The sequence below is a fragment of the Girardinichthys multiradiatus genome, chromosome 2 (assembly GCF_021462225.1).
Source record: "Girardinichthys multiradiatus isolate DD_20200921_A chromosome 2, DD_fGirMul_XY1, whole genome shotgun sequence".
NCBI classification, from domain to species: Eukaryota; Metazoa; Chordata; class Actinopteri; order Cyprinodontiformes; family Goodeidae; genus Girardinichthys; species Girardinichthys multiradiatus.
Window position 1 is genome coordinate 35,791,508 of NC_061795.1, and position 144,179 is coordinate 35,935,686.

The 144,179-nt window shown below is 39.1% G+C and overlaps 3 protein-coding genes and 1 long non-coding RNA gene across 4 annotated transcripts; 2 read left to right on the forward strand and 2 right to left on the reverse strand.

The window, feature by feature from the left end:
- The first annotated feature begins 5,044 nt into the window (after window positions 1-5,044).
- Window positions 5,045-9,399, forward strand: LOC124859927. The gene is made up of 2 exons (XR_007036225.1): window positions 5,045-5,214; window positions 8,975-9,399. It is a non-coding gene; the product is annotated as an uncharacterized LOC124859927 (long non-coding RNA).
- Window positions 9,400-12,499: 3,100 nt separating this feature from the next.
- Window positions 12,500-42,445, forward strand: cd44b (CD44 molecule (Indian blood group) b). Its single transcript, XM_047353767.1, has 8 exons — window positions 12,500-12,851; window positions 30,173-30,338; window positions 32,095-32,231; window positions 32,332-32,391; window positions 32,967-33,305; window positions 33,877-33,960; window positions 34,113-34,191; window positions 40,976-42,445. Exons 1-8 carry the CDS (start codon window positions 12,785-12,787, stop codon window positions 41,187-41,189), a joined length of 1,146 nt encoding a protein of 381 aa, XP_047209723.1. The 5' UTR covers window positions 12,500-12,784; the 3' UTR covers window positions 41,190-42,445.
- Window positions 42,446-46,625: 4,180 nt separating this feature from the next.
- slc1a2b (solute carrier family 1 member 2b) lies at window positions 46,626-66,014 on the reverse strand. Its single transcript, XM_047383650.1, has 11 exons — window positions 65,757-66,014; window positions 62,860-62,999; window positions 58,622-58,774; window positions 58,121-58,371; window positions 57,119-57,266; window positions 56,608-56,734; window positions 55,475-55,708; window positions 55,160-55,354; window positions 54,294-54,428; window positions 53,911-54,175; window positions 46,626-51,241 (listed from the first exon to the last, which is right to left on the reverse strand). The coding sequence occupies exons 1-11, from the start codon at window positions 65,792-65,794 to the stop codon at window positions 51,170-51,172; spliced, it is 1,758 nt and encodes a 585-aa protein (XP_047239606.1). The 5' UTR covers window positions 65,795-66,014; the 3' UTR covers window positions 46,626-51,169.
- Window positions 66,015-96,032: 30,018 nt separating this feature from the next.
- On the reverse strand, window positions 96,033-138,247 carry pamr1b (peptidase domain containing associated with muscle regeneration 1b). The gene is made up of 14 exons (XM_047353543.1): window positions 138,044-138,247; window positions 125,072-125,248; window positions 115,191-115,316; window positions 114,623-114,737; window positions 108,980-109,197; window positions 108,243-108,350; window positions 104,169-104,339; window positions 103,824-104,009; window positions 101,412-102,278; window positions 101,150-101,326; window positions 100,608-100,674; window positions 100,234-100,463; window positions 97,055-97,413; window positions 96,033-96,977 (listed from the first exon to the last, which is right to left on the reverse strand). The coding sequence occupies exons 1-14, from the start codon at window positions 138,192-138,194 to the stop codon at window positions 96,408-96,410; spliced, it is 3,522 nt and encodes a 1,173-aa protein (XP_047209499.1). The 5' UTR covers window positions 138,195-138,247; the 3' UTR covers window positions 96,033-96,407.
- Between the last annotated feature and the right edge of the window lie 5,932 nt (window positions 138,248-144,179).

Here is a 144,179-nt window from a genome sequence, read left to right on the forward strand (position 1 = left end):
GTGGCCTAGACTTTCAACCTCTCATATGGCTATGTGTGTCCTATACGAACTACTATGAGTTCTCTGCGTTTTCCTCCTTTTCCTAAGGACTGTCTCTCTCCTTACAGGGTCTGCATTCAGTCTTTCCCTGTACTTGCATGTCCTCCACTTGCTGGACATTCCTTCCGCTTTCTGTAAAGAAATGATCAGAGATCAAGAAAAGAAATCTTAAAATGCACAGTATGACAAACCATGTCTTATATTCTATGTTCTTCAAAGTAGACACCTTTTGCTTTGATTACTGCTCTGCACACTCTTGGCATTCTGTTGATGAGCTTCAAGAGGTAGTCGCCTGAAATGGTTTTCACTTCACAGGTGTGCCCTGTCAGGTTTAATAAGTGGGATTTCAAGCCTTATAAATGGGGTTGGGACCATCAGTTGTGTTGTGCAGGAGGTGGATACAGTACACAGCTGATAGTCCTACTGAATAGACTGTTAGAATTTGTATTATGGCAAGAAAAAAGCAGCTAAGTAAAGAAAAACGAGTGGCCATCATTACTTTAAGAAATGAAGGTCAGTCAGTCCGAACAATTGGGAAAACTTTGAAAGTGTCCCCAAGTGCAGTCGCAAAAACCATCAAGCACTACAAAGAGACTGGCTCACATGAGGACAGCCCCGGGAAAGAAAGACCAAGAGTCATCTCTGCTGTGGATGATAAGTTCATCTGAATCACCAGCCTCAGAAATCACAGGTTAACAGCAGCTCAGATTAGAGAACAGGTCAATTCCACACAGAGTTCTAGCAGCAGACACATCTCTAGAACAACTGTTAAGAGGAGACTGTATGAATCAGACCTTCATGGTAAAATAGCTGCCAGGAAACCACTGCTGAGGACAGGCATCATGCAGAAGAAAATTGTTTGGGCTAAAGAACACAAGGAATGGACATTAGACCAGTGGAAATCTGTGCTTTAGTCTTATGAGTCCAAGTTTGAGATCTTTGGTTCCAACCACCGTGTCTTTGTGCGGCGCAGAAGAGGTGAATGGATGGACTCTACATGCCTGGTTCCCACCATGAAGCATGGAGGAGGAGGTGTGATGGTCTGGGGGTGCTTTGCTGGTGACACTGTTGGGGATTTATTCAAAATTGAAGGCATACTGAACCAGCATGGCTACCACAACATCTTGCAGCGGCATGCTATTCCATCCGGTTTGCGTTTAGTTTATCATCATTTATTTTTCAACAGGACAATGACCCCAAACACACCCCCAGGCTGTCTAAGGGCTATTTGACCAAGAAGGAGAGTGATGGGGTGCTGCGCCAGATGACCTGGCCTCCACAGTCACCGGACCTGAACCCAATCGAGATGGTTTGGGGTGAGCTGGACCGCAGAGTGAAGGTAAAAGGACCAACAAGTGCTAAGCATCTCTGGGAACTCCTTCAAGACTGTTGGAAAACCATTTCAGGTGACTACCTCTTGAAGCTCATCAACAGAATGCCAAGAGTGTGAGGAGCAGTAATCAAAGCAAAAGGTGGCTATTTTGAAGAACCTAGAATATAAGACATATTCAGTTGTTTCACACTTTTTTGTTCAGTATATAATTCCACGTGTTAATTCATAGTTTTGATGCCTTTGTGTGAAGCTGCAGTATTCATAGTCATGAAAATAAAGAAAAATCTTCGAATAAAAAGGTGTGTTCAACTTTTGGTCGGTACTGTATATAGCATATGGTGTGAAAGATGTCACATTGTGTGACTTGCAAACCTAGTCACACATATGGCAGTGTCACCCCATATGGCATTCTGATCGATTAAGCTAATTTATTAGCAAACTAAAAGAAGCTAGCCTGTAGTTGGCTCATAACTAGCCTCAGGGCAGCATTGATTATTTAAGAATAAGCAAGTTCTGTAAGAAATATGTAATTTGTATGTAAATAATGTCACACGTTAAGACACAAAACATTGACCACTATTGGTGATGTTAGATTCATAGCTTTTTGACTAAAAATCATAAAAGCCGATCTCACCTGAAGATTTAAATTACTCCTCAGATGCTACTGTAACTTTCCAGTTGTGATTGGTCCTTTTTATTCTCAGGATGTCCAAATTCTTGACAGTTCAAAATGTACATTATGATGTCTCGCCACATGACATCCATTTTACAGACATAATGTATTTGGTCAAAACTTGTTTTGACATTATGCATAGACATCAACACTTTATGTGTCTATTAATAACACCGAATAATTTTATATGCATTGGAAAACTATTGTATTTATAGGTTATTTGGAAAATAATCTCTTATTTGTGAGGGCACACATACTGTATGCCAGACAATCACTCCATATGATTTTTTTAAAGTTTAGATCAAAATTCTAGATAGGAATCCTAATGCACTTACAATATTCTTGTTCTATATATTGTCAGAGCAACAACACTTAAATATATTCTCTTATAAAATATACATTTTTATCAGTATATGACACTAGGACAGTCAGAATTGTGTCTGAATTTCTATCCATACATTCACTGTCTATACCCCCTCGTCTCTGCAGGGTTACATGGGAGCTGGTGCCTATCTCCAGCAGTCATCGTAAGGGAAGTGCTGTACATCATGGAAAGGTTGCCAGGCATCACAAGACAACACAGACACACACATTCATACCTAAGGGCAAATTTAGAAAAAACAAAACCAATTAACCTAACAGTTAGGTTTTTTAAACTGTGAGAGGAGTGGGTACCCCAGTGGAGTACCTGGAGAGAGCCAATGCATGCACCGGGAGAACATGCAAACTCCATGCAGACAGGGCGCAGGCCGGGATTTGAACCCAGGACCTTATTGCTACAAGGCAACAATACTACAGACTGCTTCACTGCAGCCCATAATCTGAATATAAATAAAAAACTAAACCCAATAAAGTATTTAATGTGCACAAACAAAATAAGATAATTGAGCCATAAGAGGATAAAAGCAAGGTTTTTGGTTTATCAAACTTTTTTAACTGATCCTTTATTCTAATAATGGAAGCAGGGCTTATGGCAGTAGGCATCATGTTAAACAGAATCCTTTTCACACAGACTAACTTCAAGGAATTTGGGTCATTTGTCACTCAAAGTGCCTTGAGATGAAATTTGTCATGTCCTAATTTGTCAGAGAGGATATCATTTGTCTGGTGCATCTTGTGTTTTGCACATCTATGTATTCTAGGAAACTGATGCATGAGTGGATGACAAATAAGCTGGAAACTTTTTTTTTTTAATGTAATATATTGTGCCTGATTGTTTGATGTGTTGCCATGACTGTTAACTTTCCAAATACATATATTCTTTTGGATTTTACATTGAAAATAATATCTTTTTTTAAAATTGCTGCATCCATGCCAGAAATTGTCCTATGGTGTGACGCAAAAGCTACTTTGTATTCATTTAAAATGGGGCTAAAATGGAGGCTTATATTTTTTTAACTCACTTCCTCAAGCATTTTAATCACAACTTTCACGACTTTACTACATACTGTAACATTTCTTTTTGAAAATGTGGAACAATTTGGTTCATTTTTCTAAATCATTAAACAAAGGACAATATCTCCCCTTAATTTCACAAGATATTTAGATTAATTCTGTTAAACCTTCGTAAAACTCAAAGAAATTCCTTGAGACTCTTGCTGATAGTAACTTCCTTGTATTGTATTATTTACCTGCTTTAGCACTAGCAAAGCTGTTTATATGTCAAAATTGTGACATGACATGTCATGCCCTATGATAAACTGCACCACTCCACAATATATTAATGCAAGAAATGTTTTTATTTATTTATTATTATTTCACACTTTTTACAACAAAAGAGGAAAGAGGTTACATGTGCATTTCAAATGCTGAACTAAACCCTTTTTTCCTCTCACTAAGCACTATTTTGGCGACCACAGCTAAAAACTTCACTATCAGTGCAAACAGGATTCTGTGTTTTCTGTTTATATTTTGTTCAGTATTTTTCTGCATTTAGTTGTTCCTCTTTCAATTTATTTAGAAGCCTCACATTCTGCCTTTTGATTTTCCTCAGTTTGTTTCCATAAGTTTTCATTCTTAACTATCCACTTGCATGGATAGACAGCTCTACAGATTATAAATTACTAGAGACTAGTTATGCAGGTAACAGTGAAGAAATTGCATTATTATTTTAAGTGTTCAAAGCCAGTTGAATGGGCAACGACTCAAATAATTGCTCCAATATCATCCCATGTTTCCGCAGCCCTTGACACACTTCACCACTTTGCTGAGACTAAGAAGCAAGAACATTTTGTTCTGTGGTTACTGTGGAATCAGTTTGAAATTCATGACTAAGGGAGACAGACATGGGCACAGGGCACTTCATGGGGAGTTTTGGAGGGCCGCTATTAACACTTGCCAGAGACCAATTATTTTATACAGTATGTAGACAGTGTTATGTTGACCTTGCTAAGAGTTAGTGAGGAAAATGCTAATTCATGCATATAAAAATAAGAGAGAAAACAAATCTTTTTCCAACCCCAAAGTTTATTATTGTGAACTGTAAGTAAACTGATGTATGGTTTTTAGAAATCTTTAAAACAAAGCTCTTAAGCGTGGCATGCATAGTAATACAGGCCTCTTTACTCTTATACTCCTAAATGAAATCCAGTACAATAGATTGCCTTCAGAAGTAATCTAATTAGCAATCTGTCTACCTGTGTGTAATTCCATCTCTATAAATACAGCTATTCTCTAAGGGCCTCAGAGGTTTGTTACAGAACGTTATTGGACAAACAGCTTCCCGATTTGAATCTAATAGAGAATCTGTGAAGGTTGCTAAAGATTAATAATTCATTAAAAATATATTATAGGGAGTGAGTGTGTAATATAGGTTTTGAGGATTTAGGAAGATCTGCAAGGGCAAGGATTTTGAAGTAATAACAATACACTGTTGGTCATAAATCACATCTGATCACCTCCTCTCAGCCCCAGTCAAGCTAATCTCCTCCTCCATCTTCTCATTGAATATAAATGTGTTTTCCTCTGTGAGCAGCCTTATAATCCTGCTGCTCTAACATTTGAGTATTCATCCTGGTGAACCATCTGCCAGAAAGAGATACGATGGTTACATAGATTAACTTGCAAGCAGTTCAGATGCTTAATTTGCCCAAGTCCTTAAAATGGTTGAAGCAATGTGTGGAAGCTCCCATCAAAGCATATCAAAAGGCATGACGTAAAAACAAAACAGGTATGTATGGTGTGTTTGGAGATTTTTGGTTCTATTTTTTTTTTATCACATTACATGTCTCCTTCATTCAAGCAATAATCCTCAGCAGTATATGGGAAATGAAGGACTAGTGAACACCAAATGTTAACATATTTGTAGACTCATTTTTCACATTCCTTCTTGCCTAATCTGGTGTTTGTTGAACAGGGTTCTTTGTAATATTAACATGTAGTCTCCTTTAAGACAAACAATTGCAGAGCTTATTTTCAGTCCATATATTCACTGTGTTTGGGCAAGGCAAATAACTGGCATAATTTTGTTGTCTATGTTGTTTTACACTCACCTGCCGGAGTGGTTAGGTAGAGTAACTAAACAATGCCCTTCTAAATATCAGCTCTGCATCAGCAGCAATATACTGTAGGTTCTGACATTTCCTTTGGCTTCTCTGTCACAGTATGACATTTACTTCACGGATGGCCACCTGCCAATCTTTGGCCAGCAGTCTTGTTATATGCAACAGCTGGATAAGAGAGCTGCCTGGTGGAAATAATCCCATTTGTTCTCACAAACATTCTTTTATGGACAATGCATTGGGTCTGGAAGATCATGCCAAGGCTCAGGCTGGACTGTAGGTCTGGCTCATAAAAGCACAGCGTGGTACAGAGAGATGGGTGCTGTTGCTATGGAAACGAAATGGGATGAATTTGTACCTCAGGTGCTCAGGTGTGCATGTCCTTCAGTTTCATAGCATGGTTAAGATGTTGGTCAGACAGCTGATGAGGCATAAATTCTTTAACCATGGGTTTCTGGATGGATACATTTCGGGAGGGGGTCGTGCCAAAGAAGGATATGTGTGGTAAAAGGTCACTTTGTATGACCACCAGGGTCTGTGAGTGGCTTGCTCTCATCCATTTTCTCTCAAGCTTAGGTTTGTTCAACCATTGTTGAGAGGATTTCCTCTGCTCTGCCTCATTTTTGTTAACTAGCAGTTTTCTTACATACAAAGCATCTTTGGATTCTGAATAAAAATCCTCACCATCCTTCCAATTTCTGAGTTTTGTTAGTTTTAGGCGATGTAATTTCTTTGAAGTGGGTACTAATCATTTTACAGGCATCCTGTTGAAATCACTTTAAAGGAAGTACTGCCCAGAAACCAAGCAACCGCTGTAAATTACACCTGTGAATTAACTGAGGCGTATCTCCATGCAAACCAAACATGGATGACATAAAACATTCCTTTTCATCCTTGTAACATTTTGCTTAGCGTGCTTTCTCTGCCATCCCAGCAGCCAGCTAAAGCAAGGCCCTTGCTTTGTTGTTGTTGCAAAGCCCTGCCTTTTGAAGAAGACCAGTCATGCCCCGATGACGGAGAAATGGCTCATTCAGCTCGAGACACTGAGGCAGAGTTTGGTCAAATGTACACAATGAGAACACAGTTCAAACAAGCCTCTCTCACTACATCACAGACTAGCCCAGGCAGAAACATGGATAAAAAAGTCTTCTCTTACCTTGCGTTTTTTTTTTTTTAACAGGAAACACTAACAGGAAGCTTGAGAGTGAGAGCAAATACAACATCTGTCTGTTAAATGCAAAAAATGGTTTATGGGTTCAGAAGATACCTCACATTTAATTATTTTTAATTTTTCCTTTTCAGTTGTGAAAAGAGTTTTAGCGCACAATAGTTGTTTTTATTTTCATGGGTAAATGGAAACATATCGTTAAAAGAAAGGAAGAAAAAAAAGCAACAATAAGGTAACTGATGACAAAGCCAAAAACTAAAGGAGGGTGATGACAGATATGGACGCCAACCCTGGGCATAAATGCAAGACACAAATGGCTACCCAAGACAAATGTAATGAGCAAAGTGTCTTCTTCAAATGGATGTTTATAAAGTAATGATTAATGTGCCAGCTTTTCCAATTAGAAGAAGGAAGTCAGCAGAGAGGCAGGTATAATTGACCGGCAGCCTACCCATGGATTTAAAAGTGCTTAATGTGACTTAAGCGCTTTCACTCACTTATCCAGTAAGTGAATGGCAGCTGTGTGGATGCAAATCCTTTGTTGATGTCAGAGGTCATAGGAGAATAGGCAGACTGGTTCAAGATTAAAAAGAAGCAACTGTAGATCAAATAATTGTTTGTTAAAACAAAGGTATGCAGCATACCCTGTCTGAATGCAAACCTTGAAGCTGATGGGCTACAGCACCAAATGACCACATTGAGTGCTACTACTTTTAACTAAAAACAGGAAACTGAGGTTACAATTCGAACAGGCAAAGTTGGACAACAGATTAAGAAATGTTTCCTTGTCAAAAGAGTCCCACATTCTGCTGTGACATTAAGATGGTAGAGTCAGAGCTTGGTTTTAATGACTTCATTGCATGCATCTATCCTCCCTTGTGTAAACAGGCTGCTGATTAATTGTAATTTTTATGGCAGAAATTGGGTCTCCTAGTACCAATTAAGCATTGTTCAAACACCTCGGCCAGCCTGAGTATTGTTTCTGACCATGCCAATCTTTTTATGACCACAGCGTACCCATCCAGCAGGATAATGTGCTATGTCATCTCTAGCTGGTTTCTTAAACATGCCCCTTTTCTCAAATTCCAGTGACTTCCGTGGTCAAAGGGGAAAAAAGCACGTTGCCTCAGAGGAATGCTGAGGATGTGCTATTAGTTTGGCCATTACCGCAAGGACTCCCAAACCACAAGGACGTCTGATGAGGATGCATGTGTGTTCCCACCACATAACCATCATGGAAAAGTTTCCTCTTTTCTTTTTTTCTATAACCAGAAGCTGTGCGTCTAATATTGGGTTCAGGCATGGCCTGTGTTTTCAGGGGTTTTTATTGCATCCCTTGTTCTAGGAGAGATATGAAGACATAAGCCATAAAGCACTTGTATTTTCTTTAATGTAACAACCAGGCTGGTGTGACTACTAAAAGAAAAAAAGACTGATTAATCTTGTTTTTTTTTCCATAATTTCTTACAAAACTGCTTCCCACTTAAATAGTGATAGTAATCAAGACTTTTTTGCTGACTGACCTTTTCTTTTTCTTGGTTGTTTTTGTTTTTTTATTTTCCCCTCCACTTTTCTTCAATTTTTCCTTGTATAACACTCTTGTTAACTGTCTTGTTTTTAATTTATTCAAGTATTTTCTTTTTTAATCCTGGTTATTTCTGACTGCTTAAATATATACACATATCATGTACAAAGACTGGTAGACCTGCAAGATTTTATGTCAGGTGTTATTATTGTTCTGTTGTTTATACAAATAGGGAACTGCAACGGAAGTTCATTTACAAAAATGTGAACCAAACGTAAAATGGTATTAGTAATTTGCTGCAAATGTGCTTGTTTGTTGTAGCGTTTCTATGGTGTTACCGTGGGAGCGTCAAAACAGGAAATGAACAACATCTACAGAGAGGAGATATGAAATGTGTTCCTGTTTTACTTTATAAAGTGTGTAGCTCTTGATGGGTTTGAATTAAGTGATTACAAAGACCAAATTATTTAGATAATTGATAATATGCTACGAGTCTGAACTACAATTACTCAAGGCTAAATGTAAACAATCAAATTTAAAATAGACATTAATGGAAGATCACAAATTTTATTTAACTTTTTCTTACTCACTGGTTATGGGACATGATCTAATGTTCCACTTTATCTTAACTTCCAATAGCCTTAAGTTATCATTGCTTTTATTGTAATTTCTTTCAAAACAGGAAGACATTTGTTACATTGTTTTTTATTAAAGAACTTTGTCTGAACCCTTACAGTGAGACATGGAGTTTTGACGAAAATTCAACTTGGAAGACTCACCTCCACTTCTGGCTCCGTCTAATTACTCCACCACATTCTCCACTCCAACCAATCAGCTCCTGATCTACATTCTTCTTCAGTCAATCATCCCTCCAGGCTTCGCTTTAAAAGACCTTCATACGCAGAATCTCCTGCTCTTCAGCTGAGCTTCGACCCTCCTCCACCCTATCTCCACCATCAGGCGTCAAGCTCCTTTCGACTCCCTTATTTCCTCAAGCCTCCACTCCACCACCAGTATCAGGATTCCGGGGGGAAGAGTTCTCTAATACTAACCCTAAGATGTTTATTCAAGTTCATGTCATTATCAGCATCCATGTTTTCCACTGGGGTCCGAGCGCCAAAAAGAAAACAAACATCAGCTAATAAACTCCTCTAATTGCCATCTCTGTGTTTCTCTCATTTGTGAGTCTTTCCAGGTTGAAATCCTGGTTTCTTTAGTTGACTATATGAAAAATACTAAAAGTTTATCTTGCCACTAGCAAAGAGGATGGTAAAACAAATAAAAAAATCTCTAAGTTTACCCCTCAATTAACTGCAGCAAAGAGGGGCATTTTGGGGTTAGCATGTCTGCATAACAACCATTTGAGGCTGTCTAAATGTTGTTTAGGGGCTTGACAAGAAATATAATACCATCAGAGCATCACAAAAGTAAATGTTTGGAGGTTGCTAAACTCTACTGGGACTCTAACTGGAACAATGTGATTTGGTCAGATTGAGTTCGCCGTCACAAACATGCCAAAAGCATGTTGCCTTGCAGAAAAAAGGTCCTAGGTTCAAATCCCGACCTGGTGTCTTTCTGCATAGTCATGCATGTTCTCCCTTTGCATGTGTGGATTCTCTCTGAGTTCTTTGGCTTCCTCCAACAGTCCAAAAACTTGACTGTTAGATTAATTGGTCACTTTAATTGCACTCAGGTATGAGTGTGATTGTACATGGCTATCTGTTCTGTGTTTGTCTCTGTTGCTCTGTGATGGATTGGCGACCTGTCCAGAGTGTACAATGTAGACAATGGATGGATGGATGTAAAACTGCCAGGTTGATGTGGCATAAAACAAAGGATAAATACTTTGAAAAGCTTCTAATGACCATTGTTAAGTATAATGAAGGATCTGTGATGCTTTCAGCTTATTTCTCTTCCAAAATCACTGGCATTTTGGTATAGTTGGTGACATCCTAACCGCTCTGAATGAACATTTTAAGTAAAAAACTGGTGAATTGTGCCAAAAAACCCTGCTGCTTTAAATAGCCGCTGTTACCAGAACTTAATCCATTATCAGTAAAACAGATAAGCTGGTGCTGTGTTGCTCCACCAGTATTAGCTCAGTATAAAAAATGGAGATCAACATTCTCCTTTCTAAAAGTGTACAGTCAAACATTTGTATTTTTCTAAGCTAACAATACTTGGAATATTGGTACTCCAATCTAAACATTCAGAAAAGAAGTTCAGGAGAAACTCCTCAAGATTCACCAACCTGTCCCTGTGAAACAGTTTCCAACATAAATTAAATGCTGTGTTGTGAAGGTAATAGTAAATATTTTCAACTGAAGGGCTAGGTCATTCACTTGTTGAATGCCGTTCCCATGACTGCAAAGTTAGTGGCCATGGTGAGCCATTAGACAGGTTTTCACGGCCTGTTGGGAGGGAAGTAAAAGAATTACAGATAGCAGTCATGGTTTTATATTACATCTGGTTATTTTACATATTACGTAATAACATGCAAACAGCACAGGGGGAGATTCCAGAAACCCTAGGTGACTCCATCAAGTGCCTGATGTTTAACAAGTGGAATGTTAGACCTGGAATAAGAATAGATGAAACTCTATCATGATGGAAGGGGTTGTTGAGATATTTGAAACCGTATAGACCAAAGTGCTTTGGGTCATTTTTATGTAATTTTAACGCAGGATTGTTTTTGTTTTTTTGTTGTTGTTTTTTTACAGATGGGTGGTTTTTGTTTTGAACCTTTTTTTTGTTTTTAGGCCAATAAATAATGATGACACAAAACACTCATCAGCAACTTTATTAGGTACACCTAGATTTTTTGATTGTATGGTAATATAAATATTGGCAATTATATGATAGCAACTAAGTGCATTTAGACAAAAAGTGGTAAAAACAAATTGCTGAACCTCAAATTCATCTCAATGTGGAAGAAATGGCTTTACATGACCTGGAATGTGGCATAGTTGTTGTTTCAAGAATTTCCAAAAATGCTCATCTACTAGGATTTTCATGAACAGCCCTCTCTGAAGTCTACAGAAAATGGTCAGAAAGAAAACAAAAAACTCCATTGAACAGTGGTTTTGTGGACAATAAAGCCTTGGTGATCTAAGAGGATCAGAGGAAAATTGGCCGACTTGTTGAGATGATAGAAGAACAGCAAAAACTCAAATAACCATTGGTTAATCCAAGGTATTCAGTATCCCAGCTCTGTAAACCCAATAAGCAGATTGGCTACAATAACAGAATACCCCACTAGGTCCAACTCCTGTCAGCTGAGAGCAATACACTCCTTCAGTTCACACAGGCTCAACAAAAGTGGTCAATAACACATTGGAAAAATGTTGCCCGGTCTGATGAATCTTCATTTCAGGGGGGATATTCAGATGAATCTGGTGTAAACTAAATTCAAACATGGATCAGCCCTGTCTTCTGTAAAAAGTTAAATCTGATAGTGGTGGTATAATGCTATGGGGTGACATTTACACAATTTAGGCCCCTTTGTACCCAATTTAGGCCCCTTTGTACCCAATAAAACATTTGTATATGCCTCAGCCTGCCTGAGTAATGTTGCTGTCCATTTTCATCTCTTTTTGACCACTACATATCCATCTTCCGATGGTTACATGTCCAACAACTCAAATCACCTCAAACTGCTTTCTTGAACATAACAATTAGGACATTGTTTCAGTGGCCTTCAGACTTACCAGATCTTAATCCAATAAAATAATAATCCCACAACATCTTTGGGATTTTGTGAAATCATGTTAATTTGGACCCAAATATCTGTGGAATGTTTTGACCCCTTGTTGAATATATACCATAAGTAGCCTAATTAAAGCAGTTCTGAAGCAAACTGGATTCTGACCCATTGTTAGCGAGGTTTGAAAGCTTTCAATACATACGCAATACTAGGTGAGGCTGACTTTGTAAACAATCTTTTCCAAATGGTAGGTCAGAAATACTGACAGAAAACCCATGGGGACCTAGGCTGAGAAAATTAGATGAGTTGACAAAAAGACAAAAGATCAACACACCAGATGGGCTCTATGAAACTGTCTCTGGAACATAAATAAAGAAAATGGGGTGTCAGGAGGTAGGTTGAAAATGAGTTCGTGAGACAAGGTCAAGCAGTCACTGAAGGAGAAATTACTTTCTTTCTGACTGTGTAGAGTGTGTAGAGACAGAAAAAAGGAGAGAGGAAGAGGAGGTGGGGCAATTGTGGGAGAGGCAGAAGGGTGTGTGTTCATTTAAACTGCTCTTCCCCTTCTATGTGCATGCCACCAGCCACTGTGTTCTCTCCAGCAGGGCGGAGAAAGTTGATGCAAAATCCGAGTGTTCTCCAGCAAGTTTCAGACACCCAGAGAAAGTGCAGGTTTATTCTTCTGTTTTTTTTTTGCATCTCTTCTACTCATTTACTCTGCTTTACACGCATACACCCACCAGTCATTACTTCTGGTACTGTAGAGGGAAGACAGGACACGAAGAGGACTGTTAGACACCTTTATACCCAGCTGCTCACCCAACCATCACCAGTTTGGCAAAGATGTGGACTTTTCTTTCAGGGGTCATCTTTGGAATGCTGGCCTATGGCAGGTCGGATCAACTTCAAGGTGAGCAGACTTTTACCTAAATGCTTTTACCTAAATGATAGCTCTTTGTTTTGTTTTGTTTTTATTGTGCTACTATGACTGCCAATTCTCCTTTATATCAGATTTTACAACCAGACTATTATTTTTTTCCTCTCTTGAGGCTTGTAGGGGACATGAGAGTGCTCATAAAAAGAGAACCCGTGAGTAACAAGACGCTATAGGCTGCTGCTTGTAGAATGGATGGGTTGATGCCGGCAAGAGAGCATGTGCTACTCCAGACAGGCTTATGTCTGGCATAGTCTGAGACGGACGCATCATAGACACAAAGAAGACAGCCTTTCTTCCTCCTCACTCTGTTTTAGACATGTATTTGCATTTAAAACGGCTTTTTCTAGGTTTTTTATGAACACAGTAGCTATTAGAAGTGGATTTACTAATTCAGGAATAACTATAGCTATTTTACCTTGTTTACTGTTGTCTTCTTTGACACAAAGGATGTTCTTCAGTCAGTCTAGTTTTCTCCTCTTTTATTCTCTCCCTCTAACTCTTTGTGTCTCACATATAATTTCATTGGATTTGTTGCTGAGAGCGATAGTCTCTGGAGGTTTAGTTGGCTTTGAATCAAACAGGTCTACGGTCTGTCTGGCTTTTTCCCTGAGGAGCCGGTGGTCTAGTTGTTCACAAAGAAAAAATCAGCATCAAGTTATAAATATGACCAGGATGTAAAGGCAAAATGATTGAATATTTTGCTCAGGTGCAGAGTGTGTTGAAGGAAGGGAGGGGGAATCCTTTTACCCCAAAGCACATCCCATGTTTGCTCCGCAAGGATTCCTGTATATTCAGTGTGTGCTTTGTTTGAGCATGTATTGATTGTTTATAGTGATTGTTCCTCCAGTTCCAAAGTGTAGTGTTTGAGCTGATTGTCAAAGACTACATGTATTTTCATGATGAGATTTATCGTACACTGTCTGCATGGATAATGACTTTATCTTTTTGGGTGAAAAAGTTAAATGAAAACTGATATACACTTTACATACACAACACCAAAATGACTGCTTTCACAACATTTGTATAAATCTTTCCCTTTTATTCAAGAAACAAACTTTTCAGACTTGATTGAAAAGTTATGGCATAAATTCCTCAAGGATCTCTGACTTTCGAAAATTAAATGAAAATTAAATTAAATTGTTACCTGAAATAATTTTGAAACAAAGCAGCGAAACTTAACAACTTAATCATTTACAAATGTGTCATTTAATTAATATGCAAAAGGTTTAACAACTTAGGCTTAACATCCTGCAAGTATCTAGATAAGGAACTCAGCTTTATCACTTGCACAGTAAAGAACTTGTTTCTTGTTTCTACTCAAACATTCATTGACCAGCCTGTAAGTTGCATGTGATCATCTTTGTTTCCTTGGTTCGGCAACCTTCTCCTCAATGCTCCTGTGTCATGTTTCAAGGCAAGGGGTGGTCAAAGTCCCCATAGACCAGACCCTGACAAAGAGTGCTTTTGTTAGCATGGTCTCTGAGTACTTAAAGGCACGTGTTTGCCTCCTCTACCAATGTGCCCTCTACTACAAACCAATACTTGTTCAGCCTGTATCGGGGAACCCTGTTTCTATAGACTCTGGTGCTTAGCATCTGTTTGCCATGCTGTTTATCAGTCTGCTGTTTCAGAATAGTAACAGAATTTCTTGATGTCAGTTAGTTTTCTGCTTAAACTAATCATTATTCATAGCTCTCCTACAAGGTGACATGCCAAGAATAAACATTAGTTACCCGTTATTTTTTACAAGGGTTCCTCAAGGCTAGGTCCTTGGCACCTTCACTGTGAAATATACAAGCCCTTCTTTTGCCAGGTCACTTGTTAACATTCCTTCTCGTGAGACATCAATGTAGACACACCTAGCTGTACATAGATATTGTCTTGGCCACTCTGACAATTTGCCCTCTGTTACAAACCAAAAACTGTCCAGCCTGTATTGTGGAACCCTGCTCATATAGTTTCTATTGCCTTGTATCTGTCTACCATGCGATCCACCGTTCTTGCTTTTGTGAATGTTACAGAAAGATTTTTAAAGTCAGCCAGTTTTCTTCTTAAACGAATTATTCCTGGCTGCGTGTCATATCAAGAGCAACTATTAGCATCCTATGGCGTTTTTACAGGTGGACCCCAAGGTTAGGTTTGTAAAGTACACATCAACCTCTGACCCAGTTATCTGTTCACATGGCTTTTCTTGTGACTTCTATGTGGATGACTCCTAGCTATTTTCACCAAATGTAGCACAGACTGCTACAGGAGCTCCTTACTGTTCACAGCCATCATTATCTATAATAACTATTTGAAATAAATTAGATTGTAAGAGTTACTACAATATTTATTTTCCCTATGGGATTAATACATTATTTTTAATTGGGTTGAATTGACGCACATTATCATCATATCTCAGAATCAGAATCAGAATCAGAAAAGCTTTATTGCCAAGTACGTTTTTGGACATACAAGGAATTTGTATTGGCATAGTCGGTGCAATACAGTACAAATTAAACAGTATAAACATATCTACAATATAATATAAATATATGTGCACAGTTTTAAGTGAGTGAGAGTAAATATAGAGCAGTATAAGATGCAAGAGCAATACAACAGTGCAGGTGATCATTGTGCAAGTATGGCAGTGCAAGTAAAGCAGGAGTCCATGCTGAGCGTTAATGTAACGCATAGAGTTACAGGTTACAGGTGTCCTGTCAGCAAAAAAGGGGGGTTGTGGGGGAAAGGGAGAGTGTCAGGGTGGTTTCCGGGCTTTGTTAACCAGGCTGGTGGAAGATGGGAAAAAACTGTTCTTGTGGCGTGAGGTTTTGGTCCGGATGGACCGCAGCCTCCTGCCAGAGGGGAGAGTCTCAAAGAGTCTGTGACCGGGGTGGGAGGGATCAGCCAGAATCTTCCCTGCCCGCCTCAGGGTCCTGGAGGTGTACAGTTCCTGGAGCGACAGTAGACTGCAGCCAATCACCTTCTCAGCAGACCGAATGACACGCTGCAGCCTGACCTTATCCTTGGCGGTAGCAGCGGCGTACCAGATGGTGATGGAGGAGGTGAGGATGGACTCAATGATGACTGTGTAGAAGTGCACCATCATAGTCTTTGGCAGGTTGAATTTCTTCAGCTGCCGTAGGAAGAACATCCTATGCTGGGCTTTCTTGATGAGGGAGCTGATGTTTGGCTCCCACTTGAGATCCTGGGAGATGATGGTTCCCAGGAAGCGGTAAGATTCCTCAGTGTCAATTGTGGAGTCACAGAGGGTGATGGGGGCAGGTGGGGCTGGGTTCTGCCTGAAGTCCACAACCATCTCTACTGTCTTTAGAGCGTTGAGCTCAAGGTTGTTCTGGCTGCACCAGTCCAACAGATGGTCCACCTCCCATCTGTACGCAGACTCGTCACCATCAGAGATGAGTCCGATCAGGGTGGTGTCGTCCGCAAACTTCAGAAGCTTGACAGACTGGTGACTGGAGGTGCAGCTGTTGGTGTACAGGGAGAAGAGCAGAGGAGAGAGAACACAGCCTTGGGGGGAACCGGTGCTGATGGTCAGGGAGTCAGAGACGTGCTTCCCCAGCCTCACGCGCTGCTTCCTGTCAGATAGGAAGTCAGTGATCCACCTGCAGGTGGAGTCGGGCACACTCAGCTGGGAGAGCTTCTCCTGTAGCAGAACTGGGATGATGGTGTTGAAGGCAGAGCTGAAATCCAAAAACAGGATCCTGGCATAGGTTCCTGTGGAATCCAGGTGCCGGAGGATGAAGTGAAGGGCTAGGTTGACTGCATCATCTACAGACCTGTTGGCTCTGTAGGCAAACTGCAGGGGGTCCAGGAGGGGGTCGGTGATGTCTTTTAGGTGTGAGAGCACAAGGCGCTCAAAGGACTTCATCACCACAGAGGTCAGGGCGACGGGTCTGAAGTCATTAAGCCCTGTGGTCCTTGGCTTCTTGGGAACAGGGACGATGGTGGAGGACTTGAAGCAGGCTGGCACATGACATGTCTACAGTGAGGTGTTAAAAATGTCTGTGAAGACTGGAGGCAGCTGATCAGCGCAGTGCTTCAGGCTGGCTGGTGAGACAGAATCCGGACCAGCAGCTTTCCGGGGGTTCTGTCTCCTGAAGAGTTTGTTGACGTCCCTCTCCTGGATGGAAAGAGCCGTCCTCGGCGTGGGTAGGGGGCTGGTGGGGGGGAACTTCAGGGTGGGGGTTGGAGGTGCCAAGGCCCCTCTTGAGGTTGGGGAGGTGGGGGTGGTGGATTGTGGCTGCAGCTGTTGGGGGGCGTCGTGGGGGATGGTTGCAGGACTGTCCCTTTGTCTTTCAAAGCGGCAGTAGAACTCGTTCAGGTCGTTGGCGAGGCGTCGGTCGTTGATGGAGTGGGGGGCTTTCGGCTTGTAGTTGGTGATTTGCCTGAGCCATTTCCAGACAGACGCAGAGTCGTTGGTTGAGAACTGGATTTGGAGCTTCTCAGAGTACAGTCGTTTGGCCTCTTTCACTGCCTTGCCAAACTTGTACTTTGCCTCTCTGTATATGTCTTTGTCCCCACTCCTGAAGGCCTCTTCCTTATCCAGTCTTAACCTTCTGAGTTTAGCTGTGAACCAGGGTTTGTCGTTGTTGTAACTCACCCTGGTGCATGATGGTACACAGCTGTCCTCACAGAAGCTGATGTAGGAAGTCACAGCCTCTGTGTACTCGTTCAAACTGTTGGTAGTAGTCCTGAACACATCCCAGTCTGTACAGCCTAAACACGCCTGGAGATTCTCCACAGCCTCACTGCTCCACTTCCTTGTCGTCCTCACAACAGGTTTGCAGAGCTTTAGTTTCTGCCTGTATGCAGGAATCAAGTGGACCATGATGTGGTCGGATTGGCCCAGTGCAGCACGTGGGACGGCGTGATAAGCGTCTCTGATGGTGGTGTAACAGTGATCCAGAATGTTGTCCTCTCTGGTCGGACATTTTATAAACTGTCTATATTTGGGGAGTTCGTGGGTCAGATTACCTTTGTTAAAGTCGCCAAGGACGATTACTAAGGAGTCCGGGTTGGTCCGCTCCACACTCAGTATCTAGTCGGCGAGCATGCGCTGTGCGACCTGCATGTTAGCTTGCGGCGGGATGTAAACACCGACCAGGATGAATGAAGCGAACTCACGGGGGGAATAGAAAGGCTTACAGTTTATGATGAAGGATTCCAGGTCTGGAGAACAGTGCTGCTGATTCACTGTCACGTCGTTGCACCAACCACTGTTGAGGTAAAAACAGATTCCTCCACCTTTCGCTTTGCCGGAGAGTTCCGTGTCTCTGTCCGCTCTGTAGAGCTGGAATCCTGCCAGCTGCAGCGCAGAGTCCGGTATTAATCCACACAGCCACGTCTCCGTGAAGCACAAAACTGCCGATGAATAAAAGTCCCTGTTTTTCCCCAACAGCAGTTGTAGTTCCTCAATTTTGTTGGGAAGTGAGCGCACGTTAGAGAGAAATATTCCAGGTAACGGTGTTCGTAGTCCACGCTGGCGAAGTCGTACCAGCACCCCAGCCCGTTTCCCTCTCTTCCGGCGTTTCACCGCGTGAACAAAGGTGAGCGCACCTTTGACCAGAATGTCCAAAAATTCCAGAGCAGTAGGCAGAAAAGTTGGAAATAACTCCTCTGGTGTAGTAGCCCTGATGTTCATGAGTTCTTCTCTGGTGAGAGAGCTCCGGGTACCATCACAGAAGACCGTATCTGTCTGAGTATGTCCTCAACAAAGAATGTAACCTGGGTGTCATGATTAATGACCAACTGTTCTTTTCCTAACTGGTTGTGGCTCTCTCTTGGTCGAAATGCAGAATAAACAATAAATAAATACAGTTATGTCTAATGCGATATTACACTCAATTCTTTGTATAAATCATCAATATCTCACACCTTGCATAAGTCTGCTTGTACCTTTCCCTTCATCTACACCAAATTGGCAAAGTATTTGCCACCAAATCAATGAATTCATGTATTACAATCACTTCCATATCTGCAGGTGTATAAAGTTTGGTGTGGAGAAACTTAACTGGCCTGCACAGAGTCCTGATCTAAACCTTACTGAACAAATTTGGGATCAATTAGAGCACAATTAGCAATTCTGGTTTTCTCATCTAAATATAAACACACTACTAAACGTTGTGGAAGATTTACACAATAGTTAACGTTGCTATTGCTGGTAACAGTGGGTCCATCAACAAATTGGACCTTATAAATTAGGATATAATGCCATTAAAGTTCATGTACATGTAAAAGTAGACAGAGAAATCATGTTGGTAACATAGTGTATACTGAAAGCACCACTAAAGCTTCAGATCATTTTAATTAACCAAAGAGGATGCTTGTCTCTTCACTACTTATTGATCTTGTCAGGCAGTCAGAGTTCAAGTTGAAGTCATCAAGTCTGGCTTCTAGAACAGCATCTTGCTATCTAAACTCAGTGAATGCTCCTTCGCGACTGCTGAATTGCTCTCAAGAATATTTTCTGGCCCTACTGTCTCCATGAAAAAGGATAGTCAGTCATAGTTATTTAAATTTTTTAAAAATTGAGAAATTAGCTAACAATACCTTTGACATTGTTTTCCCAAACAAATAGCCATTTCTGAAGCCTGATATGTTTATAGGCTTTCTAATTTACCCCTTTCTTTTAATGTTTACCTGCTAGTACATACAAAAATATCTTTAACTTTGTCTGACCATGATATATGGTTAAGCTGTTAGGCCTATGATATACAGGTCCTTCTCAAAATATTAGCATATTGTGATAAAGTTCATTATTTTCCATAATGTCATGATGAAAATTTAACATTCATATATTTTAGATTCATTGCACACTAACTGAAATATTTCAGGTCTTTTATTGTCTTAATACGGATGATTTTGGCATACAGCTCATGAAAACCCAAAATTCCTATCTCACAAAATTAGCATATCATTAAAAGGGTCTCTAAACGAGCTATGAACCTAATCATCTGAATCAACGAGTTAACTCTAAACACCTGCAAAAGATTCCTGAGGCCTTTAAAACTCCCAGCCTGGTTCATCACTCAAAACCCCAATCATGGGTAAGACTGCCGACCTGACTGCTGTCCAGAAGGCCACTATTGACACCCTCAAGCAAGAGGGTAATACACAGAAAGAAATTTCTGAACGAATAAGCTGTTCCCAGAGTGCTGTATCAAGGCACCTCAGTGGGAAGTCTGTGGGAAGGAAAAAGTGTGGCAGAAAACGCTGCACAACGAGAAGAGGTGACCGGACCCTGAGGAAGATTGTGGAGAAGTGCCGATTCCAGACCTTGGGGGACCTGCGGAAGCAGTGGACTGAGTCTGGAGTAGAAACATCCAGAGCCACCGTGCACAGGCGTGTGCAGGAAATGGGCTACAGGTTCCGCATTCCCCAGGTCAAGCCACTTTTGAACCAGAAACAGCGGCAGAAGCGTCTGACCTGGGCTACAGAGAAGCAGCACTGGACTGTTGCTCAGTGGTCCAAAGTACTTTTTTTGGATGAAAGCAAATTCTGCATGTCATTCGGAAATCAAGGTGCCAGAGTCTGGAGGAAGACTGGGGAGAAGGAAATGCCAAAATGCCAGACGTCCAGTGTCAAGTACCCACAGTCAGTGATGGTCTGGGGTGCCGTGTCAGCTGCTGGTGTTGGTCCACTGTGTTTTATCAAGGGCAGAGTCAATGCAGCTAGCTATCAGGAGATTTTGGAGCACTTCATGCTTCCATCTGCTGAAAAGCTTTATGGAAATGAAGATTTCATTTTTCAGCACGACCTGGCACCTGCTCACAGTGCCAAAACCACTGGTAAATGGTTTACTGACCATGGTATCACTGTGTTCAATTGGCCTGCCAACTCTCCTGACCTGAACCCCATAGAGAATCTGTGGGATATTGTGAAGAGAACGTTGAGAGACTCATGACCCAACACTGGTTGAGCTAAAGGCCACTATTGAAGCATCCTGGGCCTCCATAAGACCTCAGCAGTGCCACAGGCTGATTGCCTCCATGCCACTTACTTACATACTTTGGGATATCGTATCAGAGGCCAACAAGGGTCTGATCTTTCTCGATTGCTAAAACATCATGTCTTTGATAATTAGCATGTGCTAACATTAGTAACGTGTCCTGCAGGCTCTTGTGACTTTATATTTACATATATTAAAATAGATTAGTTTGTCAGTGCTTTTATCACAAATACCCTTTTTATAGTCCAACAATGATATTCTTGAGGGAAAAAAGTAAAAAGCATCAGTTTTTTCTGGTTTAGCTACAGAGTATCTAGAGAACAAATCTGTTCAAAATAATCTTATAATAATCTCAAATCATGCAACAAAACCATAGAGAACTGTTCTGTAGTTGATGTTTTTTTAAAGACTCATAAAGAATAAAGGTAGATGGGGGACGTTTGTTTGATTTACTTATTTGTTTTTGCAACGATTAAACAAAATGAATAGTTATTGATAATTTCTAGTCATCTGATTAGATTATTTCTTCAGTTTAAGAAATTAGTATAGATTTATTTCAGCTCTCATTTTGCTATCTACCTAACCATTGACAAATTTGGACTTTTAAGTCCTTCAAAAACAATATTTCAAAGCAAATAATAAAACTATCTGGTAAAGAGTTATAACAAACAGCCCAGGGGCTCGTAGTTATGAAACATATCTATAGCATGGTGTATAGGGGATAATATTGACACCTCCACTGAAAGTACATTTGCAAAAGAGTAAATGTTTTGGGGAAGAGTTTGTTCTGCTCTCCATTATCCAGTCTTTAAATTGTGTTTGCAAAGATTATTACAGATTGAACAGATTTCTCATCACATCTATTGTAAAGGTAGTGAAGGCTATGGGGCTTTAAAAGGGAGAAGACAACATTGCCACCTAGATATGTTTGCAAAAAACTTGACTACCATCAAAGTTGAAGTGGGTGGAGGTGTGAACATTAGAAGTGATACGGGAAGTCACGTTTGCAGAGAGCATTAGTTTTGTCAGAGTCTTTTTTGTGACCCTCGGGTATTTAGTGTTTATATACTTGAGTGTTTGCGAACATATTTTTTTACCACATCTGATGTTTCAGTTGTCCCACCACCCCAGAGACCTTTTCCAGTAGAGGAAAAGATGTGTCTGCTGAGGTTCACCCAGATATGATGATGCTGGTCAGTGAAGTTTTGTGGGAATTATGGCAACAAGGTCTCACTGAACCACCAGTTTATAGACTATGGCTAAACAGATGTTACAGTATGAACGGGACAGACACAGTAAGTTCTTTCTCCAACCATGACATTCTAACCTCATGATATTTTCAGAGCACTTAAGTAGGAGCACTTACTACACTATGTTTGTGAGCAGGAAGTAACAATATAGCTAAGAGGATAAAACTAAGACAAGGCTTTGTATGTTATTAATGTTGATAAAAGAATACTGCTATCTGGTCTCCTCCTGTGCCATGGCTCAACAAGGTCAAGAAGGAATAATTAGCCCAGTGCATCTGCGAGCTGCCCGTTTCTTTGAAGGCCTGTGCGTGGGGGGTATATTGTGTTTTATTGCTGGCATAGAAAAGACAGCCAGAGAGTGGTAAGAGAAATCAAGACAAAATGAAAAGGCATAAGGGGAAAAACAAGAAAGTGAGGTAGGATTGGAGACAAGTACTCCCATTGCAGCGGGGGGTTTTGGCACAGAGCATTAGAGTTCTGTTTCTATTGAACTCTGTAGCCAGACTTTGCAGTTTCCTTGGTTTCAACTCCAGTAAGTGACAAAGGAGCTTTTGGGAGAGTCATTGCCTTGGAATAACAGGCCTATGCACTGTATAAAGACACCCACAACTGTCCCTCTGAATATTAATGAACACCCACTTAGATCACTGTCAACAGTCTTTTCAGCTCACTGATGGTGTGCTGTTCTCCCTTTGATCTGTCTGGGGCAGGTTTTTAAGGCCAAAGCTGCTGTCTATTGTACCCGTCTGGGTTGTGAAGGATCCAGTCTGCTCTGTTAGCAGGCACGGAGTTTGTTTCAGGTTTTTGTGTGAGACCGAGAAGAGGTGAATTTGTTTTGTAGCATGTTCACAGGAACATACTGCACTTGCACAACTGCCACTAACCAAACGCAAAATGGCCTCCCTGCTTCTGTTGGTGCCATGTTTGCTTTTAACAGTATGTTGGAAAAAGAGCTGGATCTTATCTCATGTACATAAACCCTGATATCAAGAAAATAAAAAAAAGGGAGAACGTCTCTATATATAACCCTCTGACTGTTAGGAACTGTTAGGTTCCATATACAGGCAAATAAATATGTATAGTTGGTTATATGTTTTTTTTATTGAGACAAACAAACACAATCTGTAACTTACTGTACATGAATTCAAATTAAATCAGTTCTAAAATAATAGTATTGTGTTAATCTTTAAGACAAATTGTTGTAAGGGGCCGTTAGGGACATTATTCTGAATTTGCTCTCACATGCACTACTGAAACGCTATCAAAATCACTACTGAAATGTTCTCACACAAACATCTAAAAATGTTCTTGTTCTTTTTATTTTATTCTATTTAATTAAAATGTTTAAAATAATTTTTATGTTCATAGATATAACAAGATATAACACTGTAAAAAAAGTATATTGATGATGACAAATACAATTTAATTTAATTTAATTTAATTTATTGGTTCAACTTTTAAACATAAACTTTATACTTTAAATCAAATTATTTGTAGAGCATAATAATAATAATAATATATAAACCAAACATTAACCATGAAATATCATCTGTCTGATTTATATCTGTGGTTAACTTCCTTAGAAGGATGCAGGCTCTGAATTGCAACTGAAACAACTTCCGTTTCAACGTGTGTGTGAGAGCATTTCAGTAGTGTGCGTGAAAGTATTTCATTTGTTTGTGTGAGAGCATGTAGCATTTCAGTAGTGCATGTGAGAGCAAATTCAGAGTAATGTCCCTAATGGCCCCTCATAAATTGTTGTTATGCGACAATAGTGTCATTTTTTAACAATACATAGTATAATGTTGTACTTTATTGCAAATTTATACTTCAAGGCCACTTTATTAGGTACATCATGCTATTACTAGGCTAGATCCCTTTTTTCTTAAGAACTTAATTCTTCTAAGAAGATTTTCAACAAGGTGTGGTAAAGATTTTGGTCGATGTGAAGGCATCATACAGTTGCTGCAGATTTATCTCCTGTACATTCCTGATGGGAATCTCCTGTTCCAGCACATCCCAAAGGTGCTCTTTTGGACAGGTGTCTGTTGAGCCTGGAGACCACTGGAGCAGTGAATTAATTATTATGTTCACAAACATTTTTTGAGATGATATGGGCTTTGTAAAATGATGAATTATCCTGCTGAGAATAGTCATCAGAAGATGGATACACTGTGGTCATAAAATTATGACTATGATTAGCAACATTACTCAGGAAGGTGGATGTGGTCTAATTTTGGCTATACCAACCAAATGTTGCTGCTGAAATTGAGACTTCTTACTCCATAAAACATTTTTCCAATCTTTAATTGTCTAATTTTGATCAACCTGCGAAATTGTAGTCTTATGTATTTATCTGTTCTTGGTGTACAGGCCTGAGACCTGGTATGGTCTTCTGCTGCTTTAGCTCAACTGCTTTAAGGTTTAACAGGTATATTTTGGGAAGATAAGAAGAGTCTGCATATGTTGGTTGTAAGTGATTTGAGCTACGGTTATACAGAATTTTTGAAATGCCATTTTTTATTGAAATGTAAATAAACCTTTTTTTTTTTGTTAAATTAATACCCAGTAAATGTTTTTTGTATCTTTTGAGAGATTGCCCATCAGAAAATTGGAATGAAAATAGTTTTAAATTTAAATCTGCCAGGGTATGGAAAATTCTAGGCTTAGCTGTAAGATAGAAAAATGGGAGGCAATGATAAACAAACAGCACAAAGACAACTGGCTGATTCCCTGTTTGAGATGTCCATAGTGGCTGTTGTAGACATTTTACAAAAGATATTGTTTAACCTCAGTAGAAAGACAGACTGTTTGTCATTATGGTTTTGTGCATGCTTTTACATATTAGTCTCCAAAGAAGTCTTTTAATGTCTTAAATTTTAAAGTTTATTTTGTCAGAATATGTGTCATGGTCATGTCAAGATCAGTGTCACAAGCACAGATATCAGATTTTAATATAAATGCTCTTATTTCCTGTCATATGTTGCAATGTGACTAAGCCATCATCCACAGCTTATAAATGTGTCCCCCTGGTAACAAACATGAACCACAGACAAACAAACAAGCTAATATGTTAGTTTTTTTCCCTGTTCTTGTGAAGAACCTTAAATGTTTCAGCCCAACTTCATGTGATCAAAGGCATTTATTTACATTTCTGGGAAACTGTGAAAAACATTTGGAGTGTTAACTTAATGCTCCTACTAATCTGAATTACAGAACATATTATTCAACATTAAATTGCCAAATAAACTGCAACAGAACACCAAAATGTTTGGTTTGTTTTTATGTAGAAGGGCTAAAAATGCCCCGCACCAATCATCTCCTCAAAAAGGGAATCAAGCCTAGAGAAAATATTTAGCATGAGCACTGTGTGTTTATTGCTCCTGAGCTCCTAGCACCTGCTGTCTGTCCCTCAGTCACTGTGCCCGGGTTCACCTGCCTGTTTCACTTCTAAAACATGCATGTTTGGCTTTTGAGGTAAAGATAACCCTATGCACACCAACTGTTGTCATCTTATCTGATGAGCCATATTTGAATTTTAGTATTTATTTCCATACTCAAACAAACTTAAGCAAATGGACTTATAACAGTTGTTTTGAATCAGGCGGTGCAATAATGGGCTGATTTTCTTGTTCATGGATCCAGACTGAGGACTTTAGGATTACTGAAACTTAAACAGCATGTTGTGGGCAATTTGTGTTTTACCCACAAAATGCACTTTAAACGTGTATCAAAGAATTTAAGAATGGCGTAAGGAGCCATTTAAAAAGAGATCACCTATAAAAACAAATGTTTCAAACAAATTTAGTTTTGTTGACTTTTTTCAGAATTTACATTAATTTAGATTATCCTGTAAGTTATCTGAAGTACCCTTTCGGAAGGTTACAGAATTTCATAGCTTTATCGCAGGACACATTCCTGAACATATTAACCTCAACATTAATTAACTTATTAGGGGTGCACCAATCGATCGGCTGGCTGTACCTCCACAAAAGTCAGAAAATCAGCCACTATCCCCTTTTGCTGTGCCGTGACTGACAGACCCTACCGCCAGGTCACGGCTTCTTGTGCATGGTTAACAATAGTAACCCCACCCCACAAAATAAGATTGGAGCATTGGAGCATTGAAGGTGTATTGTGACCTTATAACACCTACAAAATCAATATCGTCCAAAATCCTAAGCAGCTGGTCAGGCTTTTTAAAGATCAGTGATTGGCCAGAAAACTGCAATTGGTGCACCCCTAGAACTCATACTTTTTTTTTTACAAACAACAGTATTTTGTTAATTTTGTGATCTGTATTATGTATTGAACAAAAACAATATACTTCTGCCTATTTTGTGGTTAGTTGGGTTTCATTTAGACTGGGCAGATGGTTTAAACAAGGCAAGGTACTTTTGCAGTTACATGGGTTGGACAATGAAACTGAAACACCTGGTTTTAGACCACAATAATTTATTAGTATGGTGTAGGGCCTCCTTTTGCGGCCAATACAGCGTCAATTCATCTTGGGAGTGACATATACAAGTCCTGCACAATGGTCAGAGGGATTTTAAGCCATTCTTCTTGCAGGATAGTGGCCAGGTCACTACGTGATACTGGTGGAGGAAAACGTTTCTTGACTCGCTCCTCCAAAACACCCCAAAGTGGCTCAATAATATTTAGATCTGGTGACTGTGCAGACCATGGGAGATGTTCAACTTCACTTTCATGTTCATCAAACCAATCTTTCACCAGTCTTCCTGTGTGTATTGGTGCATTGTCATCCTGATACATGGCACCGCCTTCAGGATACAATGTTTGAACCATTGGATGCACATGGTCCTCAAGAATGGTTCGGTAGTCCTTGGCAGTGATGCTCCCATCTAGCACAAGTATTGGGCCAAGGGAATGCCATGATATGGCAGCCCAAACCATCACTGATCCACCACCATGCTTCACTCTGGGCATGCAACAGTCTGGGTGGTACGCTTCTTTGGGGCTTCTCCACAACGTAACTCTCCCAGATGTGGGGAAAACAGTAAAGATGGACTCATCAGAGAACAATACATGTTTCACATTGTCCACAGCCCAAGATTTGCGCTCCTTGCACCATTGAAACCGACGTTTGGCATTGGCATGAGTGACCAAAGGTTTGGCTATAGCAGCCCAGCCACATATATTGACCCTGTGGAGCTCCCGATGGACAGTTCTGGTGGAAACAGTAGAGTTGAGGTGCACATTTAATTCTTCCGTGATTTGGGCAACTGTGGTTTTATGTTTATGCTAGTTGAACCTTCACACTCTGCTCTTACTGATGCAATGTACAATCAATGAACACTGGCTACCAGGCTGGTCCAATTTAGCCATGAAACCTCCCACACTAAAATGACAGGTGTTTCAGTTTCATTGTCCAACCCCTGTATATAATGCCAGGCAGTGTAGTGTGCTGCCATTCAATATGAAACATACTCTTTTGGCAGGAAAGTGTGACAGAAGCAGGATGCACCTGTCCACATATGATCTTTGCAATGGGCCTGTTGCCACTCTGAAATGCTTTATAATATGTGTTTGGAACATAATAGAAATCATTTGCAGTTTTTGTAAAATTTATATTAACAATAAGAGTTTTTCTGAATATTGAGTGATTTATCTTTACCATGATTAGATAAATTAATAATAAATTTGCTTCAGATGTGGTACCTTGAGGAGGAACTACGAACAGTTCTACAATGTCTTGATTTGGGAATGAATACCTCCAGATAAATGTATGAAGTAGTGATTTGGTACATTATGTAAAACTGAAATTCTAATTAATGTGGAGATATTCTCACTTTCACCACCATCATAATCATATTGGATGTTTGGTATTTTCACAGTGTCATAGTTAAAATCTTTTATGAACAGTACTGTATAGCCATGCTGTCAAAAGTCCATATGATTGGCTCCATTTGTGTCTATTTGTTTTTAGGCCTGCTAGCCATGTGAACCTTTCATACTAATTCATACTAATATTTTCTACTTTTTATTGTTGTTTTCTACGTTATCTACATCTAATCCTGGAGATAGTAGATACAAAAAGTTATTATAAGGACATTGTAACATTTTGGCAAGCTGTATTCAAGATTATACCTTAAATCTTAACCAGAGGTTAGTCATATAGCAGTTGGAAATTCATATCTTTAATATGCAGAACCTGTATTTCAGTGCCTGAAATATAAATGGAGAATTTTAAATGCTTTATGAACATCTGTTGGCAATTTATTTTTTATTTCATGTGCAAACAATGATGGGGTTAATTCTGTTTGATTTTTCTTTTTTTGTGGATTCTACAAAAGTGTTTATAAACCTTGAATGTTCATTTTTTCATGTTACAATCACAAATGTCACTGTATTTCATTATGATTTTGTGTAATAGACCACAACAAAATAGTAATAACTGTAAATCAGAATAAAAATGATTCTTGGTTTTCAAAACATGTTACAAACAGAAAACTGAAAAGTGTGGCATTTGATTTCTGGCCTCCTTTAGGCCTTTTTGGGGGATAAATACAAATACACGACACTTCTTTCACTGTGGGGATTCTGTTTTCAGAAGCTGTGCAACGCTAGTATGGTGGTGGCAGCATCATGCTGCTGGTATGCAGTAACAATTTCTCGTTGGCAGAGAAATTGAAGGTAGTCAGGCTGATGGGCAGATGTCTGAATCCTGGAAGACATCCAGGCTGCAAACACTTGAGACTGGAATGGACGTTCAACTTCCAGCATTATGTCATGATTTGGGGTTGTTTGGTTTTGGGTTTTTTCTTTATGTTTTTCACTGTTCAAGTTTTGAATCATGTTTCTGTTTATTTTCCTGGTCATGCTTTTGTTTTGTCGTCTTGTTCATGTTTTGTCAAGTTTGGTTTTCGGATCTGGTTATGCTTTTGCTTCATGTTTTTCTAGTTTGTGTTCAAGAGTCTCTGTTTTGCTCCAGTCACGTTTAGTTCTGTTAATTACGTTTATGCGGTTCACCTGCTTCAAGTTAATCTGTCTCCTTGCTCCACCTGGTTTTCACGCCATATATTCACACCTCTTCTGTTAGTCGTCGTGGAGACATCTCTCATGCTCATGTCTAGCTCTCATGTCTATTTCTCAAACCAAGTCTTGTTTTTTTTTTTTGATCATGCCATGCCTGTCTTGCCTGCCCGTTTGTTTTGTTCCTGCCTCCTGCTGAGTGTGAGATTTTGTAATTAAACCTGTTTTTTCACTTACCATCACGCTGCCTGCTCGTCTGCATTCTGGGGTCCAGTATCAAGTAAACCGTGACACATTACAACAAACCCAAACATACAGCCAGAGCTACAGTAGACATGTTTAGATCAAAACATATTCATGACCCAGTCAATACCCGGACCTAAATTAAGAATTTGTGGCAAGATGTAAAAATCAACATCGGGCCCTGTTTTCCACATGGTCTAATTGAGCTTAAGCCATTTTGCAAAAATTTCAGTGCAAATTTGTTCTATATAACTCAATGGGGCTGAATACAAATGCATGCCACAAAAGTTATGTTTCAGTTTTCTTCTTACAATTATGCAATTTTGTTGATCTATCAGATACAGTTCTATTTTAATACATGAAAGTTTGTGGTTGTAACATGAAAAAATAAATTAAAAAAACTATACACAAGATTGAGACTACAGACTCCTTGACAGATAGCAACCTAATACACTTAAACTTTAGTTTAAACTTTCAAATGCATTAAGATGGAACACTGAATGCAACAAAGATGAACAGAGATATGTTCAGGTTCATTTAATTTCATTCAGCTTCCAGGGGCCACCTCTGAAACCTAAATAATACCTTGGCCACCCCTGCAGCTCTGCCCCTGCGTGCCTGATCTGACATAAAGTTTAAGTAGAGACATTGAAAATATTGATTTAATTTCAAATCACTGTGTTGTTGACTCCAACAATAATACATAAAATGCATTTTTTCTATGTGTCTATAGAAATATTTAGTTCATATAGTTAACTTATTCCTTAATTTAAGAAATATAAAACAACATTTTAGAGTTCACGGTAAAAAAACTCCACTTCTCCTTATGTTGTTTATTTGTTTTTTTCTAGTTAATTCCCGAAGCTGCAGCTATGCAGGTGTATTTCTGGTTGAGGGAGCGAACCGTCACTCTCTGACTTTTGACATGGCCATAAAGGTCTGTGAGCAGCTAGAGAGCACCATGGCAAGTTTGGAACAAGTCCAGGAGGCCTATGAGAAACACATGGAAACCTGCAGGTAAAATTAAAGGCTAATCTTGAATAGTTACTTGAACAAATATTGTCAAAGAGTATGTTTTCATAAAAAATAACTAGATGCTAAAGGTATTTAATACAGTATAATTACAATCAACAAAAATATAAACACAACACTTTTGTTTCTGCTCCCAGTTTTCATGAGCTGAACTCAAACATTGTCTATATTCACAAAGTAATCATTTCTCTCAAATATTGTTCGCAAATCTGTCTAAATCTGTGATAGTGAGCACTTCTCCTTTGCATAGATAATCCTTTCCACCTCACAGATGTGGCATTATGAGGATGCTTTTTAGACAACATGATTATTGCACAGGTGCCTCTTTGGGGTGGGTCTGAAAGGTACAACATTTCACATTTAAGTATCTGGTGTGACCACCATTTCCCCCACGCAGTGCAAGACATCTTCGCATAGTTGACCAGGTTGTTGATTGTGGCATGTGGAATGTTGGTCCACCCCTCTTCAATGGCTGTGCGAAGTTGACGGATATTGGCAGGAACTGGAACACGCTGTCGTATACATCAATCCAGAGCATCCCGAACATGCTTAATGGATGACATCTCTGGTAAGTATGCTGGTCATGGAAGAACTGGGATGTTTTCAGCTTCCAGGAATTGTGTACAGGTCCTTGCAACATGGGGCAGTGTATTATCATGCTGCAACAAGACGTGATGGTTGTGGATGAATGCCACAACAATGGGCCTCAGGATCTCGTTACGGTATCTCTGTGCATTCAAAATGCCATCAATAAAATGCACCTGTGTTCGACGTCCATGAAATACTCCTGCCCATACAATAACCCCGCCGTCACCATGGGCCACTCGATCCACAACATTGACATCAGCAAAACGTTCACCCAGACGATGCCACACACACCATCTGCCATCTGCCCTGAACAGTAAAAGCTGGGATTCATCCATGAAATGCACATCTCTCCACTGTGCCAGACGCCATTGAATATGACCATTTGGCCTCTCAAGCTGGTTACGACGACAAACTACAGTCAGGTTGAGACCCCGATGAGGATGACGAGCATGCAGATGAGCTTCCCTGAGACGGTTTCTGACAGTTTGTGCAGAAATTCTTTGGTTGTACAAATTGATTGTTTCAGCAGCTGTCTGGGTGGCTGGTCTCAGACGATCTTGGAGGTGAACATGTTGGATGTGGATGTCCTGGGCGGGTGTGGTTACACGTGGTCTGCAATTGTGAGGCCAGTTGGATGTACTGCCAAATTCTCTGAAACAGCTCTGGTCAACATCCCTGCAGTCAGTATGCCAATTGCATGTTCTCTCAAAACTTGCGACATCGGTGGCATTGTGCCGTGTAATAAAACAGTACATTTCAGAGTGGTCTTTTATTGTTGCCAATCTAAGGCACACCTGTGCAATAATCATGCTCTCCAATCAGCATCTTGATATGCCATACCTGTGAGGTAGGATGGATTATCTATGCAAAGGAGATGTGCTCACTATCACAGATTTAGACAAATTTGTGAACAATATTTTAGATAAATAATTATTTTGTGTATTTAGACAATGTTTTAGATCTTTGAGTTCAGCTCATGAAAACTGGGAGCAAAAACAAAAGTGTTGTGTTTATATTTTTGTTCAGTGTAATTTTAAATTAGACTCAATGTAAACAGAAAATAGCTTGATACCAAGTTTATTTTATATGTTTATAAAGCTTTGAGGATCTTTGAGGTCTGAATCAACAAGCATTTATTTTTTTGTCAATTTAGGTATGGTTGGGTCAGCAACAGTAGCACTGTCATTCTCAGACACTCCGAGCATGAAAACTGTGCAAAGAACAAGACTGGGTTTATTGTTCTCTCACCTGATGGAGATAATTTTGATGCCTACTGCTATGATGAAAATGGTAAATTTGTAAATGAGGAACTATTATGGTAGTTTGGTTTATTTAGATGTTTTTATTTGGTTTTTCAATTAAAACTTATGTTATGGTTCTTTATTGCCAGTTGACCTTGAGAAAAACTGCAGTAAAGCTTTCCAGGTTGCCATTTTCTCAGATCCACCAGGTCAGTACAATACACCCTCACATTTATATGAATTTAATGGAGTAGAAATAACACAGGAGTTCAAAACACATAATGTTTGTTTCTGAAAGGTTTCATGGTTAGGATTAGTTGTAGGACTGAGGCATATAAGAGTAACGTGGCTCCATTGAAACATCTACCAAATTATCTAACCTCTGTTGTCTGCTCTCTAAGAGGGATTAACCCAAATGTTTATACTACTAACATGCATGACTACTGAAAGTAGTATTTTCAGAAGATACCAGGCTGTACAATGTGTTCCAAAAAAATAAAACTCTCATCTGTGACAACTTGTGTGTTTATGTCCATATTGAATGCAAAGCAGCCAAAACAGAATAATAGTCATTTTATGTTTCAGAGAGAATTCCTATGCAAGCTGAACCATAACATTTTTCTCTGATCATGCTTTAGCAAATAATTTACCCCTGATATTCATACAACTGTGTAATAATAATTTTAATAACTGAATTGACACACTGTCATTAGCTTAGATACTGCCCAAAATGAAATTTCTGAGAAAACGTGTTTTAAACAAAAACTGCTTATACTCAAAACAGCTCTGACATCACAGCCTCTGACCCCAAGCAGAACAGAACCAGAAGCAACCCCCACATCCCAGTCTGAGGAAGAATCACTGCAGGAGTTTGTTGCTACACCTACAACTACTCTCATAGATCTGAGTAAAGACAAAATCACCACGGTTGCTGGTGAAGGAAACCCCTTTGGAGGAAGCAACAACAGTGTATCTTTCACTGTTACTTCAATATTCTTCTACCCAAATGATGGATCTGGTATGGACCAGGCTGTCCCAGAGGAGAAAAAAGAACCTCCAGTGACCCATGTTGGAACAACAACATCGAGTGAAAAGGAACCAATCGAGAAAGCAGAGCCTACTGGTAAAACATAAAATCAAAGTTTAGGATAAACTGTAACATTATGTACAGGTACATCTCAGTAAATTAGAATATGAGGCCCGTTGATCAGATTAAAAGTACCTTTTGAAAATAACTTTGAAGTAGGTTTTAAATACATTTTTCATCAAGCTAACATTTCCGAATTAAAGATGTGTTGTTTAAACTGATCTTATGTAATATTTTAATCTTGTCAGACAATAAATGTTGTGTTTATATATGTGTGTTTGTGTGTGTGTGTGTGTGTATAGGATACTGTATGTTCACTGTTTATATCGTGAAATCTGATGCAACAAGTGTTTTGTGAGGATTTAAGTAACTAGTTACTTTTCGAACAAAGGGCGCCCCCTTGTGTTAGCTAAAACATATTTAGAGGTGAAGTAAATTCGAAATCACATATCTGATGAAAACAGACAAATTGATGTCCTACAACTAAAAAGCAAGAGAAGCATCTTTCTTTGAAGCTGAATTAAATTTGTGTTAGAGAGCTGGCAGCTTAACAGACATGTTACTTTCCCTTATTTTTGTTTAATATGTTTTTTATAATAATGTGCAGTTGCCAAACTGAATGACAAAGGAAGAAAAATATCGGATCCTGCTCATGCTGAGAATGACAAAGAAAAGAGCAGCAGCTCATTAGGTAAGTGACCTAACATATACCACAAACACCCTGAGATACCTTACAAGATGACAGCAAACAAGCAGTATCCCTGCAATGATATTTATTTTTACTTGAATTATTTTTAACACTGTCTTCATGTTTATTTTTTATAAAATGTTTTCTCCTTCTAGACTGGCTGGTTGTTATTGGTGTTATTGTAGCAGTTGGTGCAATTCTCCTTGTGTGTGCAACCATTGCCAGAAGAAAAGGGTAAGAGTTTCACTAAATCTAATTAATTATGGACTTTTGTTGAAATGAAGATGCAACCTACACCTTCAATTTTTTTCAGAGAAGGATGTGGGGTGTATGTTTATATTCATTGACACAGGGTTGAAATAGTACATAATAGCTCAAATTTATACACACACCCCCACTAATATTTGCTGAAATGTGCCTTAGCAATTTGTACCTTGACCACATGCTTGTCTCTAGCCTTGGCCCCGGTGGATGTGCCTGTGCTTCCCTCCTTTGTTGGAACTTGGTGAACAGGGGTGCCTATTGGGTATAGCCAGGGAACTGGCTCCCTGGGAGAGCCTTTTGCCCCCCAGTCCATCCCTTCCATCCCCGGACAACTCCCTCTGCCTACTCCATCACACTACGACTCATGTAGGGCATTGGAGTGCCTCGAAGGTTTTCCATCTCTGTGGTCCCATGGTAGCCTGAGCCCCAATTTTAATGAAGGGGACCACCTCCTTGGTCCGGGGGCTGGTTGCCCCTGTGGAGTAGCGGTACCTGGAACTGGAAGTACAGTGTATGTATAGGGAGTGTGAGTGAGTGTACAATGTCCATTGTTGTGTGTCTTTAAGTGGGATGTGTGGGTGTGAGTGTTTTGTGTACGCATGAGGGTGGGAATGTGTGATTGTGACTGTGTGTGGCGATTTTTGTATCAGGTTGAGTCTTGGGCTGCTCCCTCTCCTGGATCAGCTTAGGCCCTCTTCAAATTCCTCCCTGCCACACTCCCTGCCGGTGACTGGTGTCTCTACCTGCTTGTGTATAAGTGGTTTTTGGTGTCCGGGGCAGGGTGCTTTGGTGTGTGCCGGCTCACTCCCGTCGGCTGCTTGCCGGGGCCTGGGCCCCTTGGCTCTGTCGGGCCTTTGCATAGGGGGTGATGTGTCCCCCGGGGTGTCAGGTATTTGGGTCCATGGCTGGATCTGCTCCGGCGTAGACTGCTGTCAGCGGGGCCTGTGGGCTCGTCGCTGCAGCTCCTTGGGGCTTCTGCGCTGTGGCTGTTGGGTGGCTCCCTTGGGGCTCTCCTCTGCTCTTCTCTGGGGGGGTTGCGGTTGTCCCGACAATGGTCTTCCCATGGTTCCCATTCTCAAGGGGGCCTTTGGATGTCTGTGGCTCAGATCTCCTCCGTGTCTGTCTCGGGTCCAGGGGGGCAGTTCTGTGGCTCCTCACACTCACTATTGCATATTTTTATGGTGAAACCTTATATGCACAAGCACTCTCACCGATTAGATTCAGGTGTTAACAGATACACAGATGTTCTATGTTGGGCCGCAGTTACCACCAAATACATCATGCATTCTTTAGTAAGTACCATGTACTTTTCGGTAATATTGCTTTTATTATATTTGTTTCTGCAGGTAGAAGATAACACCCAAAAGCAGTCTTTTAAGGTGTTATGTTGCATTCTCTTAACCCTTCTTTCTCTCTATTCTTTTCACCTTCTCTCCCTTTTTCCTTTTAGCCCGACCTCTCTCTCTTTCTTGCTTCTTTTTTTTTTCCTTTTCATTTCCTTCTCTGTTGAGACTGAAATAATCCCACAGCTTTTTCTAATTAAGTTTTATATATATATATATATATATATATATATATATATATAAGGCAACAAAACTATGAATGAAGACACATGGAATTATATAGTAAACAAAATATGTGAAATAATTCTAAGTATTTTTATATTTTAGATTCTCCAAAATAGTTAACCTTTGCTTTGATTACTGTTTTTCTCTCTCGGCATTCTGTCCATGAGCTTTAGAAGGTGGTCACCTGAAAGGGTTTTCCAAAAAGTCTTGAAAGAACTTCCCAGTGGTTTATTGAGAGATGACCAAATGTTAATATTTGAGTCATCACAGCAAAGGGCGGCCACTTTAAGGAATCTAAAATATAAAACATATTTAAAGTTCTTTTACAATTTCTCGTGTGCTACATAATTCCATTTGCGTTCTTTCACAGTTTTGATGCCTTCAGCGAGAATCTATGTACAATGTAACTAGTTATTAACATAAAAAAACCCTTAAATGAGAAAGTTTTTCTAAGACTTTTGACCGGTAGTGTATGTGAATTGCACCGCTCAACGTGGCAGCAGGTTGGAGTAGCTCTGTTACTTTTGATTCTGATTTATTCTATTTTGGGAACTCTTCCTCTTGTGGTGAATACAGTTGATTTTCTTTTTGGACAACTGTCCTCTCCGGCGTCAGATGCTGTGCAGCTTGGAGGATTTTTCCTAATACTTTCTATTTTTGGACATTTGTTATGATGCATTGCCATGGCAACAGGGTTGTGTCTTACAACCGGGAGCAGTTGATTAATATCTCAAAAGCTCAAATAATACTTCAACTACAACCCCAAATCCCTGATGAGTTGAAAAGGAGATGCTGTGGATGCAGAGCAGGAGCTAAGAGAAGAGAGAGAAGGAGGAAGTTCAAACCATCTCTTCCATCGATTATGATGGGCAATGTGAGATCGTTGGGAAACAAGTTGGATGAACTCCAAGCCCTACAAAGGACCCAGCCAGAGTACCGGGCATGCAGTATTATGTGTTTTACTGAGACATGGCTGCAGGATCATATCCCCGACTCCAGCGTCTCTCTGCCGGGCTTTTTAACCATACGAGCAGACAGAGATTTAAAGAGGAGTGGCAAATGTAAAGGAGGTTGACTGGCAGTATTTGTGAACAACAGATGGTGTAATCCAGGACATGTAACTGTGAAGTGTCGTCTCTGCAGTCTAGATATTGAACTGTTGGCAGTAAGTTTTCGTCCATATTATTTACCCAGAGAGTTCACCAGTGTTATTTTGGCAACAGTTTACGTTCCACCTTCCGCTGTTGCTGACACTGTCTGTGATGCCATCAGCTCAGTTGTTGCTAAACTACAGACACAAAACCCCAATGCTTTTGTGGCAATTTCTGATGATTTTAACCATGCTTCACTCTCTGCTACACTTCCAACATTTCAACAGTTTGTCAGCTGCTCTACCAGAGAAAACAAAACATTGGATTTGTTTTATGCAAATGTCAAGGACTCATACATCTCTACAGCAAGACCTCTTCTAGGCAAATCAGATCACAATCTTGTTTTTCTCTGCTCGAAATATAAGCCCCTTGTTCAGAGGCAACCTGTAATAAAGAGGACTGTGAGAAATTGGTCACAGGAAGCTGAAGAAGCTCTGCAAGGTTGCTTTGAGGCTACAGACTGGGACGCACTGTGCCAGCCACATGGAGAGGACATCAATGCCATGACTGAGTGTGTAACCGACTATATAAACTTCTCTGTGGATAACATCATCCCCACCAGAACCGTGAGATGCTTCCCCAATAACAAACCTTGGATCACCAGTGACCTGAAGGACCAGCTTAACAAGAAAAAATAATCTTCAGAGAGGGAGACAGAGAATTATTGAGGAGTTTACAGAAGCTACTTAAAGTCAAGATAAGAGACAGCAAGGAGGTGTACAAGAAGAAGCTGGAGAGCAAGCTCCAGCAAAACAATATCAGAGATGTGTGGTCAAGGATGAAGAAGATCACAGGCTTCAAGCAGAAAGAAGATCAGACCGATGGAGGTCTGGACAGAGCCAATGAACTGAACACATTCTTCAATAGGTTCAGTTCAGAAACAAGCTCAGCATCCTCCTCTCCTGCTCACAGCCAAACAGACACCCCACCCTCCTTTGACCCACAGGACCCACAGCTGTCCAGTAACACCTCAAATTTTTTATCTTCCACCTCCGCCCTAGACCCTTCTGCTTCTACATGTTTGCCTTCAACCATATCAGAAGATGCTGATGCTTCCTTTGCTTCCCCCTTCCACCTGTGTGTCTCAAGAAGTCAAGTCAAGAAGATGCAACTGGAGAGACTGAATTGGAATAAGGCTGCAGGTCCAGATCATGTCAGCCCTAGAGTCCTGAAGGCCTGTGCAGAGCAGCTCTGTGGGATTCTGCAGCACCTCTTCAACCTTAGCCTGGCCCAGAAAAAGGTGTTGTGGAAGACCTCCTGTCTTGTTCCAGTACCAAAGAAAATTCACCCATCAGTCCTCACTGACTATAGACCTGTTGCCCTGACATCCCACATCATGAAGGTCCTAGAGAGACTCCTGTTGGCCCACCTGAGTAAGCAAACAGCAAACCATCAGGACCCCCTTCAGTTTGCTTATGGCTGTGGAGTTGGAGTTGAAGATGCCATCATACACCTGCTTCAACAAACCCACTATCATCTGGACAAAGCCAGCAGCACTGTGAGGATCATGTTCTTTGATTTCTCCAGTGCATTTAATACAATCCAACCTGATTTGCTTTATCAGAAACTCCAGAAGACTCAGGTGGAGGCCTCAACAATCTCCTGAATCAAAGACTACCTGACAAACAGACCACAGTTTGTGAGACTGAAGGGTTATGAGTCTAACCAGGTAGTCAGCAGCACAGGAGCACCAAAGGGGACTGTACTCTCACCATTCCTCTTCACTCTGTACACCTCAGACTTCCAGTACAAGACAGACTCCTGTCATCTGCAGAAATACTCGGATGATTCTGCAGTTGTGGGGTGGATCAGAGATGGACAAGAAGCTGAGTACAGGAAGGTGGTGGACCGCTTGGTGGCATGGTGTGGAAACAATCATCTCATCTTGAACGTGACTAAAACAAAGGAGATGATTGTAGATTTTAAGAGAAACAGGAATAAGTCAAAAACTATTTCTATCATGGGAGAAGAAGTGGAGGTGGTGGAGGAGTATAAATACCTCAGTGTTCACCTGGACAACAGACTAGAGTGGAGATGCAACTGTGAAGCCATCTACAAGAAAGGACAGAGCAGACTGTACTTCTTGAGGAAGCTTAGGTCCTTTGGTGTTTGCAGCAAGATGCTGCATATCTTCTAAAAGTCTGTTGTGGAAAGTGTAATCTCTTCTACCATCATCTGCTAGGGAAGCAGCATCAGAACCAGGGACTTAAAAAAGCTCAACAAGCTGATGAAGAAGGCTGGCTCTGTTCTGGGGACTCCTCTGGAACCTCTGGAGATCATTGTGGAAAGACAGATTCTTCATAAAATGAAGAACATTATGGAGAACCCTGAGCATCCTCTTCATGAGACTGTCCTACAACAACAGAGTGTCTTCAGTCAGAGGCTTCTTCAGATCTGCTGTAAGACGGAGCGCTACAGGAGATCCTTCCTTCCCACAGCCATCAGCATCTACAACGGCTCTTTGAAGAAACCTTCATAATGAACTACAACAAAATTTAATTTCCCTTTGGGATTAATAAAGTATTTTTGAATTTGAATTGAATTGAATTGAATTAAGCAGAGCTTTATTGCGTTAGCCGTAATGCTTCACTTGTGAAAGTCAATTTGTTTTGCTTATTCTTGGCACTCAGGCAACAATTCTAAACGTTACTCTGCCAGACAGGACACATAAAAAAAAGAAGGATGTGGCGTGCATGTTTAAATTCATTGACACATGGTTAGTATAGTAAATCATAGCTCAAATTTATACATACACCCTCACTAATAACTGATGAAATGTGGCTTAGCAAGTCGTACCTTGACCACATGCTTTTTGTGGCCATCATCGAGCTTCTGAAATACATCTGGCTGGATTTTTGACCACTTGTCTTATTAGAAATTGTGGATTTATAAAATTTTTTGTTGGTTTCCTGGCAAGAACCTGGCTTCTAAACACAGCCTACTAGTTTTAGAGTTGAGGACAGGGCTAGTCCAGAAGCTTAATGCTAACCTGCACCATCCTTTCCAAAACCAGTTCCTGTTGGAACAACCAGCACCCAAACGTGATTCAAACATCTAGCTGCTGATTTCAGGCAAAGTTAAAGGCTTTGGAGGTAGACCTAGTTAGACATTATTCCACGCAACTTATGCAATGTACCAATACAACTGGCAGCGACACAAATGCTCAGTCTGATGCTGCCATTGCGCTTCATGGTTGGTACAGGGTTCTCAGGTTTGAAAGATGTACTTTGACTTTAAATATAGTTCTCACTATAATGACCAAATAGTTCAGTCTTTGTCTAATGTAATTAGATCTTTTCTCTAGCAAACATTTGGCTTGTCCCTGCAGGTATATGCTTGCTTGTACGGATCTTCAGTTGAACTTGAAGGTCTACTTTTTGGAACATGTGATTTTTTTCTTGCTCTGCAACCTCTGAGTCCTTGTTGATGTGAAACTTGATTTACTGTGGACAGTGACACTAGTGTTCCAGCATTTTCTGGTTTATAATACACATGATCGAGCCTTGGTGGTTCCTAGTTGTTCTAGTGTGGGTGAGATGGTTGAATCTGGGACACAGTTGGGTGTTCCAACAGAACAATGATTACAGTCACACATCAATCCTGGTTTTGGAGTGGATAAAGCAGGTTGACATTAAGAATCTGGAATGGCCATAAATCACAACCCTTTTTAGATTTTATGAGCTCTGCTCAAACGTCAAAGCCAGAAAACCAACTGATTAAAGTAAACAATAATTTCTTGTTTGAAGTGTGGTCAAAAATCCATCCAGAATTATGCCGGAAACTTGTTGATGCCTACAATAATCCTGTGGTTTATCTGCAACCCGCTAATAGACATACATTCAAATAAGTGGGGCTCATATATTTGAGCCTTTATTTACAATTTTAATTATGCGTGGATGGGGGCATGGTGTGGATGGTGTGGATGGGGAAAGAGTTACACTAGTGCAGAGTTACACTTTTCACATACTTAGCTGCTGATTCAGTCATGGCAAAAACCAGGTGCAGTAACATGTGTCCTTAAATGTGTTTTTGCAGCTTTTGTGGCAGAAAACAAACGCTCAATATCACAGCCAAAGACAGCAGTGACGGCAATGGTGTCGCAGCTGTGGCATCCAGCTCCCACAACCCGGAGGGAGAACAGGAAATGGTGACCCTTATGAACAAGGAGAACATCCAGGAGAACGGCAACACAGAGGAGTTCACCGTTATCAAGCTAGAGGAGTCTCCAGATAAAGACCAGCAGGCCTGAGGATTGGCCAGGAAAGAGTAAATGATGGGGGAAGAATATTGAGAGGGTAGAGGAGTTGGGGCTGGGGCTCAAAAGTGGGTTTCTTGTCCTCCTTCAGTGGATGGGCACTGATTAAAAGCATCTGAATGTGTAATTTCGAGCTATTGTTCAACTAAAGCACACAGTCATGTACAAAAGCTATTTAAAGGGGCCAAGCATTTCAGATCAGAGCATGCAAGAATGAGAGATTTTGAACAAGGTGTGAGAAAATATTTAATGTTTGTTCATGTGATGATTACTGTGTATGCTTTATTGATTATGGATTATGTGGCTGGACAGGAGCTCACATAGTGGATGAGAAGTCACATGTTAAACTTGAGAAGTCCAAAATTGCAGCAGTTCACCTTAACCAGGAATCAATAAACAGATAATCATATCCTTTTTGTTCTATTTCATTTAAGAGAAAAGAAAATGTCCCTTATTTGTTTATTTTGTATGTATTTGTTTGTTTCTAATACTGAATGACTGTTCCTTTCTGTGCATTATTTAGAAATCCTTGTCTGTAATGAGTTTATTTTAAAGAAACCTGGGGATTTAATCTTTATTTGTTCCATTTGTTTGATTCTATTTTCTCAGTCTCTGTACATAAAGTAAAACTGTTGCAATAGCTGCCAGTGATTCTTTTTATTCTCTAGGAAAGGGCTTTGTCAATTAGGCGTAAAGAAATGCTTCTGTTTTTAGCACCATTTCATCAGAAACTGTACCTTAGAGGTAACTGTTTCCATTTGTAAAGATCAAAGTAGATAGCATGCTGACTGAGCATGATTTATGGCTTTCCAAACTGAGTGTTTTATGTGCAACTAAAGGTGATACATAAATAACATGTTTTAATTATACCATGGGGATGAACAACGCGGTACAGGGATTGTGCACAATAGACACTGATTTTGACAGAAAATGAAGGACTGTGTGGTATTTCAAGCACATTTATCTATTTAGAAGTCAAACTTAAACTCACTTTTTATGAGTGACTGATGGAGGCATAGCTGTAAATACTGGACTGCAGGGCACATCCAGTGATGAGAAGCAAAACCACTGCAGATGTATAGCAATGCAAATGGCTTCTTCATGAGAAAGAAACTGCCACAAATGTCTAAGTGCTTTGCACTACCAGTTATTGTGATAAATGAAGCTGCTGTGTTTGTTTAATGTTTCTGTATAAAGCTTTCAATCTTGTTAGAATCTTTTTCTATTAAACTTTTCTCATCTGAACTATATCCCACATTTTACACTATCAATCTACACTATCCTCTGCTTGGCCAATGATTCCTTTTTAGGTTTTAGAATAAGGCTAAATAATATACATTTCCTTCATTTTATACATTTTTGTTTTGATTTGAAGAAGACGAAGTGCTGCACTAGAGTAGGCAGGTTTGACGAAAAGACGTTGCTGAAAAGGTCTGTAAAATCACAAAATAAATAAAATGTGTACAGAAATGGATGCACTGGAACATGGTGTTCACTGACTGATCATTCTGTGAGCACAAGGACAAAAGGGAAAGAAAAGAATGACATGACAGGAAACGCATGTTGCATTGCTCCCACGTAAGAGGTAGTAAGGCTTCCGTGGCACCGGAGTCAGGATGCAAAAACACGTTAGCACGGGAAAAAAAGAGGAAGACAAGCACAGACATTTTGAAAGATATCCATGGCATCTTTCCTGCAGAAACATGCATTCAACATTGTCAGAGTATAATACACTGCTAAAAAAAATAAAGGAAACACTCAAATAACACATCCTAGATCTGAATGAATAAAATATTCTCATTGAATACTTTGTTCTGTACAAAGTTGAATGTGCTGACAACAAAATCACATAGAAATTATCAATGGAAATTAAATTTATTAACCAATGGAGGCCTGGATTTGGAGTCACACACAAAATTAAAGTGGTAAAACACACTACAGGCCGATCCAACTTTGATGTAATGTCCTTAAAACCAGTCAAAATGAGGCTCAGTATTGTGTGTGGCCTCCACGTGCCTGTATGACCACCCTACAACGCCTGGGCATGCTCCTGATGAGACGGCGGATGGTCTCGTGAGGGATCTCCTCCCAGACCTGGACTAAAGCATCCGCCAACTCCTTGACAGTCTGTGGTGCAACGTGACGTTGGTGGATGGAGCGAGACATGATGTCCCAGAAGTGCTCAATCAGATTCAGGTCTGGGGAACGGGCGGGCCAGTCCATAACTTCTATGTCTTCATCTTGCAGGAACTGCTGACACACTCCAGCCACATGAGGTCTAGCATTGTCCTGCATCAGGAGGAACCCAGGGCCAACCGCACCAGCATATGGTCTCACAAGGGGTATGAGGATCTCATCTCGGTACCTAATGGCAGTCAGGCTACCTTTGGCGAGCACATGGAGGGCCATGCGGCCCTACAAAGAAATGCCACCCACACCATTACTGACCCACTGCCAAACCAGTCATGCTGAAGGATGTTGCAGGCAGCTGATCTCTCTCCATGGTGTCTCCAGACTCTGTCACGTCTTTTACATGTGCTCAGTGTGAACCTGCTTTCATCTGTGAAGAGCACAGGGCGCCAGTGGCAAATTTGCCAATCCTGGTGTTCTCTGGCAAATGCCAAGCGTCCTGCACAGTGTTGGGCTGTGAGCACAACCCCCATTTGTGGACGTCGGGCCCTTATACCATCCTCATAGAGTCAGTTTCTAACCGTTTGTGCAGACACGTGCACATTTGTGGCCTGCTGGAGGTCATTTTGCCGGGCTCTGGCAGTGCTCCTCCTATTCCTCCTTGTACAACAATGGAGGTAGTGGTCCGGCTGCTGGGTTGTTGCCCTCCTACGGCCTCCTCCACGGCAGGAGGCAGGCAGGATGGATCCATGCTTTCATGTTGTTGACGCCAAATTCTGACCCTACCATCCAAATGTTGCAGCAGAAATCAAGACTCATGAGACCAGGCAACGTTTTTCCAGTCTTCTATTGTCCAATTATGGTGAGCCTGTGGGAATTGTAGCCTCACTTTCCTGTTCTTAGCTGACAGGAGTGGCACCCAGTGTGGTCTTCTGCTGCTGTAGCCCATCCGCCTCAAGGTTTGACGTGTTGTGCATTCAGAGATGCTCTTCTGCATGCCTTGGTTGTAATGAGCGGTTATTTGATTTACTGTTGCCTTTCTATCAGCTCAAACCAGTCTGGCCATTCTCTTCTGACCTTTGGCATCAACAAGGAATTTGCACCCACAGAACTGCCGCTCACTGAATACTTTCTCTTTTTTGGACTATTCTCTAAACCCTAGAGATGGTAGTACGTGAAAATCCCAGTAGATCAGCAGTTTCTGAAATACTCAGACCAGCCCGTCTGGCACCAACAACAGTGCCACGTTCAAAGTCACTTAAATCACCTTTCTTCCCCATTCTGATGCTCGGTTTGAACTGCAGCAGATCGTCTTGACCATGTCTACATGCCTAAATGCATTGAGTTGCTGCCATGTGATTGACTGATTAGAAATGTGCGTTAACGAGCTGGTGTACCTAATAAAGTGGCCAGTGAGTGTAAAAGCTGAATATCAACAGCAGATCTTAAAGACTAAAGAAAGCAAATCAAACAGCTACTAGGGAGGTGATCTCAAATCACATGGCCTATATACTTTTTACTCATTTTATTTTTACAACCTTACATCCAGTTGAGAGCGTTTGATGATGTATTAACACAACTGAAGGTTCAGTGTGTATCAATTACTTTTGAGGGCTCTCCTTTTGTTTTTAAATGTGATGTCCACACATCAACAAATAGCATGTATCTTTCTAAGATAAATTGTCTGTTAAAGAAAAACTAGACGCATAGTGATTTTCAATTGAAAGAGTGGAAAACATTTATTTATTTATTTAGGTTGGCTGGTTATTTAACCAGGTAAGATGATTACAGAACTAGTTCTCATTAACAAGACTGACCTGGGTACATACAATGATATTTTTACATTTTTAAATATTTTTAAATTATTTTGTATTTCTGCTTTCACCTGCACAAAACACACTTTAAATTTTGGTGGGTTTTTATTTTTTTAACGAAGCTGATTTAGGCATCATTGCCTTTTTATTACATTACATAAGTGATACGATTCTAATTCCATTTTATAGAATATTATTCCTTATATCTGCAGTATTTGTTAATGTTGTACATAGTACCTTTAAGTAGACAATGACAAGCATTAATGTTGCACCAGATTTTTAAAATCTCTCTCCAGCTTTTTTTCTCTTGCAAAGATAAGGTAAAAAACAATAAATAAAATATTCTGAAAGCTAAAGATTTAAATCAGCTGTTCACAAACCAACTGGGAAGCTAAAATGTGGCTACTTTACTTTTCAAATCTTTTTTTTAATGAGAAATTGAAAACTGGAGCAAATATTGATATGTACAGCGTCACCTGTGGTTTTGTAAGCAAACAATGAATGGTGGGCTCTGCATAAACAATTTTATGAGGAAAGTAAAAAGCTTCATAGTCCATATATCAGAAAATAAAGGTTCCGCGTCTTAAAACCCCCTAATATGATCTGATCAAGCAGTTCTACAGCACCAAACACTCACCTCTCAGAGATCTGTTCCCTTAGTGCTTTCAGCACCAGAACAAAACAACTGAAGGCAACATTAAGTTTAAATGCTCGTCATTCCTGTAACCAATCCTTGAAAACTAGAGATATGCAGAAAGTGTTGACTCCTTTAAATCATGACTTGAACAATTACTGTTTACTGAAGGTTTTCATAAAGATAATTTTTTTATCATTTCATTTTAATGATGTCAAAAAAAAAAAAAATCCTATATATATATGAAGCTGAACTTTTTCATTTATTCTTGTAATCTATTTCTGATTTTCAATGCAACTTTCTTTTATTTTGTATTTTTTTTCCCAAAAAATTGTTTAAGTCATCCTGTATATAAATGGTGCTATGCAAAACCACTTATATCTGTACTTTTAAGTACAGAGGACACTCATAAAAATTAGACTACGGTAGAATTAGTATGTACCTGCAAGAGCATCAAGATTTAAAGATTAGATTAATTAGATTACGTTTTTCACCCTGAAGGATATGTTTTCTGGACTTCACTGTCCAGACTTCACTGTCCAGAAGAAGTATATTGAAACACTTTGATTACGGTAGCCTCATTGGGTGAAAATCTACTTTATATTGGCCTCCAATGAAGAGCCCTTTTCAAATGTGGCAAAAATAAAGCTATAAAATAAATACAGTTAAGTGCAAACTAGGTCATTTATCTATAAAATTAAATAAACAGTTGATGTGAAGTATTTTAAAAAAACATTAAATCCAACTATACTTTACTCAGTGATATTAAATTATTTAAAATATTTAAATACAATGATGAGGGAAAATTCAAAAGTTGTGACAGTTAAAAAATTTCAAAACGTCAAACAGAACTTAGTTATGAACGTTTATTAGTTATATTTGTATATGTACACCAAAGGTACAACACTTGTCGATATGTAGAAACAGATTTTCTTTTGTTTTTATATTGACCAAATACTGAGTAAATAATGCTTCATTCTTTTTTTAATCCAATTGATTTCCCCCACACATACTCTCTTTCCATTACATTGATATTACATGTTTACAATGAGGGCAGGCCACAACTCATTTAGGGAAGAGATGAAACACATTATCGTTTTACAGAAGGACAAGTTTAAAGGTATTCTTGCTTTTTATTGTGTCAGCTATTTTGTGTCTATTTAGTAACTATTAACAGAGCAGGCTTCAGGTCTGTGTGCATACTTTTTCAGGGTAAATTGCAAAAAGCAAAGGGCGATCCCTTTAAACATCACTAACACTAATTGTGCAACAGAGGTGAAATGTGTGCAGATGTGCCATACTGAATGCAGACATACACTCTAAATAATCTAGAAATTTATGTCTTGCAGCTTTAAACGAATCAGCTGAACAAGGATGCCTGAGACTAAAAGAGACAGCATTTTTCCTTCAAAAATGTTTCAGATAATTCACCTGAGGATTGTTGCTCTTTACTGTAGCAGGCATAGGTATAGCACAGATCTTGCTAATTAACTTCTTGGCTATGACTTATCTCTCTCTGCATCATTTTACCCTAAATAAGTGAGATTGGCCTCCTTTTAAAACAAAAATCCTTCTGTTTTTATCTTTCTTTTTCTCTCTTCTTTTTCACCTTTCTCTTTTCATGCAAACAGCATTTGATTCAGAATTACTACAACTTTAATAAACCTCTGCATCACCACTGAACAGAACAATTATATCCATGTATGTACAATGAAAATGAATTCACACTGCTTAAATCTTTATGGAGCAAACATTCAAAACGCTTACATTAGATACAAAAAAAAAAAAAAATCTTTATATATTGTGTATGTGGCATGTATGTTAAACAGCTAGTTAACAGCAATTAGAAAATAAAAATAAACAGGGCAATTTATTACACCATTTCCTCTATACATTTTGTCTATTCTAATAAACACAAATGACTTAAATTTCCTCCTCTAGGTGATTACATTTCAAAGAGTCACAGGAATGAAACTTTATTTCTACATAGCATTTCAAAAGAAATAAAAATATCAATAAAAGGAAAAACAAAATCTGTTAACTACAATATATACACAAAAGTGCATGGGGGCACTTCAAAATATCATGTTTTTAATAAAGTGGTGCAAAAAAAATTAGCATTTTTATTTAATTCATGCATCTACAACCGTGAGTTTGAACATAGTCATTCAACACTCAGCTCCTTTTACTAACAATATGGTCTGCATTATCTCCTCACTGGACAGATTTTTTCATATTTATTTCCTGAAGACCACAACGTCTAAAGATAAGGCTTAAAGTGTCTGTAAATATGTCAGTTCTGTGCTCTGCAGCTCAGCCAGTGCAGTTAAAACTTGACTGACCTTTAAGATTTAAGTGTTAATATATTTGTGTGATTCAGGAATAAAAACCTGGGCAGTTTAATGAGTGTTTGAGTGTTTTTTGTTTTAGTCTGAGCATGCATCAGTCCTTTATTATATTGAGCAGAACACCAATTGTACACATTGTTGTTCGAAAGTGTGCTTCACTTATGTTTGGTTAATTTTTATAAGGTGTATACTGAGAGTGCTCTTCAAGAACTTAAGGACAGAGTGTGGTACCAAGTGCTCTGTTAAATTTTCTATTGTTACTGTAAATGACATTTGATTTAAACACCTTCAAGGCATTGTCGTCATTCAGTACAAATGAAAAGAGACTAAAGAGGAGAGAAGGATCCAGAGTTCTCACTGCTCACTCACACAGAGTAAAGGGAAGGTTCAGGATTCAGGTCCTGAGAGGCTGAAACTAATGGATATTCTGACATGGGCCAAAAGTGCTTCATGCAAATGCTATTTTGTGTATTTTTTAACCATTGTTATGTTTGCTTTCTGCAGTTATTCTTACAAAAGCTGATGATTATTTACACAGCATTGTCCCAAAAATGTTGTTAAAAAGACAAAAATACTTTTAAATTGTTTTTTTTTTTTTTGCTTCTGAGACTGTTTAGCTATCCCTTTCAGTTGTTAGCTACTTTAGGTCATTTTTGAAGTTCAACAGAAATAGTCATGACAAAGTAAGACTGTGTGGGGAAAAACATTTTTCTTGTGGTTTCTAGCACAGAAAGCATCTATGAACAGTGGCAAAGTCATCGCTGTTAATTATCTCTGAATAGTCTTATAACTCGTTAAACACCATGAAGTTTCCTAATTCTCCATCTTTATAACCATTTAAAAAAATACTCTCATCAAAAACCCAGCTTAAATATAAATGGGAGGTGCAAATACAGCAGAAAATAACCAGGTGGTTACTCTGACAATAAATACTTCAGTCGTTCCATTCTAAGTATGTGTTTTACACAGGAAGGCAGCTTCCTGCCTTCGACCTCCATTTCTTGTGTAAATAATCATTGTCTTTTTTATAAATAACCCCTCATTGCAAAAATTTTGTCAGTTTAAAAGTTCATTAAATGGTGTTTCCAAAACTGCTTTACAGTTTTTATGAGAATGGAGTTTTTTTAAGAAGGACGAAGTATATTTTGGTCTTTGGCTCTTTTGGACCAGTCGATAGCTTCAGCCGTCAGGAATACCTCATTCAGATTTCTACTAAATAAAGATGCCAAGAGAGTTAAGATATTAACTGCTCATTATGATTTAGCAGATGATCACTTAAACATCCTGAACTATCCCTTTAACAAAGGTTGGCATCCAGTTTCCTCTGCTTTGTTTACCCATTTGCCATCTTTGTAAGTTAAATAGAGGCAGATGTTCTTAATATGACCTGATAGTTGGAATCATCTTGACTTAACAAACAATACTGTGTTTGTCTCGTTTCTGTTCTGGTTCTCCTAAAATGTCTTCTGATTGACACAAGACACAGTTGCAGCATATAGGGAAGGTAGAAACAGTCTTGAGCTCTGATGGCAAGAAAATGATTACATTTTCAGAATCGCACTACAGGAAGCATCTTGGAAGAGTGTTGCAATTGTGAATTGTTGTTGTTGCTTCACCTAGTGTGCTCCAAGGGTGTTTTAGAGTTGACTGTGCTTTCAGGTACAGTAACAAGCAGATACAACCGCTGGAATGTAGCTTAAAAACTATGTGAATGTCTGTGCTTATTTCGGGTGCTGGAAATCCTTACTTTCCACTATATAGTTATATTTCTTTCAGTATAACGTTCAAGGTAAACAATTGTTTACAGACAAAGCATTGGATAATTGTGCTAATAGGAAGCCACTTCCTTCAGGGTAAACAATTTAACGTTACAGGACAAGGTTTACTTTTCCTGTAAAATTGTAAACATAAATGGCCTGAGTATCTGTTGTTTCTAGCTGTAAATCAGTTTTTATATGGACTAATGGTATAAAAAGATAACACTAAGATAACTAGAAATTAACCTTGTTGGCATTTTGGCATTATTTGTGCTCCATATGTACCTATATTTCATTGAGGGTGCCATGTATTTTATAATTTTTTTAACAGAATTGCTTTTAATTTCATTGGCATCATAAAGTTACTTTGGGGAAAAAAGGGCAAAGTGCATTTTTAAAACGGGGATTTTAGTTGTATCATAATGGACAAAAATGTGACAATATGTTGCAAACACACAAAGAGGCAGAGAAAATGCTTCTATGAGCTGATGGATTTTAAGCCTGTTTGGTCCCTATAGTTGACTTGGTCAGGTTTTCACACAAATAAATTAATTTTAAAATCTTTCTCAACATGTGAAAGAAGAAATTTTCTTCACAGAAGACAAAAAAAAAAAAAGAAAATAGGGGAAACAAATACTGGCTCCATGGAATAATGTGTTCTATGTGATAATACTTGAATATGAAGAGGCTCAGAGTGGTTTTCTTTTGATCAATTTGCTAGACATCTGGGATGGTTATTGCAAATAGATGTATTATAAAAATTATTTTATAAAGGTGTATAGATAGGATATTTAATACAGACAACATCAGTTGTCTGAATTAATGGTGTGATTCCCACCCATCCTCTTAGAAATAGGAGCCAACTTCATGAAATATGGAAGATGACCTCAGTGCATATGTGTTATACCACCACTTTGTTGCTTTTTCATATAAACATACAACTGAAATGTATGACTAAAAAAACATTTTTTACTACTTGTTCTCTCTTCCTTCCCTCCCCAAGCCTTGAAGTATGTTGTGCAAGTATCTGCCATACAGGATATGACTGTGCTCTAACAGGTGAGGTATAACTCCGTTATCAGTTCACGGTTAAGTGAATTAGTATAACATATCAGTCAGATAGACAAAAAATACAAAAAACCTCTTAAAGGGACTAATAATAAAAAAAAATAAATCTACATAAAAAACCATTAGTAGTTCTGTTCATGTGACTTTTCATTCACTCTTCTTGTTTTATCACCAGATAGGAAAGCTCGTGGAGCCCAGAAGCAGGGGGATCTCTGCGTTGCCATTATTCATGTTTCCATGGTTCCTCCTCAACAAGTGTGCACTCTGCAGCAGAACCATTTGCGGCTGAGGTTACCTGCAAGAAGTCAGCAGCAAGATCTAAGCAGGTCATCCATGGCACAGGTTAGAAAATATAGGTAACTTTACAATCAAAGGTCAGTTTATACCATTTTGATTTTCTGTTGAAGGAAAAGCTACTTAATATGTTACTGCAGCAGATAGGTTACTTTGTGTCTCCATTCAGAATAAATCAAGAGTAATAATTCCTTGAGGAGCTAATGGCTAGGCTGAGAGGGGCTAAAAACAACTTTGGTCTCAAAAACGTCATACGGTTTATGGGAATTCTATTGTATGAACCTTTAAACTTCTTTCACATTTGCAATGGGCCATTATTTACACCACTACGAAGTATTTACATGAGAAATGGAGAGAGGAGTTGGAGCACCACCAATGATGTTTAAGTCTGAAACATCTCAACAATGCCACATAAAATGGGTTTTTGTCAGAGTAAGTAGTAGAAAATTAAACAGCTTAAACATCAACAAAATATTTCTCCTTAAATCTTTAATTGCTTTTTACCCAATTTTACTTTTATATCAGAAAGCTACTCTACCAGAAAATCTTTAAATTTTCCATTCCCAGCGCTTGTTTCACTCAGGAAGATCATTGGTGATGCATCTCCTTCAAGTTCCAATACCTGTGTAATTAAATATTGACTTCTGTGAAAATAACCTCCCAAAGCAAACATAATGGGGATTTGAAATTTCATATAATAACATTTTCATTACAAATGTTTCTGATTAGCTATTAGCTTTAGCCTTCATGAAACCATTATCAGAATTTATGCTAAAGGGAGACTGACTGAGTTAGCTAAGTCAGGCAATATATTAACTGCTAAAAACATTTTAAATGTACTTACTCACTTAAAAAAATTCTGAGCTATCCCTATCATAACATAAGATACATCATTTAAAACCTTTGGATTCAAGGATCATTACAAAACACCTTTCCTTGCTTGGTTTACTAGTATATTCCTCAAATATTCCATTTTTTATAAGGTTACAAAACTAATCAGAAAAGGTCCAAAAGCATCTATTAGTTTCTAACAATTGAAAAATATTTTAGTATATGCGCATCTTTGAAATTACCTTTAAGTTTTAAAGTTTTTAAACCACCCTTAATTTATTTTGCATGTATCTGCCAAGCAGCCTTCTAAATCTGTCAAAAATGACTGATATCCAAACTACTGCAATAAGTATTATCACAGGTTTTCACCTCAGTTTACTGGCATTCCCCTGAAATATTATGGTGTGTTACATGCACTGTGTTTAAAAACATTTAGTTAGAAAGGCTATCCTATCTAGGTAAAAATAAAGCAACACTTTGTATAAATAAAGCAAGGCCTTTAGGACTGTATTTTTCCCCAAAAGGTAAATACTGGAAGATTATGGGAACCTTTTGACAACCAACAATGACCATGCTTATGATAATAGTAGTGCTTCTACCTGGGAACAAATCACAAATTTATGAAAGCAACAACTCCACCAAAAATAAAATAAATAAATAAATATGAGATGGAATAGAATAAAATAAAATATAATGATTAATTCAAAATCTACACTTCACTTTAAACAAGGTACAAGGACTTGTAAATAAATGCACACGTCATATTTAGGCTTTTTTGCAAGCATTCTACACCAGTGTGCAGCAGGGTTAGCGGTGTGAGTCATGGTACGTAAAGCAAAACAAAACACAAAATAGATAGATTTAAAAAAATAACTAAATTCTGGATGTAGCAAGCCTTTGTGTCGCAAATATAAATACTTTTTATACAATGAATGGACAATGAAAGGAGTTTATAACTTTTTACTAGTTGACAGTGTTGCTTAGCTACTTCCTTCATCCTTCAATAAATGAAAAGTCTCATCATCAGACTTTTTCCGCCCAGGTCTGCAAGTGTGTCTGGCAACTAGCTATCTAAACCCTCAAAAATGCTACAAAGCTTTTAAAAAACAGTGACCTGTTTTACATTAGGTTAGCAGCAGCCTTTGATTTCAATGCTCAGTTCTCACAGTTGGCCGAAAATAGATGGTGTTTGAGAGCTTAAACCCTGAAAGAGAACAAATCACTCATAGTGGAATTGAAAGATGTGCATTAGTAATATATGAACTGCTAATTATGCAAAACTTCCCCTCACATTTTAAATCCAAGTGTAAGTGAGTAACCAATGTATTAAACATTCATGGTCAGCCACAACACAAGATAAAGTGAGGTAAACCCACTGGATATTATGTTGAATGAAAGGAAAATAGGAACTAAAATAATTAAATAAATGTTTTAATTGAAACAAAGTTAGACTGTTTTTAGTAAGGTACTCTGAACTTATGACAGATGTGAAACTGTTAAATAATTTCTCAGTTATATTGAGGAAGATCATGGTCTGCCCCACAAGTGATCTTAGGGGAATAGCTGAATCTGTTTAATTTTCTATGCAAGCACGTCAACCATGTTTTAAACGCTGCTTTAAATTTTAAATGATCTTTAAACACAAAAGCGGCTGTTCCAGAAGAGTAAATACACACTGTGCATACACTTAGTTCACTTGTGAAATAAACAGTGTGCAATTACATCTCTGCTTACAAAGGTTCAGTTCAAAGCAAGCAGAAGCAAAGCAAAGCTGCAGGATGTGCATGCAACGGCAGAGAGCTATATAGAAGTATCTATGTCAGAAAGCGTTAATTGTACCTTGCACTCATCTACAAAGATAGAACTGTTAGCATTGGCATTAGCAGCTGTGGAAGCAGTTGTGGTTAAGACGCACTGGTTGGAATTGTTTTCGTGGTGGTTCTTCATGTCGTCATAATAGGACTGGGTCTTTGTCATCATTTCGATGTCGTCCGATTTAGCCATGTGCGCATCCAGCTCATCCAGCTCAGCTTTAGACAGATGGTACACAATCCCTGCACCATAGGAGTCGCCCACCACATTTACTGAGGTCCTGAATCGATCCCTGAGGAGAGAGAAACCAACTGTTTAAAAACACTGTACATGTTTTTACACAAAATTTAATGCAAGAATAAAAAAACAAAATGTAACCGCAGAATATGTTTTTCTTCAATTAGACTTACAACAGCCAGTCAACAGCAACGAGCAAACTGATATCCTGGGTTGGTAAGCCAACAGCAGTAAGAATCAACAGCATAGTCACCAGGCCGGCACTAGGAATACTGGCTGCTCCGACACTGGCCAGGGTTGCTGTCAGACTGAAAAAAGAAGAAAAAATTGACTTATTCAGATCTCTAAGAATTAATGACACTCGACCATACCAACAAAACTCCAAATATCAAAAACCATAACATACAGTGTAGTAAAAATGTATTTGCCCATTTCTAAATATCCTCGCCTTTGGTCTTATTGTCATTGCTGCATGTTTTAGATCTTCAGAAAAAGGTAATACAGAATGATGTTTCCAAATTACTTCCAAGGAAAAAGTTAACAAAACCAAAATGGCCCTATATGTGAAAAAAATTATAGTTTCCTAAGTCTAATAAGCTCAACCCTTGTTACTACCAAGGGTTAAGCTATACCCTTGGTAGTAACAACTGGCTCACAGTGATTAATACCTGGCAATGATTGAGGGTGGTGGGTTGGTTTGCGGTTTTTGTCCCTTAATTGAGGCACACTGGAGGGTTGTCAAGCATGAACAGCCTGTCCAAGATCATGTTGCAGCATCTCAATTGGATTAAAGTTCAGACTTTGTCTACACTCCAAAACTTCTATTTTGTTTAATTTGAATATTTGGAGGTGGACTTGCGCATCAGCAAGTCCACCTCCAAACAGGAACACGTCATACCTGTTCTATCCTCCGTACACCTTACAATAAAAGTTTAAAATCTATTCTAAAGCAGACAGGAAGTCTGCTTTAGAATAGATTTTAAACTTTTATTGTTTGTTTTTAAAAGACTTCATGATCTAAAAATAGTGTTTTTCTCACCTGACTGTGACAATCTGGCCAGGGTCAAGATGCACACCATTCATCTGGGCAATAAAAATGGCCGCCACAGCCTCATACAAAGCAGTTCCATCCATATTGATGGTGGCACCTACTGGGAGCACAAAACGAGTGACTCTTTTGTCAATGCCCAAATTCTCCTCCAGGCAGCGGAAGGTGACAGGCAGTGTACCAGCACTGGAGATAAAAGCAGAAACAAGCAGGACTCTAAATATAAACCATAACCACATGGAAATCATCTGTAAAAACAACACTACACATTGATTTGTTCACCCATTAATCCTTCTTCATGCTGACCTGGAAGCTGTTCCCAGAGCAGTGATCCAGGCCTGGAAGATTCCCAAGAAAAAGGTGAAGGGGTTTTTTCTTGTGATGGCAAAGTAAATGCTGGGCAGGAAGATCGCTCCGTGGATGATGAGACCAATAATCACAGTCACCATGTACATGCCAAGCTGCCTGGCTACCACCTCCAAGTCCTTGATGGAGATGATCTTACCACAAATCAGGCAGGCAATACCAAAGGGAGAGTACCTTAAGAGATGAAAAACCATTTTTATCACTTTGAATTTAAAATTTCCAAAAATAGTATGAAATGAAGGAGTTTTTTCATGCTATTTGAAAGCTTAATGGTTTTCATAGCCCTTAAACATTTTCACATTGTGTAATATTACAATCACAAACTTCATTGTATTTTATTGGAATTTTATGCAATAACTATACAGGAGTTAGAGAGATTCAAAGCTCAGGTGGAAGAACCTATTGACATGACAACTATAGGCAAACATGTGGGAAACAGGTGATCTGGTCATATGAGAACAAAATTAAACTTTTTGACCTTCATGAAAAATCTAAATTTTCACATATTTAAGGATCAACACCCCTAAACATAAAGCCAGAGCTACAATGGAATGGTTTATATCAAACCTTATTCAAGTGTTAGAAAGGCCAAGCCAAACTTCAAAACTTCTATCCCATTAAAAACCTGCGGGAAGACTTGGAAATGGATATACGAACATGCTTTCAGTCCAATATGGCTGACCTTATTCTATTTTGGAAAGACAAATAGCTAAACATTTCACTCTCTAGATGTGTGTAAAACACTATCACCTTTTGCAGCTCCGAGAGCTGCAAGTCTTTACAGTATGTCTCTACAAAATATTGACTCAGGAGTGCTGAATACAAATGCATGTCATACTTTTCATATTTTAATTTGTAAAAGATTTTGAAAAAAACATCTATCCCATTCCTTCGTGGTCATAATAATATACTATTTTCTGTCGGTCTATACCTTAAAAACCCAACAGAAACATTAAAGTTTTTGGTCGGGGCATGAGAAAATGTAAAAAAAGTTGAACCAACATGAATATTTTTTCACAGCACTGTGAAATGGGTTTTGAAATGGGACAAAGAAATTCATGAGTGATACCAACCACATAATCATGATGACAAGTTTCATCACAATCTCATTGAGGATGTTGAAGAAATCAATCATGAGTCTGGCCTTCTCTCCCATCTTGCCCATGCAGATGCCAAATGCAATAAAGAAACCAATCACACCTGCGACAGAAAAGTATGAATGCATCAGATCTTGAACAGGAGCAAATGATGGTGAGCAGGAAGAAGGCCGCCAAGTAAAACCTAAATATCTTAACAATTTCTCTTGAAACGTATTAAAGATATTTACAAAGCCAAGAACAAGAAATGGATTTGATTAACTGACTTGTTCTAGCTGATGAAAATGCCTCAACAGTCAATAAATTAAAACATTTCCATCACAAGTAACTTGGTGCTCCCTGCCTAGTAGCATGTATTAGCACATACTTAGCATGTTTAGCTTTGCTTGGGCTGACATGTTGGCATGATGATTTTATCACTAATTTGATGGAACATTTCTATGGTAGAGATGTCTGCAGTTAATTATTTGGCTCCAGTGCTACGTACCCAAAACATTCATGCCACTTTTAAACTGAAGTGACTTTTTGATGATGTACTGAGGCTCCTTGGTAATGTTAGCCACCAGGCCCTCCACAGTGGTGACATTGACATCCTCCTCAACAACCACCTCAATTTTCTTTGTGACTGTTTGGATCTAAGACAAAATACATAAATTAGCAACAGAATTCTCTTATTAAAATTTACTGAAAATGAAAACTATCAGGGTTTTAAAACATCAGTTTTAAAATATGTTATGACCAAACTATAACACAAAGTAAAATGCGATGTTTGAATGAAAATTATATTTAGACTTTAATTGTTTTATAAAGTAACATTCTAACTGAAAATAACAAAAATATTTTAATCGAAAGCAGCCGGTTTTAAGGGCAGCGCCTGTGAGTGGGCAGCAAAGCCTCGGTGACCCATCCCCCTTGTCTTGTGTCATGATGTATGTTTGGATGGGTTGTACTGGAATTCTAATTTCCCCTCGGGGATCAATAAAGTATCTTTGAATTTGAATTGAATTATTCCTATCAAGGTATATCTATATATAGCTCTGTTGCTATTGGTAGAAAATCCACAAATGTTTACTCAGAAGAGAATTAGAAGAAAACAACTGAACAAAAAGAAAAAAAAAAAATTATCCCCTCTGCTCAAGATCGATCTTACATCTGTGTTGTATTTGCCACCAGCTTTTGAATATAACTGTTTCTATCAGAGGGCTCATTCTGAAATGTCACAAACATCTAGGATGCATATGGACATCTGCAAAGGGTCCTGATACTAGTGGTCAGGTACAGCTAATGAAATTGAAGTCACATAGTCTTTATGGAAAAGCGAACTGTTGAGCAGACAAGGAGGTATGAATCTGCCTTAAGACAACTCATTTCAATTAAATAAAGAATTTTTTCCCTCTAGTTTAGCAAGATATTTTATATTAAAATGGCAAATTAGAATGGACCCTTTTGTAAATATAACCAACTGTACAAGCATGATCTAATCTATTACCTGTTGGAAACAGGCCTGCACCAGGTTCTCTGGGAAAAGATTCCTAATCAGATCGAAGAAGGCATCCAAGCTAGACACATCATCATTTTTCTCGCCCTCGCCTAGATTTTCCTTCAGCTTGGGGTTGCCGGGGTGGATGAGTAGCACCAGGATGACACCCAGGACAGCAGCAATAACAGTGGTGGACATGTAGTAAACCATAGCTCTGGTGCCCAGGCGACCGCTAGATTTGGCATCCAGACCAGACAGACCTGCCCCGAACACAAGCAAGATGTTGACCTGGCAATTACTATTTAGATGGAAATGCTGACCAAATACTTAGGGGAAAAGTGATAAAATCAAATTCTATTTGAGGATTATATGATTACGATCAAGTAAGTTACAGTGGTGCAACAACAGAGAAATGTCAGGAAAATAGGCATCCACTCTACATGAGCAATACTGCTTTTCTCAAGGATTTAAAAGTGTGCATGTTTGTGATTGTTATCGTTCAGACTTCACCTGTGATTAAACTGGAGATAATGAGAGGCAGGATCAACATCTTCAGCATTCTCATCAGGATATCTCCAGGAAAGGCAATCACCATGATGATATCTGGGTGAATTGGAGAAGCAACACGCAGCAACATCCCTGCTACAGCTCCCAGGATCACACCTAAAGTGAAAGGAGGAGTTAGAATAACAAAAAATGAATAATCACTAAATGGAGATACACTTAAATCTAAATGCAGAAAATAAAAATCCCTGTGGGGAAAAACTAAAATGTTTCTTTTAAAGTTCCAAGTCATTCCCAATCAGTGTTCTTTGCTGCTGTGGTTCTTTGGCTTTCAAGACACCTCAGTAACTACTCCCACCTTCTCATGTTAGCTGTTGAGGATTAAATAAGAGGCTGTCGGTCAATAATCAAAGTCAGTTGTAAAGATAAAACCAAAACCAGCTAAGATCATATTTTTTTTAAGCAGGAGCATTGTTCAGATTGTTGGGTTCCTGGTTTGGCATCGGTGAACACAGAAAATCTAACAGCTTAACAACTTTTTTTCACTTTCAATTTTCACATTTCAGAGAAAATAAATGATTTAGGCCGGCATTTTATTTCCAGAATGGACTAAAATCCCCCCTACTGCACTTGTCTATAATGAAAAGAATTTTTACAGTCTTCCTGTTTGCTCAGATGCAACACTACAAACCACAGCTGTTCCTCAGTGAAGAAAGAGAATGGTTAGTTCTTGAGTCCTCGTTGCTGGTGTTTTATTTTCTAGGTTCTGTTCTGGTAACTGTGTTATCAGTTGCATTCTTTGATCTGTTATTTTCCTGTGTTCTGGTCCCTTGGGTTTGTTTACCATTTGTCTTGTCGGGCTCCTCATGTTCTCGTTAGGTCTGTCCACACCTGTGTCCTGTTCCCTCCTGATTACCTGCCCTATTGTTTCATGTCCACCTTCGTTTGTATTTAAGTTCATCTTTGTCCTTTGTTCGATGCGGTGTCATGATGTTTCTTTTTATGTCTCTTTTTGGATTCTCGCCTGCTTCGGATTCTGATAGGTTCTGTTTGAAAATGCCTTGTAATCCGGATTATCTTGTACCCATGCACCTCGCTTGCATTTAAGTGGACTCTTTAAATTAAGAGAAGGAGTTTCCCACTTACTCTGCTTTCTCCGTGCTTGTCTGCCTTTTGGTACAGCACCAAACAACAGCAGTATGACAGTTTCAGGCACACCATCAAGACATCTGACAGTTAACAACCCAATAGCGCCCTATGTAGTCATAGCTTTAGAGATGTTTTATTTAGTTGAAGCCAGATATTTACACATCCTGTGTAAAAACACAAATCACTCTGCAATTAAATCAGACTAAAATGTTTCTGTTTTCAGTTAAGATTAATTATGAAAAGCTTGTGGAAGGATACCGAAAACAATAATCTAAAGTCAAAAAGTTTAAAAAAGCAATTCTATCAAATACTAAGGAAACATATGTAAACCTATGAATTTAAAAAAAAAACATAAAAATACATTGTATCACAACTTATTCTGGCACTTAACAAATGGCAAAATGTTGGTAATCCTAACCCGACCAGAAGAGGTTTAGTCTGATTTCCTGTCAGACAGTGAGAAGAAAACTGTCTTTTTATAGAGTGTATATACATATCTGGTTTCAACTCTTTTTACTCTGAATCATTTAGTTTGAGGTAAATTTAGCACAACTTCCACCTGAGAAGATTGGAAACAATATTTTTTATTTCATAACATTTTTTTCTTACTGCAAAACAGGTAAAGCAATGGAGATCTGTCTTGACAACCATTATCAGTTTATTAGGCATTTGGTGGTTTCTTGTTGAGTTTCTTTCCACTGTGGCATTGTGAAAACACACACCTGATTGCCCCGGACAAGCATGCTGGAGGCTGAGATAGCTAGAAGATAAATTCCTATACACTGGTGCTCACACTTTAAGATCAGTAAATCTGCTATACATATATTTTAGTGATAATATACATAGTGGCAGTCATGTTCTGTTCACACAATTATTGCCAGAAGATAATTTTGCCATCCATCTGGTCTTACCAAAGCCAGCTGCTGGCCTCAGTGTCTGCATGTCTGTTGGTCTACAGCTAGTAAAAACAAAAAACAACAACCTCAAGGGGCTAGCAACATTTGGTGAATTATACATTCTACATGTTTCGGATTGCTTTTTTCTCCTTTGCCCTCTTATTTGCCCTTTTACTTCTCTTCCAGGTTGTTATCTGTGATGTGAAAGGAGATTATCATGTTGGCTCATTATGAGAGTGTTATGATTGGCGTGAGATGTCCAAATAATTTGGATAGTCCACAGTTCTCGTACTCGACGTCTTCCGCTTTATCCGGGACCGGGTCGCAGGGGCAGCAGACTCAGCAGAGACGCCCAGACGTCCCTCTCCCCAGACACCTCCTCCAGCTCCTCCGGGGGGAGCCCAAGGCGATCTCAGGCCAGCCGAGAGACATAGTCCCTCCAGTGTGTCCTGGGCCGTCCCCTGGGCCTCCTCCCGGTGGGACGTGCCTGGAACACCTCCCGAGGAAGGCGTCCAGGAGGCATCCGGTATAGATGCCCGAGCCACCTCAACTGGCTCCTCTCGATGTGGAGGAGCAGCAGCTCTACTCCGAGCCCCTCCCGGATGGCCGAGCTCCTCACCCTATCTCTAAGTGAGTGCCCGGCCACCCTACGGAGGAAGCTCATTTCAGCAGCTTGTATCCGGGATTTCGTTCTTTCGGTCATAACCCAAAGTTCATGGCCATAGGTGAGGGTAGGAACGTAGACCGACCGGTAAAGCGAGAGATTCGCTTTTCGGCTCAGCTCTCTGTTCACCACAACGGACCGGCACAGCGCCCCCATTACTGCGGCAGCCACACCGATCTGTCTGTCGATCTCCCGCTCCATTCTTCCCTCACTCGTGAACAAGACCCCAAGATACTTAAACTCCTCCACTTGAGGCAGGAACTCCCCTCCAACCTAAAGAGGACAAGCCACCCTTTTCCGTTCGAGAACCATGGCCTCGGACAAGGAGGAGCTGATCCTCATCGCTTCACACTCGGTCTTGGATAGAGGGGGCCAGCAGGACCACGTCATCTGCAAAAAGAAGAGACAAAATCCTCTGGTCCCCAAACCAGGCCCCTCTGGCCCTTGGCTGCGCCTAGAAATCCTGTCCATAAAAGTTATGAACAGGACCGGTGACAAAGGGCAGCCCTGCCGCAGTCCAACATGCACCAGGAACAGGTCCGACTTAGTGCCGGCAATGCGGACCAAACTCCTTCTCCGCTTGTACAGACACCGGATGGCCCCTAGTAAAGGGCCCCTGATTCCATAGTCCTGGAGCACCCCCCTCACGAGAGACACAGTCAAATGCTTTCTCCAGGTCCACAAAACGCATGTGGACCGTTTGGGCAAACTCCAATGAACCCTCGAGTACCCTGTAGAGGGTAAAGAGCTGGTCCAGTGTTCCACAGCCGGGACGAAAACCACACTGCTCCTCCTGAAGCCGAGGTTCGACTATCGGCCGGGCTCTCCTCTCCAATACCCTGGCGTAGGCTTTACCAGGGAGGCTGAGTGTGATCCCCCTGTAGTTGGAACACACCCTCCGGTCACCCTTCTTATGAAGGGGGACCACCACCCAGTCTGCCAGTCCAGAGGCACTGTCCCCGACCGCCACACAATGTTGAAGATTCGTGTCAACCATGACAGCCCCACAACATCCAGAGACTTGAGGTACTCAGGGCGGATCTCATCCACCCTCAAATCCCTGCCACCGTAGTCCACAGTTAAATTATTTAAATATACAGACGGGAAGGCTTTTCCAAAGCTTAAGAATTTGGAAGCAATGTGTCAGCCATGACAAGGCAAAAAAAAAAAAAAAAACAGACATGCTGGTTAAACATATCTAATTAAAGATCTGTTTAGCAACCGCATCCTCATTGTCATGCCCTTTTTGTTTATTAATTCTCCGCTTCCAACACAAAGAGCTACAGCTGTAATCACAATACTTTGCATGCATCACTATAGGTCATTTGGGTGACAAGTATGTGGGAAAGAGCTTTTGATAGCAACAGGTGGCACAGTGCTGTGGAAGGTCAGCACACCCAGTCATCGTCTGTCTGGTACACTGAGCACAGATGGCATCTCCTCCTCATGTTAGAAGCTAGCTGCAGAAATTAGCTCTGGGTTAACAGAGCACAGCTTTGAGTCATACGCCTATTAGAAAAAAATGGTTCACTTACCAAGGACTGTGAGCGTGAGCAGGAGGTTCTTGAACATTTTGGAGCAGATTTGGGCACATTTGGACCGGGGCCTTGCCTCAATAGGCTCCAGGTGGCTTTCGTGCATTCTCACCTCCACTTGTTTCGGCATACTGTTGGCACTGACGAATAATGCAAAAACAAACGACAACAAGAAGAGCTTATTAGCACATGATAATAATTTATAATGGTCCACTGTGCTTACAGTTGCAAAAATAACTTAATTTTGTAGTAAAATCTGTTTTGACAGTGGATTTTACAGTGGTAACTACAGAGACTACATGATTTTAGAGTTATTGTCTCTAGAGACCCTATAGAGTTAAAAAGAAAGCAGAATGTAACAAAAACATGTGAAGCATTGAAGTGCTGCCAAGCTGTCACTTCAACACTGTTCATGGTTACTATAGCATCCAACAGATGGAAGCTGACAAGATGATGCTGCTTGGAGAACTGCTGCCCATTCTAATAATGCATGAGGCATTCAGTAAAGTCAAACTGTTAAATAACAGCTCATCATATGTACATATCGCTTTGGTACTGAATATTCTAATCCAGCTATCCATACACACATACAGTTGTTCAATTCAGCTTTTTCAAGAAGAAAGTAAACAATCTAAATCTGATGAAAAATTAAGTCAGATTAAGAGTGCAATGAGATGCCAAGACATTTCACAACATTAAAATACCACAATGATTCTCCTCAAAGTGACGCCTGTTTCATTAAGCACTTTTCAGTTGCTGTCAGCAACTTCGTCCGGTTTAAGTATGTGAAAATAATTTTTAAGGGGCCTTGATACGAATGACAGTGCTTTAAGCTTGATTGGCGATTCCTATTTTGAAGTAAGACAGAAAATATTTCATGAGTTTCCCACTGGGTCTTCCAATTGGGCTGGACAAGAGCTGTCTGTTACAAAAGTACTGAAAACTTCACCACTTTTGTGAAAATACAATGACTGGCTAACTTTGGAGATTTTGTATCAGAGCTAAGCTAAAGAGCCATTTTACACTTTGGTAGTATTTTTTACTATGTTTGACTGAATGATATTGAACTAAACTATTCATTAAAGCAATTTGGGATTTTTTATGTTGTAATTCCTGTTAAATAACCTGTTTGTGAGGACAAAACTATTGGTGATTCTTAGTTTTCCCAAAAAGTGTCAGAACAATCAAATATTTTTACCATCAGAAGCCTCTAATACCTCTTTACAAAAAACATTTTCTGGGGTAGAATGCTGTCACCAGGAAAAGGGGTTAACCATTGTCTCCTGCAAACAAAAAGGAGGTAGCACAACAGGAGACAATCCCCTAAAAGATGCTGAAAAACATTTGTATGATCAAAACCAACCTGTACCTTACATGCCTTTTAGGCAAATGCAGTGACAGAGGGAGACAGATTAGAATAAAGTGGTGACATTTCATGTACATTGTTTCTGTCATAGATGTTTCAAACCATTATTACTTTTGAATTTCTCACAAAAGTCCTGCAATAAACCTTTATGGCAAATAAAAGTTAGTTTTCTTTATCTTGTTTATGGGTTATAGATTACCTTTGATAAATATCTAACAACAAAACAAATTTTAATGGTGGTGTTATCTAAGAGGTCAACAAAAAATCCACTTGAACACATGACACTCACGTTTAGACACGTACACACTCTTCCTCCAGCTTTGTGTGTAAAAACTAGACTATAGAAAGAACACCTGGTCCGCCTCCAAGCACACAGATGAAGCAGTCCTATCTACTTCAATTAATCTCAAAGTGATGTGTGAATTGCATAAAAGACAGATCAAACAGCTATAGTACTTCTATGCACTATTTCATATTTTACTCAAACATTGAAGGGATTTATTAAGGCAAAATTAAGGTGTATTACCAAAAAAAAAAAAAAAAAAACTCCAAACAGAAAGAATGATGAATGATCCTCTTTTTGCTCTCCCTTCACATTATTTTTAGCTGTGAGCAAGGAAGTGAGCAATACTTTCTAATTAGCACCTCTCCCTTCAAGTCAGAGACAAATGAGATAGAAAGTCTGAACAGATGAACATGAAGTACAGCTTCATTCAGATTGAATTATTTAGCATCACAGTGAGCAAAAACAATGTGTTTTTACAAACCGTTCATAATTTTCTGTTTGAAGAACCTATATGTATTTATTTTTTATACATTTTATTCATCCAGGAAAAATGTCTCATTGAGATTGAAAATCTCTTATAAGAGAGACTTTGAAAATATAATTCAAGATAGACAAAGAATATAATTAATTGTAATTATTTATGTACAATTATTTCCACACTAACAAAGCATCATTATTATCAGCATTCATCCTGTAAACAAGATTGGGCTGAATCAATTGGAAATGTAAATTGCTTTTAATGGCAAGAATAAAGCATAGTTCTTGGACTATGTGGGATTTAACAAAAATGTTATGGAATATTATAATTCAGGCACAGCACAAATGCACACTGCCAGTGGTTCTTCTGCACATACTCTAATAGGATCTTCTTTAAAAACTGATTAACCCCACACTGAGGGCTCAGTTAGATTAATTGTATTGTGTGACTGTAATGCATTTGAAGAAACAAAGCATATTTCAGTGTAATACAGCTACCCAGTTAGTATTAAGCTCAATAAAAGTATGTACAAAAATATATTATAGTCTATTATAAATATATGACATTCTGTTAACTTATATGCTGTAAAAATAAAAATTGTTATTTTGTATTCTACTTTTCTAAAACCTTACGAAACTAAATTTTGCTGACAAAATTCAATTGGTACGTTAGGTCATTAAGAAATAAAATTCATATCAAAGAGTAAAAAAAAATTAAATAATGAAAAAGGAATATTGTACCTAAAATTGTACATTCAAATGACTTACTTCATTTCTGGGGGAGATGAGGTCAGTGCAATATACATGGACCAGGACCAGATCTCCACTTTGGTAGTTTAAAGTGAATCAACAGAAGAAAACGTTGGTTGTGTCACAAGTGCTCCATCCAATAACATTGGCAACTGTCAGTGGATAATGTTCGAAGCTGAAAACACCAGAGGTCTGCTGATGGCTAGCCACGCTCAGTTGCCCACCCAGCTCCAAAGCATCCAGAGAGGGGAGAGTTTGCACAGTCTGGACCACAGAAGCAGTCACAGCCTCAGAAACTCGAACTGCCCAAGCCTGATGTGTACAATACCCCCAATTCACCTCGCCCCCACCCTCGGATTTTACCAACAAACAAACACACACGCAAACACACTAACATATCTGATAAAATTTTAGTTAAATTGTCAAATCGTTTAGAGTGTACACGGCGTCTACCTCCAAACTCTTTCAATTTCCATGGAAATCATGAGAGAGGCCAAGCTGATAGAGATGATGATGATGATAATTCCTGCTAATGGTACAATGCGGACAGTACTGCTTTGTCAGGGTTGATTTTGCTGAGAAGGTAATAAATAATAGACAAATGATTTCCTTTCCTTTTTTTTACTTTTTAAGATCCTGACGGAAAATATTACATGACATAAAACATTACAAATAATTCAGACACAATAGAATACAGATTTAAGTAAATTCATTAATACATAAAACTCCTCTGCTGTAGTATACTGCAAAGCACAAATGACCTATGATTCTTGTGAGGATAGTTTCACACTGATTTCTCTTTAGTCTCCTAGAAGCATGGGACTTCACATAGTGTTGAGCAGTATCACATTTTTCTAATTAGGGAAATGTGTTGGAAAGCTATTTCCTCTTTAAACAAATGAACAACCTCACAACAAAAGCCAGAGGAATGCCATCTTTACCTTTGCAATGGTTGTGTCATGAGAAACCACACATCCTAAATCCTTTGACATGCAATGCTTGTTTTACGGGAGGAAAAAGGTATGTTTTTGAGATGACAGCAAAAGGCTTGGACAGGCAAGAAGGGGTTACACGAGAAAAAAAAGAGGGACACTAGAGGAGAAGGGTTACTGGGGTCACACCAGCATCTCTCAGCCAAAAGAGGGGCCTGAGATGGGGAAGGCAGAGGCAGCCATCCCTGCTCTTGGCTGGTACCATGTGAAGCTCTCTGCTTCCTCTCTCTCCCTCTGAAGGGCTTTGTTTCACACGCAAACAGTGGCGGTGGCCCCTACTCGCCTGGCCAAGCACTGCATCCAAACTGGCAGCGGCAAGAAAAGACGGGAGGTTGGGCTCGGGTTGGAAGAAGGGGCAAGGTTATACTGAGGAAGGGGGGAGTAATGGACATGTCCAGAATGCCAGTTCTTTCAGCCCACTGATGTCATGCCTGTGCCCACCGTGGGAGAGCAGTGGAGGGACTAAGGCTCCCCATTTTCTGCCACCCCCCTCCACAGTCTTTTTCGCAGGATGAATGAATCTTTCAGAAGCGGCAGCCCATTGTCTCCCATAATCGACAGCGATTATCCCAATTTTATGGAGCCTTCCCAGAGCGAGGAGGTTCCCTGAGTGCTGGCATTGAGGGCCACTGCGATGCAGCAAGGACCACGAGGGGTTGCCCTAGCAACGCTCTGTGGCTTAGTGGGAAGGGGATGAGGGGAAAAGAGGAAGCTCTTAGTCACACAAATCCAGCACACAAACACAGTCTGATTAAAAACCACTTACAGATGCTATACGACCGGAGAGAACGACCAAACAGACACTTATTATCTTCACCTCAGTATAGATTCTTCTCTGTGACATCCACATAAAACCTTTTACATTATTTTGATTGCAAGACCATTTGCAAGCAGAGCATTGTTGGTGTTGCACTGCGACGTTATTGATGAATGTACTCTATTATTGGTGCAACATGTGGTTATGCAACAATTATCAAGTGCCTAGTTGTGCGGTAATGCTTGTTCAATTCAGTTTTTTGTAGCCCATGCAACAGCATAGACATACATATAAATTAGAATACCAGTTTCCTACTGGCCTTTCGAGAGGCCCAATGCCCCGTCTCATGATTTGTGCATCACAATATACTGTGAGCCAAAGACAACTGGATCTGGGCCAGTTTCCGGATATATCCCCCTACCCCCGAAACCAACCCACCCAACCCATGGGCCTCACAACTACTTGCACTACAGTGGAGAGAAATGGGCTCACATATTCTGAACCCCCTACCAGGTCCCTTGCAAAAGGAATCTCTCAGCAAACAATTCAGGTTGTGAGGTGCATAGGAAGTAGGAGAAAAATTCCAGCACCCCAAATAAGGAAAGCTTTGTTACTCTTTCACTCAATCACATATCTTTAGATAGTTGTTGGGATGAGTACATTCATTGATAAATAGGCATTTCCACATCAAAAACAAAAAACTTCCCACCTGGATGGAAGTGGTTATAAAACCTTTCATGGCTTCAACGATGAATACCAAATCAGAGTCTTTACTGTCTGTTCTCCTTATTTTCCTATAGTTTTTAAAAATATCTTTCCTATTTCCTATCTTTGTGATTAAACTGCAACCATTCCTTCTCTGAACATATTCCTACATATAAATTTATCCAAAGCAAATAATTAATTTCATGTTAATACGACTTACTGCAGATAACTGATTAACCTAAAATTTACAACAGAGGGTTAAAAAACTCAGAAACTGAAGCCTTCTTGAACCGAATCTGTGATAAATTAAAAGCTAGGAACCAGAGGATCTGCACACTGAGTGAAGCAGATTTCATACTGAATTTCCCATAGTCCAATCTTTCTACCAATACATTGTTTTCAGATTGAGTTTTAAAGATAACCAATGAATGAAGGACAAGTGACATAATCTGACACACCTGAACAACAAATACATGTTGAATAAACCACTTTGTTTTCTTACTGGAACAAATTGCAACAAGCATTGATATGGTAACTAATATCCTTTGCTGCTGAGTACCATTATGAAATCATGGGTTAAACACTGCATGTATAAAAAATACTTAACATCTTGTTTTTCCATTAATTAAAGCAAAACAATTAAGTTTATATTTCCATAAAGGTTTTGAATACTTCATGTAATATCTACTACTCACTCACTTATTAGGCTGAATGTCGTGGTGAGCATGGTGGGTGTTAAGCACCACGGTCAGTGACATTGCAAGACTGTGTTCCATACAATTAGGAAAAGAGACACGGAATTTGCCACAGTAAGACAATCTGTTAGTAACTTAGGGTCCAACTTTTCACTGGATGGATTTTATGAGAAAAACAACATGGCATTGACATAGTGATGGGAGAGTGATGAGTTAGCAGTATAATAATCTTAATTACACTGGTAAGTCCACCTTTGAATGGATAAAAAACTCTAAATGAAGGGTAGATGATGGTCTATTCAGCACTACAGATTGTCTTCTACTTGCTTTCTGCTTTGGCGTCAAAAGAAAAATCCTTATTTCGTGGTCTGACTCATTTCAGCGTAGATCGCAGTGAGAGAAAAGCAGCTTGTATGTTTGCACGTGGTATCATTGCTGGTGTTGTGTGCGCACACATTATAAATATTATTTGTATTATGATTGTTTTGATTTGTTCTTTTGTATTTCTGGTCTATTTTCTAAAGTTTTTGTTTGTTGTTGGTTTAATCCCTTTCTTGCGTTTTTGAAGTTTTTTGAGGGTTTCCTTATTACAGCACATGTTTCCGCCACCCTATGAATAGGCTGGACTTTGGACACTATCTCTGTCCCTTTCTCGCGCTCACGTCACTGTGCGCGCATCCAGCCGGCTGCCAGTGCTACAGGCCGCACCAACAGCCTACCATGCGTTAGCTTTGTTTTGTAACCTTTGCCATTTGTTCTGATTTTGGCCTGATGGGACTTGTCCTGTTTTTGCTTCTTTCTTTCGAGGTTTAGGTTTGGGCTTTTGGGTTTTTTTCTTAGTCCGGTGTCAGCAGTAGCTTCAATGGCCCTGTTATAGGGTTGGCCCGCAACTTGGTCTTCTTTTTTTTATTTTCACAAACAATAGCAATTAAACATTCCAGTTTCAACAGGATTCCAAGAAAACCAAAGAAGAAACAAAGTAATCAATAAAGTGAATGTTTGAACCCATATCTAGTCTTGGCAATACAGCCTATAACATCCACACTCATATTATGCATTTACATTTTTAAATATAATTTTTTGTGCTGTGCTGCATTATAAACTGTTTAGCTGAAGGCTCATTATTATTTTTATGAGACTCCCATCTATATGATATCATTGGTGGATTTTTGTTGACAGTACCAGGCATTTGTTATTCCAGGGTTGTGGGGCTGTCATGGTTGACACGCCTCTTCAACATTGCGTGGCGGTCGGGGACAGTGTCTCTGGACTGGCAGGTCCCCCCCCAGTCTGCCAGTCCAGAGGCACTGTCCCCGACCGCCACGCAATGTTGAAGATTTGTGTCAACCATGACAGCCCCACAACATCCAGAGACTTGAGGGTGTGTCACACTCCTCAGCCTCCTTGGTAAGGCCAACGCCAGGGTATTGGAGAGGAGAGTCGGGCCGATAGTCGAACCTCGGCTTCAGGAGGAGCAGTGTGGTTTTCGTCCCGGCCGTGGAACACTGGACCAGCTCTATACCATCTACAGGGTACTTGAGGGTTCATGGGAGTTTGCCCAACCGGTCCACATGTGATTTGTGGACCTGGAGAAAGCATTCGACTGTGTCCCACCTGATGCCCTGTGGGGGGTGCTCCAGGAGTATGGAATTGGGGGCCCTTTATTGGGGGCCATCCGGTCCCTGTACAAGCAGAGCAGGAGTACAAGTCGGACCTGTTCCCGGTGCATGTTGGACTCCGGCAGGGCTGCCCTTTGTCACCGGTTCTGTTCATAACTTTTATGGACAGCCTTTCTAGATGCAGCCAAGGTGCCGGAGGGGGTCTGGTTTGGGGACCAGTGGATTTTGTCTCTTCTTTTTGCAGATGACGTGGTCCTGAAGCCCCCTCTAGCCAAGACCTACAGCATGCGCTAGGGCGGTTCGCAGCCAAGTGTGAAGTGACTGGGATGCAGATCAGCACCTCCAAGTCAGAGGCCATGGTACTCGACCGGAAAAGGGTGGCTTGTCCTCTTCAGGTTGGAGGGGAGTTCCTGCCTCAAGTGGAGGAGTTCAAATATCTCGGGGTCTTGTTCACGAGTGAGGGAAGAATGAAGAGGGAGATCGACAGACGGATCGGTGCGGCTGCTGCAGTAATGCGGGCGCTGTGCCGGTCCGTTGTGGTGAAGAGAGATCTAAGCCGAAAAGCGAAGCTCTCGATTTACCGGTCGGTCTACGTTCCTACCCTCACGTATGGCCATGAACTGTGGGTCATGACCGAAAGAACGAGATCCCGGAAACAAGCGGCTGAAATGAGCTTCCTCCGTAGGGTGGCCGGGCACTCCCTTAGAAATAGGGTGAGGAGCTCGACCATCCGGGAGGGGCTCGGACTATTGCCGCTGCTCCTCCACATTGAGAGGAGCCAGTTGAGGTGGCTCGGGCATCTATACCAGATGCCTCCTGGACGCCTTCCTCGGGAGGTGTTCCAGGCACGTCCCAGCAAAAGGAGGCCCAGGACACGCTGGAGGGACTATGTCTCTCGGCTGGCCTAGGAACGCCTTGGGCTACCCCTGGAGGAGCTGGAGGAATTGTCTGGGTAGAGGGACGTCAGGGTGTCTGTTGAGTCTGCTGCCCCTGCGACGCGGAAGATGACGAGTATGAGTACGAGTATGAGTACGAGTACGAGTACGGGTTTTAAAAAGTTAAAGCTAAAATTTTATATATATATATATATATATATATATATATATATATATATATATATAGATAGTACAGACCAAAGGTTTGGACAGACCTTCTCATTCAAAGAGTTTTCTTTATTTTCATGACTATGAATATTGTAGCTTCACACTGAAGCTACAAAACTATGAATTAACACGTGGAATTATACAGGTCCTTCTCAAAATATTAGCATATTGTGATAAAGTTCATTATTTTCCATAATGTCATGATGAAAATTTAACATTCATATATTTTAGATTCATTGCACACTAACTGAAATAATTCAGGTCTTTTATTGTCTTAATACGGATGATTTTGGCATACAGCTCATGAAAACCCAAAATTCCTATCTCACAAAATTAGCATATTTCATCCAACCACTAAAAGAAAAGTGTTTTTAATACAAAAAACGTCAACCTTCAAATAATCATGTACAGTTATGCACTCAATACTTGGTCGGGAATCCTTTTGCAGAAATGACTGCTTCAATGCGGCGTGGCATGGAGGCAATCAGCCTGTGGCACTGCTGAGGTCTTATGGAGGCCCAGGATGCTTCGATAGCGGTCTTTAGCTAATCCAGAGTGTTGGGTCTTGAGTCTCTCAACGTTCTCTTCACAATATCCCACAGATTCTCTATGGGGTTCAGGTCAGGAGAGTTGGCAGGCCAATTGAGCACAGTTATACCATGGTCAGTAAACCATTTACCAGTGGTTTTGGCACTGTGAGCAGGTGCCAGGTCGTGCTGAAAAATGAAATCTTCATCTCCATAAAGCTTTTCAGCAGATGGAAGCATGAAGTGCTCCAAAATCTCCTGATAGCTAGCTGCATTGACCCTGCCCTTGATAAAACACAGTGGACCAACACCAGCAGCTGACACGGCACCGCAGACCATCACTGACTGTGGGTACTTGACACTGGACTTCTGGCATTTTGGCATTTCCTTCTCCCCAGTCTTCCTCCAGACTCTGGCACCTTGATTTCTGAATGACAAGCAGAATTTGCTTTCATCCGAAAAAAGTACTTTGGACCACTGAGCAACAGTCCAGTGCTGTTTCTGTAGCCCAGGTCAGGTGCTTCTGCTGCTGTTTCTGGTTCAAAAGTGGCTTGACCTGGGGAATGCGGCACCTGTAGCCCATTTCCTGCACACGCCTGTGCACGGTGGCTCTGGATGTTTCTACTCCAGACTCAGTCCACTGCTTCCGCAGGTCCCCAAAGGTTTGGAATCGGCCCTTCTCCACAATCTTCCTCAGGGTCCGGTCACCTCTTCTCGTTGTGCAGCGTTTTCTGCCACACTTTTTCCTTCCCACAGACTTCCCACTGAGGTGCCTTGATACAACACTCTGGGAACAGCCTATTCGTTCAGAAATTTATTTCTGTGTCTTACCCTCTTGCTTGAGGGTGTCAATAGTGGCCTTCTGGACAGCAGTCAGGTCGGCAGTCTTACCCATGATTGGGGTTTTGAGTGATGAACCAGGCTGGGAGTTTTAAAGGCCTCAGGAATCTTTTGCAGGTGTTTAGAGTTAACTTGTTGATTCAGATGATTAGGTTCATAGCTCATTTAGAGACCCTTTTAATGATATGCTAATTTTGTGAGATAGGAATTTTGGGTTTTCCTGAGCTGTATGCCAAAATCCTCCGTATTAAGACAATAAAAGACCTGAAATATTTCAGTTAGTGTGCAATGAATCTAAAATATATGAATGTTAAATTTTCATCATGACATTATGGAAAATAATGAACTTTATCACAATATGCTAATATTTTGAGAAGGACCTGTATACTGAACAGAAAAGTGTGAAACAACTGATAATATGTCTTATATTCCAGGATTTTCAAAGTAGCCACCTTTTGCTTTGATCACTGCTACGCACATTCTTGGCATTCTGTTGATGAGCTTCAAGAGGTAGTCACCGAAAATGGTTTTCCAACAATCTTGAAAGAGTTTCCAGAGATGCTTAGCACTTGTTGGCCCTTTGCCTTCACTGTGCGGTCCAGCTCACCCCAAACCATCTCGATTGGGTTCAGGTCTGGTTTGGTGTGCGGTCCAGCTCACCCCAAACCATCTCGATTGGGTTCAGGTCTGGTGACTGTGGAGGCCAGGTCATCTGGCGCAGCACCCCATCACTCTCCTTCTTGGTCAAATAGCCCTTACACAGCCTGGAGGTGTGTTTGGGGTCATTGTCCTGTTGAAAAATAAATGATGGTCCAACTAAACGCAAACCGGATGGAATAGCATGCCGCTGCAAGATGTTGTGGTAGCCATGCTGGTTCAGTATGCCTTCAATTTTGAATAAATCCCCAACAGTGTCACCAGCAAAGCACCCCCACACCATCACACCTCCTCCTCCATGCTTCATGGTGGGAACCAGGCATGTAGAGTCCATCCGTTCACCTCTTCTGCGCCGCACAAGACATGGTGGTTTGAACCAAAGATCTCAAACTTGGACTCATCAGACCAAAGCCCAGATTTCCACTGGTCTAATGACCATTCCTTGTGTTCTTTAGCCCAAACAAGTCTCTTCTGCTTGTTGCCTGTCCTCAGCAGTGGTTTCCTGGCAGCTATTTTACTACAAAGCCCTGATTCACACAGTCTCCTCTCAACAGTTGTTCTAGAGATGTGTCTGCTGCTAAAACTCTGTGCGGCATTGACCTGTTGTCTAATCTGAGCTGCTGTTAACTTGCAATTTCTGAGGCTGGTGACTCGGATGAACTTATCGTCCGCAGCAGAGGTGACTCTTGGTCTTCCTTTCCAGGGGCGGTTCTTATGTGGGCCAGTTTCTTTGTAGCGCTTGATGGTTTTTGCGACTGCACTTGGGGACACTTTCAAAGTTTTCCCAATTGTTCGGACTGACTGACCTTCATTTCTTAAAGTAATGATGGCCACTCGTTTTTCTTTACTTAGCTGCTTTTTTCTTGCCATAATACAAATTCTAACAGTCTATTCAGTAGGACTATCAGCTGTGTACTGTATCCACCTCCTGCACAACACAACTGATGGTCCCAACCCCAGTTATAAGGCTTGAAATCCCACTTATTAAACCTGACAGGGCACACCTGTGAAGTGAAAACCATTTCAGGTGACTACCTCTTGAAGCTCATCAACAGAATGCCAAGATTGTGTGTAGCAGTAAAAAAGCAAAAGGTGGCTACTTTGAAGAACCTAGAATATAAGACATATTTTCAGTTGTTTCACACTTTTTTGTTCAGTATATAATTCCATGTGTTAATTCATAGTTTTGATGCCTTCAGTGTGAAGCTACAATATTCATATAAATATATATATAGTCAGTCATTTTCTACCGCTTATTCCATAGTGGGTAATATATATATATATATATATATATTAATAAATAATACAGTTTCCCCTCATTTACCAAAGCTCTTCATGTCCATAATAAGGGAATCATTAAAGAGGATCTTCAAGTCTGTGTTGGTCTATCCGATAAAACCAGTCCCAATGTAATTATGTCCAATCAGTCTATTATGACAAACCATTGTTGTCATAGAACTGCACTTAATCTGGTGCTGACTTCTGTTTAATAGTATGTAATTCAGACATAACCAGCTTTGCTGGTGAAGCTCACTTAAGCAGTCACTGCTTCACAACATTTCTTCTAAACATCTGACATGTATTTCTATCTGGAAAGACTCACAAAGAGAGGGATGGCAATTAGAAAAGTTTTAATGATGAGAAATTTCATGGTTATTTCTTTGGCGCTCGGATCTGGGAGGAAGACATGAATGCTGAAAATGGCATGAGCAAAGATGATAATTTGTAAGGCTTAGATCCGACACTGGTGGTGGATTGGCAGCCAGTGAGCGAGGAAGCCAGGACTAGATGTGAAGGAAGATGGTGGAGGTGGGGTGGAAGAGGGATGAACTCAGCTGACAAGCGAGGATGAACACAGCTGAAGGTCCTTTAAAAGCGAGGCGTCGGAAGGCGATTGGATGGAGAATCAGATGGACAGGATGCTGATTGGAAGGCCGGGAGACGCAAAGAGTCATTGGAAGGTGGAGGCTGTGAAGGTGAGTCTTTCATTCTGAATTTTCGTCTAAACTCCATATGCCCTGTTTCAGTTTTAACACTTTTATACCTTTTAAGCTTAACCCTGTCGTCTCTCATGTTTTAGGTATTTTTTCTGTGATGCCTATCATCTGGGTCCTTCTAAGATGAAGCTGAAATGATTTTATTACTGCTTGTATCTATCTCCTTTCCCCCTAAACCCATTGCTTCTCTACAACATTCTGATGAAAAACTAAGAAAAAGACAACCACACAGTATTTAGATTATCCAAAGTTGAGAAACAAATATGTGCTCTTTCTCTCTTTTTTATACCTGCCTAAACTTGCAGGTATGAACCAAGACACTGAACTATTACTAGCAAATGCCTCTGCTTAATGGAATATGCCTTATAACAGCATGCTATATAGAGTTTTTGATGGCTTCGGTCTGATCCCCACAGGAGCTCATTAAATCGTCAGTAAAGCAGGACCACCACACCCCTCTCCACAAGTACTGTCAATGTTCAGCATACCTGTTATATTGCTGACAAGGAATGACAGAGAAGGCAGAGAGGAGTGAGACAGTCAGAATGCATTGCAAATAAAAACGAGTAATGGTGTTTGTGTGTGGAGGTGGGTTGATGCCAAGGGGTAGAATGGGAAGGTTTGCTTAATGAAGAAAAAGGTGGAGATAAATGAATGGAACCACAAACTAATGAAGAAATGTGTGGGGGAAGGTTAGATAAAGGGTGTTGTCTCTAGTGTTGTCAATGTATTTGTTGTGACATGAAACGTTAACATCTGTGTAGAGCAGCTGGCCCGGTGAAATGCGATTGCTTCATAAATCTTGTTTCATATATCACTGGACTCAACTGGTACATTCAGATTTAAATGCATTTAGATGATCCAACACACTTGAAGCTCCATCCTCACCTTGGTGTTCACATAAATGGAAATGCAAACTCATACACACTCACACATATAATTTTACATTGTCATCTGGGATTCTAAATCTTATTCTCATGGTATTTAAGGTGGTACAGCCAGGTTGCAGTTGCAATGAGCAGGGCTCATAGGTGGACTTAAATAGGTTGGATGCTATCGCTAATTAAACCGCAGAACCTTCAGGGACTAAGCACAGCCAGAGGCAGTAGCCATTGCCTGCTCTCCTCAACCCCACCCCCACCCCCACAGTGTTGACTAAAGGGCATTCCTGCAAACACACACGCATCTCATTACATCAGCAAATTAAACCAAATGAACTCTCTCTCTTACATATCTCATATAAGGTTGACATTAAAAAAATGCTTCTGATCAATGCTAAACCAGAAAAAGTAAAACTATGTGTTGGAAAATCTTGTTTGTGCCACTGACACATTGATGTTTAGGCTTCAAGTGGATAATAGGACATACATAAATTCTTTAATTTTCAGTGGAACCTATTGATTTTGGGCTTAGTGATTAAAAGTTGTGCTTTTATTGTTATTTTTTTCTAATTAGATGATTTCCTATTTTTAGGATCGAAGTGGAGGAGATCTTATGCCATTAAAGTTAACCAGAGAACATGGACTCACACTGGGAAATCAGAGAAGTGACTGACTATTCAATCCCTCACTTCCACTGTCTAATATGCACCTCTCTTGCTGCTTATTTATTTTGTCTGCTTTTCTTTTTCCACCACTTACTTAAACACATGCTCAAAATATAATTTCCTTGCTGTAGCACCTCAACAAGTACCCTTTTTTTCATGTTGGAAAGATTCAATTGATACGATTTTTTAAATAAGGGTGCTATCTGGTCATGTGTAAGCCTGCCTTCAAGCACTTGAGCACTTAGAACAACAGACGACCTCATGTGAAATTAAGCATGAATTTCTGTTGACAGCCTAATTTTAAAAATATGTACAGTAAATTTGATTACAATATAATTCAATGTAAATCCCTGAAGATAAAAAGAAAAATGGATCATAGAAATGTGTTAAATGTAACTTAACCCCCAAATGCAAGAATATTTTCCAAAAAGGATCACTTCACAAACACACTTAATTTTTAATACCTACAAGCATTGAAAACGATGTTTCCAGATGAAATGAAATTCTGGAATTGTAGGACCTTACTTTCTCCCAGTGCAAATATTCATGAAAATAGTAAAGATACATCTGTGTTATACCTAAGTTCCTTGGTTTTTTTCCACGTTATTATTCTACTTTGTCAAATCAACAAAACATTTATTGTCATGACCAATACAGGCATGCCACAGTTACAAAAATGTGCACACATAGACTTTTCTGCTGCTTCATAATGACAGTCACAATAAACATCAAGCAGCTCTCAGAAAACATATTTTCAACACATTTCCATCGTTTGATCCCAGTCACAGGGAAATCTCTTGAGCCTTAACATCTCATTTTGTTTAAAAGATTTTAGTTGAGATTTCAGGCTGAAAATTTCCTTCAAATTCCAGTTAACTTTTAATCTTCATACAAGACAAAACATGATAGATAGATAGATAGATAGATAGATAGATAGATAGATAGATAGATAGATAGATAGATAGATAGATAGATAGATAGATAGATAGATAGATAGATAGATAGATAGATATAGATAGATAGATAGATAGATAGATAGATAGATAGATAGATAGATAGATAGATAGATAGATAGATAGATAGATAGATAGATAGATAGATAGATAGATAGATAGATAGATAGATAGATAGATAGATAGATAGATAGATAGATAGATAGATAGATAGATAGATAGATGAAGTTCCCAATTAACTAGTGCATTATGTGGTGAGCCAAAACCCTGTAACAAACCCCTCTCTGTGTTCATCAACCATTGAGGCAAGCCGCTCTTGGAACACGCCAGCTCTACTAGAATAATGGGCCACTTTACTGGCCTCCAAGTTGGTTCACAGAATCCAGAGCTGGGAAACTGCTAACATGGGGTTCAAAGGGAGGAGGGAAAACTTAATTGTTTCCTCTGTTTTTTGTTTTTGCAACTCCCCCTCCTCTTTTCTCCTCTTTTACTTTTGAAAAGGGGACTGACAAACAGGCAGTGAACGGCACTGTTGTGTGTTCCACTGGACAAGTGGGTGAGGTAAACAGATCTACAGTGTAGGGTGTATCAACTGGACCTTGTCAAGATGGGATAGGCCGATCAGTGGGGAGCAGCACTCATCGAATGGGTGGATTGGTCAGGGGTCTAATAGAGTGAGCAGAATGGTTGAGGGCTAGTACCTTTTTTATGGAGGGGTGGTGGATGAGGGTGATGGACCCTAAGGGTAGCAGGAGAGAGAAATTATGAGAGAGGGAGAAGAAGGGGAGGACATGGCTCCTGAGGGTTACTGCTTAGAGTGTAGGCATTGTGTTTGGAGCTGAAGTTCTCATGCATGTCCCATGTTGGCTTCCGAAAATTTCTGAAAGTGATGGAGTTCTCCACGATTAAGCGGACAATTGACAACTCTGCCTTGCTCTCCCACAGCTCAGGCTATTTACATACGCAAGGGGGACATTAATGCCAGTCAATGCCCCAAGTCTGAACAAAAGATGCACACAAACCTGCCTCTGAGGCCCATTACGCACTTAATTGAGGATTTGTGGAATAGTAAAAAGGGGAAAAAATGGAAAGGAAGAAGGATGCGATTACAAGGAAGAGTGAGTAAAGTGAGCAATTAAATGATTTTTTTTTTTTTTTGGATTTGTAGTTTTGTTTTGTTTTTTATTTAGAGTTCCAAAAACACCAGGGAAATAAATATTACATTTGTCTTTGTACATCTGTTTCTCATCAGTCTGCATATCATTTTCTTTCTTTCACTCTTTGGCCCTGAAAAGTGCAGTGATCAAACCTGTTTTAAAGCCTAATCTAGAAGGCCCAATACATACAGGCCAATATTGAACCAACCTGTTTTAGCAAAGATCATTGAATAGGTAGTTTATCAACATATTTGTGGATCTCAATGGTTGCATAACACAGCTTATCATAACATACTAATTGATTAACTGGAATATTGAATGTGATTGGCTGGTACTGTGTTAGATTTACTCAGATTTTACTTGTCAGACTAGGACTACATTTGTGCTCGTACTCGTACTCGTCGTCTTCCGCTTTATCCGGGACCGGGTTGCGGGGGCAGCAGACTCAGCAGAGACGCCCAGACGTCCCTCTCCCCAGACACTTCCTCCAGCTCCTCCGGGGGGAGCCCAAGGCGTTCCCAGGCCATCCGAGAGACATAGTCCCTCCAGCGTGTCCTGGGCCGTCCCCTGGGCCTCCTCTCGGTGGGACGTGCCTGGAACACCTCCCGAGGAGCAGCGGCTCTACTCCCGGATGGCCGAGCGCCTCACCCTATCTCTAAGGGAGTGCCCGGCCACCCTACGGAGGCCTACACCCTACATTTGTCATTTAGCAATTATAAATCTGGACGAACAAAGATCACGGGTGTGGTTCCTCAAGGCTTAATACTTGGATTACTTTTATTCAACATCTTTTTGTTACCTGAAGTACTACAACATCTCTTACAATGCAATAGCTAATGACACAAAACTTTATTCTTCCAAGTCACCACATAAACACTGTCCCTTAAAGTCACTGAGTCAATGTGTTCATAATTTCAATGAGTGAATGGGTCAGAATTTACACCATCTTAAAGTAGACAGAACAGAAACCGATGTTTTAGGACCCAAAAATGAAAGAATATACAACTCAGTTTAACCACTCAGTTAAACATGATAGAGAAAAATAACACATAGCATGTAAAATACCCTAGGTGTCATCATCTAAATTATATTACTAAATTAGCCCACTGACATCTCAGAAAACATTGCTATATAAAAAATTTCCTGTCAAAACAGGAAATAAAAAACTGCATGCTTTTATTTTCAGTATGTTAGATTATTGTGATGTGTCTCTGCCAGCCTCTGTAAAAATCAATCAGGCAGCTGCAACTCACCAAACATGAGGCTGCCAGAGTCCTGACCAACACCAGGAACATTCATATCACATCAGTACCGGTAATTAAATCACTGTGCTTGCTCTCCGAAAAATTACAGGATTTTAAATATAGTTTTTTTTCTTTAAGGGACTGAATGGGGTTGTGTCTACATTTGTTTCAGAGTTGCTTTTCTACTATGAACTATCTAGATGCCTCAGGCCATCAGAGACATGTTTAGTCAGTATCCCCAGAACCAGAACTAAACTAGGTAAGGCAGCAATTAGTTTTTTTGCTCCTCAGCTCTAAGAAAACTAATTGAAAAAGATGTGGAACTGCTGGGTCCTTGAAATCAAGACTGAAAACATTAGTGTTTACTGCAACCTTCCCATAGAGGTCAAATATTATTTTGTTAGGTTTGTATCTTGTCTTAGCTGCTCATTTATTTGAGAACAGTATTTCAATGTTTCTTTCAATGTTATGCTTTAATTTTGCTATAATTCTTTTAAAGTATTCTTGTCTTTAACATAATTGTTTTTACTTGTGTTCCTTCGTTTTCCTGTAAAGCTCTTTGACAAGCCTTCCCTTGCCTCTTTAATACAGCATGGTGTATACAATAGATTCTCTAAATATCTTCATGAAGAAAACATGAATGTAAATAGTAAAAAGCAAGACCTGTTCCTCTATTTTTAATGTCATTGTGTCTTTTGATCTAGCAAAACAGATCCTTTTCACAGTTTATTGCAATTTCTAATATCTAGGATCAAAGCAAGGTTGCTTATCTTCTTTCTTATTTTCAGTGTGGGCAACATGTGTAAAGCTCACAGTTCCCTGGCATAAACTAAAGGATGCTCCATGTGATAATCTGTTTAAATGTCAGACTGAATCTTGTGATGATTGTTCAGATGATCTGTTTTGTTTCAAACAAATCTCTGTGCTTTCATTATGATTTCCTTGTTGTTGCACAAAAGGGTGATTATTTACAGTGGTGTGGTCTTTAGTACCAGAGTGGAAAAACAAATATGAGACCCCCACCCTCCACCCTCTTCCCGTTCTCTATGCCTTACCAATCACTCCGGGAACAATTTCGTGACACCCCCCTGCTGACCTGAATTCCGATGTAGCAGGTGCCAATAGGATGTGGGAGGTTTGGGGATTTCAGAGAAGGAGGACAGTAACAGTGTTGAAAGGGTGGATGGGATAATGCAGTAACAATACTGGTAAAAGCTGACTCTGTCCCTACCAGACTTCCCCTGCTAGTACGATAATGTATGATATCAATTATGAACATTAACTCAATACGTGTGAGCCTAAAAATAGGGAAAACATGGGAGATTTACTTACAGAAATAGTAAACTATAGATGCATCAATCAATTTCCCCATGATTAGCTCTGACCAGTTAATGGGAAGTCAAATACTGAAAAAGATTTATCTCTTCCAATTCATCAAATGCATGAAAACTACAAGTACCCAATAGTTTTGTCTTTTTATGCATCAACCAACAGCCTATATGCTGCTTCTTATTTTTTTCTGAGTTTAATTAAAAAAAACTGATAAATGTTAGGGACATACAGTATAGTTTGATACATAAATGGGATAATCAGAACTACTAATACTAATACTAAGAACCTACGTGACCTTTTTTCTCTATCAATGTTTTACTGTCCTTAAAAAACAAAGAAATTAACCGAATATGAGTTAAACTATGACACATTTACTCATACAGGATTTCATCAATCAACAACATGTACTTTGATGGATTATAGAAATCTGATAAAGGTTAGGGGCACATTAGCAAAAAAACATAATCTAAATTATTTACACCCCTGGTAGATTTAGGTTTAAAATGATTTGTATTTTAGTCAAGAAGTTTGTGTTCACATTTTATTAAAAATTGGCATTAAGAATAATTATTTAAACTTTTCAAAATAATCAATGAAAAAATCTTCATTGGCAATACATGCATCAGACCATTCTTATATTTGCAGGCCAGTTTATTTCATGTTTGCAATTTCATTTTGATGATTTATCTTTGGTGATGTCTTTGAATTTGGAAGGTCACCCTAATCTGTAGATGCCTCCACAAGTTTTCCATGATATTTACGTCGGGACTCTGGATTTGCCATTGAAAAGCCTTAATATTAGTTCTGGTCAGAAAAAACATGTCGGTAAAAATTAAACGATTACTTTAATCCTAAATCTGGGAATGGATAATTCTGGTCTTGACTATATATGCAGCAGAAGAGCAACATGCGTTTGCTTCTTCTACAGATCCGACCTGTTTGATGAACTTGCAGACTATTATTACAAGGGTGGTATTCCTCACCATGACATTTGACCTGTGTCTACCCTGTGAGACCAAAAAATTTGCATATAGCCTGCGGCAGTCTGTTGTTCTACATTCTAACCCTATTCTTTCAGGATGCCTAGGAATGTAAAGCAAACAAATGATGTCATATGGGAGGCTCTGTTTTAACCCCACTCTGAGAAAATAAAGAACAATAATCTCTAATGTGTGATTTTATATTTACCTACAATTGATTTAAAAAGTCAGCAAACATGCTTAATTGAAAAAAAAATGGACAATTATGTTTATTTCCAAGCACATCCACAGAGATTACACGCGCTGTTTATGCTGCTGTCTCATAGCGAAACTGAAGAAGAGCTTCAACCACGGCCAGCAAAGATCTATCATTTTGCCGCCCAGTAGCAGCCCCGCTGGTGAATGCTTATATGTCTGTTCGTGTGCAGTCATACAGAAGTGAAGGGAAGCAGGCTCTTTGTTTGGTCAGTCCATGGGAATGGACTCACTCTGTTCAAGCTCTCTGAGAAACAATACACAGATTCTATAGGCAGGACCGTAAGAGCATGAATCCCCCTCTTCTCATCAAGATTCACAACCAGAATACAGTGATGAGGAAAAGAAAACAAATAAAACTGGAAGATATTAAGGTAATTAAAAAGGAATTAAATGATAGGGGCAAACAGAAGGATACTGGGAAAGCAAAAAGGAGAGAAACAGAGATAGATGAGCAAGAGGGTGGTAAAGAGCAAATAGAGAAGCTGGATGGTACTTTGGCAGCTTCTGTGTGTTCCCAGGAGGATTACTCAAACACTAGATGCAAAAGACTGCCAACAAGACCACTGAGAAGCTCCATGAATGCCCATGCATATCTGTACACATGCCCAAGCTCACACATCTCAGTGACTGTGCCCCTGCTGGGTCTGCTATCTATTTCACCTGGGTTCTCACCTCTTTTTTTCTACTTCTACTGTCCTTTTCAACTTCCAGTCTCTTTCATTCCTTAATTTTTTCACAGCTTGGTACCCACCATCTATCTCTCTTCCACCAGTGAGAGAGAGCTTTGACTGTACTCAGTGGCAGATAACATATGTTCCATCTTCTGGCTACTTGCCCATAGGCCAGACTATTTAGTCACACAAAGGTGCCTCATGAAGGACAGACCCCACCTTGTTCCTAAACCACTCACTTTGCCGGTTTGCAGTGTACTGCATGTATTTTGTCATTTTATTACCTTTCTTCTCCATCTTTGTTTTTTATCCCCCCACACAGTAATTTTCTTACACTCTACCTCACACGTCTGCCACTGGTATAATCGCACTTCACGTGGCAAAACAGAAGTGTTTCCACATTATTTCTGGATTGAGTTGTTGTTGTTTTTTTTGTAACAACACTGCACTGATGGAGCAATGAAACAAACAAAAAAAAGACATGAGGATGTTATCCAAGCACAACAATACTGACAGACAACAGTAGTTGAGCATGGATGGAAAGGATTTTGGTCATGTCAATGGTGCTTTAGGGCCTTGCGTGTGTTGGCAGGTTTCTCTCTGCATAAAATCTGCTTGTTTCTATGCAAGATGTGTTCCTTAACCATGTTACACCCAAAATACTTGGACAACAATACTCAAAATACAAAAAGGGAAATGACATTCCATTTCAGTCATGCATGAAATAATTTCTGATCTACTAAACTAAAGTGCAAATCAGGGTCGGCCTGAGATAGAAGCGATCTTTGCAACTGTTTATGGCCACCTGTTGATCACCAGAAGGGATTGAAAAAACCTGATATAAATATGAACCTTATCTGAAATTGTATTTATTAACTATTTAGTGTGTAACTGTCAAGCATAAAGCATTTATTTGACTAAATATAGTCAAAATGTGGTGGCTGGTGGGCTTAACCGGAAGTAGGCCCCCAAATCAAACTCTGCTTAGGGCCCCCTATAATCTTGAGCCTGGCTCTGAATTAAATGAATATTGAAATTATGCGGAACATACTCATTGGGATTGCTATTAATGTTTGTAATTGCTGTATTTCACATCCCCTCATAGAATGAACATATATGTTTGCATGTAAAACCCACCCCTGCAAATCAGAACATGCTTTAATATCGAATGACTCATTGTGCTTTGCAGCGTGTCCGAGCTCGCCTTGAGTGTTCAGCATTATAGGACAGAAAACGCAACATAGATATCAGCCTCTGGGAAGAAGACAAAACGCATTAGCTGCATGGACACTTTGCTTCGCAGACTCCCACTGGAGGCCAGGCTTTTCTCAGACGACAGTGACACAAACCACATGGTGCAGCCTCGACCACCAGAGGAACATGTCCACTGAAATCCATCATTTACATTTATTAGGGGAGAATGCTCTGATAAATCATCTCATCAACAGTTCACAGGAGCATCAGTAAACACTTCCCAGACAAGCTAAGATGCAGAAGGCAATCAACTCAGAGTGCCAAGAGACTTGGTTTCCATGGTGACATTGATGGTACCTTTGAAAAAGTGTGTTTGTGTGAGTGTGTGTTATTGCGCATGCATGCGTTTTAATATGAAAGAGGGAAAGGACTGCAATGATTGGCTCGGGAGGTGGGTGGCGTAACCAAAGAACAAAAAGAGACGATGCTTGTAAAAATCACAAAATCAGATGTACTAATGGAGCAACACAAAAGGGAATTCCTTAACAGCATGTCATCATGTTGCAAGCACGGTGTAAGCTGTATACATTTCCGATGAGGGTTTTAGAAATATAATACAGGAGGTAATTCATGCATTAGTTTATTCTGCAAGACGAACATTTTACAACCAAAATTCGCCAAAATTTACAACCAACCGGTGTTCTTAATAGATTGGTTAATCAAGTGGCCAAAATGTAAACACTATCAGATTTCGCACAAAGAAACTTTATCTCCAGTTGACAGCTAATTTGATCAAAAACAGAAAGTATGTGTTTTTGGATGAAGCAAATCATTATTTAGCTTTAGTATAAAGCAGATTTTAACATGACCACAGGATTGACCAAAGACAAGGTTTTGCGTTTCTAGGAATTGAAACTCATGTTGGCCAGAGGTTGCAGTCTCAACGGGAATGCACACGTTGTCCCTTTTTAAAATACATAATTTGGCTCTTTAACGGCACATTACTTTCACTTGGACTCCATATATCTGTGCATGGAATTTACAAAAAAATGTCAGACATAATTGCAGCTCTTGTGATGGCTTATTAAAGCTAATAAAACCTCGATGGCATGCACTGCATGACTTTTCATTGCACTTTGTTTATGTTTGTTGGTTTTTTTATCTATGCATGAAGTGTTTCATTTAAAATAAACTGAACTTCCACGAACATTTCAGTTTACAAATATTTAAATTTGTGCACCAGCTGATTAAATATGTGAAATTTTAACTTGTTAAGCAGTTAAACTGGTTTGATCACAAATTAAACAACTGTTTCTCAATTAAATTTCAATATTAAGCCTTCTGGTGTTTGCATGCAAGAACAAATGGCCAGAAGCATCTTACCTTTGCTGGAAACCACGATGGGAAAAGTTTTTGGTGTGCAGCTTCTACAAGCGCATCCGCTTCAGACTGGGTGAGCCACAACGAGCTTCAGAGCGCACAGCGGTCCGGGACAGGAGCGCTTCACACACCCGACAGAGTGGCTTCTTTTTTCTCTTAGTAAAATCCGAGCAACTCCTGCGGCTCAACTCTCCCACTGAATGAGCTCTGCCTCACCTTGCTCTTCGACGCTTTACTCTCCACCATCTACCTCCTCCCCGTTTCCCCCTCCTCCTCCTCTTTTGTCTTTTCTGCATGGGAATGCCAACTCCCGTTGGTTCAAAATGTAGCCTACACCCTTACATTCCCACTCTCTCTCTCTGTCTCCTTATTTCTCACTCTTTTTTTTTTTATTACCCGCACACAAACACCATTCACTGTTAAAGTTCATGCGAAACCTGTTCAGGACAGGAAGCACAGGGAGTACAGAGAGTCTGTGATCAGAACCGATCACACCCTGAATTTTAATCACCTAAAGCCAAGCTTTAACATCTTAGGGAACGTGTGAAACGTTTTCTGTGTTTGTGTGCATTTTTGAAAAAGACATAATAAATATTTTAGACCTGTTCTGTTGCCACAGGATAAGAAAATAACTCGAGTTCTGTAGTTTGACAACCAATGCAGTCTATGAAATGTGGAGAGTACACCGTGTCCCAATGGTCGAACCGATGTACAGCACACTCCACCAATATAGGCAGTCATTGATGTTTAAAAAGAGTATTTAAATAAATTAATCTTTTTTTTTTTTTTTTTTGCAGTAGAATAGAATCTATGCATTTTGTTGCTGGTTTGTGATAATATATACAATGTACTTGTTGAAAATAACCATAATCTGCTGATCCCTCTGTCGCTATCATTTACAATGCTCATACGGAAGCGAAAATAAAAAAAGTGTGTCTTGAATACTATCTGAATACATAAGAAATAAAAAAAAAAATCCCAATTTTGAGCTGGAATATGTGTGCCCGTAAACTATAGCAGTAAGACCAATATGGTTGACGGATGACTTGGTGTTATACAAAATTTATCATGAAAACTGCCCCCAGCTCGGCAATCTGATTATTGCTAGTTATTGAAGAGAATTTTGTAGGCCTTTTCCCAAACTCTATGCACCGTTCTTTTGTTTTGTCCATGCTGATGTGTAAAAAGGAAGCTTCCCACCAATTTAAAAAGTCATTCACTACCAGGCCATGTTCAGAGTTCTCACTGCTGAGGAGTGACACAATGAGTTGCGAAAGAGTTGTTTGCAAATTTAATAATGCAGTGTGCAGCTTGATGGTTCTTGCTGTAATTTGTATATAAAACTATTAAAAGAAGGAAAAGGACACAAGCCTGTGAAGTACCAGTGGAAGAAAGGAGGGACTCAGATAAAACCATTCACTTTGACTCGTAGTGTCCTCGCAGTTAAAAAAAAAATCCATCAAGACAATAAAACTGGTATGAGTGTATCTCAAAGGAGTTATTTAGATTATGTGCTAAAATGTAGGATTGAATGCAATTAAAAACCAAAGAAAAGTCAATAGAAATCGTCTGATTAGGGACTTAACTTCTTCAAGATGTTTAAAAAACATGTTTTAAAGTGTCACTATTGCATCCTTTCATACCTCTGTTTGATCTATAAGTGAACAGGAAAGAATCGGATTCAACAGTACTTCCTTTAATAATATCTTAAAGACGTTTATAACCAGGGATGTTAATGTCAGGTTTAACCAACCTAACAATATTTATTAACATCACAAAAAGAAGAGAGAGACAAAGTATTAGTTATTTTACTCGCTTTGCGAGGAGAACGGTCAGAGATGTGTTCAGTTGCAAGTCTTCCAACCGCTCTGAAAAACATATCTCCGAATCCTCTTTTTATTTAGGGTGGTCCCTAGTTACAATGAACATTAATCTCTAAAGGATGGGAAAACAACAGCTGCATCGTAAACAAGTCATAAACAGCTTTATGCATTAACAACACATTTCCAACAGTCCTCTTTCAGCTTCCAGGGCCAGTTGCGCCTTTTGTTCAGTGCAATCAGCCTTCATCTTTATGACCTCCTCAACTGGACTGCTTCCTTTCCCGCAAGCTCAGCTCAATTTATGATCTTTGCCTGCAGACAAACTCATCACATCCTTTCTCACACATATATCATGAATGATTATAAGATCAAATAGTTAACTTAAAAAATAGGAGAAACTATAAGACAAATCTTTATTCAATTATTCCAACAGTTAAAGCCAGTGGCCTTAAATCATTCGTTATTTTGGTTTTTGGACTTTGGAACAAGGATAATTATTGCGTCCTTCCACAATTGAAGGACTTTGTGCAATTGTATGGACACCTGGAAGATAAAACGGAAAAAATCTGAAAGCCGAAGAGTACAGTTTTAAGAACTTACCCTCCAATACCATCAGGCCCAGACCTTTTCCTTTCTTTGACCCCACAAAAGAGTTTAGAAACTCTGTTTTCAACAATAGCAAAATCATTCAAAATCACACTTAAAACAGGATCTCTCAAAACAGAAGGTTTATCTTTTGTAATAGACACTTTAAGGTTATAGTGATGGCCATAGTTTAATCATAGACATGCAAATATTTACACTAACAGTAGTCTGCAGAAGTCTTAAGCCACAGTCCTTGGTGTTATGCTTTGCTCATTCTCAGAAGATATCCAAAGGAGCCCGTCAGAGACCTTGATGGACACTCTGTAGTCTGAAACAGTCCACTTCCCGGTTTAGATGTGGAATATTATCTTCCCAAACTACAGAAGTAACATATTCCTTTTTCTAATCCTTTCTTTGATAATGCATCATTCAAGACCAGATGGCAATCCTGCCTGTTAAAAATATGACCTATGAAACTATATATTATAAAAATACATTGTGTAAAGGTTTATAATAAAAATGGCAAATGGTAGCTGTCAAATTGAGTCTTATAATTGTGTAAGAATATATAGGTTTATACTTCAACCTATTCCTTATTAAACATTTTGCAAAAACATTTAATGTGTAAAAAGATGATTGAAATGAACAAATAAATAGACCTACATTCGGTCTCTGTATTATTTTTGGGTTATTATTATTTTATTGACTCTTCCATTAACCTTGATTCTTCTTTGCAGGACATGTATTTTCATTATCATAATTTGACCATGAAATTATTTTGAAAAGAATATTTAAGAACTCATTCAGTCACCTTTGTACGTATAAATCAACAATATATACATAAAAAGGTCACCTGTCGAAATTTGTGTTAGAAGTCAAAACTCCTAGACAAAACTGAGATCCCAGCCCTGTGTGAATTTGTTTATTTATAAGCTAATTATTTAGTCTTATGGTTAAGTAATCATAGGCCAAAGCCACTGTTGACCAAAATAAAAGAATAATACCCAAGCTTTTGGGAAGAATTATATCTAGACTGACAAGAAAGAAACTGAACATTGTGGGAATGTGTGAGTCCCATTAACTCTGGTGTAAAACTAACACACCAATTCAGAAAAAAGGGCATTGTACTGACAGTAAAACATAGTGGTGGTAGTGTGATAGTGTGTGGCAGTTTCAGGACCTTCAGGACTTCCTGTATTCGATGGAACTACAAATTATCCTCTCTACCAGAAAACCCTGGAGAAGAAAATCCAGTCATCAGTTTATCTTAATCTCAGGTGCACTTTGGTTAAGCAGTAAGACAATGATTCAACGTCCTTCCAGTGACTCTAAAAATACACTAAGGATTTTGAGTGACCTAGTCAAAGTTTAAGCTTAAATCAGATGGAAATGCTGTGGCATAAGTTTAAAAAGGCTGCCAGGGCTGAAAATCTCTCCAATGTGGCAGAATTAGGGCAGTTCTACAGAGCACAGAGTGCCAAATTCCTCCACAGTGATAACAAAGACTCATTGTTACTGCAAACAGTTGTTACTTAAACCTAAATCTGCCAGGTGTATTAACAGTTTTGGGCAAAACCTCAATCAGAAAAAAGAACATAATACTGACAGTCAAACATAATTATACATATTTTTTCACAGTGCATACAGTGTTGAATTTGTCTTCTATAATGTTGAACGATTTCATCGGTTGCAGGAGGCTTTCTGTATGAATAAAAACAACACATAGGCTTGGCTATGATAAAGGCATTCATGTGGACAGCAGCAATTAGAGCTTCACTGATTCTATTTGCAGCTTTGACACCATGGAGAAAGTGAGGGCTGTAATTGCAAATGTGAGAGATACAATATGAACTAGCTTTCATTGCAAAAACAAGTGTTTCTTTTTATTTATTCTCATTTATTTATTCTTTCAAAATACATATTCAAAACAGAAAACACCGGATAAAACAACAAGCAAACAACTACCTTTCCTGTGAGCAGGAAGCTCGTTTGGATGGCTTCAAGCCTCTTCATGTTGCAGAACAGACAAGCAGTGGTCTCTGACTGAGTAGGTGTGCTGGCAGGAGTGAGCATGTGTGATTTATAATAAGAAAGCCTGAGGAAAAGACGTAATCAAAGTAACATGTTGATGGAGAGTTTCCTGTATGGTTTTCTTGAAATCATCTCTAGATGTCATTTAATTTATTATTACTACCATATATAAGGAGGAAGTTCAATTTTGATTTTGATTTATTAATTTATTTTAGTCAAGTATGTCCTTCATGCATTTGGATTGTCATTTTCTAATTTCCCACATTAATGACAATTCATCTTCTTCTCCTTTGTTCAACTGCGCTGAGTCATTGAAAAGAAGAGAAGCTATACTGGATACTGAATATTTCAGATGTTAACAGTTTTTATTGGTTAATTCTGTGTTGCGTATTGGTATTTCCTCTTAGAAAATCAATAAATCCGTAAAATGTATGTATTTATTTAGTTGAATGACATTTTCGCACATTTAAAGTTGCATAATAATTTTATTTTAAAGTACATTACCATTAAGTGTTCAGTATCATTTTTTGCTTTGACAGAGATTATTGCATTTGTTCAACAGGAGGAGGAATCTTCAGGAATACATCCAGGAATACACTATTTGATGATTTGCCAGGACAGGTTCTGAGTTAATGAGAATTTCCCAACAGACAACATTATTCCACATCAACACTGCAGAGTCAAATCAAGTCACCATTTTTAACACTGAAAGGCCATGTATATTAAGATTGGCAGCCGTTGTCCCAAATCTCTGAAAGAGGAGAAAATATACATATTTTGGCAACATGAGGTATTTTTTGCTGTGCTTCTTATAATAAAGCCTGAAATCACTTTGAACCTGTTATGTATCAGACATTCTTCTTTCTTGTTATATTGCTTCAGAAGATAAGGTGAACAGTGGCTTATCTGTGTCACATATTTGAAAAACACAATTTCCTTGCTGCTGCTGACAATGGACTACTCAGATTACCAATGAATATATGAGAAATTGACTTTTAGAGTTTCATAATACCGTGTGTCATACATAATCTCGAGGCTTTTTAGGTGGGTTTTTATGTTGACACAAAGTAACCTGCTTGTTTGTCTTTAAAAAAAATATTTCCTTTACCATATCAACAATTTTCAGGGTTTTCAGCCTTAATGAACATTACTTTACCCCAAACCTATATGTAAAGACTTCTGTTAATATAGACTATTTCTAATACAGAGATTCTGTTCTGGTTTTTGTGTGTGTGTTCGGTTTGGTATTCATGGGATATACATGGCATGTTTTAGTGAGTTTAATTAAAATTTAATTAAAAACATGAGGGCATATAAACACAATGATGAATTTTGCCCATATTTTAAACATTTAATAAGAATTCTACATGTGAATCTTCACACTTATTTTCTATATTTATATGTATATAAATGTTGCTGTTTTATTTTGTTATGGTCATTTAATACATTGAGTATAAAAGGATTGTTGCATCAAAGTTAGTCCTTTGATGCAAAATCTTGTGGTATTTTCTGGTAACAGAAAATGTGTTGAAATTAAATGATTCATTGTCAAATGTAGTGTTTAACTAATAGGATTACTGCTCACTTTAGAGCTAGCTCAGAGGCATGAATTCTGATTTAAAATGGTGATAATGGCTATTATGATTAGAGCGTATTAGATCAGTAAAATACAGTTGAGTCTTTTTCCGTAATCTACATCACATTGCCATTATTAAAATTACACAATTACAATGAAATGGACTGTAACAAAATCAGAGGTAATAGTTCTGTCTCTGGGGTACCAAGTTAGATCTTGTTTGAAATCTCCTTCTCTTTAAGATCTTGACTGATTTTTAAAAGAAAAATCACCAGCAAAGCAAAAAAGAAGTTTTGAGTTTAGATGTGGTATTCTAACTAAAATCTGTTATATTTTGCTTGCATCTTTCACTCATCGCCAATATCACATTTAAATTTTGCTTTATTTTACAAGGTTCGGAAATATTACAGGTTTATGACTCACAAGACACTGAGTAGAACATGACATTCCTTAGTAGTATTCACTACAATGTAATTCAGTTAAATGTAGTTAAATTAAAGCATGTCCTGCTGCTTGTAGCCACAAATAAAGTATCTTTGACATTTTAGGGAGCATTGTACTGTAGTGTAGAGCTTCCCAAACAAACAGCAAATAGTGACAAATGTCAAATGTTGGCCCCAAATCTTCCATGTTTGAACCCAGTACCTTTCTGGTTTTAAAAAATCAAAAAGTAAAAGCAACAAAATAATTTGCTGTCTCAGAGCCATTCTGTTTTTCCAATAAGCTGAGGAAAGCTGGAAAACTGTCAATATAAAGCAAGAATCATGAGATCTAAACAGGAGAGAGGAACCATCTGATTTGTTATTGGCAGCAACATCAGAGCGAGCCTCCAAGATTATTTGGGATGTGTTGTTGCATATACTGTATGTCTAGCGATTCTGCATTGGCAACATTATTACTTGACAAGTTAGGGGTTTCAAGCAACTATTTGGATTCCTTAAAAAACAATTCCCTAATTTATCAATAAATGTCCAACGATGTTATGAATAAAACTGTATGGTATCTTAGTGAGAGTCAGAGATTGCCTAACATAACAGACAAATCCACGTTTGTTATACCAGGACACTAAAAATAAAAATGGCTGTGCCAAAGTGCATCAGCTCCAACAGCTCTTCTGTTCACACTGAGTCCCAGCAACCTTAGTGAAAAACAGAAACTTAAACATTTCATGTAGGTCAGGTATTTTGCCCCTCTGCCTCTCCAGTGTTAACCACTTTCTCATGGCAGTATTTTCTCACCACTACTTTGGTCTAAGCTCAGGGTAATGCCTCTGTTACCAGCTCAGTCCATCTTTGGTTGAGTGTTCTCTGTCTCTGTCTATTGATGATGCCCTGTGAGTTTACAAGGGCCTGTGAACTGAAACAGTCCTCCCTCAGTGATTAGAACTGTCCTCAGGGAAACGCAGGACTTCGGTGAGATCAGCCCTTTGTTAAATTCAATTCTATTCAATTCAATTCAGTTTTATTTATATAGCGCCAATTCACAACACATGTCGTCTCAAGGCACTTCACAACAGTCAGGTACATACATTCCAATTAATCCTAACCATTGAACAGTGCAATCAGATTCAGTTATTTATTCAAATTGGATAAAAAGTTTTTCTGTTTAAGGAAACCCAGCAGATTGCATCCAGTCGGTGACTTGCAGCATTCACTCCTCCCGGATGAGCATGTAGAGACAGTGGACAGTCACTGGTGTTGACTTTGCAGCAATCCCTCATACTGAGCATGCATGTAGCGACAGCGGAGAGGACAAACTCCCTTTTAACAGGAAGAAACCTCCAGCAGAACCAGGCTCAGTGTGAGCGGCCATCTGCCACAACCGATTGAGGGTTTGAGAGAACAGAGCAGAGACACAAAGAGAACAAAGAAGCACTGATCCAGGAGTACTTTCTATGGGAAGGAAAAGTAAATGTTAATGGATGTAGGTCCTTTAGTTGTTTCACCTAGAAAGAAAGAACAGATTAACTCTGAGCCAGTTTTCAAGGTTAGAGTCTGAAAAAGAGCACATATAATTAGTTACAGTAAAGCTCAGTCGATCGCCATGTCTAGGAGAGAGAAAGGGTTAAACACTAAAAGACAGGGCTATGTGGATCATCGGTAGAGGGTGAGCATTAAGTTGTTGCCAGCAGAAGCTTGGACGATGCCCCTCTCCAGAAAGGTGTCACAGGTAGACACAGAGCCAGGCCAGGTGTAGCTTCTAGGAAGAGAAAAGAGAGAGAACAAAGTTAAAAGCTGAAATAACAGCAAATAATGCAAAATTGGAGAGTAGTGTGAGAATGTAGAGAAGAGGGTGAAAGTGGTCATTATGTCTTCCAGCAGCCTAAGCCTATAGCAGTATAACTACACAGATAGTTTCAGTTCAGTTTATTTAGTTAAACGGCGCTTATTTACAACAATGTCGTCTCAAGGACCCCCACAAAGGGTCCCACTGATGGTCATTGTTATACTAAAAACCACAAGGATTGGGATACCTCCCTCTGTCAGACTGATTATAACCATTGGAAAAGAGAAGGGGTCATACAGGTAGCAGAAATGGAGGGTGTGTTTGCACCTCAACCATAACTGAGCCGGTTTAGACTAAACCTGACTCCCCCTTATTCCAACCAACAGGGAGGGAGGAAGGCTCCCTCCCTGATAAACTAAGCCACTCTAACTATAAGCTTTATCAAAAAGGAAAGTTTTACGCCTAGCCTTAAAAGTAGACAGGGTGTCTGCCTCACGGACTAAAACTGGGAGCTGGTTCCACAGCAGAGGAGCCTGATAACTAAAGGATCTGCTTCCCATTCTACTTCTAGAGACTCTAGGAACCACCAGTAAACCGGCAGTCTGAGAACGAAGTGCTCTGTTAGGAACATATGGAACAATCAGATCTCTGATGTATGATGGAGCTAGATCATTAAGGGCTTTATATGTGAGGAGGAGAATTTTAAATTCTATTCTGGATTTAACAGGGAGCCAATGAAGGGAAGCTAAAATAGGAGAAATATGATCTCTCTTTTTAATTTTCATCAGAACTCTTGCTGCAGCATTCTGAATCAGCTGAAGGCTTTTAACTGCATTTTGTGGACATCCTGATAGTAAAGAATTATGTTAATTCGATACTAATAATAATAAATCTATGATTGCTCCTGTCTGAAAGTCAGGAAATTCTGCAGTTCTGTTAAATCACTTCTGAATGCTGAAGGAATGTCAAAAAGATAAGATTTAATTGGTGCACAAAGTTAACAAATGATCTATTAACAGTGCACTGTGGACATAGTTGTAAAAACTGATAGTGCTCTGAACAGTCTGTACTTACTAAAAAAAACATGGTGTGGTTTTATATTGAAAATATAAGACGTTAATGTTAAATTATATGCATTTTAGAGAAATACTTAAACACATGCTTTTTTGCAAAAATAATCATACCTCTTGAGTTTTTTTCTCCTTTGTTGAATTGCGACCAAAAGGTTCTATGTATTTTTTTGCTGTCCCAACACAAAGTAGCACATAATTGCGTTTTAAAAATTTGTATTTAAAGATGTGATGTACATTTGTATTCAACTGCCTTCACTGTGAAACTCCTAAATAAAATCCAGAATTTTCTAATACTGCACATTACTCTGTACACATCATTTCTATGGTGAAACATGGTGGGGGCCGGATTATGCAGTGGAGAAATAAAGATATGTAACTTTTAACACGTTCTGTTCTTTATTAAAAAAATGTAACATTTAACATTATGTCTTTTAATACATTATGTACATCTTTTGCATTATTAGAACTGATGTTATTCAGAACACTGAAATAATAAACGGGAGTACATCCAAATCATTATCAGCTAGAATGTTCAGCTGAGTTGCTTTCTGGTCATTTTCAAGTCTTTAATGTTAGGCTGAGGGACCTAAATTTCGAGTTATTCAGACGAAGAGGTAACTGCTTAACACAGCTAAAGCATTATATTGTCCAGTGTTGCATCTGCATTTATTTAAAAAATGCCCTTTTGCATTAGACATTGGACAGAATGAATAATTTGACACCAAGAAATTGAAAATCAGTTGGGTCTTCATTTCATGCTGCTCTCAATCCAGTCTTTAAAGTTAGCTACACGTGTGTAAACAGTGTAGAGTTCAGGATCACACTCCCCCTGATCATAGCCAAAGCTCACCAGTCCCAGGAGACTCCATGAGCCTTTGTTGTGCCCTTGCACCTGAGAATGCTTTGAGTTATAGCTGACTTGGTTCCCAGAGCTGGCAGGAAGGAGAAGGATACCCCCAGTGTCAGACGGACATATGTTAGATGGTCCATAGTCAGGTTTTTGGCTGGCACAAAGCATATTGTCTGTAACACTGATTGGCACACCGCTACGAGCATACTGCTGCTCACATGGGACTATATCAGCAAGGTGAACCAGCCCAACCCTTGCCTTTTCGTCGAGGCCCAAACTGGAATCCTGCAGGGGAGACCAGCCTGTCACAACCCCCTGACCAGATGTAACCTCTTCCTCCTGGTTCTCTGACAGGCAGAGCGGCAGGACTTTTTCTCCAATCCTTGCCTTGTCTAGTAACTTGATAACAGCAATGTCGGAGTCAAGAATATATGGGTCGTAGTTTGGATGCACAACAATGGAGCCCACCTGAAAGACAAAGACATTTGTAACTTTGCTAGTTTTCTTGAAAAGTCAACATGAAGGTAAAACACCCTGAATCTTACCCTGAGGTGTTGAGGACCTTTACTTTCCCTTTGGTCATTGCGATAGTGCTTCCCCACCACCACCTTGATGGTGGCTGTATCCACAGGATATACCTTGCCTAGCTCTGTCACACAGTGAGCTGCAACCACCAGACTCCTTTGGTTAACCAGAGCCCCACTGCAGACCAGCTGCCAGTCAGAGTTCTGATCTAAGCTGCTACTTCTACCTCCGTCATCCTTCTTCAGGGGTTCCTCCTGGCTGTTTGCCTTCATCACCTTGGTCTCCATCCCCTTGCGGGAGCGGCGGTAGATGGCCACCAGCCAGGGCCAGTGAGCCTCTTCCGACCTCTCCGGGTCAAAGTTTACATGTTTCCCACAGACTGCCAAAAAGGAAGCAAGAAAATGAGAGGTAAGGCTATTATCAAGGCACAACTGGAAGAAAAAGAGACACAGAAAAAAAGGTACCACTGGGACTGAAATAAGAAGTAGGAGAATTTCAGTTATATTTGATTTATTTTGAAAACAGATAAAACGTAAACCAGTTGCATAGACTGCAATGTCAAATGCCAGTAATGTCTTAAATGTATTTGGTGTTCAGTCTGAAACAGAGAAAAGATTTTGCCTAACTGACTTGAAAGCTAAAAGACAGTAAAATACTGAACCACATTAAATGTTTAACCACTGGCTTAACTATGCATTTAACATATCAAATTATTGACAATGTATTCATTATTTGTTAAATAAATTCAATAATCAACTGGGATTTTAATCAGATATGAAAAAAATATTATCTACGTATAATTTCAGACGTTTGAAACAAGCTTGAGACAGTACCTTGCAAAAGTGTTGATAACCTTAAGCCCGTTCCCATTTTTCAGATTTCAATGGTTTTTATTGGAATTTCTATGTGATTTTAGACCAACTCTTCAACTTTAGACCAATATATGTTCTCCAAATGTAGAGCATATTTCTGAAGAGGAATTTCTAGAAAATGTTGAATGCATTTGTATTTAAACCCCTTTACGTTGTTCCCCAAAATAAAACTAAGTGTGGCCTATTGTCTTCAGAACGAACCTATTTAGTAAATATTGCGTGTGGTAAGATTATTTATTGACAGGATACTGATTAGTCTTACACTCCACAAGTCTGACCTGTAATCAGGATTAATCAGAGAAGCAACCAAGAGGGTCATTAACTCTGAAGAAGCTGGAGATATCCACAGCTTAGGTGACAGAAACTGCAGATCGAACAAATATTAGTTGAGTACTCTACAAATCTGGCCTTTATGGTATAGTGGCAACAAGAAATGGTGATGGGCCGAGGTTTACCTAGCAGTGGGACTGAGACTCTCCACATACAGTCAGAGCTTTACCAGAAGGTGTCAGAAAACTTCAACCAAAATCAGGGAAGCTAAATAAATATGCACTCCACATTTTTCTGATTTATATTTGGAAAAAACTTTAAACTTTTGATTATATTCTTGAATTGTAGTGCCTTTCCATAAAATGCTGCTGTTGCTGACATAAAGTGACATGCTGTTGCTGTGATAAATTTAATATTTTATAAATGCTTAAATGAAAGCTTCTTTAATAATAGATTCTATTGTTAGTCTCTTTGTGTTTCTTTTCATCCAGTTTTACATCTCAGTTGCAATTTTATTGTTAGTGAACAGCTTGTAGGAGTAGATCAGTGTCTCTAAAAGGAGGATGGATGTAATGAAATATTTATTATGAAAAAAATAAACGACTGCTTTATGAGTCTGAGAGGACTGTCTTCAGTCCTACAATTGGTCTTTTTCAAAAAATGTATTTATATCCATTCATTGTCTAAACCCACATATCATTGTAGGGGTTGCCGGTGCCTGTTGTATATCTCCAGTAGTCAGTTAGATTCATATCTGTCAGGAAAATCTTCAGATTATTTTTTTTTTGTAGCGGACTTCTGTAGAGAGGTTGTGCCAACTTAAAATTTGATCTGCTGTATCTATCTATCTATCTATCTATCTATCTATCTATCTATCTATCTATCTATCTATCTATCTATCTATCTATCTATCTATCTATCTATCTATCTATCTATCTATCTATCTATCTATCTATCTATCTATCTATCTATCTATCTATCTATCTATCTATCTATCTATCTATCTATCTATCTATCTATCTATCTATCTATCTATCTATCTATCTATCTATCTATCTATCTATCTATCTATCTATCTATCTATCTATCTATCTATCTATCTATCTATCTATCTATCTATCTATCTATCTATCTATCTATCTATCTATCTATCTATCTATCTATCTATCTATCTATCTGCGTTATAAATCACACTTCTTAATTGACGGCATGCACCACTGTGCTCACAATGTGCATTTCTCTTGAAAGCCAATAATATAGCATTCACTTGAAAGGCATTTCATTCTTTTCATCCTGCATTATTTTGAAACAGAGTTCATTTGGCTGCACGTATTACTATTATTAGTTGCTACTATATAAATTACTAATAAATAGTGCAAACGTTTTACATCAGTGTAAGAAAGGGCCTTATGACTGCCATATAACTGCCTATTGATGATCTATATTCAAACTTACTGCTTGATTATATTGTGATGTAACCTATTAATTAATATTTTCTAATGGGAATCATATTGTAAAGTGGTACTGGATTTTTAAACAGAGCTTGCAGGATTTTTATTTTATTTTTTTCAAGATGACAGTATTCAATTTGTGTCTCGGCCCAGTTCTACCTACCTGTTAGCTCTAAAACTAATATCTATTCAATCAAAGTGAAGAGAGATATCTATCACTGGTTAGACATTAAATGACCATAAACACTCAATATAACTAAATTTGAGAAATCCGTTCTATCTTTCTTTAAATGAGTATGACAGGTCCAGAAATGAACATGAGAAGTGAGGTAAACTGAGGTAGCTTGATTACAAGGATAAATATAAAATAGAACACCTGATAAATCATTTTGTGTTTTAATGAACTTGTGACTATTTAGCATTTCTATTTTTAAATAAATCTTTACACATCTTCACATTTATTGGCTTTCTCTACAGCATTTATAAGTCATAAAATGGTAATAAATGATCTAGTGACCTTTTATGATCGCGGGTATAAGTGTTGAAACAGCAGTACTAATCCGTGCATCTACATTATGACAATAATTAATGTTCTGCTGCCCTCACCTGGTGAACATGAGACGTGACGTCCGCTCCATTTCCCTGTCTTCAAGCATGTGCGCCGAGCGCTGCCAAAGTGATGGTAGTACTGAGAAGCACACTCATACTCGATATGGGTGTATAGATGGTGGAAGCCCTCGGACAACTGGGGAAGCACTGGGGAACCTTTAGTGGGCCCAACAGACTGGAGCTGCTGGTTAACTGCAGAGGAAAGGAGCCTGTGCACAATCGTCTTCCTGTGGGCAAAATAAAGGGTTGAAAAATGCTTTTGGATGCGAGTTAATACTTTCATCCCCAAGCATCCACATATTACTATAGATACAATCTCAGGTACTTATATTCTAACAACCATGTTTGTGTTACAACATTAATAAAAATACCTGGATGGTGCTTGTGGTGGCAGAACATTTTGTTTGACCAGTTCTGATACTTTAGGCTCTCGACATGCTGATAATAAAAAAAATATATAGGGTACAGGTTAAGAATAGCTTCAGAGAACTTCCAATAAACACAACATTTTACAACAGTTTATTTGAATAAGGTAACTGGTCAAAGTGAATGAAAAACTCTGGCTAATGGCTGGAATTTTATACCAATAAAAGACATGAAGATTGTGCTTAATATATTTTTGCTTACTTCTTACATTTATCAGGAGAGTAAAGCGAGAGGTATTTTTTCTCATTTACGTTTTTGCAAAAAGCTGCGAATCATTTAGACCATAATAATTTTCCCACATATCTAAAAGCTACTATCCAGGTGTATAATGCATTTAGTAGACAATTCAACAGGAAGTATTTTTTGTAACTATTCTATCAAATAATTTCACATTAAAAGCCTGTTCATTAAAGTAAGGAAAATGTTCAGAATAACCATGTAGCTCTGTGCTTTGTAAAAGAAATGAATATTAGAAAAATAGCAGTACCTCTTAAACAGAGCGGTTGTTTGCCACTCCAGGTACCGTCTGGCTGACAGGTTCGCCTTTTATCGCCAGTGAGAGCATAAGAGTGGTTGCACATGAACTCTACAGCCTCCAGTTCCAACTCTGGCACCATCTGGTGGTAGCCATTGAGCAAGCGAGGCAGAGATGGACACCGATTTTCTATAAGAGTGTAACACATTGTAGATGAGTTTGAAGAATGGTAAAAATGTATATTTATTTGTATTTTTTTCAATAAATCTCTCACCTTTAAGACTCTGATTGATTTCTTTGTCTTTTTTGTTTTCTTCCCTCTTTCTTTCCAACTCCTTAGTTTTTTCTATGGAGTCTTTACCGGTCTCGTCCTTGGTTTTATCAGATTTTTCTTTCATTTTCCTATTTTCCTCATTTGCTCTGTACAAAGTGTACTGCGTCACATTAACTCGAGAGGGATCAATTTTCCTCACTGTCGGGGATCCAGTGGTGTTATTTTCTTTCTTTGCTTCCTTTGAATCCTGAGTGCTTGTGCTGTTTTTGGTCCTATCCGGCTCAAATATTTTCATGGTGGTGTCACCCTCTGATACAATTGTCCTGAATTTTGTGTCATTTGGGCCAAATTTATCAGAATCTTTCTTTCCGTTAACTTGCTCCTCTTTCCGTTCCGTCTCTTCTTGCCCTTTGTCTTTTCTCACCAGTATTTCCGTGGTGTTTATCTTCCCTTTCTCTAGTTCAGGGTCTGAACTGTCTTCCTTTTTCTTAGGAGGTTTCGGTGACTCTGGATCTTTTTCTTCAACTGTGTTAACTCTGTTGTCTGTGCTTTTAGTATCCACTTCATTTTTTCTGTCTCTGTTGGGCTTCTCTGACCCAGTGCTTGTTTCCTCTAAATCCTCTTCATCCTTACCTTTGTCCACAGTATTTTCTGGAATCGTTCCAGTGTAATTATTTTTTGTGTCCACTGATGTGTTCTCTCCCCCAGAGTATATATCTTCCCAACCAGCATTTCCTTTTTCCGTTGTGTTTTGTTGAGGTATCTCTTTAGTTTTACTGATATGTTTGTCACTCTCTGTATCTATTCCTTCACCTGTGTCTGCCTCTTGCACTTTATTTTTATCTTTTTCAGTTAAAGTGTTATTTACTGTGAATGAAAGAAAAGGAAAAAATATTATGCGAGACACTTGGAACAGTATTCACACCCCTGAAATTTTTTCAAATGTTTTCACATTGCAACCATAAAAGGCAAATATATTTCATTAGAATTTTATGTGCTAGATCAACAGAAAACTACTGCCTAATTGTGAAACGGAAGAAAAATGATTCACTGTTTTAAACTTTTTTTAACAAATGACAATTGAAAAAAATGTGCCATGCATTTGTTTACAGCTCTCTTTTTCTTTCATCCTCCTAAATAAAGTCAGATGTGACCCTTTCTTTTCAGATGAGATTGAATTAGTAACTAGAGTCGATTTGTGTGTATTTTAACTTCATTACTATTCCAGACGTTTGAGAAACAAAGAGCACCATTAAGACCAGTGAACACAGCAGTCACAACAGGGGATAAAATTGTGGAGAGGTTTAAAGTAGGGTTAAATAAAAAACAATAAAGGCTTGAACATCTCAGGGAGAATCGTTTAATCAGTCATCGGAAAATGTGAAGAGTATGGTGCAACTGCATACCTAACAACACATGGCCTATCTGTTTGACAGACAGGCCATGTGTTGGAGCATTAAACAGAAACCAACCAGTGGGTTCAAGGTAACTCTGGTCATGATAGGACGATCCATCGATAGGTCAACTAGTGGTTGTTAACTCCACAGATCTGACTTTTATAAAAGACTGGAATGTAGGGGGTCCAGCAAAGATGTGTAAGAAGGTGTTCTGGTTTAATAAGAAGAAAACTGCATCTTGACATAACCTAACATCAGGCTACTATCCTCACTGCAAAAAATAGTGGGAACGCTATGCTGAGAGGATGCTTTTCTTTTGAAGAGGTTTTGGTCTGAGTGGATGGGAAGATGAATGGCACTAAACACATTGCAATTCTGGAAGAAAATCTGTTTCAGGGCTGACACAGACATGCAATTGGGGAGGAGGTTTAACTTTCAACAGAACTATGACCTGAACCACACAGCAAGTGGAATGCTTGAGAATCTGTGAGAAATTCTGTCCATGAAAACTCTCTCTACAGTCTGGTTGAACTTGGGCTATTTAACAAAGAAGAGTTGACAACAATTTTAGTGTCAAGATGTACAAAGCTGGTAGAATTAACACCAGAAGACTTGCAAATGCAGCAAAAGGTGTGCAAAGTATTGGTTCATTGTAGCTGCATCCAAATTCATGACACACTATTTTCAATTGTAAAAAATATTGAGAACCAAGCATGCACTGCATTGTGTTCATCTAACCACATAAAATGTCAATAACATATACTGAATTTTTTGATAACATGACAAAATGTGAAAGAGGTTTCAAAGGCATTAATACTTTTGGAAGGCACAACAGCATACAAATACCTCAGTGGCAGGCTATAAATAGGTTTGGTACGAAACTGTGTCTTTATATTGAATGACTTTTTATTTATTTTTTAAAAATGTATCTTTATAAAACAAAATTATTGATACATAAATATTTTATCCAAAGTATGATTATGTTATTTTTATATTGTAGGAAACATTGTCTGACCTTTAGAGCAAACAGGAGGAGTTCCACTCCAGGTGTCATTAGGGAGGCAGGTTCTCTGGGAGATCCCAATGAGTTCATAGGGCTGGTTGCACATATACTGAAGAGCAATGAGGACATCATTGGGTCCATAAACCAACAAGTGGTCACCATTTACTGGCTTGGGTGGTAAAGTACAGACTCTTTCCACTGGCACCAGAGACAAGGAAAGAAAATGAAGTTTTTTCCATTATGTACATCATTGCAAGGCTGTGCAAAAGGCTTACAAAAACAAGAAAGTGCCCCGCTGACTATGAACATCCAAAACTGTTACTATTTGGGGGAAAATAAACCCATATTATATCTTACCACATTCAGGTGCAGGTGCACTCCAGGTACCATCATTTAGGCAGATGGCAGTACGAAACCCCCGTAGTTTATACCCCGGGTCACAATGGTAAGTGACTCTAGCACCAGAGTGAAGAAACAGCCCCTCTGTTGAACCATGTTTGGGCACTGGAGGCCTGTGGCATCCCACCACTGAGTGGAAACACAGGCAAGCATATTTTATTGATGAAGACACGCTGCTTTCATTTCCTCTTTCATAAACAAAAAGTGGATGTTTGAAATTATGATGTATAGGAGGCATGGTCTTTATTTCAATCCTTGTGTTACTGTAACTCAATGTTCTGAAGGACCACAAAAACACACCATTAATGCAGTCATATCCTTGAGGTTCTTGCCAGCAGCCACTGGACTGACTAAAGTCTCACATAACTCACTTGTTTTTCTTATTTAGAAAGTTCTCAACATTTTAAAGCTTACCCTGCTACCACAGAGGCTCAATTAGAATTAATTTCACCCATCATGGCAAAGTGTGAACAGCTCACAGCAAGACATGGCTTGTAAATGAGGAAAAAATAGATGCAAGAAAAGAGCAGTAAACGGTTCAACTTTCCACTGTCGTAAAAGAACATTTATGAACTGCAGTAGGAAAACTAGTAACGTTGCATATCAAGATTGTTGTGCAGGTTTTAACATGCAATTTAAATGTCTACATTTGTCCGATAAGACCTGCAACAAGTTAGAGAGGTTCACATGTTCATAAGGAACACACTTTAAAACTTCTCTTCTCCATGACAGGTAAACCTTCTGGAAATTGTATGTGTTGTTGGTGTAAACAACACCAACAACACATACAGTGTTTCAAGTTTCTGCATGTGTGTCAAAAGAATTGAAAAAACTATGACACTTTCTGTCTCATTTTTCCTTTCCTTAAGGATTTGGAAATGTGTACAATGAAAAACATTCCTTACTGTTTAAAGTCAGCTAGGGAGTGAAGGTAAAAATGAAGAAAATTTTAAGAGTTTCACTGATTACATAAAAAAAATTTGACTTCAAGATTCAATGTTAAATTTGCTATCTGACTCTGGAACAATAAATGTAAACTACATTTGGGAGACATTTAAGGTTCTATTAATTTAAAAAAACACTTTTATGCATTATGGACTGGGAATACACTGACTTGTTTTTCTATTAAGACTTCAAGACTTTGGATGTATGTTTCTACCTGCTTTGTACATTTAGTGAATAAAGTTTGTGCCTATTCTTTTTTTGGAAAATATCTCAAGCTCAGTCAGATTGGAAGAACAGCTCCTGTGAAAATCAAATTTAATGTCTTAGGTCTGGACTTGGGTCCGAACTATTCCACTTTTGCTCTGGCTTTATGTATAGGTGTCTGGCCATGCTGGAATCTCTACCTCTGCCCCAGTTTTTGGCTGTCTTTTTTTTTTTTTTTTTGCATCTAACAGATTTTCTTACGGGATCATCATATTCTGATCAACTCTGACCAGTTTCCCTGGACCTAACAGCATGATTCTACCACCATCAACATTTTTCACTGTAAGGGGGATGGGTTCAGGGAAACACATAGTGTTAGTTTCCTGCTTCTGCTAGCATTTTGCATGCGGGCCAAAAAGTTTCATTTTGGTCTCATTCAACCAGTGCACTTTCACATGTATTACCCACATGGGAAACTCCAAATAGGACCTTTCATGGATTTTTTTTTTTTTTAACTATTACAAACAGTTGCCAACTTCAAGATTCCCCCACCTGGGGGTTTGGGTCTTGGGGGTTGTTTGGTGCTGGGGCTGGCATTTTGGCTCTCTCAGGATTTCTTGGATTTCACTTGGCTCTCCGTCCCTGGCTTCGGTGCCTGAGCTCTGGCGAGGGGGTCTTGGCTGGGCAGTGTGCCGTGTTGATTGGGATGTGGCCTCGCTTTGGTGGAGGGACTGGCCGGCTGGCCTGCTTGGTGCGGCAGGGTGTACTGTGCGGGAGTGTGGGTGGCCGACATGCTGGGGCACTTCCGGGGTTTGGGTGTGGGGTCAGCGGGGTGCCTGGTCCTTGGTGTGCTGTGGTTGCCTTCCTCCAGTGCTTCCTTCTGTGGCTCTAACCCCTGGCCGGGCACTCAGGTTTAGGCACCAGCCCAGGCTAGCCCAGCCCAGGTATAGGTGTTGGACCTGGGAGTATAGAGTATGTATGGGGAGTGTGAGTGAGTGTTCGACGTCCATTGTTGTTTGTCTTTATGTTGGGTGCGTGGGTGTGAGTGTTTCTATGTGTACACATGAGGGTGGGAATGTGTGATTGTGACTGTGTGCCTGTTTTTTGTGTCAAGTTGGGTCTTGGACTGTTCCCTCTCCTGGATCAGTTTAGGCCCCCCATGAAATGGGGGGCCTAAACTGCTTGGGGAGTGATATGTCTTGGGATCTCGGGTCTCTGGGTCCATGGCTTGATTTGCTCAAGGGTAGACGGCTGCCAGCGGGGCCTGTGGGCTCGTCGTTGCAGCTCCCTGGGGCTTCTGCACTGTGGCTGCTGGGTGGTTCCACTGGGACGCTCCCCTGCTCTTCTCTGGGGGGGTTGTGGTAGTGCCGGCGATGGTTCTCCTGGGGTTCCTGAGCTCTGGGGGGCCTTCGGATGTCTGTGGCTCGGATATCCTCCATATCTGTCCCAGGTCCAGGGAGGCAGGTCTGTGGCTCCTCACACTCGCTATTGCATATTTTCAAGGAGAAACCTTGAATACACAAGCGCGCTCACACTCAGACCTACAGGTGTTCAGATTCAGCTGTTAACAGATACACAAATGTTCTATATGGAGCCGCATTTACCACTAAATACATTTTGCATTCATAAGTACCGTGCACACAGGGTGTTATCTTGTATTCTCGTCATCTTTCTTTCTTTTCTTCATTCTTTTCTCATTCTCTGCCCTTTTCTTTTTTGCCTCACCTCTCTCATTCGTCCTTCTTATTTTTGTCCAGTTTTTTTTTTCCTTTGCCGTGTCTGTAACAACTGAAATAATCCCAAAGCAGTTTCTAATAAAGTTTATTTTATAAATATCAAGCAGAGCTTTAAAGCATTAGCTGTGATGCTCTACTTGTAAAAATAAATCTGTTGGGCTTTTTCTTGGCATTCAGACAACAATTCTGAGTGCTACTCTGCCAGACAAGACATGGTATTAAAAAAAAAAAAAGATTCTCCCACCTGAGCTGTGTATCTCTGCAGTTCCTCAGGAGTTAGCACATGCCCTTTTGCTGTTGCAGTTTTAGTAAACACTCATTTGTTGTTATGTTAGGAGTGCTGCCATACACTTTTCATTTTTGGACAACTAATTGAGCAGATACATTGTTTTATAACCTATTCATGTTTTAAGCTTCTCTACCACTTTACCTCTGAGATGGCTGCTGTTCCTTGGTCTTGATTATGCTGTTTGTTCACAAATTTTCTCTTACAAACCTCTGAGGCTTTCACAGAACACCTGTATTTGCACTGAACTTAAATTATACACAAATAGTTTACGTTTTAGGTGACTTTTATTCAGTGGTATCAGAGTAAAGGGGGATAAATACAAATGCTCACCACACTTTTCTTCAGGTTCCCCATATAAAATAAAGTTTTTAGCATGACAACATATGGAAAAACTAAATGTGAATACTTTTGCAGGACACTGTGTCTGTCAACAGCTGAATTCTGACATTCATTGTTTTAATTAGTCCTCCCTTGCATCAGGGATACTGATTAGTTACATGGATTTCAGACTCTTTACTAAAAATCTATTTTCTATACCACAAACATTTCCCTCATGACTGTGACTCACTGCCTGACTCAGGCCAGCAACAATAGAAACAAAAAAGACTTCAAGGAAGAAATTTGTTCTTGATAAATATGCTGTAACTAGGTGTGTCTACTTTCAGAATTGCTAAAATAGTTCTTCCATTTTCTAAGGCTCAGTACAGTCCTTCAAATACCTCATTAGACAAAATATTTAAGTTATTAGTAGGGATTGTTGTAGCCATTCCTGAAACTACCAGCATTTTCATTTCTACACTTTAATATGTAAATACCATAAGACACTATAAGCATTTTGTTTACATCATAAACACTTACTGTTTTCACACCTCTTCCCTGTGTAGCCAGCTAGACAGGCACAGTGGTAAGTGTAAGAAGTGTCCAGGATACAAGTCCCATCATGTAGGCAAGGGGATGAGCTGCAAGCTGTTAACAGGCAGACATGACTCTGAGATACAACCAGAATTAAGGATATATCATCAATTAAACAGAAATGTCTTAGTCTTTACTGCTTTATTTCTAAATGCATGTGGTCAGTTCTTCACAAAACAGCCTCTGTTTACTTTTACAACCTCTGACTTGGCTGGTAACTTACGTCTGTGTGTGTTTGCTGTTGGTTTTTCAGCCTTAAAAAGAAGAAATTTTTGGAAAATAAAGACCCTTTTTCTCCCAATTGACTAATAACAGATGCAATACCCGGACGAAGGCTTTTGCTGTAACATGTAGGTGCCTGTCGCGCTCTATTAAAGGCCTTTAAAAAGGCAGTGAACACAGAGTGCCATGGAAACTTTCTTGTTTGCATCTGTTGGGGACTACATCTTTAAAGAGCCTCTTTGTTCATTGAGTATAACATTACAAATGCCCTTTTATTTATTGCACATAGCACATGCCAGTTCTTTTCTATAGAACTAAGACTTGGTTTAGGTGAAAATTGTTCTCCTGGGCAATAGCTGAGGCGAGGATTTAAGATCCGGCTGGTCTCTACATTTTAAAATGTAAATTATTCTCATAAATTGATGTGGTAGTACATTCATTATCCCTTTTAGATGACTCACCCGAGCTTTCCTGGAAAGTGGCGAATAATCCATCAAAATTCTTATAACCATCAGAAACAAACAGAATGTGCAAAGTGTTGCCAGAGCTCTGAAGTGGGGCCGGTCGGTTGTTCCCGCAGAATCTACCGATGACACGAGAGTTGATGCTGTCTCCATCACGGACCTCCACAAAGTCATAACGACAGGAAGGATGAAATTCCAGACTGATCATCATAAACCTGAAAGTACATAAATCACCAGGTAAGGAAGCAATGTTCAGATAATTTTAGGTAACAGTCAGAAGTTCATATACGCTCATCATGGCTATTAATTCCATTTTGGGGTTTTAATGATGCATTTAAACAGTTTTTTTTTTTTTTAAGTGGAATGATCATACAAATTATACCTTTGATCAATTTTAAACAAGACGCACAAGTTTTAAATTATGGCTTTCCTTTGATTCACACAATGTCAAAATTATACTTCACTTTTATTTGGATAGAAGTCCTTAAGTTTTTCGTACCCCGAACACAAACGTTTTGTAGCCATCAAAGCATTTCTGATATATTTTGGTGGATATCTGACCACTGTCCTTTTCTGAATTGATAAAGTCAATTTAAATTGGTTTTAAATTGAAGTGTTGCACAGATATTTTCTGTATGGTTAAGGTCTGAATGTTTCAAAGCTTAGTTTAACCTGTTTTCTTAATGTTTCTGTGATCATCACCTATTTACATCACGCAACTGTGTCTAAGTTTCAACTTTCTAGTTGTTAATTCCAGGTGAAGTTGAAAAATCTGGAGATAGTCTTTAGTTCTTATTATTCCACTAACTTTGTAAAGTGCACCATTTCCACCAGCGGTAAACAGTTCCATAGCATGATGCTGCCACCTCCATGCTCAATAGCTGGTATAGTGCTCTTTGCTTTGAAGACTTCTCCTTCACTCCTACCAACATACTTCTTGTAATTATGGCCAAATTGTCCTTTACATCATCTGACTATAAAACATTTCTTTAAATAAGAGCTGGCTCTTCCATGTGGAAGGTTGTAAATTTCAGACAAGTTTGAAAGTGTTGATTTTGGTAAAAAAAGAGTTCTTATTCCATGACCGTATCAAACTTGCTCCATTGTGGACAATTACATTGGTGTTCCAGCAGTTTCCAGTTTATTGAAGGAATGAGAGATGATGGTTCCTGGACTGCTCGCAATCATTGTAACAAATTTTATGTCATCTGATACACTGGGTGTACCAGTAGGACAGTGACTGCAGACACACATCAAAACTGGTTTTGGAAAAACTAAAGCAGGCTAATATTGAGATTTTATCACTAACCTCAACTAAGGTCCAACTTCCTAAGAGAATTGTTAACAAATATTAGAGCAAATATAAGTTTGAATATGAAAATGTTTAAGTAATTCTAACCATTCATGGATTATAGAAAATCCACAAAAAACAACTTTTGCATATGGTTTATGTTTTCAAAAGTCAGTTTTCCACCCTGTAAAAAGAAGAGATCAACAAAATAATTTCAAAGCCCAAAATGACTTAAATGAGTTTTATGCTCATGATCAGTGCAGTTAAACATTTAAATGGTGCTGTAGATAAATTCAAAAGTATTACATAAGCATGATAAAATCAGAGCGTGCTTTGGACCTCTTTACCACCTCTACTCCTCTATAGAAACCCCACCACGCATACTAAAATGGTTAAGTGGTGTCAGACTGAAGTTGTTTAAAGTTGAACAGTCTCTGTCAGTAATTAGGCCCCACTTCTCCCTCTGTTTTGTGCTTCAGTTCTGTCTCCAAAACCACCAAACTGCATAATTGGTCCTGCATGCAGAATCTAGCAATCAATGCTGCCACAGTATGGGTCCAAGACTCTTGCTGCCTTTTCTGCTTTCTGGTAGTTGATAACAATAATCAGTTTTTGTTTGTTTGCTTTTAAATTCACTCATACTGCATACTGACAGTTTCAACAAATATGGCAATAAGTTGTTCTGATTAGTGAGTAATCATGATCTTCTTTAACAGTGTTTGAAATAGATATACCTTATATTTTTCATGTAAAATAAAATCTAAGGCTATTGCTGTTTGGCAATTTTTTGTTTGCTTGCTTTTCTATGTACAAATAATGATTAATATAATGACATTATCCAAACATAAGAATGAGGGGGACAATAGTTAATATAACACTGACACATAGTTGCTAGCTTTAATTTTGCTTACATTACACATATGAATAGAGTACTGAAGATTAGAAAATGAGCAATCTTCACTGAGTAGTAAAGCCCGAACCCATTCTCCACCTTTACTTTTTTATAATTTCTGGCACCACATTGAAACATTATTAATGGGTAAACCATATTTACCACCTATTAATCAGATAAAAAGCCTTTGTAGCTTCTATTACATTGTGGTATTTAACAAACTAATGTGAATAAACATCATCTACTTTCCTTGTCTAGTTAACCATCTAGTTCTTTCTAATTCTAGTTGCCAGCTGTTGAAAGCCTGTAAAATATTTCTCCTGATGCCGAGGAAATGTTGATTTTGCAATATTTCCAAAACTAAAGCAAAACTGTTAATTACTGGAACAAACAAAAATTAACATCATTTTCAGATCATCATTTTCCTCTGAAAAGAGAGTAGCTGCAGGAAAATTTCTGTTAAATTGTGAATTGCCTGAATATAATAATGATGAGGAGATGCTTAGTTTACCTCCTGTGTGAGTGTGATTTTTAAGAACATTCCAGAAAAACAGAAAGTGTTGAGTTTTATTATAGGTGATTAAGGAACAAAGATTAACCTTTGATGAGTTTAAAACAAGGTATTGATATGTTAAAAAAATCAGCCAGTCACATCTGGTTCTGAAACTTCTGTTAATAAGGGATTATGTATGGGGGAATGTTAGTCTGCAGCAGTTTCTACTAAATTATGTGAAACATTAATTTAAATTTTGCTGAAAAACTTCATTTTTGACAGTAAAACAGCTGTAAGCAGAAAGTTCTCAGTCTCAACAAGGTCCTGCTAAATCTCTGCTCAAAAGCTTGCTTGGAAAACTCTTTATGTGTAATGAGAAATGGCTACAGAAATAGAAAGATTTCATACTTCAGCAAAGCAATAACCTCTCCTGAATAGGGCGGCCCATTAAGGTTTTCAAATTCTGCTATAGACTTGCTATTAGTCCACAAAACACATCATGTGGAAATGCTTGAGCAAAGTGGACATTTCTAGAAAGCAGCCCAGTTTTTAATGGCTATTTCAGATGAAGATACTAATAACTGAAGCTTTAACCACACTAAATGTGTTTTTGTAATTTCAAAGTTATTGAAACAAAGTGGTCATTTTGTGAATCCTCATAAACCTTTCAGTGGCACTGTTAGGACTTTCTTTGGAAAGTACAAGTTAAAACTGCAAGCAACAAAGTTGGAACAGTATGTAGTATCCATCTTTTTGATGGTATGTCCAGATACATTGGTTTCACTGAAGTTAAGCACCTATAAAACTGAGAATTCTGGTATATCCAGAGTAAACTGCTTTCCTTAACCTAAGGACCTTAATATCAGCTTCAAATGTACTTTATTACAACTACACTCAAGCTGTAATTATGAATGTAATGAATATTGTTATGGTTACCAATGCTCCAAGGTTGTAAACTTGGCTTCAGGCTTGTGTGCATGTCTGAAATTGCAGCTATTAAACTAAAATTAAAATCAATGTCCATTTAGCCTCTATTAAATTAAGGGGCTGTAATTAATTTATATCACATGTGATTCAATTAATACATTAGTATTTCTGCCAGACCTATATAACAACTGTGTGGAATCATGCCTCATTATTATAAATAAATATAAGAACAAAATATTAAAAAAGTGACTGCTTTCATTTTAGGTTTTCTAAAAAATGTCTGCAGTTCCACTAAACTCAGTTTAGAAAAACATAAAGACAATTACAGCTAACTTTATCTTTGCACATTATGTAGTGAACAGAAAATGTGTCAACCTTTCATCTAAACTAACTGCATTTTACAAAGTCGTTTAAACATATCTCTGATAGATCATAGGTCAGTTCATTGAACCCTTGTATCCCACCTCAATGGCATACAGGACATTTTGTTTTTTGTGTTGTGCTCAAAAGATGTTCTTGACTGAATGTCTGTCAATATGTGTGAATGCATCTTTTAGACTTAAAACCATACATGCACTCTATATGACCGTTTTAGCTCACTAACATTAATCAAACTAAACCACTTCTGTTTTAGATCAATAAGGATTACACAAAATAATTTGTTAAATGCAAGAAAAAATTGTTAATAAATCCTTCTTAGTATTTTCCTTTTAAACTGTATGACTTGGGTCAAACATTTTAAGTATATTTTTGTAAGATACTCACAATAGTTTGCTGGAATTTTGGTCCATTCCTCAGGAGTCACGTTTGTGAGCTGCACAATCTGCCCACAAATTTGCAATAGGTCTAAGATCAAGGTATTGTGATAGAAACTCCAAATCGTTAATTTTGTTGTCCTTAAACCACTTTGTAACTAGTTTGGAACCATGATTAGAGTAATTATCCATGTAAAAGATCAATTGGTGCCAAGATGTTTACTTCCCGTCTTGCATTGTATGACTTGAGATGCTGCTTCAGTTCTTTCCTTCTAATAGGATCTATTTTGTCAATTGCACTTTTAAGTCCACCAGCAAAACACCCACACAACATAACGGTGCCATTCCATGCTGACCCTGGGCCTGTCAGGCCTGCAAGCTTCCCCCTTTTTCCTTCAAATGTCTAGGGCGTTTATTATAATTCTAGTTTCATCAGACCACAGGTAATGTTTCCATATGCTTCCGCATTGCTTTTGGAACCGCTTCTTCCTTGCTGAGTGGCCTCTTCAGCCCATGTCTGTATAAGATTTGTTGAAGTGGTGTCCCTCCATTTAACTCAAATGCTATGAATTAACCTATCAAAAGCCTAAACAGCCATTAGATAATCATCTAAAGAAAAAATAATCTTAGTGTCTAAAATTCAAAATTTGAAGAATGTGATGAAAAATATATTGTTTATTTATCTGGAATTTTGCAAATATAAATTATTTTTTTAAATCTTAACCAGCCTAAAACAAAATGTTCAGTCCGATTTTATGCCAGTAAGTGGAAATAAAAAATTTCTTTATACAGTGTAAATATCTGGTTTCAACTGGAGATGAATGATTTCATTTTGATAAATGTGTTTAACTAAGTGTAAACATGTATTTTTATTCAGTAGAATGATGTTTGAAACCCTAAATGTGAAAACAGTTCCAACCAGGGACAAGTATTCTTCTGAAAATAAAGAAACAAAAATAATGATTACCAGTTTAAGTTACTAGTTATGTGTGTTGTTTATAATACTTAGTGAAAATGTTATTTTTAATTTATGCTGGATAAATCTTAATCTTTGAAATGTACAGAATCTTCCAGTTTCTTTACATTTGAAATAAAGGTCAGACAATAGGGAGGAAATAAAAAATTCTTTAAGCTACTTTTGAAGGAATATGATTATGAAACAATACACATTAGCAGAGTTTACCATTGCTTATCAATACTTCAGAAACATGATATAATTAACTAACACCACATAACACAAAAAATAAGTAAATGTGAAAAGAAGAACAGTTTGCTGCCTTACCTGAGTTCAATAGTAAAAGGCCTTTCCACTTCTATGGTCCACTCACACCTTGCATTGTTGGGATAGCTCTCGAGAACCAAATGGCCTTGCTGTTTACGGATAACACCCCCACACTCTGAAACAAACAGACAATCTATGCTGCACATTCAATTGTAGCTTAATTGCTCAGAGGAAACTTGTACTGTTGTTTTTTTTTTTTTTCTGTCAAACCAAGAACATCTGCTTTTAAGTTTTCAAAATCACTGTAGAAGCAGAAGAGGAATGGACATCTGCTTTCAATTAAATGCATTCTGTGCATATTGTGTCTCCTGATAGATGATTTGCATATAAAAGTTAGAACCAGTGTTATATATTAGGTTGTTTTATGGGGTTGTGGATTGTTTACTCTGACTTGTCAGTCATCTACTTGTGCCATCTTGGATCTTTGCCAGAACCACATGGTTTTTACCACAATTGCCCCAGCTGAAGAGAAATCAGTGTGGAAGAAAGAAAAACAAAAATCTGGAACCCTCAGTTTAATTTCACCTATAGAAATGGAGAAGCTATGAGGGAGGATAAATAGACTTACTCTTGCAATCCCCTCCAGACCAGCCAGGGCGACACTCAGCACAGTAGTTGTTGTTAATAAAGAAGTCATCCTGGGGCCCCCATGTGCCATTGTTACAACGCTTACAGTTCTCAAAAATGCTGCAGCCTGCAACAGATGTAGAACAGGAAGCAACATTATAGTAATAAAGGTATGCAGTGTAAAGTTAAAAGAAAGCCACTGTGGTTAGATATAGGAAAATGAAACATTTTACGAGATGAGCTACAGCAACGTAGCCGTTCTTCCCTAGACCCTGTAAATGTTTCTTTTGCATCAACTCTGCTAAAACCATTATGCTCAGCTGTCACTACAACAGAATACAAACATATGCTGCTGCTTCCTGAAATAGAAAATTTAGAAATGGCTTCCTTTGCGAATGGATTTTCACTTAGGAGGTCAGCCTGTCCGTCAAAGGTGACGACAACGTACAACTTGGAGTGGTATAAATTTTACCAGCAATATGGCTGAGGCAATGTACTGATGGAAAATTATAATTTTATGGTTGGAAAACATTTTTTTTTGTGTTATTAAGGTATTAATTTAATTTGTAGCAGCTGCTTTTCCTCATGAAAGAGATAATGAGCATATTCATGCTGTAAGGAAAATATTATGTTTTTCTACAGGGGATAGGCGTATAGAAAATTATAGAAAAATTCTCAGAACTCCCATTCATGTGTTTAAAAGCCTCATCCTGCACATATAGTTACATCTAGAGCTAATCTAGGTTTAAGCACAGAAGAATGTTGTTTATTTTATCTCACTCACAAAATAAAGTTCCTTGTTTACCCTGAAATTTCAAAGGGATGCATTTGAATTGTTCAAAGATTGTCCTGAGAAGTTCATATTGTCAGTCAGTATCTTACATACTATTGATAATGTAATTGTGATGGATAGTGTCTGATGGATAAATTCATAAAGTTGTTTGCAAGTGCTAAATGTATGTAAAACATTGTTTGTATGAGCTTCTAATTCTGAATGTAGATCCAAAGAGCAATGCACAAATAGCATATCTCTGTGTTGACACAGTTTGGGAACATTTAAATATGATATATGTGCATTATGGGGAAAGTCCCTCTATATATTTAGTTTTAGATAAATTACAGACAAAGCAAACAACATTTTGTTTTGAAAGCCCAGGGGTCTCATTTATAAAACATACGTAGGATCTATACTTAAAGTGTATGTACGCCCTTTAGCCGAAAATGGTGTACGTCAAAAAATATCCACACCTATAGAACCATGCACATGCACACCAGCAACCAAATTCCCCTTTATTAGTCACAGCTGCACCATGGGTCAGTTACTGTTATCAAGGTATAACGCTTTTTGAAACAAAACTGCTCACAATTTTTGTTGTAAGATTTTCTATGATTTAGAGTCTTTTCAGTGAGACGCTCCAGTGGTTTGGAGCGTAGAGCAGCGTTCCCCCTCCCCCACCTGCTGCTGCACCCTGCCTGGCTGATGGCTGAAAAAAAAGGCTGCTACACTTTTCTCTCACTTGGAACAAAGACCGGTTTGGGTATTTGGAAATATTTCTATACAGCCATAATGTAGACTGAAACAGCGACACCTACTGCTCTTATTAAGGTTACATATTGTTAGGGTTTGAAAACGTTTGTATTGTTTATCCCTCATGTCTGCTCTAAGTGCCTTTCCCTCCTACATGCCACAGGAAGGGAGATGGGGACAGGAGTGAGTTATGCTTTTATCAGACACATGAACCCTAACCTTTCTGACCCCACACTCACACACACACACACACACACACACCCTGAATGTTTGTTGAACTGTGTGTGAACAAGCATGTATAAATAAAGAGAGAGGGGTGCCAACACTTTGTAGTCTGCACTGCAAAAGTGAGCTACCCTTGCTGCAAGTAAATCGGACTCTGTATCGTTCTTGCCTCTGAGTTGACTAAATAATACCTAACATTAACTTGGTCCTTTGAGCGGAGAGATTTCAATAATCTTATTTTCTTTGCTTAAACAGTGACTCTCAGAGGATCCAGAGAGTCACCAAGAGGTCAACTCCGAGGTGAGACAGTTTTAAAATAGAATAAGCGCTAAGATAAGAAAAAGTCGTTTGTAGCATCTCGCCATAAGGAGACAGCAATTGGGTAGGTTTTATTTCGCCGGAAGGAAATAGCGATAAATTTAGGTAGGATCTCGCCACAAGGAGATTAGAAACGACTAGGTAGTTCCACTGTAAGGGAACTGGATAATTTGGTTGGTAGCATATTGCTGAAGGGACATAAATATGTTAAAATACTAACTCTGTGAGTGCTGTTGTGTGTGTTTGGAGGACTAAGCATTTTTGGAAGAATCATAGCAAGATTCTGCAGGTCCTGTGTTTTCTTTTGTCCAGATTAAAAATACGTACTGGTGACTTTGGGGATTCAGGTCAGATTTCATTCCAGAAAATTAACACCGCTGCGAACTAGTCACAGTAGAAGGGCGTGTTAATGTCCTCCCCATAAGTCTCATGCCAGTGACCTTTTATCTGGGACATTCATACTATAATTGATCCAACGTGCCAGAGGAAACCGCAGGAGGGGACACGGACGCCTGGCCAGCCTGAGACGTTGTCCACAGTCCACCTCCATTATACGGAGGGGAGTCCTGGTGCCCACCTGCGGCTTCTGGCCGATTGGATCCGAACTATTTGTCTACAAATATATTTGGGTGAGAAGTTGCTCTGTATGATATAATGTATATTATTATTTCTTTTTATTATTATTTTATTACACATTAACCATCATCTCCTAAAAAATGAAAAGAAAAGGTGGGGATGATTGTGTTAAATATGCTTTAATTTGGGAAGATAAGTATGGTTTTTCACAGAGTGGAAGTTTGAGTGTAAATAAGTTAAATAGTTTAAAGTAAAACAGTTGATGGATGGAGATAAGAAAAATAAAAAAAACATAAGAAAAAGATTAAAAAGCACAGAGTGCATCAATTAAGGTGTTAAAGAGTTAAAACTTTCCCACAGGAAGTTCCGTTTGTCTTAAATATTGCGATCAGTCGGAAAAGAAAGGAGTATAGTGCATGTTATGGTGGACAGCTGACTGACTGACTGATAATATTTCTGTGTGCAAAATCTGAACATATACTAAACTTTTTCATCTGCCTCTCTCACACACACACATACACACATGTATGGGATTTGAGTGCAGTGAGTCTAGATTTAGAAACCTGCCCTTCCCATGGCTACTCCACCAGAGATGCTTCTTCATCATGGCCTGAAGGAGAGAGGACCTGCCTGCCTGCTTGCTGCAAATCACAGTGTGAGTTTCCACCAGAACGAAACTCAGAAGAAGTCTGGCCCCAAACCCACTGAGATGGACAACGATCCATGCTGTTTGCCAGAGCCAGAAAAGCAATACACTGGATTTATATTGAAAGCATCTTATGCGGGCAGAAGAGAAACAGGCCAGAGCAAAGTTTCTTCTTTCTCCCTCCTGGAGAAGTTAAAGTGGACAAAGAATGATTGAATGTCTCACCAACAGACCGAGGAAGGGCCTGGTTGTTTTTTGGACTGATAGAGAACTGTGTGCCATGACAGTCTGACTCTGGAGCGATTTAGAAACTGATGGGGGTAACGTACAAACACACACACACATTTGCATAAATCTTTTCCTATTTTCTGCAACGAAGAACGCTTATTAACCCCTGCTCATGTGACACGCTGGCCTGACGTTGACAGATATAGCGGGTTAAAATATTATTTTAGGGTTAGAAAAGTATCTTTAAAAGGGTGATAACTTAGCTCATTTGATACTTCCCGGTTAATTCTTTCAGAGAAGCAAGTTCTCTTTCGTTGTGGAATATTCAGGGTCAATTATTCTAGTTATTAAAAGTTATTAAAAAGCAGAAGAAGTTACAACATCTCCAAAACTCACCAGTAACCAAGTGTTTCTTTGTTATTCTCAGGACAGATCTCATGAAGGAGCATTTTCAAAACCCATTGTATGCGTAAAACCTGATGGGTTTCTCCTTCAGGCATTATTTTCTGTTGTCAGAGTTTGTATCCCATAAATCTAATGGGTAGAGACCTCATTAAAACAGGCTTAGTTCTACTGCAGATGGTCTTCATACAGTTTCTGACACAGTACTTAGAGTGGGGTGCAGTTTTTGTCTGCAAGTGTTAACTGACGCTTATGGAAAGTACAAATTCATTGTTTTTCACAGCAGCTGCTGGGAAGAGGTTATATTAGGTTTTTCTTCCCTCTTCTGATTCATGCAGCGTGTTGATTTACACTGTACCTTATATCAGGTCCTGACAAAAACTATGAAAGGCTTGGTTCTGCAGTTTCTTTTTTTCTCCCTTTGGGGAAGGAAAGGAAACCTAATCAGTTCTATGTTGCATAGGAATATTAAAACACTTGTTGTTTTCTAAGATATCACTGGCTAAAACATTTTAAACTTTTGAGAGTAATTGGTTTAGTTAAACACATTTTCCTTGGTAAAACAAACCTTTAAAATGAGAATGGGAAAAATTAGGTTATTTTTGAAGGTAAGAAAGAATCTGATTGGACAGTGGTACCACACAAAAATTAAAACAGATCTAAGCCAATGATGTGTTCCAGTCATTTGGTGGCTTTGACATGCAATAATACTCAAAATTTCTACTCTGGGGGACACAGATTGGGGCTGAAGAGTTTTGTTTTGGAACCAAGGTTAGGATTTTTATAACGGAATAAAGACAAGTAAAATCCTTTATTTTAGGAAAAGAAAAGGAATAAAAGCTCTCTCAAAACTAAAGGGGATGGTCGGCTCAAATTCCAGTCTCCTTGTTTGATTTCTTAGGGTTTAAAGATTAAAAGAATACATGGGAGTAGAAAGCTACACAAGGTAATTTCAGATTACTAAATCATAAAATAGTGGTACATTTATCAGCATTTGGATTGTAAAAGAGGGGTTCTAATAATAATTTTCTCCCCAACTCTCAAAATTTAAATAGCCAAATTAAGGAAAATTATATGTGTCTTCCTTTTGAAACGCTATGTGGGAAAAGTCCAGTTTGGAGTGAAGTTTCTTAAGTCAAACACTGCAGTTTTTGTTTTGTTTGGGTATACCATAAAAATGTAAACGCCGGCTTAAAATACTTCTTTGAATTTAACCTGAGCAGAGAAATTCTGGAATACAGATGCGATCAAATTGAGCCAAACAAAAAGAGAACTATAACAATAACTCTCAGGGTTGTAGTTATTATTATTACAGAGTTACAGTACAAAGAATTGGCAAAAGGTTTCAGCATCAGTAAATTTGGATTAATTTAAGAGAAAACTGTTGCTGTGCTTCTAAATAGTTTGAGATCTCTTTGGATTATGTGCATTCATCTTAAGGATCCTGAAGATTGTCATAACAAAATTGATCAATTATAGCATTAAAAGATATGGCTGAGAAAACATATTCTGAAAAGAGATTGTTAAAAATTTCTTTGAATTCTTGAAGCTTCAAATTTGGCCATTTGTCTGTCTTTGATGTTTTGTCTTTGTTTTGTTGGAATGAATGTTTGTTATATATGTTGCATGAAACAATAATCCATGTTTAGAATAATGTTTCTAAATCCCAGATTGATTAAAACCTTGAGTATCCAGGAGAGTTAAGAAGCAGCTTGTTTCTGAGGTAGGTGCATGTTAACCGTTTTGCAGTTTAAGGTTCACTAAGATGGGTTTGAATGAAGAAACTGTGGGTCTGCCCATAGGCTGCCAATCAGAGGTTAGTTCTGTCTGACTCCGCCCACCTACCAGGTTGGTTCATGCCTTTATTGTCATGGTAACGCTCAGCACCTCCCTTCCTGAGTGTTAACACTGTTTAAGAGACAAAAGAATCAAAATGCTTGTAGTGATTGTTGCCTTAAAAACATGTTTTTTGTATAATAATTAAGGATGTAGCATGACATTTAGATTTATGTGTTTTACTATTAAAAGGTTAATGAAATAGTTTAAACTAGTTTGAAGAATTAGTTTTGCATGCAGAATCATTGGTGATTTATTAGATTGAAAGTTTCCCTGGTACCATTAAACTAGCTGACAATTCAAGATATGCCAAAAGTAAGGAATATATTTTTGATAAAGAATCAGAGTTATGATTTCATACTTGACAGGAATTATTTATTAGATTAAATTTATGTATGCATCAGAATTACATTAGATTTCCATTAATCTAATATTTATCTTCATACAAGACAAATCAGGATGATATGTGACTTATTTCTAAGTGAAATATTGATGAACTGTACAACGACTGAAGTTTGTGTTTTGTTGTTAATGGAACTGAATTGCAGTTACAAACATCTGGATTTTATTTATGTTGCTTTCGTTAAATTCATAGAGACACATAGTTATGTCAGAATTAATTTCTTTGGTTCTATGTAATGTGATCTTGGTTACTAGAACATTTTTGTTTAAACCTTTTGCTGGATTGTCGCATGGGTTGGACCCTGCGCCAGAAGAGGGGAATGTCAGAATAAAGTAACATGGGGATAATGCCAAGATAATTTTTTTCCACATCTTTGTGTGAAGATAGGATGTTGTTTTACTGTCAAAACCTGTCCACTGTGTTTTCTCAAATTTCACAGATGGTGAAGGCTGCATTACCAGAAACAGCCACTTCCACCCTCCAGTCCTTTATTCCTGGCGACTGGATTCTGCTCAGAGAATTTAGGAGAAAACACAGGAAGTCCAGGGCTGGAATGGCCCATATTAGATCCTACTAGTCACCCAGGAAAGCTACAGGAAAGCTCCAGCTCCTCCAGCTTAATCTGGCTTCCAGGACACAAGTCATCTTCCAACTGGATCATCCACGGCCTGAAAGGTGTGAGGACAGCGGACCACAACAAGACAAAAAACTGTAAGCTGATCCCTGGCGAGTGATTGAAGAGGTGGTTGAAGAACGCTGTTTTTACAAGGGCACAATCCCTTGAGCAGTGCAACGTTATTTCAGAATCTACTTAAGGCCATCGCATTGCCTGAAAGTTAGAAATCATTGGTGGCTACTAGGCGCTCCTTTGCCTGGACAGCAAGGGTCAGCCAAATTCTTTTCTCCCACTTTGACAGCAAAACTGACTCTGAGAAGAAAATCTCGGATGCTTTTATCTAACTTTAATGTTTATTGCTTGATATCTATCATTATGGTAGAAATTTGAAATGTGTTCATTTCCACCGTTGTTTAGTTGGACTATGGAAGCCAAACTTCCAGCAGGTTAGAGTTCCTGTTTCTAAACATTTCTAGAGGAGCTTCCCACGACCGCCCACCTGTACCAGACTGGTAACAGGGCAGCTTGAAGCCACTCAGGAGAGACAGCAGGATTTTTGAGTTTTGTTTATGATTTGTTTGCTTTGAAAAAAAAACTGTTTGCTTTCAGTACCAGAAGAAAGGACATTCCACTTCAAGGTTGGGATGCAGCTATATGGAAGATGGTCTGTTCTGATGCTAATGATTGGTATTGCAAGTATTTTATTACTCTTGTGTTCATTTGAGGAAAGGTACAGCAAAGATAATGTGACTAATCTGAGTAATTACGCCAATAGTACTCATCAGCTGATTTGAAGAGAGATTCATCACTTTTCTGACTACCATGATCATGCTGATAATGTCTGGTGGCAACTGTTGCATCAAACCGTGAGGAAGATAAGAAAGGACAGTTGCTATGTTTGTTGTTTGATTTCACGTGCTATTAATTATCAACCATTTTTGGTACCTGTTCCTATTGATACTACTTTCTTTCCAGATAGGCAACATAACCAGCTGGTGGAGGTTATTTTTCCTTGGGTGAGGAATTCTATTGTAAGGCAAAGCAGAAATGTTAGTAGATTTTCTAGTGAGACTAATTTAATATGTGCTACTACAGGAATTTCTTTATAGATTCTGGGGTAATAGGAATCAATTGGATATCCAGATATAGGTACAGATATGTGTATTGCACAGGAGGAAAACACACCTTATTTCCTTGTAAAAACAGAAGGTTATCTGTTTCATGTGCTTTAATCAACAGACATAAATTTGAGTCATGTCCTATCAGAACTGCTGCTTATACCATTTCAGGATCTTTGGTCCCAGATCCCTTTGTGTTAACTCTTAATCTTACAGCCGTACCGAATGAAAGTAAAGTTGTATGACCAGGCAGGTAAATTAACCAGGATTCTTGTTACCTTTCCAAGTAGAGATGGGTACTCATGTCCTAAGAACATGGTTTGGATGTGTGGAAATAGATCATATCTGTATCTGCCTGCTAATTGGTCTGGAGTATGTTATCTAGCTCATTTACTACCTACAGTCACAACTTATAATTCAATCAGCCCATTATTAGAGAGGAAGGGTTCACTGTTCTGACCAAGGAGCAGCAAGCTCTTAGAACATGAGTTTGCAAAGTAGAATGGCTTTGGATTATCTGTTAGCTGAGAGGGGTAATGGTTTTGAAGAATTTCTTTTTCTTTTAATTGTGATTACCTTGTAATCAGAAGAAAGGAGTTGTAATGGAAATTCTTGTATTAAGTGCTCTAAGGTGTTCCAAAGTGTATGACCTTTAGGTTACTTCTCTTTCTTCAGAACATCTGTGTTAGAGGAGGAAGCTGTAAAAACCAGTATCAGACGTTTAATGGTTAAAACCCATTCCTTTTAGGTGATGTTTCAGGAAAAGCAGATGGTCTGTTACCCCTGACCCGAGGAGAGTCTAGGCCATAAAGCACAAACTCTCTTAAGTTGAGATAACACCCACATACTCTTTCAATACTCTGTGTAAATGTTGACACCACACTGAACCCAAAGATAGAAGACTATGAAGACACAGAAAAGGTTTATTTTACCGAGCTACAAAATAAAGACCACTACTCCTAAGATGACATGTTGTAAATGAAAATATCTTTGACGCCTGAGTGTACTCATAATTGTACTTCATAAAATGACTTTATAGCAGAAAATTGAAAGAAGTTGCTATTTAAGTGGAATGAGAAAAAGTACAATGATGACATGAACAAGGCTTGTTTTAATTCATATAATTTTCTTACATTTTGTTTTCTTTGATTTATTATATTATTATTGTACTCTGAATATTTTTCCCACAATATAATCTGCTTACTGTCCGTGGGTTTTTTGCTCACACAGAGTGTTTTCTTTTATATGTATTCAATCATGACTTATTCGTGATAAAAAGGGGGGACTGTTAGGGTTTGAAAACTTTTGTATTGTTTATCACTCATGTCTGCTCTAAGTGCCTTTCCCTCCTACATGCCACAGGAAGGGAGATGGGGACAGGAGTGAGTTATGCTTTTATCAGCAGCAGGGTTTATAAACAGAACCTAAACAAATCTGCTTCTAAAAAAGAAGCTCTATGCTAATATTGCATAAATGCTGTTTCAAAAACTTTCACGCTTGTGTGTTTCTTTTGCATGTTGTTGTTTATAAATGAATGCCAAGTTATTTACACCGAAGACCATGCTAATCCATGGGCTGCTGCAAATTTTGTTACATGTGAAATGTGTCACAAAACATCTGATAACATTACGATTTTGAGATCAGAGTTGGTATGGTGGAAGAAATCGTCCTTGGTACTGTTCTGCTCTTCCAACTATGTAATAGCTCAGTTGTCAAGTGAGAGTTGACAAACAGCTTCCTACTGCAGGTATGATACTGATGGCTTATAATAACCACAAAGAACACGATTTCATAAAACCAGAACAATTCCTTAAAGAGGATTGCTGCAAATGAGTCAAGGAAGGGAGGATTTGAACGAGATTTGAAGCAAATGCAACAGTTACTTTAGGCCTTTTTGTCACCTTGTGTCACAGGCTACAATATCTACAAAGCTAATGTTAAACTAAGAGCTGTATCCAGCTGTGTCAATACTTAATGTGGTATTACCTGGATGGATGATGCAGGGGTCACACTCGTTGATGGCATTGCGGCAGCAGGGCACAGCGTAGCCAACTTGAGTCCCCTGGAGAGGACACTTACAGCGGATTACATCGTACTCACAGCAGCCTCTGCACATAACACTCCACTCTGGACCTGGGCAGTGGTTGTACAAGTACCTGTAATCTATACAAAAAGATATGTGCAGATTAGGGATACTTGGAAGAAAGAAAAACAGATTAAGGTGAACCAAATATGGAGAATATATGCCAAATGAAATATTTACAATGAGAAAAAGTGAGCATAGGGGGTGGAAGTATTTGTGAGTTTGGTGCTTATCTCCGCTGCTGCTCTCCTCTGCCTCTTATTTTCACCTTGATTTGAAGCGCCTTTTTAGGCAAAAGATAATCCCTTGGCAGTTTACCCCCTTTGTTTGTTGCTTTATCTAAAAGTATGGTAATGTGGTAAAGTAAACACAAGGCAAAACAGATTCAAGTGATTATCCTCTGCATAAACTCAAGTGTAAAGACAGTCCTTGCTTGTTAAGTCTTAACTCAATAAATGTTATATTTAATTGGATCTGAAATCAGTTATTCAAAGAACTTTGAGCCTGAGTGGCCATATTATGTAACAGTGGATTTAAAAGCTAAAACAGACAAGTGCTCTTGTGGCAGATGTGGCAAGAAGAGGCTGCAGGTCAAATTTGGCCCAGTGACAGTGCAACATATTGTATGTCCTTCTAGTCCTGCTAACAAAATTACTTATTTGCTCTTAGCCAAGGATATGCAAAAGCCACTATAAAACATGCCAGCTCTGTTTTTCTTCAATGTGATGTTTCGGCTCCAAAGATACAAGTAAAGAAGTGGACATACCAAGGCAACAAATGGTGATAAATCTCTCAAAGGATCATGATCAACTGGAGAAAAACACACATGGCTTGGAATGCTGTGAATCCACCCTCTTCCACATTAATGATATCATAAATTGTGTCTCAGTTCTGCAAGAGTCAGGGATTCTTCTCAACTATTTCATCCAGAATTTTGTATAGACATACTGCTGACAGTAAATCCTGTGATGCTATTGGGTTGATATCTCGACAGGTTCTCTGAGAACAGCCTTTGAGTTTCACAGCACAGTTACAGTACTTGACTGAATATCCTTTCCTGTTCAAACCCAGAATCATTGTGTGTTTCTTTTAGCTTAGGTTAAGCTGGATAAGTCATCAACCTCAGAGTACACACAGAATGACAGTCAGCTCTGCCTTTAACTGAAAAAGGGCTCTCTCTGGGGTACAGCTTCGTCTTAATCAGACTTTGTGGACTATTTAAGCTTCCTTGTAAGAATTAATATATATTCCCATCTTGTGAATTGTACTTTCAAAGCAAAGCTGATCATCTTACTTTACACCTCCTTTTTTTTTTTTTATCTCCTCTGGACAAAAAAAGAAAAGCACACACTCTCTGTTCAGACAGTCATTTTTGTGGATTTCTGCTGACCAAACATTAAAGCCACAAACATCCACAGCATGTGTCTGGCCTGCATGTTTGAAGAGATGTGTGCTGAGAAAAGAAGAGATGGCGCAAAAAGACGATTATACAAGCCTAGCATCACGCCCAGCTCATCACATGCTGATGCTTTGTTAGGACCCCTTGGCGCCACATAGGAATGCGAAGGGTACACTTTATGCCTTGTTTCCCCACAGTTTTGTTTATGTTCAGAACTTGGACTAGACCCCCACAATGACCAAAAGCAAAAATAAAAGTCACTGGTATGAAGCATTGCCTCAGCCAGTGCTTCCTATTTATTTTTAGAGCAATTGTGGAAAGTGGACTTGTGTAACACCAATGTCGCTAATAGTTTCCTTACCCGTTGTAGAAAGATGGCATATCACCATGAGTTTCTAAAAAAATCAAGTAATCTTGAGAGCAGCAGGTGGCTAACTGCTAGTGAGAAGGGCCTCCATGATTCTAGTAGTTTAAAAAACCTTCAGAGTTTTATACGTGTGATGCATTACTATATTAGCAGATATTACACTTTTACACCTTTAGAGAACAGACAGCTGTTATGTTTGTCATTGTCATCTATGTTGGCTGACACTGCCCACTATTAATTGGCTCATCATTTAAAACTTTTAGGATGGCCAAAAAATTATGTAAACTCAAAACATTTAACCAGCCAGAATCTAAAAAAGTTGGGTTTATCCTGGATTCAAGAATAAATGTCTGGCATTAGATTTGTTTTGGCTACTGAAGTGTTGACATCAAAATACGTTTTCTTGATTGCCTTATGTCCAACAGAGCACAATGAGCTGGTGAATTTTTGCACTGGTTCAAGATCAGTTTTTCTCCTAGCCAATTTACAGGGGAAACGACTGCAACGTATGTTTGGCTAATCCAGGATCTATCTCTGAGGTTGGAGGATAACCTGAAAAATGGCACAGCAAAGAAAAATTAAGAAAAACGTTCCTAGGATAAATAGTTTCTTTAAGAAAAAATTGTGGCAATGTTAAATATTGTCAGGCACCAGCACCTGGCGCCTATCAGGTGCCTATCTAGAGCAATTTACGGGCCAGAGGTGGGCCAGAGGCGGGGTACACCGTGGACAGGTCACCATTCAGAAGAAACTCTGAAAGTAAAAACTATTACGTTATCAGTGCACTGACAATTTCTCATTGTATTAGTACTACTGGATGTAATATTACAATACTACTTTGTACGTTAACTATAATTATTTCTATTGACATACTGTATGTCCAATACTTTAGAACATTTGAGTATTAATATTGACAAATGGTCAGTATATCCTCTTGCGTAGTGTAGATGTGTGATATCAAATATTAAAGAGTTTTATACCATGGTTATAAGTGTTTTCAGTTTGAATTGTTTTAAATTATTTCTTACGTTTTCTGCAAACTCACAGCAAAATGAAATCTTTATGCATCCAGTATTGGGATTGTTATAGATTAGAACTTCAAACAACTGCGCTTTTTCTCAACTGTTCCTTTGTAACAACAAGGTTTGTTGCATGGTAATCTTTCTGTTTGCTTACCTCAATTGCTAGCTCAATTACTGGCACTAGGTTTCATTGCCAAACAATTAAAACGAGCCAGCCAACCAGAGCTGCCCTAGGACAAGATCGTCCTAACCCCCCTAATGACTTCCAATCTCATCCCCATAAACCTCCCACCCCCATGAACCGCTACATGAAGTTCCCCACAGAGCCACCCCCAACCAGGATACAGATATCGAACCCATCCCCCCAAACAGAAATGCCATGAATCTCCTCACCACAGGGGCACAACCCCACAAGAGATCTCCACCCCTGAAAAGCCAATAAAGACACACCCACACTGCATGAGCCCCCGCACATAGCCCCTTCTCTAAGAACTCCCCATCACATGCAGCCCCACACAGCGTGCTGCGATGGCAAGGCAACGGCCCTGTTCGACACCACCTCAGCTATCGCACAAGAGAGCACAACAGAGCAGACACCACTTAGCCCTGTTCCCACACCAGATTCCCTGACCCCATGCCAAGACAGGATAAACTCAGTCCCCAGCACACAGTCCCAGGTGTTTGGCATGCATCTGGGGCCGATGGCCCCCACCACGGCCCTGCAAATACATAACATCACAGCCACTGTAGCATCAGCCCAGGGAGAACCACCAACCACCTCAGCTCCACTGTCACCAACCAGCCAATCCAAATGCTGGTTGCCCCACATCAAAAGGGATGCAACCCCCCCACCACACACGCTGCAATTTATTATGTCATTTAATAAATGGCGTAAAATAGAATTACTCAAAACCGGTAGACCACACTGGCCATTTATAGAGGCTTCAGTCCTTAACGCAGCTTTTCCCTGGTTTGACTTCTGCCCACGGCGACCTGTGCTGCATGTCTTCCCTCTCTCTTCACCTCGTTTCCTGTTTGCCTACTTTCAAAAAATAACACAATGAAGTCTACTAGTGCCACAAAACAAATCTTAAAAAAATAATTATTCAATCAAAAAACAAAACAAAAACATCAAAAAACACAAGATCAGGAAGAAATTATGTAAGTTAGCAGAAAAATTCTTTGTTCTGTCTTGAAATTCTATCTGTCCTAATCTGCTTTCAGTTGCATCAATAAAGTTGGAAACTGTTTATTTTTAGTTACAACATTGTCCAAAAGACAATAATTAGGGATGAGGAGATTAAGCATTCTGGGCAGATCAAACTCATAGTCTTTTGTGCTGTTCCTAAGTTTTTTTTTTTTTTCTTGACATCAATGTCATCTTGTAAAGATTTTTTACAAGATGTAAACAGTGTTAAAAGAGGTGATGCACACTCCACTGTGATTTAGGAGGTGCTGACATCACCATATGCTCCCATTATGTAGGTTGTGTGCCTCCAGGCTGGAGACTTGATCTGGATAGGCCATGAAACCTGATTTAATGGACATAAACATGAAAGACTCAAATATTTCATGAGTAGGTCTGGTATTGTCATTACAAAGATCACTGATTCATGTTTTGCTGATGTGAAGATTGTAAAAGAAAACCTAGAGTTTGCAGTAGAATGTGATGTGACTATTGTTGTTAATTCATTTATGTAGGATTGTTTTCCAATGGGTGGCCCTGTAGGGAACTTTATGTTGGGGGGTCAATGGAGTTGAGATTTGAGTTTATTCTTTTTTTTCGCTTTTGGGCTGGGGTCGCTCGGGTTTGGGAGGTGCCAGCCCTAGTCTGGACTGATGGCCCGGGCGGTCTGCCTGTCTCCACCCCAGAATGAAGGGGACCAACTTGTGAATAGTTTACTTTCACCACTTGTGAAAGTAAATCTGTTGGGCTTCTTCTTGACACTCTGAGTGTTACTCTGCCAGACAGGACACGTAAAAAAAAAAGAGTTCCTTCCAAGATTCCATAATTCCTCATGCTCTACTTGAGGTATCACATTAACTCAGGCAGCAGTGATTTCAGAGTTTATACACTGGACTGGATTCAGTTTTCTGACCTCCAATTTTGCTGATAAGGCTGCAATGTCCACCTCCGGAGCACGATTATGAAGTTTCTCCCCAGAGTTGGACACATCCTGGAATGCATCTTTATTTTCTTGCACTTTTATCACATTTCTTTTAAAGCATTTACTGGGAGTATAGCTTGCTTTCTAACTGTTTAAATGTATCCCTTTTGTCAATAAGATTACTACCATGTAAAAATACATTTGTAATTTGTAATCAGCTTGTAATTACCCACACCTGTGGGTAATTACAAGCTGGAACAATTTCATCTGGATTTTAAACGGCAGTTATGGAAGGTCAGACCAGGTGTGAAATTGTCTGCGCACAGCTGTTGACCTGCAAGAAAACTCTTTTACATTCAACTTTCATTTTTCATTGATGTTGTTTTCAGGTTCACTTCCCAAAAGCATTTATAATAATTTCAGACACGGCAAAAATCATAATAATAAAAATAATATTTGTGAACAAATTAACCCTATAATCAACCCTATAATCCCATATAATAGATCACCCTATAATTCAACTCAAGACTGTGGTTTTACAATGTGCTCCCAGCTAATGTGTATTTAATCACAAACTAGAGGTGTTGACAACCACAGTGCTAGGCCACCACAGAGAAGTGCCCTAGCTATAAAGAAATTCACCTTTCAATATACAGGGGTTGGACAATGAAACTGAAACACCTGTCATTTTAGTGTGGGAGGTTTCATGGCTAAATTGGACCAGCCTGGTAGCCAGTCTTCATTGATTGCACATTGCACCAGTAAGAGCAGAGTGTGAAGGTTCAATTAGCAGGGTAAGAGCACAGTTTTGCTCAAAATATTGAAATGCACACAACATTATGGGTGACATACCAGAGTTCAAAAGAGGACAAATTGTTGGTGCACGTCTTGCTGGCGCATCTGTGACCAAGACAACAAGTCTTTGTGATGTATCAAGAGCCACGGTATCCAGGGTAATGTCAGCATACCACCAAGAAGGACGAACCACATCCAAAAGGATTAACTGTGGACGCAAGAGGAAGCTGTCTGAAAGGGATGTTCGGGTGCTAACCCGGATTGTATCCAAAAAACATAAAACCACGGCTGCCCAAATCACGGCAGAATTAAATGTGCGCCTCAACTCTCCTGTTTCCACCAGAACTGTCCGTCGGGAGCTCCACAAGGTCAATATACACGGCCGGGCTGCTATAGCCAAACCTTTGGTCACTCATGCCAATGCCAAACGTCGGTTTCAATGGTGCAAGGAGCACAAATCTTGGAATGTGGACAATGTGAAACATGTATTGTTCTCTGATGAGTCCACCTTTACTGTTTTCCCCACATCTGGGAGAGTTACGGTGTGGAGAAGCCCCAACGAAGCGTACCACGCAGACTGTTGCATGCCCAGAGTGAAGCATGGGGGTGGATCAGTGATGGTTTGGGCTGCCATATCATGGCATTCCCTTGGCCCAAATACTTGTGCTAGATGGGGGCGTCACTGCCAAGGACTACCGAACCATTCTTGAGGACCATGTGCTTCCAATGGTTCAAACATTGTATCCTGAAGGTGGTGCCATGTATCAGGATGACAATCCACCAATACACACAGCAAGACTAGTGAAAGATCAGTTTGATGAACATGAAAGTGAAGTTGAACATCTCCCATGGCCTGCACAGTCACCAGATCTAAATATTATTGAGCCACTTTGGGGTGTTTTGGAGGAGCGAGTCAGGAAACGTTTTCCTCCACCAGTATGACATAGTGACCTGGCTGCTATCCTGCAAGAAGAATGACTTAAAATCCCTCTGACCACTGTGCATGACTTGTATATGTCATTCTCAAGACGAATTGATGCTGTATTGGCCACAAAAGGAGGTCCTAGACCATACTAATAAATTATTGTGGTCTAAAACCAGGTGTTTCAGTTTCATTGTCCAACCCCTGTAGTTTGTGTCTCAGTAGTTCTTATCAGCTGTCTTGTAGTTATGGGTAGATAAATTATATAAGATGGAAACACTGAGGAATGAAACACCATTTAAGCTTAGAAAGAAAACATTCAGTGGAAAAAAGACAAACTTGTCTAAGTGTGCGCATTTTTGTGGGGGATGTTCATCTTCTCTTATGTAAGAAGTGTCTGCTTGTTCCATTCCGAAAACGGAGCATTTCAATTCACTGCTCTGTATCTATGCCAGGAGTCCATCTAAATAAAAAGACTGTTGATATCTAGTTAAAAGCAAAGAAAATGCTGTGATTTTGGCAAGGCTTGCCCAAGGTATAACGTACTTAAACCTCTGGTGAGGATCCACAGGCTAGCAGGGGGCCCTGAAGATTGTTTCACTTGTCACATATAGACCGCAAACATTATATTAATCAGAAATAATCCTGTCCTTTGACATTTTTCGAAGGTTTCTAAATGTCAAAATATAAAGAGCTTTATTTTTTTAGAGCTTTAAATTTAAAATCTAGACTGCTCTAATTGTAATCATATATAGGAATCTCATAGTTAACAATTTTATGGTTAACCCAGTTACAAAACTTTAAGTTGCACAAGGATGCCTGCAGAGAGTATATTAGCTGGCCGCAATGGACAGGAAGTGGGCCTGTAAATCAAATTCTGCTTTCAGCCTCATGTAATCTTGAACCAGCTCTGGATTTTAGGCTTCTTCTTTACAACCATCAATGTGGATCCCAATGTGGATTACTTTGAACATCTGCTTTGCCTCATTGGGGTGTTGGTCCTCCAACCCTCTGAAGAGACTCACACCAAACACTTTAAAGACATTGCTCATTATGTTGTGTGTAAATATAAATATAAACCTATTATTACACATTTAAAATGTGTAACAGACGATGAACTTGACCTCATGACTGAGTTAAGGAGGCCACATCTGCACTAAATGAGCGCACCAAATAAATCTTTTAGACGTCCAATGAAAGTGAGCTGAAAGTGAGAATGAAACCCAAAGGCAGGACTTGTCTTGCTCAGCCATTATTATGTCCCAAGAGAATCTTCTTTCTGTTCGGATTAACATCCAGTTGTGATCAGAGTGTTAGATAAAAAGCCAAAGCAGTCTCTAAATTGCCATCCTAAGAAAAGTGACTGGCACTCAGTGGGAGGAGTAGTCATCTTGCAATTCCAAAAGTTGTGGGTTTGATTTTACATGCCCTCCACAAGTCCTCCTGCCATATGTCATAGTGCCCCTGGGCAAGGCACTTAATCTCAAGTTGCCTACCAATCTGCATATCAATGCATGAATTTGAAAATGAATGTGTGTGCATTTGTGAGTGCAATTTGATAAATGTGGCTCTGATGTAAAGTACTTTGAGTGGTCAGAATGACTAGAAATGTCAAACTGACAGGCCAGGCAAGGACAGCATTTGATAGAGAAGCAGCCAAGAAACCAATTTTACATCTGCAGGAGCTGCAAATAAACCACAGCTCAGGTGAGAGTATCTGTTTGTTCCCCTGTATCTGTATCAGTATAGTTGTGCACTTTACAGATTTGACATTAAGTAGAAAGCCACTGAAAAATGTCCAGGTTTGCTATTTTCCTAAAAATTACAGCCTATGGATGAGCAAATCTGATGGAGACATAGAGGAAAATATTTGCAGCCTAAAGTTGTTGAGCAAGTATTGACTCAAAGAGGCTGCAACATTTGCACACCACATATACATACATAAATTTTGTGTTGGTCTATCAAATAAGATTTGAACTAAATACTTTGAATTTTGTGGTTCTGAAATGAAAATTTTGCAACAAAAGTTGAAGGGCTTTGAATATTGTTGTGCCCCAGCAATGGAATGAAACATGGACTGAACTGTACACAAATGGAGAGACTTTTACCTTCAACAGCACAGCTGACAGATTGAGGAGGTAGCGCAAGACCACCTGAATGTCTTTGAAACATGCTGGCAAGTAAGAATCTGCTTCAAAGTTGACTACAATCTGATGTTGGAGTATCCGTCGATGGAAGCACAACCAAAAGTTAAGTTATGATCTGCTGTATGGGCATCCAGCAATTCATATGTGCAATTAAGACAAGCTGCCTTAGAACTTCATTCTGTGCTTCTCCCGAAAATGAATCTAAGCCAGAGATTAACCCCAGAAGAGACAGTATCTAATCCAAGCGGTTTTCCCTATGGCCTGCTTTCCGAGCAGAAGCTTCCCCAAGCTGCTACTGAGAGGAGTCTTCTTTGTTTGACCTCGCCACACAACTTAATGCTCTTCTGATCTTCTTCACTCCTGTTCATGAGAACAGTTCACATAAGAGGTGGTGTCTAGCCAGAGAAAATGAGTCTAGGGTAAAATAACCTACATATTGTTTATATCATGTTTGCTTTGTGTGTGGTGCTATAAGCTAAAACCATTTTAGTGCTAGCACAGTACGCACTGAGCTAAAGGGAACAGGCCTCTGAGCCAAGAGGCTAGATAATTTGTTCTGAGTTGTGTTTTAAAGTTACAACAAACTTTGCTTTAATGACTGGTTTAAACCTTTCCTTTGTAAGCTAAAACCGCTAATTGCAAATATTAGCACCAGGAAGATCACATTTTTATACTCGACTCATCGCCATCTTGTGAGAATCCATAGATATTGAATATATAATAGATAATTTCATTCTAAAGTTTATTGTGGTTGCAACATCATCTGGCTATTTGCTTATTGCTTTATGTATACATGGAAAGAAGGGATGTTGAGATTTTATTAATGTCTAAACCAGAGGGTAGGCATGAGCAATCATTTGTTTTTTTTTACCTTTTTCACGAGTAGAAGTTTGTTTTCTTCTTAATATTTTTATATTTACAAACCTTGGCAGTAACATTTTAACTGTTTCCACAGTTTTACACTGCTAATGTGATAGGACAAAGAATGCATTTAAAATGACTTGTGATGATTAGCTGTTAAACAGCTGGCAGATGGGTTCTGTTAAATTTGGACCCATCTGGATCCATTCAAACATTTTTCATTTTATGCATAGCTTTTGCACTTGACCACATTAGTTGGTTACCACATATGATTTAGTGAACAACCAATCTTACCACTAGTTCAGTTATATTCTTGTGTTGCCATAGTTAAATAAACATTTTCGTCTAAAGACGTTTCCTGCTTTAAATGACAAGTAGCAGTATTTATATGCAACCAAATAAATACTTTCCTCCTGACAAAATAAAGCTTATTTCACAGTAATGTATCATGGAAAAATTACTTTATACAGCTGCTGTGAGAGGAGGCAGAGTGTAGGCATGCGTTGTATGGGAGTATACAGTTTCTTTTTCCTACTGCCCACAACAGCTGTCTGGTATTTTGAGGTCAGAGTGATTTAATTGTCATGCAAGAGGAAAAATCCCAGGGCAGCACAGCGGTCATTGTTTGTCTGAAGATATTCCAAAGTACTGATCTGATTGTAGAAAGTAGATTGATTTAAATTAGTTTCCTCAAAGCGAAAACCACAAACAGAATTAAATGTCTTTCCACCTTATTCTTCTGTGTGGATAAACATTGTGATAGAATGCTTATATGTTAAATAATCTGACTTTAAGCATTAAAGTATGAGTCTAACATGAAATTCTACTCCTCCAAATAAATAAGAGGCCACATTGTAGATTATACAGCTACACGTCTTTGTCAATATATTCTCTTTGTTTAAATATACAGTAGAAGGGCGCGGCGCAGGTGGTGTAGGAGTTTAACCGAGAGACCCATCTACAAGAGGCTTTAGTCCTTTACACGGCAGTCCTGGGTTTGAGTCCCACTACCAGCGACATTTTCCACATGTCTTCCCCTCTCTCTCTGCCCCATTTCCAGTCTAACTACTGTCCAAAAACTCTGGGAAAAATAAAGGCCACTAGTGCCACAAAAAAAAAGAAATCTTAAAAACTATTTAAAAAATACAGTAGAAAACAGATATTTGCATACACTGTATAAAAAGCCATTTTTCGTGACATTTTAACAGACTGAATGTTCCCTGTCTTTTTTTTTTTTGTTTTTGTGTACTTTCTACAGATTCAGTTGACACAATAATGCAGGTCAAAAAGCACTTGTCATTTTCTTGTGCTTATCCGGGACCGGGTTGCGGGGGGCAGCAGACTAAACAAAGACGCTCAGACTACCTACTCCCCAGACACCTCCTCCTTATCTTCTGGGGAACGCCCCTGGACCTCCTCCCGGTGAGACGTGCCTGGAACACCTCCCAAAGAAGACGTCCATGTGGCATTCGAAACAGATGCCCCAGCCACCTCAACTGACTCATCTCGAAGTGGAGGAGCAGCGGCTCTACTCCGAGCTCCTCCAGGATGGCTGAGCTCCTCACCCTATCTCTAAGGGAGTGACGGCCACCCTGTGGAGGAAGATCATTTCAGCCGCTTGTATCCGGGATCTTGTTCTTTTTGTCATGACCCAAAGTTAATGCCCATTGGTGAGGGAAGGAACGTAGACCGACCAGTAAATCGAGAACTTTGCTTTTTGGCTCAGCTCTCTCTTCACCACAACAGACCAGCATAGCGTCCCCATTACTGCGGTGGCCACACCAATCTGTCTATTGATCTCCAGCTTAATTCTCCCATCACTTGTGAACAAGACCCCAAGATACTTAAACTCCTCCACTTGAAGCAGGAACTTCCCTCCAACCTGGAGAGGGCAAGCCAAGGAGGCTGAGGAGTGTGATCCTTCTGTAGTAGGAACATGCCCTCTGTTTAAAAAGCAGTTCTACCAAATACTAAGGAAGTATTTGGTATACTAAACTACTAATTTGATTAAAGTAATTCTGTCTCTTAATTATTCTGTCATTTAGCAAGTTAAATTTTTTTATTAATCCTTACTGAACTGAACCAGAATACTTTTGGTTTGATTTTAAAAACCAAAACGTTTTCTTTTCTTTTTATACATTGTATCTAAACATCTGTTTTCAACTATATTTCTTACATCTGTGAACATGAGTCTTTGTTTCCCTGCTGTGCACTGCCTAGGAACTATTCTGTGTGGGCTTTAGTTAAACACCCCTCTGCTTGTCAAAGCGACAGGAGGCAGAGGACAGGGGATCCTAAACAGGAAGTTTTACTCACATTAAAAAGCCAGAGAGGGCCACCAAAACATTACCGAACTGCCGTAAACGCAAGCAGAAACACATGTGTAAACATCCCTCAAAGAAGGGTTTTTTTCCCCCTTTTAAAAGGAAAACATGCTTTATGTTGCGCAATAGAAGTTCCATCATCAGCTGATTATGAAACAAGACATGCAGTGAGTGACCCAGCTGACAACAACATAAGTAGTTAAATCTGCCGCAGGCAACTCTCTCAACGCATGCTGCTCACCCATATACCACATTCACCAATATTACAAGTTGTATGTAAAGTTTTACTGAACAGACCAAAGGGCAGAGGTTTGGTTAAGAGTCTTAGACACGGTTTATGGCGTACACATTAGCAAGAGTAATTGACTCCAACGTGACTCCTGTCTTCCAGAGGTTCAAGCAGTCATGGTAAACAGGTAGAGTCAACCCCTCTCACAAAACGCTTGAACATTCAAAGAGGGGCTCTTAAACAAAAGAGAAAGTGTGCCAAGCTTCAGCAGGCTCATTAGGACTCCAAGTGCCTCAGTTCACCTAAAGGAATGCATGACGGCATCCAACTTTTGCCTTGTTGGAGATTCTTCCAAAACAAAAACATTCCCACTTATTCTCTCGAACAAAACTGAAAAGATGAACATCACAGAGTATTCATCTTCAACAAGACTTCACAGGACAAACCTTGTTTTATGCTAAGGGATGTAAAGTCAAGGAATTTCAATGACTTGTCTTTTTTTTTCCAAAAACAGCAATAAAATAGACTCTACATCTCTTTGATTCTGTTACAGTTGTTGCCTAGAGTGCTAAGACTGACAAGAGGAGAGGGAATGGAAAGAGCACAGACTCTGGGTTATTGAGAACAAAGAAACAAACTCTAAGATAGGAAGAGGAAGACAAACAAGTGCAGTGAAGGTAAAGTCACAGCACAGCTCTTACCATAAGGCCACGCTGTCCCCAAGGGTAAAGAGATGAAAATAAGGGAGACAGAGAGGAGCCAGCCCTCTCCTCTGGACATAAAGGTGTTGGTCCATCGGTTTGTCCGAGTGCTCCCGTGGGTTTCCCCCAGCTGTTGTCCTGCAGACAGCATTCTGCAGTCTGGGCCTCTGTTTACTTTCTAAACTCAGCTGACATTACTCTCTCGTTGCCTTTCATCCCCTCCCTCCCCCTCCCTTCATTTCCTTCTTTCTTACCCAGTGTCTTTCTCCCTTGGTTTCTCCCTCTCTTACAGCTCCTGGGGTTCAGGTTACAGCCCAGCCTTGCAAAGGAGTTCCACTGGCAGTGGTCTCCCAAAAAAAACTCCTCTCACCTCAGTCAAACACGTCATTGCTGATGAATGAAAGCAAGCGTCAGTGTTTTATGCTTAACTCACAAACACACTCAGAGTGGGAAAAAATGTATTAAAGCCAGTGTGCATCCCACACACATCGCCTTAATCATAATCAATTATGTGGTAACATAATTTATGCCTCTGTCACTGGATAAATCATGACTAAAAATCCAGAGGTCAAATGTTGTTCAAGTTCACATAAGTGCAAGCGCAGCAGCTGTATTTAGTCTCAGAAAGCAGTAAGCGTTTTACAATAGAATAAAGACAAGTAATTAATTTGAGATTAAGTGAATAGCACACCCACTGTGTTTCAGAGCCACTCCTCCAATGTCTCATGATGAAAACATGAGCTACAGGACACTGAAACCGACTGGAAACTGTGTAAAACTGCGGTTATGGAAAAACAAGCTATAAAAAGGTTTTAAGGCACTTGACTGCTGACTTCAGCTGTAAATTTGTAACGATACTTAAAAAAGTATGTACAATGCAAGTTGCTGAAAATATTTAACAACTAGACTATGAACACAATAGAGCAAGTATGTTATTTATTTGTAGGTAGAATTTTGTTCATCATTAGGAGCTCTAGTTGTTTAACAATCTTCTGCAGTTATTTTTAAGTCCATCTACAATAGTTCTGATTTTTTACAGTGATGTTCTGTTAAAAGGTTAGTCAGAATGTTACCTGTGACGCTAAAGGAGATAAAAGGTTTTGATTTAGAGCTAATGGATTGTCCCAGCAGAGCCATGCAAAATGCTTAGGTTTTCTTCCAGGGGCTTCTTACAGAGCTTGTAATCAGCTCTTTCTATCATCTCTGACCAGTGTTAGTGTCACTGCTGAATAAAAGCATCCCCATAGCATGATGAATGTTTTTTAATTGGTATGTGTTCTGGGTAATGTGCAGTGTTCGTTTTCCACCTCACATAGACGTGTACATATTGTCTAAAAGCTTTAATTTTGTTCTCATGTGACCAGAGGACATCTTCCAGATGTTTGAAGTGCCATCTACATGGCTTGTATGAAACTTGTATGATACTTGTATAATATTTTTTCTTGGTCTATCACATAAAATCTTATTAGAATAAACTGACGTTTGTGGTTGTAATGTGGCAAAATGTGGAAAGGTTCACGTGGCTTCAATAATTAATGCAAGACACTGTTTGCTGTGAGCCCTACATCGCACATGAAATTGGACTTGTTAAGGCTTTCTTTCAACAACGGCTTTCCTCTTGCCAATCTTTCATACAGATTAGATTTGTAAAGGGCAGGAATAATGTTTGTCCTGTCAACAGATTTTCCTACAGCTCCCCCAGAGTTACCATGGGCCTCTTCTTTGCTTCACTGATTAATGCTCTCCTTGCCCAGCTTGTCAGTTGAGCAGATGGCCATTTGTGTTGTAGCATTCTCTTTCCATTTTCCGAACCTTGGAATATTGTTTTATAGACAGGAAGTGTCTATAAAACAAAAGAGAAGTGGTTTAACTGGTGTTTAGGGAAGTGGTTTGACTCATTTTCAAATTGATATTATCTGCTTTTATATACAAATTTCACAGATCACAACTTTCCTCTGACCATGCTACCAAAAAAGGAGTGCAAAGATGATTTTGTTAGGACTTGAGCAACGGAGGAACCCAGAATGCCGACTAGCAGGCAGCATGATGGTAAGTGATAAGGATTTAATGACTAAAAAACAAAAACTTACTCTCAGAAGAGGCAGGAACAAAACAATAAATTGGGTGGCAAGACAGACATGGCATGACCCGAAAAACAAAACATGAGCAAGATCTGAAAAATGTTTCCGTAAGGAATAAACAGAACGGAGGTGTATATATGGAGTGTGAACCAGGTAAAGCAAGGAGACAGATTAACTAGGTATCACGTTCTTGGTTTGGATCGGACCAAAGTGCAGATAAGAGCTTGGCAACCGCATGAGGAGAGGAAGACTTTTCTTTAATTAAAGGTCTTCAAAACGTAACATAATCCAACAAGTACAAACATGAGTTGAGCCAAAAACTTACATGTGTACATAGTTCTGTAACATAGCAAAACTGAGCATAATCAAGGGTAGTGAACGAGGAATAGTGACGGAGGAACCAGCGGGGAACAAAGAACACAGACCAACTAATATACAGGGAGAAAACAAAGGCAGGTAATCACAGGAACTAAGAACAGGTGTGGCAAGGAGACATGGAGGCATAAGGGACAGGTAGAACTAATTAACAATAAAGGAAACCATAGACCTGAGAACGGTTAATACAAAAACACAAAACAAGTCCAAGTATGTCATACCATGACAATAGGTGCAGGTGAACCGAATAAACTTAATTGACAGGAGAGAACAAACGTGACAGAGCAAAACAGGAATTCAAGAATACAAACTAATAGGAACATAACTACAAAACATGAAACGAAAGCATAACCAAATCCAAAAACCAAATTGGCAAAACATGAACAAAAACATGACCAGAAAAATAAACAGAAACATGATTCAAAACTTCAACTGTGAAATAAGACCAACAAAACCCAAAAACACAAACAAATCATAACAGATTTATCCCATCTGGCTTTGACTAGTAAAAAAAAAACTCTCTTTTGTCTTTACTGGTTGTTATTTTGTACGGTCTTCAGGGAGTGTTATTTTATCTGGATGCATTATGAGAATTATGTCATCTTTTGTTCTTAGCACACCAAGATTTCAAGCTGCTTGTAAAAGGTACTCTGGAAGACAGATTAAATGACCCAGGGCATGATAATCAGATGTCCTCAGAAGTTTCCAAAAACAGTGAGACCAATGCAATACTGTACTGTATGTATGTTGTTAAAAGCAATAAGAAAATGTATAAACGCAAAGAGTGCATGGTCTGCAAAGTGTCCAGGGTTCTGTGGCTTCAAAACAATCAAATAATCACCCCTTCACCAAGATTCCTGACGGTTGATATCAGGTGTTCTTGCTGAAATACTGTTTCCTTAACACTAAACATGACAAACATCATGGCCAATAATCTCCACAAATTTCCATTTGTGAATTATCTTTCCTACAGTGGAATGACGGCTTTGTATATGACCTTGTAACCCCTACTACATTGAAGGGCAGTAGCAAATGCTGTATCTAAGGTCACCACTGATGTCTTCCCCTCTTGGTTTGATGTTAACACACAACATGCTCCAGACCATCAATCTGCAAGACCTCTTCTTTTTACTTATTACATCTTTTGATCAACAGTTAACCACAGCAGTGTTTTCCCTCTTAAATTGTATGAACAATCACACAGCATCTCAGTTTTGGCATTTTTCATATGTAAAACACAATGCAGTTTGGAATCTGTCACGTGTTTTTGTACACTTAGATTTAAATACATGTATAATCTGGTGAACACCTGATTGTTTTTGCTATGTCCTGGTGTGTAAACCCCTAGAAGTGAAACAGGGTGTACTTTCAATTCACCATAACTGAATATTTTCTTAATTTTCCTCTGAACCAAGCTTTGAACTTGACACAATGCAGTCAGGCAAGACCTGTTGTCCTGGCAACCCTCAAACCCAAACTCACGCAATAGATTGACAGACAGAAAAACATGATTCGTCAGCCCCCAGAGACATATCTCTACTACTTTAAGGTTCAGTTGCGAAGTATTTTATACCACTGCATATACCTTTGCATTGCATCTGGTGATGTAAGGCTTGGCTGAAGCTGATTGGCCATGGAAACCTATTGCATGAAGCTTTCCCTGCACTGTTTTGAGCTAATCTGAAGGCCACATGAGGTTTCTAGGTCTGTAGCTCTTGACTCTACAGAAAGTTAATTATCTCTGCACAGTGTGTGCCTTATTTTCCTAACTGACCTTATTGCACAGGTGGCATCTTATCACAGTACCTTACTTAAGGTTTTTAGAAACAGACTGCATGTCTAAGTGTTGAATTTTATACACATGTGGCCAGGTAAGTGATTAGAACACCTGAATTTAGGGATTTCGATTGGTGGTCAAATACTTTTGGCAATATAGTGTTAGTTGAATTGAACTTTATTACCAAAGTAGTTTAATTCCACACCAATGTACAGACACAAAGATGTGTTGTAAAGGAACATTGAAACATAGCATTTAACTTTATACAAACAGTTGTAAATTTAGGAGATTGTTTTAGAGGTCTTAGCTGAGACTGAACTATGCAAATCTTTGGGCCTGACATGTATGCTTTCATTTCAGTCATTATGTCAGTATGTTCATAGATTTATTATTTAAACAAATAAATATTTATTTATTTAGGTTTTTTTATTATTACTTAAACCTAGTTAAAAACGATTTAAATAGAGCTAGAAGGTGTTTGGAAATATATACTTAAAATACCTGAAAATTAAGTTTAATCTCATGACAAGTTTTGTGACTTAGAGCACCACAACTCCTAATAGAACTCCATAACCACATTTTACATAGACACCAAAATTCCAACCATTGACCTCTTGTATACTTTCTTTCCCTGAATAAAAACAGGGGTTATAATACATGTCAGGCTCTTTACATAATGCACAAAGCAAAATCAATATGGACACAGAAACATAATAAAATATGCCACTTATTATAATGCACATGCTACAGAGAATTTTCCTTAATTTTCACCACTTCAATAAAGTGTTTTTGCTGTTTTAGCTCCTAGGTATTTCAGGTGAAGCATTTTGAAAACCAGAGCTTTGTCAGTTGTTAAAAATGATATGCATATACACCTATCAAAGAGAAAGTCGTGTTGACAGGAGGTTTTCCACCAAACTAAAGTTAGGAGGGATTCTTATTGTAACACTGTGAGGTAAAAAGTTACTGGCATGTTACACTGAGTTTAAAACTTTGTTGCAACATTAAATTCTAACTGCTACACACTGTCTTTAATGTTTAAAGACAGTTGCTTACTTTGCTTATCCAACTTTTTAACAGTGCAGTCACTAAAATGAGCAAATTAATTTCCCACATGATAAATGAATGCAGGCTGCACAGTGGCACAGTGGTTAGCACTGTTGCCTTGTGACAAGAAGATCCTGGGTTTAACTCCCAGCCAGGGGTCTTTCTGCTTCGAGTTTCCATGTTCTCCCTGTGCATGCGTGGGTTCTCTCCGGGTACTCCAGCTTCCTCCCACAGTCCAAAAACATGATTGTTAGGTGACTTGGTCTCTCTAAATTGCCTTTAGCTGTGAATGGGTGTGTGCATGGTTTTTTGCCCTGTATGTTGCCCTTTGATGGACTGGTGATCTGTCCAGGGTGCACCCCGTCTCGCGCGTGTAGACTACTAGAAATAGGCACCAGCTCCCCCATGACCCTGTACAGAGCCTGTGTAGAAAATGGATGGATGGAAAAAGGAATGCATCACTTTTAGAACACACAAAAAAGTGCAAATGAAGGTTATATTAAACATTTTGTTTTACAGACATGACTCATACTATTAAAAAAATGTGTTTAGCCTCCAACTAATTACAGCGGACTTAATATTGTACTAAATATTGTATTTCAGTTATATTTTACACAATCGATGAGATCAGTTCGTACTCGTCGTCTTCCGCTTTATCCGGGACCGGGTCGCAGGGGCAGCAGACTCAGCAGAGACGCCCAGCCGTCCCTCTCCCCACACACCTCTTCCAGCTCCTCCGGGGGGAGCCCAAGGCGTTCCCAGGCCAGCCGAGAGACATAGTCCCTCCTGCGTGTCCTGGGCCGTCCCCTGGGCCTCCTCCCGGTGGGACGTGCCTTGAACACCTCCCGAGGAAGGC

Bases quoted from the DNA above. Each gene is read 5' to 3' on its own strand.
- slc1a2b (XM_047383650.1), bottom strand. From the start codon at position 65,794: ATGTATATTGCACTGACCTCATCTCCCCCAGAAATGAA. The intron at 57,267-58,120 runs GTAATAGATTAG...ATTTTGTCTTAG, and splicing joins TGCAGGCCTGTTTCCAACAG to ATCCAAACAGTCACAAAGAA. The intron at 55,709-56,607 runs GTTGGTATCACT...TCATCTCTTAAG, and splicing joins CTTGTCATCATGATTATGTG to GTACTCTCCCTTTGGTATTG.
- cd44b (XM_047353767.1), top strand. From the start codon at position 12,785: ATGTGGACTTTTCTTTCAGGGGTCATCTTTGGAATGCTGGCCTATGGC. The intron at 32,392-32,966 runs GTCAGTACAATA...TACTCAAAACAG, and splicing joins CATTTTCTCAGATCCACCAG to CTCTGACATCACAGCCTCTG. The intron at 34,192-40,975 runs GTAAGAGTTTCA...GTGTTTTTGCAG, and splicing joins ACCATTGCCAGAAGAAAAGG to CTTTTGTGGCAGAAAACAAA.
- pamr1b (XM_047353543.1), bottom strand. From the start codon at position 138,194: ATGCTGTCTGCAGGACAACAGCTGGGGGAAACCCACGGGAGCACTCGG. The intron at 125,249-138,043 runs GTAAGAGCTGTG...CTTTTTGTATAG, and splicing joins GGGGACAGCGTGGCCTTATG to ATTACAGGTACTTGTACAAC. The intron at 100,675-101,149 runs GTACTGCTATTT...TTTTATTATCAG, and splicing joins ACAACCGCTCTGTTTAAGAG to CATGTCGAGAGCCTAAAGTA.